This window comes from Oncorhynchus mykiss, chromosome 21, assembly GCF_013265735.2.
Source record: "Oncorhynchus mykiss isolate Arlee chromosome 21, USDA_OmykA_1.1, whole genome shotgun sequence".
NCBI lineage: Eukaryota > Metazoa > Chordata > Actinopteri > Salmoniformes > Salmonidae > Oncorhynchus > Oncorhynchus mykiss.
The window spans coordinates 44,774,705-44,918,883 of NC_048585.1; the positions used below are offsets into that span (position 1 = coordinate 44,774,705).

The following is a 144,179-nucleotide window of genomic DNA, read 5'->3' on the forward strand; positions in this document are numbered from 1 at the left end:
ACTTTAGACTGGGGTGAAGGTACCTTCCAACAGGACAACGACCCTAAGCACACAGCCAAGACAACGCAGGAGTGGCTTGGGACAAGTCTCTGAATGTCCTTGAGTGGCCCAGCCAGAGCCCAGACATGAACCCGATTGAACATCTCTGTGCAGCGACGCTCCCCATCCAACCTGACAGAGCTTGAGAGGATCCACCGAGAAGAATGGGAGAAACTCCCCAAATACAGGTGTGCCAAGCTTGTAGCGTCATACTCTAGAAGACTCAAGGCTGTAATCGCTGCCAAAGGTGCTTCAACAAAGTACTGAGTAAAGGGTCTGAATACGTATGTAAATGTAATTTCAGTTTTTTATTTTTAATACATTTGCAAACATTTATAAAAAGCTGTTTTTGCTTTGTCATTATGGGGTAGTGTGTGGATTGATGAGTGGAAAAACGTAACCGAATGTGGAAAAAGTCAAAGGGTCTGAATACTTTCCGAATGCACCCTTCTGACTTGGGGGCCCAGGCTTTACCTTAATGGGATTCACAAGTTTCCTCACATGATACGCGGTTGTGTGGTTGAGTTGGGAAACATTCCCAAAGCAAATGTCATGTTAATTTCCTGAGGTTGGGGGTTCTATTCTTCTGACTGTCTCCTTCTCTTCCGGTTTCTAATGTCTAAATAAAGCATTTGAAAATAATGTTGGAATTTCCATTGGTTCAAATAATAATAATACATGGGACTTATAAAGCGCTTTTCAAGGACACAAAGTCGCTTTAGAATTACAGAAAAAAAGACAAAAAACATGAGGCATAACAAAACATCAGACTAAACAAAACATGATTATGGCGAGGGAAGTACCTGGTTAGCTTAGAAGGATGTAGCTACCTAGTGCTAGCGCAGTAGATGGAGGCATTCACCCAATTGTTTGCAGACCACCATAATACCATAGAAGAAGTAGCTAGTTAACGTATGCTATGACACCGGCCCCGGCGAGGGCAAAGGACACTGTGTACCGTGTTCTAGCTAGCTAGCTAGCTAGCTAGCTAGCTACTTCCCTTGTCGTACTTCCCTTGTCCAAACTTTTGTGTTAATTATCCATAGCAAAGATGACGGATTTTAAAAGAAGACCCGTTTACCATTGAAAACAATTGTCAGGTACGGTCGGAGAGAATGCTCTGATCATTGGCTGATCCCTCCTGATGACCTAGATATAATCATGTGATCCTTCCTTAACCCATGCAGCGGATTGAGGGCTTCTACCATTTTACTGTAAAGGCAATGTCCATGCTAAAATGGCCTTTTGGTCACAGAGGCCTCTATCTATATCTTTGGCTTAGCACATTGACTTCTACTGAACCAGAAATAAAATGAGTCAATTTCCACATGACCGTTAGTCATGGTAATTAGGCTTCTCCAAGCTCTGCTGCTGCTGGTCATTAGTAGCCTACCAAACTTGCTAACTGCCTGGTACTCAGCACTCTATTGTCCTCTAATCACTCTGACATCAACGCAAATGTATTCGAAAATCTAATCCAACACTTCATGAGAGCCCATGAGCTCATGTTGCTCAACATTTCTATAGGCTATGCAACTGCGGGAGAAAACAGAGTGATGGCCGCAAATAAAAAGAGGAGGATCCCATCAGCTTTCTATAGGCTAGGCCAACTATATTTATTTCTCAACTTTTCTAATATTAAGCACATTGCTTATATTTACAACAGGAGTGTAGCCTACCTGTCTGGCATGAAAATAAATCACGGGGAAAAGTGTCTTTAAGTGCATAGATGACATATATTTATCCCCACGGCCCCTGTTTCCATCCATGCTAATGGTCCATTCTAAATCAAAACAAGTGTCACACATATGTTATTTAGTATATGTAAAGACAAGATTAAATCAAGATTAGTCTGATGGGTGACAATATTAGCCTATCACTTGTGAATGATATATTATCACTTGTGAATGTTGCCTGGCATAAGAAACAATGCCTCTTTTTGAGACTTTTTAGAATCATAGTCGCACACTTCATGTAGCTTAGCCCATTGGCCTATATGTTTTAATAAGGTTTGTATCACAACTAAAGTAGCCAAATAACTTCTTAAAATTAAGCACATTAACCCACTTTACAAGGGGTGTAGAGCCTAACTGGCATACATAAGCAGCGTGTGAGTTTCAAGTTTGGGGAAGATATTTTTCACCATAAAAATGCACCTTTATAATAAAAGCATTACATGCATAATTGCATTTGCAGTCACTTTTGATAATCGTGTTTTCCGCTAATGGGGCTTATTACCGTGTGCGCATTGCTGCGCTTATAATGTGAAGAAATACACTAATAGTTTATCAACATTTTAAGCTAAACGTTCTGATCTGTTGCATCAGCCACATTGCATAAAAAAACATTTTTTTGATGCTAGTGGTTGTATGAATTTGGGATCTATTGTATCCCACAACTGTCCCAGGCTGTTTGTAATATTTATTTCTCGCACACAGTAGAATAGGTCGACTTTTGTACTGTGTGGGACAGTAGATTGGCATAGGCTAGTGCTTTTGCTGTTCGTTAGGCTTACTTATCTTGTTGGCTGGCAAATTGTGGACAGTTCTTCCAATGTTTTCAGTATGCACCTCAGATTTGGATAAGGACACGCCCAGTTGCGTCCCCAATATGTCTGTCTTCACTTGTAGCCTGTGAGAAAGACTAGATCACGTGACGGAGAGCCATGTGAGTGAGAGGCGCTTCTGATTGTGCAGCACACTCAGGGAGAAGGGCACTCCAAGCTGCAAAATGCAAGGATTTTTTTAGGGTGCATTACGCCCACAAAGGGGATGCCACTGTGAAATTAGAGGCATTATAAAGCGCTTGTCAAATTGTGAATGAGAGACTATTGGAGTGTGTACAGCCTACGCAAAAAAAGCTGAGCAAATGCCTTTCAAGCGACTTTTTCAAATCATCATTATAGTCTCATCATGCAGCCTTACAATGTATTAAAAATCTAAACATATAGCCCAACGTTTGTAGAACAAATAAAGTTACATGAATAACTCTAAATTAAGCATATGGTAGTAACTATTTCTTTGTTAACTGCTCAACACAGAATAGCCACATGTGCGCACTCCCTCAAATCGTTTGGAGAAGATATTATAATTTTTTCTTCAGCGTTGTTCAATTGTATTCTTCATACTATAAAATAATCTAAAACAATACCATGGAATTATAAGAGAATCTTGTCTGCTAAAGGAACTAGTGTGGCCCACAACAATTTGGCATAGCCACATCAGGACCTAATATAAGGAAAACTCAGAGTATGCTATTCTTTTCCTCTGAAATAGACTACATTTTCTTAATATCATGCTTCTTTAGACCTGTATAAAATGAATAATGGATTTATTGTTAAGGTGTAGGCTATATTGCATGGATTTATTCAACTTTTTAATATGTCTTGTAGGCTATGTGTGGAAGCCAGGAGATCCTAAATGTGTTAATGTCATTAATTAACTGTCAATTACAGTGAGACCGACAGTTATTTGCTTGCCAATCACCAGCTGACAAAATTTCATGACCGCCTATGGAGTGACATGTCTTGCTTCCACTTCCGTCTCTATGTTGATGCATAGAAGGAGGCGTTTGTGCAGATGCAGAACCACCCACATGCAGGAACATCCTGAATTGCGGGCTGCAATTGCACCCTTCTCTACACATTTGGGGTGGCAAATAGCCTTGAGGTTAGAGAGTTGGTCTGAGTTGGTACAGTTACCAGAATGTGGCTTGTTTGAATCCTGGTGCCGACACGTTGAACAATTTTTCTGTTCTTGAGCAAGGCACTTAGTCCCAATTGCTCCAGAGATAGAGTAAATAATGGCTGTGAGCAAATGTTTTCGTCACTGAGCAAATGTCAGGTCTGCTGAGAACAAACTTGTTCTATCGTTCAGCCTACAGTAGCAGCCAATGTGTGGTGTTCAATGTAGGCCTACATTCCATGAGACTTTTGAAACAAACCTGCAGGGCTTGACATTAACCTGTTTATCCACCTGTCTTTCAGACAAGGACGTGACTGAAAATGTTGTTGTGTTGTTTGATGCAAGAAACCACTTTACAAAATAAAATGCATTATTATTATTCCCATACCATTATTACAGACAATGAGACCAATTATACTACCCTCCGCCTATTGGCTACTTAGCTCATTCAAGCCTGTCTCAAAATACAACACGGCCCCTTTAAGGCAAAAAAAAGCTCTATACTTGACTCACTTTTCAAAGATGTCTAGAAATGCACATTTTGTACTCTTGTAGGAAGCAATCACTCCCCCATTGCTGACTACAAATGATCTATAACTGGGCTAATAACTCACTAACTAGCAAAACCACCGATTAACTGGCCCATCCATTTTGGCTAAATAGTTCAGATACAGGCATTCCTGGTAAGCACCGTAACCTCCAAACCTCAAAAGACTGACTTGAGCACAACAAATGGCAGGTACCCTAGTGGTTAGAGCGTTGGGCCAGTAACCGTAAGGTTGCTGGATGGAATCCCCATAGCTGACCATGTACAAATATGTTGTTCTGCCCCTGAACAAGGCAGTTACTGTTACAGGCACAGTTCCCCGGTAGGCTGTCATTGAAAATAAGAATTTGTTCTTAACTGACTTGCCTAGTTAAAATAAATAATAAAATATTAACAAATGTGCACAGGTGGCAACATGCAGCTTTCACTTTGATCTCAAAATAAGCACATCTGCTCAAGCTGTAAAAAACAGTTCAAAGTGAATGGCATAGACGTGGCTGAACGAATAAAACGGACAATATAGAGCTGGCGGGATTTTCCATGCACCGGCAGAACAGATACCTCTGGTAAGACGAGGGGTGGGGGTGTGTGTCTTTTTTTCAATAACAGCTGGTGTACGATGTCAAAAATGAAAGAAGTATCGAGGTATTGCTCTCCTGAGGTAGAGTACCTTATGATAAGTTGTTGACCGCAATATCTACCAAAAGAGTTCTCATCTGTATATTCGTAACAGTCTATTTACCACCACAAAGCGAAGCTGGCACTAAGACCGCTCTCAACCAACTCTGTAAGGCCATAAGCAAAGAAGAAAATGCTCACCCAGAAGTGGTGTTCCTAGTGGCCGGGGACATTAATGCAGGCAAACTTAAATCAGTTTTACCAAATTTTAAATGCATTTCACATGTGCAACCTGAGGAAAAACAATCCTGGACCACCTTTACTCCACACACAGAGAAGCATACAAAGCTCTCCCCCGCCCTCCATTTGGCAACAATATCCTCCTGATTTCTGCTTACAAGCTAAAACTAAAGCAGGAAGTACCAGTGACTCGCTCAATACGGAACTGGTCAGGTGACGTGGATGCTACACTACAGGACTGTTTTGCTGGCACAGACTGGAATATGTTCCGGGACTCACCAATTGCATTGAAGAATACACCACCTCAGCCATTGGCTTCATCAATAAGTGCATCGACGACGTCGTCCCCACAGTGACTGTACGTACATATCCCAACCAGAAGCCATGGATTACAGGCAACATCCGCATCGAGCTAAAGGCTAGAGCTGCCACTTTCAAGGAGCGGGAGACTAATCCGTACGCTTATAAGAAATCTCGCTATGCCTCAGACGAAACATCAAAAAAGGAAAGTGTCAATACAGGATTACGATTGAATCCTACTACACCAGCTCTGATGCTCATCGGACGTGGCAGGGCTTGAAAACTATTACGGACTACAAAGGGAAACCCGGACGCGAGCTGCCCAGTGACGCAAGCCTACCAGACTAGCTAAATGCGTTTATGCTCGCTTTGAGGCAAGCAACACTGAAGCATGCACGAGAGCACCAGCTGTTCTGGATGACCGTGTGGTAACGCTCTCGGTAGCTGATGTGAACAAAATCTTTAAACAGGTCAACATTCACAAAGCCGCTGGGCCAGATGGATTACCAGGATGTGTACTCAAAGCATACCCGGACCAAATGTCAAGTGTCTTCACTGATATTTTCAATCTCTCCCTGGCCGAGTCTGTAATACCTACATGTTTCAAGCAAGTCAGTAGCCATGAAGTGCTTTGAAAGGCTGGTCATGGCTCACATCAACAGCATCCTCCCGGACACCCTAGACCCACTCCAATTCGCACACCGCCCCAACAGATCCACAGATGATGCAATCTCAATCGCACTCCACACTGCCCTTTCTCACCTGGACCAAAAGGAACACTTATGTAGGAATGCTGTTCATCGACTACTGTACAGCTCAGCCTTCAACACCATAGTGTCCACGAAGCTCATCACTAAGCTAAGGACTCTGGTAAGAGTAGGCAAAAATATGTCTGCCATGCTGATCCTTAACACTGGGGCCCCTCAGGGGTGTGTACTTAGTCCCCTCCTGTATTCCCTGTTCACCCACGACTGCATGGCCAAACACGTACTGCAACACCATGATTAAGTTTTCTGACAACACAACAGTGGTAGGCCTGATCACTGACAACGATGAGACGGTCTATAGGGAGGTGGTCAGAAAACTGGCAGTGTGGTGCCAGGACAATAACCTCTACCTCAATGTGAGCAAGACAAAGGAGCTGATCGTGAACTACAGGAAAATGCAGGCAGAACAGGCCTCCATTAACATCGACCGGGCTTTTTATTTTAGCCTACATGGTAAATATGTTCTTCTTCTTGAGCTTCACTGTTGGTTAAGGGCTTGTAAGTAAGCATTTTACGGTAAAGACTACACTTGATGTATTCAGCGCATTGTGACAAATAAAGTTTGATTTTATTTAATTTTGATTGTAAGATAATTTATAATCTTACAATTTGCCTGGCAACTGTAGCCTATAGACTATTTAAACTACTATAGGACAATGATTTAGTTACCAGTGTCTTCTTTAAAGTATTAACATATTTTAGAAAATGTTGGAAAAATAAAGCAGCTCTGTATCTAAATATTTGTTTAATTGTTGTGTAGAATAAGATGTCAAACATTTATGGAAAAAATTATCAATCAATACTTATGCTATAAAATATTTGTATTTCACCATTTGATTCTATGATTCCAAAGCATTCTTTGTGTGTTTTGATGCTGTTTTGTACATGCATTGATACACAAACAAGTTTTTTCAAGACACTCTCTTAGAAACACCAACATTTAGATTGAAGAACCACGTTGAGAGTACTTTCAGAGTACTTCTACTCTGTTTTTAAAACACTTTCTGTGTGTCATAACATTTACACTTGGGTTTCCATTCAAAAACATCCCAAACACCAGATCTCAGTCTAGGTGCATTACTTCTCATGGTTTCATTTCACAGCCATGTTTTTTAAAATTGTCTTTCTATTTTGTGTAACAATGACCTATAATTTCAAGTTTGTCGTGCTCAGGTCACGTAGTCTTTTGAGATTTTGAGCTCACGGGGCTTATCAGGAATGACTATCTGAGAGTCTAAACTATTTAGCCAAACTGGATGGGCCAGTTCATGGGTGGTTTCGTCATCTCTGTGTGTGTGTTTGTTGAGACATTCCTTCGTTCTCTGTCCTACATTAAAGCATGCCACACTTCCTAACTGGGTTTCAGTCACTCAGCCTCCCACTTCACACTTCTCTTCTCTGAAGCTAACTCAGGTAAGACAAACATAAATATTTAATATTTACGCATATACTGTATGTCATTAACGTGTTACCTACTTTTTGTCATTTCAATGTGGAAATGTTGGTAATATTCGGTAAAGACGTTGATCAATGAGATTTCAACCTTTATTCACCCACTCAGCCAGAAGTTTGTTGAATTCCCAATGTGTTATTACTATGCCTACAACTATCTAAAAGCACAACCAAATTCCAATAGAAAAACAGTGTCTGATTTGATTTAGTTGTCATCTAAATGTGTTATCATATTGCTTCATCTAATATCAGAACCAAATGACCTGATTCCAGTTGAGATTACATTAACAGTACATAGTGCAAGTGATCAATGCTGTTTGAGATTCTGCTAGATTATTACAGTGCCTTTGGAAAGTATTTATACCCCTTGACCAATTCCACATTTTGTTGTGTTAGAACCTGAATTCATAATGGAATAAATCAAAAGAATGTCTTACCCATCTACACACAATACCCCATAATGACAAAGTCAAAACATGCTTTAGAAATTGTTGCACATTTATTGAACTGAAATACAAATATCTCACTCACAGTGCATTTGGGAAGTATTCAGACCCCTCGACTTTTTCAACATTTTGTTACAGCCTTATTCTAAAATGGATTAAATAGTTATTTTTCATCAATCTACACACAATAATCCATAATGACATAGCAAAAACTGGTTTTTAGAATTTCTTGCAAATGTATAAAAAATGAAATATAAGATTTACATACACTACCGGTCAAAAGTTTTAGAACACCTACTCATTCAAGGGTTTTTCTTTATTTTTACTATTCTCTACATTGTAGAATAATATAGGAAAACTAGGAAATAACACATATGGAATCATATAGTAACCAAAAAAGTCTGGGATCTGAATACTTTCCGAAGGCACTGTACATTATTATTCACACCCCTGAGTCAATACTCTGTAGAAGCACCTTTGGCAGCGATTATAGCTGTGTGTCTTTCTGGGTAAGTCTCTAAGAGCTTCCCACATCTGCATTGTGCAACATTTGCCCATTACAACAAAAAAAATCAATTCTGTCAAATTGGTTGTTGATCATTGCTACACAACCATTTTCAGGTCTTGCCAAAGATCTTCAAGTAGATTTTAGTCAAAACTGTTACGGCCACTCAGGAACATTCACTCTCTTCTTGGTAAGCAACTCCAGTGTAGATTTGGCCTTATGTTTTAGGATATTGTCCTGCTGAAAGGTGAATTCCACTCCCAGTATCTGGTGGAAAGCAGACAACCTGGTTCTCCGCTAGGATTTTGCCTGTGCTTAGCTCCATTCTGTTTCATCCTTTAAAACCCAGTCCCCAGGCCTTAACGGTTACTAGCTTACACAACATGATGCAGCCACCACTATACTATATAATTTTGGAGAGTGTTACTCAGTAATGTGTTGTGTTGGATTTGCCCCAAACATAACACTTTCTATTCAGGACAAAAGGTTAATTACTTTGCCACATTTTTTGCAGTATTACTTTAGTGCCTTGTTGCAAACAGGAAGCATGTTTTGGAATATTTTTAGTCTGTACATGCTTCCTTATTTTCACTCTATCAACTAGGTTAATATTGTGTTGATCCATCATAGCCATTAAACTCTGCAACTATTTTAAAGTCATCATTGGCCTCATGGTGAAATCCCTGAGCAGTTTCCTTCCTTTCTGGCAACTGGGTCAGGAAGAATGCCTGTATCTTTGTAGAGATTGGGTGTATTGATACACCATCCAAAGTGTAATTAATAACTTCACCATTCTCAAAGGGATATTCTGTGACTTAAGGAAATTAAATCAAACATTGTCACATGCGCCAAATACAACGAGAACCTTAACATGAAATATTTACGTACAAGCCCTTAACCAACAGTGCAGTTCAAGAAGAGTTAAGAAAATTCTTGCAAAATAAACAAAAGTACTTAAAAATGTAACACCATAAAATAACAATAACGAGGCTATATACAGGTGGTACCGTTACCGTTTCGTCAGTGTGCAGGAGGTACAGGTTAGTTGAGGTAATTTGCACATGTAGGTAGGGGTGAAGTGACTAGGGGGGGGGGGGGGGGGGGGGGTCAATGTAAATAGTCCGGTGGCCATTTTATTAATTGTTCAATAGTCTTATGGCTTGGGGGTAGAAGCTGTTAAGGAGCCTTTTGGTCCTAGACCTGGTGCTCCTGTACCGTTTGTCGTGCGGTCACAGAGGAAACAGTCTATGACTTTGGGGACTGGAGTCTGACAATTTAATGGGCTTTCCTCTAACACCACCTGTTATATAGGTACTGGATGGCAGGAACCTTGGCCCCAGTGATGTACTTGGTCGTATGCATTACCCTCTAGCGCCTTACGGTCAGATGCCGAGCAGTTGCCATACCACGTGGTGACGCAACCGGGCAGGATGCTCTCGATGGTGCAGCTGTAGAACTTTGAGGATCTAGGGACCTGAGGGGGAATAGGTTTTGTTGTGTCCTCTTCACGACTGTCTTGGTGTGTTTGGATAGTTTGATAGTTTGTTGGTGATGTGGACACCAAGGCACTTGAAACTCTCAACCCGCTCCACTACAGCACCGTCAATAGGGGCCTGTTCGACCCACCGTTTCCTGTAGACCACGATCAACTCCTTTGTCTTGCTCACGTTGAGGGAAAAGTTGTCCTGACACCACACTGCCAGTTCTCTGACCTCCCTATAGGCTCTCATATCGTTGCCGGTGATCCAGTCTTTACTCATAGACTTAAGGGGTCGAACACATTTCAGGTTTTCCTTTGTAAACATAAGTCCACTTTGACATGGGTTATTATGTATAAGCCAATGACAAATCTAAATTTGATTCAGCCTGTAAAATAACATTGAAAAGAGTCAAGGGGTATGAATACTTTCTGAAGGCAATGTATAGCAATTGTGAAGATCGTAACAAACATGCAACCTATGCATGCCATCTTGAACATGCACGCTTTTTATGATTACGTAAGACATTTGTTAAGGTAGGTTAATGTTACATATGCCTCTTGGAGGGGGAACGCAACACCCTGCTACAACTCAACTCCCTGTGGAGTGAAAAAAAGCATGTGGCCGTAGGTGCGGAGGAAGGACGACAGAGCCAGAGAAAATGACCTTTTACAGGGAATGTATTACTCCTAACACGGTATTGTTGGGAAAAGGGCTGGACTGACCCCAAGCAAAGAAAGTTAAAGAGTACCCTCTCCTACCTTACCTGCCTACCCACTACTTACCTAATCTTTCAGCACCTCCTGGCATGCTAACCAAAATACAGGTGGTGGTCCGCCCAGATCTTACCTAGTGTGCGTACACAGTAAATAATACGGGTTACGCATGCCCGCAGGCCTCTAGCCTAAACACTCCCAATGTGCATTCCCCTTCACCCCCAGGAACAAATAAAACAGAATAATTACTAACTTAAAGTGAAGAATTTCAATCATCAAAAACTCTTAAGTCGTATTGGCATACACATACCTCAGAAAGCCGCTATAAAATACTTTTAACAAAACTTTCACAGCCTAACAACCAACACAGAACATCAAATACGCGCTCTCCTCCTAACAAAGGAACACTGGCTTTTATCCAGCTGGAGAATGAGTTGGTAATTGAAGACAGCTGTTTCCCCTGAGGAGAGGGAGGGTTCAGAGCTCTAATCATCGATGGGGCCGACCAATCAACTCCTTGAGGAATCCAGGATTCTGTTTCCTGAAATGCACATGCCCACAACAACACAGAAACTGGGGAACGTAACAGCTAACCTCAAAATGTGGCCATGTATGTGTTACTTTGATGGAACTATCCAAGCAGAAGATCTCCTTAAAATGTTGATATTTGGTTGCATTGACAACCACACACAATTCCAAAGTGAATCCAACATATTAATGATTAACTTGAAGATGACATTTAAAATCAACCAAAGCTTGAAGCCCTAGGCCTATATATTGTACATTTTTTGTTGAACCCTGGATGGAATACAAACAATGGCTGTTGATGACTTTGAATATGCTATGTAGGCCTAAATAGTCTCATTGATGATATATGACTTATAACGTATGGTTACATTTCATTTGCACTGTTAAACCTACCTTTTTGGAATGATTTTGATAGCAATAGTGAATATAGTTGTTAAGAGATCTCTCAAAAATCATTCAACAATCATTATTGAGCTAGCACATAGGTGACAAATATCAAAGCTAAGCAGAGCTGGGTTTAATTGGGATGGGAGACCCAATAAATAGCTGTAGATAGATCACCTCTCCAGTAGGAGGTGCTGCCTAGCCAATTGTCTTTTTGTGATACTGGATATAACGTTGAAGAATTTATATTGTTTCAAAGGTACAAATTCAACATATTTTATACGCTGAAAATAAATTACAATCATGACATAATCCTGTGGTTGAAAATCCACCATCAAAACAATAGTTTGCGTTGATTACTTTTTTCCAATCCAATGTATTTTCCACGTCACAATAAATTGACAAATTAAGTTGAAATGTTGACTAAACCAGTTTGTGCCCAGTGGGATATTACGGGATGTAATCGTAATTTACAGTTTACCTCAGACTATGATTGCTGCCATTTTCAAAGAAACAGTTATTAAACAAAGCTTAGTCTGGGGACAACTATACAGTAAGCACTTAGCACTGGACTTTTGTGTAATGAACATACAGCATTATGAAGAATTTCAACTCAGTTTGACTTCACAAACTATCTTGAAAACTATATAGCACTATTATTGTGGAGTGTGAAACATCCTCTCATATTAGTTTGCTGGTGGTGTGACTCCTGTCATAAAAAACAAATTAAAATCCCCACAGACACCGCCACCATGTCAAAGAAGATGGTCATTCAGCAGCCCAATCACTTTGTTCAGGCCGTCACATCAAACCAATGGAGCTCCGAAATCTGTGACTGCACCCAGGATATGTCTTCGTGTAAGTGTGTGTGTGTGTGTGTGTGTGTGTGTGTGTATGTGTGTGTGTGTGTGTGTGTGTGCGTGCGTGCGTGCTTGCATGTGTTCGTGTGCGTCTGTTACCACTCGATTCCATTCAATCGATAAACTATGCTTGTATCAATCAACAAAGAGAACATCCTGTTCACTGTGATTTCTTGTCCTCTATATCCTTCTATAGGTTGCTTTGCGTTCTGGTGCTTCCCCTGTTTTACCTGTATAACAGCGAGAGAGGCTGGGGAGTGTCTGTGTCTGCCTCTGCTAGACGGTTTCGGCTACATCCCCCCAGCCACCATGTCCATGAGGGTGGGCATGCGCCAGCGCTACGGCATCGAGGTACGGACACACAGAACCTCATGCACTAGTCTATTCTCTGAAGCCTTGATGTTTGCTTTAGATGTATTTTACTGACTTAGCTTGGCATGTCTTATGACTAGAGCCCTGGGTTGTTCCTGACTGATCATATGATCTGACCAGGAAATACTCTGGGCCTTATAGTTATAGGCAATATGTACAGGTATGACTATTGGTGAAGATGTTGTATTATGGAAAAATGTTGTGTCCATAGAAATTAGGTATATTTCCCAGTTCCTTTGACACTGTTCGTGTGAACGTGTGTAATGTCTCGTAGTAGTCTACATCTATCAGTCCCTCCATCTCTCCAGTAATTCATGATGTTTCCCTCACCTTAGCCAACTTCTAATCTGATCTCAGAACTGTCCTAACCAGTTTTCCGTAACTTCTTGCTCAGGGAGTAGCCTGGGTACCAGTCTGTCTGCACTAACGTTCCATTCCTTGCCACTCCCAGTCATGCCAAACAAGGAGTTGGAATGATAGCACAAACAGATTGAGGACCAGGCTAGTCGGGGAGTAATACATAATGTTCTGATGATGTCATAGTGCTGAACTCCAATCAGATATTCTACCCTCTCTTTGTAATTGATTGACAAATGTAGCCAGTACTAACAGATCCTTAATCAGGTGTAATGTGGAGTGTCTCTGTCTCTCCACTAATCTTAGATCAGTTATAATGTGTAACGATGTATCTCTGTCTCCTCCCTAACAGGGCACCATGTGTAATGACTGTGTCTATTCCTTCTTCTGCCTGCCCTGCACCTGGTGTCAAATGTCACGAGAGATGAAGACCCGCCTCCAACCCATCACTCTCATCAATGCACACACAAGATAAGGAAAGACCTCGCTCTTTCTCATACTCCTCTTCATCATCACTGTCGCGTAGAGTAGGTCAGAAGGCAAACTGAAAAACCTCACCTCTATCAAATAAAAGGATGGTGGACCAGCAAAAGTACTTCTGTGCAAGGGTGTTTATTTACATAATGAATCTGGAAGAAAAACAACGGTACTGCCATCAAAAGTATAAGACAGTTTAAAAAAAAAAATTAAAAAAAAGAGGAGGAAAAAATTATAATTAATTAAAAATATATTGGTGCCCCATCAACAGCTCCATCCAACATGCCCCCCTCCCCTTTAAACTGAACAGGCACTACAAAGCCAGTCCTATTGCCATAGCTCTGGTCTTTATCCCAGCATAACAGGAAGCTACAGAGACGGAGAGAGGAATAGAAGCAAACAAACAGCGCGCTCATTCATAACATTGATAAGTACAATAAACGTTGCTTAACATGAACGCGTGTCTGTATATTATGTATACCATAACAAACTGTTACTGACGGGAGGTAAGACTAAAGTGTGTAATAAAGTGTGCAATGTAGGTACTAAGATGGCGAAGTTAACTTGTGTGTCGAACCACATTGCTAACGTAGCTGATAACGGAGCCGGCGACGAGTGTGCATGTGTTCCAAACGCTGCCCGCGGCCAGTTGCGGACTTCTCTGTCACAGTCGCACACCACCATCATCATATATCAATCTTCCTCTTCATCATGGTCATTAGACTAATCATATTAAATATCATAAGACATATGTGAATGGAATACCAACAATATCATACTTATCGTGGACTACACATTATATCCTCAGTTGACTCTAATAAATCACTCACTGGCGCCAAACCCCTCACCATGTAACGTCACTCAGGCACGTGTACTATTTCGAGCTAGTCTGGGTGTTGTGGAATGTCCAATCTTCATCTTTCATCATGCTGTCACAGGTAGTTCACGTTCACAACTTCCTCCCTGTCAACAGCTAAATACAGTATGTTTGGTCCGCATAAATACATTTCCAAAACCCTTTTAAAACTGGACCATTGTATTGCAGAAACATACAATTGTATTACGAGAGAAAGTTATGAAAGATTAACAAGGAAAAACAGACATTCATATATATATATATATATATATATATATACATTCAGTGCCTAAGGAAAGTATTCAGACTCCATGACTTTTTCCACATTTTGTTATGTTACAGCCTTATCTAAAATGTATTTAAAAAAATAATCTCAAATCTACTCACAATACCTCATAATGACAAAGTTAAAACAGGTTTTTAAGTTTGATAATTTATAAAAATGTATTTACATAAGTATTCAGACCCTTTGCTATGAGACTCAAAATTGAGCTCAGATGCACCCTGTTTCCATTGATCATCCTTGAGATATTTCTACAACTTGATTGGAGTCCACCTGTGGTAAATTCAATTGTTTGGACATGATTTAGAAAGGCACACACCTGTCTATATATATTTGTCAGAGCCAAAACCAAGCAATGAGGTCGAAGGAATTGTCCGTAGAGCTCCGAGACAGGATTGTGTCGAGGCACAGATCTGGGGACGGGTACCAAGAACACAGTGGCCTCCATTCTTAAATGGAAGAAGTTTGAGCTGTCCGCCCGGCCAAACTGAGCAACCGGGAGAGAAGGATCATGGTCAGGGATGTGACCAAGAATCCGATGGTCACTCGATGACAGATCTCTAGAGTGCCTCTGTGGAGATGGGAGAACTTTCCAGAAGGACAACCATCTCTGCAGCACTCCACCAATCAGGCCTTTATGGTAGAGTGGCAGACTGAAGCCACTCCTCAGTAAAAGGCATATGACAGCCCTCTTGGAGTTTGCCAAAAGGCAGCTAAAGGACTCTCAGATCCTGAGAAACAAGATTCTCTGGTCTGATGAATCAAAGATTTAACTATTTGACCTAAATGCCTAGCATCATGTCTGGACAAAACCTGCCACCATCCCTATGGTGAAGCATGGTGGTGGCAGCATCATGCTGTGGGGATGTTTTTCAGGGGCAGGGACTGGGAGACTAGTCAGCATCGAGGCAAAGTACAGAGCGATCCTTCTGCAGAGTGCTTAGGACCTCAGACTGGGGTGAAGGTTCACCTTCCAACAGGACAATGAACCTAAGTACACAGCCATGACAATGCAGGAGTGGCTTCGAGACAAGTCTCTGAATGTCCTTGAGTGGCCCAGCCAGAGCCCGGACTTGAACCCGGTCGAACATCTCTGGAGACACCTGAAAATAGCCACACAGCAACCCTCCCCCATGTAACCTGACAGAGCTTGAGAAGATCTAAATGTAATTTATGGTTCGGGAAGACCATATTCATAGTTTCCTCGTGCATAAAGGTGGTGGAATTATTAGGGAATTAAGTCAAGGTCAGACACACCTCCGCCACATCTTCATTTATTCGATCTCCCCCAAAACGAATAGCAGGTGAATAGCACGCTATTCTCATGCTTAAGTTTGATGTCAGAATATGCACAGAGAGAAAAGTGCATAAAAAGGGAATTACGTTCCATTTATGCACGCTTAAAACTCGGGTCGGAATCAGCATCCCTGAACAATAGAAGGAATTGCAAAGCCGTTAAAAAGCAAGTTGCAGCCAAGTAAAACGTATTTCATTTTTGACACAAGTTGGCATTGAGTTGCAGATAGAGCCAAAAGTTAGGAAAAAGTAACAGTCCATTGTTGTTGCTTGTTGTTCATGTTCTTCCTCCTCAGTCGAGCGGCTGGCCAGTCACCATGGCAACACACGTGATAATCAACAACAACCAACAGTCTCAGCCTCCTCAGCCCTAGACACCAGCTCTAATAGCCACCCACTCTAACCAGTGGAGCACTGGCATCTGTGGCTGCTTCGACGACTTACAAGTCTGTGAGTCTGTCGGTCAGAGTTCAGTTTACATCTGTATTTCAGAATGTCTTATTAAAACATGGCATATTTTGAGACATCAACCTCTTGATACAACCACTCTTTATATTCCATGCATACAAAATAACTTCATAAAAACACAGCGCTACACGCTACTAATCACGGTGAGTTAGATACGTCTCCTATCAGTGCTAGCAGATCTTTTCTCTGCCCTGCACTCTCTCACCCCATCCTCAGGCTGTTTTGCCTACTGGTGCTTCCCCTGTTTTGCATACACCACCTCAAAGTTCGGAGAGTGTTTCTGTCTCCCCCTGCTGGACATCTTAATGGGATTTACCCAGCTGGTATGGGTGTCTTCCCGGACCCCTCGTGTCCATGTCCATGAAGGTGGCAGTGTGCAACCGCTATGCCATTCATGTAGGTTAACAAATTGAGAGCTGTACTATTAGTCTGAACGCCTGAATGAAGATACTAAAGGGAGACTATCAGACTAAGCTTATGGACTTTGTGTAAGTGTGAGGCAGTGCATTCTCCACAGCACATGAGGGCTTATGTGGGCTTGTGCCTAATAATACAAATAATAATCATTTATTCAACTTATTTAGCACTTTTCAAAGAATCTTAAAGCGCTCCAAAGCACAAAAAAGACAAGTAATTTAAAAAAACAACATCTGAGATGGACAGTCATTAAGTTCATGGCTTGAGTGGTCATCTGAGGTAGGTGGTCAAGAGAAAGTCCAGAGGTAGGCAGAAAGCACTCGCTGTCTCTGGCTGTTCCATAATAGAACTCAGTCACATGAAGTTTGAGCTTAGTTTTAGCAGTCAATGTAATCATACAGTATTCCAGGTTTGGTACCCTTTGCCTATACCTTATTGCAACTGTTTGTGACTAGATACACTATAGAGTACTAAACATGACGCCTACAAGATCAAACGATAATGACTGTTTGAGATTATAGTATTTAAGTCATATGTCACGTCTCTCTAAAGGGTGACATGATGGCGGACTGTGTGTACTCCACCTTTTGCAACATCTGCTCCTGGTGCCAGCTGGCCCGGGAGATCAAGAGACGCAGACAGACCATCACAGTCATCAACGCCCAGTCCGCGATGCTGCCCGGTCAGAACATGGTGATGGCCTCCCAGCCTGGGGTCAATACATCTCAGACCACGGGTCATATCCTCTCAGCCTATAATCAACTCCACCCCTCAGGCAGTCTTGGCCACTAGGTTCAGGTAACCTTTGACCTTTGACCCTGCAAACACACCTCACGGGGTTAGCCACGCCCTCTGGTGGTAAAGCCAAGGTATCTACTCTTTCAACTCCTTTAAAAATTATGCTCCCAATATATGTCAATCCCCCAATGCAGATGGAAATTAGTTAAATGTAGATTATGTAAGTGTTAATTATGAAAACATATAAATAGCTTTAACCATAGAATACATTTAAATACCATAGCCTGTAGCACTCACACTATGTCATTTAATGAACCTTTATTAACCTTTATTTAACTGGGCAAGTCAGTTAAGAACAAATTCTTATTTACAATGATGGCCTAGCACCATTCTAAGCAAGCCTGTGATAACTTATTCTTACTACAGTTTAGCATCTCTGTTAACTTAAGAGCCGGGCAGTTGTTAATGTCGTTGGATAAGGCCAGCAGAGCAAGTTAGAGAGGGAGGCTGTAGCCCTCTGATACGACTGTGGTAACAGTCACAGTGACTCATGTGCTGTGATTTTAATCATCGTTAAAGCTCACGTTTATTTTCCTTCTGCTGTGTCCTCCCTCCCTCCCTCTCCGTCCCTTCCTCCCTCATTTTACATTTTAGTCCGATTTACAATTAGCGCATTCATCTTAACATAGGTGAGACAACCACATATCACAGTCGTAGCAAGTACATTTTCAGTCAATAAAGTACTATAGTTATCCTCAAAGTCAGTGTTGGTAGGAAAAGAAGGGTGGGAGGCCCTGTGGGATTTATTCCAGATACTCATTGAATAGATTGGGTTTTATACATTTTCGGAAGATGGTTGGGGACTCCGCTGTCCAGACGATAGGGGGAAGCTTGTTCCACCATTGGTGTGTCAGGACTGAGAAGTTTTAACTGGGCTGAGCAGAAGCTGACCCCCTGTAGGGGTAGAACGGCCAAGAGACCAGAAATGGCAGAATGGAGTGCACAGGTTGGGGTATAGGGTTTGAGCATAGTGTGCTCTGTCTCGCTCGCTCGCTCTCAATTCCATTCTCTCTCTCTCTCTGTCTTTCTCTCTCACCTTCCCTCTCTCCCTTCTCCCTCTGACTTTCCAAAACATAGAAGGACATTGCTGTACATTAGTGAAGGGAAGAGTCCATCTAAAGTCAAATGGATTTATTGTCAAATACATTTTTATCAAAACATTATCTATACCAAAGACTACCATGTGTTAATGTGAAAAAGAAAATTTTACTTTGCCTGCAACTTTTATATTTGTTGTTCAACAAAATAAACAATTGTTCGCTAAACAACTCTAAACTATTATTCTCCTGTTTCTGAAAATTTGACAATACAAAAAAATGTAAGAGAGACTGCCCTTAAAACGGCCTACGAAGCATCATTATGAGTCAGAAACATGTATTCTAGTGTTAAAATTTACTACAAAGTGTAAATAGGATCATTTTGGTCATCAAGTCAGTTTAGTCTAAAACTGAGTTTGGAACCTGTGTGTCACAACAAGTAAATTAAGGTTGGGTTTGGATTACAATATCAACAAATCGTGCTTCCTTTTGCCATTCTCCACGTGCAAATCGTCCTTCCGCTTCCCTTCACTGAATATGACCCGGGGCTCTGTTGTTTCATCGCCTCCCGCCGGTTTGAGACTGAAAATACCTATACACATTTGATCATGCCTCCACAAACAAAGTTTTGACTTTGTGGCTGCGGTAACTAGTGGAAACCAAAGTTCTATAGTTTGCATGCCCTGCCAAAGGAACAAAGATTTGTATAGCTAGTCTCATTTTTCTAGCTGTGCTAGTACTCGTAGCCTAGTATGCTGAATAGGTGGTTGGAGTTTGTCGCTCCCCTAGTCTGCACCAGTAACGCTAGCTTGGTGTGCATCAAATGGTGGTGGTGCATATAACTATAGATACTGGAACATCATGTCCTAGCTAGCTGGTGTAATTTAGCCAAGGACTCTATATAACATTCTTGCTGGTTATGTAGGTAACGTTAGCTATCTGTTGATAGAGTGAGGCAGGCTAGCTAATATCTTGGCTACCATTAACGTAGTTAGTTAGTTGGATAACTAACTAGCTACCTCATGACAATTTATCATTTGATAACGCTAGCAAGGCAGGCTAGCTAACTAACGTTACCCTACTACAAGTCGGATTTGAAAGTCAGTTTGTAGCTCATACAAGTGTATTCTGTATTGTTTAGGGCAAAATTAAATAATGGATTCAGCTATGATGGTAACTAATTAAAGTCTGACTAATACAATGAACTAGGAACAACAAACCGTCACCGGCCTGAATCTAATCCAATCTGGAGCTAGTCAGTCAACATCTGTAAAGCATAAAATTAACTTGACCAGAGGTACTGCCCTGATGACACAGACAGCTTCATCAACAATGTAATGTGTGTTGTGTGAAAAGTTGTAATTACCCAGGTTTGATAAACTAGTAGGTCAAGGTTAATTACCCAGCTAAGCAGATACAAGTAGTAAGTCATTTTGGTTGTGAAGTGCATTATCGAAAAGCTTTGTCCTTTCCTGATAATAATTGACCACTTGGCTGGCCCTTGTATTACCGGCGCTCCCAGTCAGCACCACCTCATAAGATGAGGAAGTACATTTTGTTTATGAGAAATGTCCAATTTGCAGCTGAACATGCAACATAGAGAAGACCAGCAAACGGACCCTCAGCATCATGAAGACATGCCCTCGCTGTGAGCATTCCTATAAATGGTCAAAGGTCAAAACCGTTTAGAGTTTTGTCCCTATTCACCTTCATAACTTAGCCTGGTGGAATCAGCCTGATCGCTGCATTTGCCATTCTATTTCACTTCACGTATGATATCGGGAGTGAAATTGAAAGGTGAATGCAGCGATCAGGTTAGTTCCACCATGCTAATCATAACCGCCATTGATAGGGTTGTTTTTATCTGACCTGTTCAAACCTCTATATAGTATATGTTTGTTTCTCAGATATATAACCTATCCTAACTTCCGTTGGTAATATAACCGTGACTGTGTGTGTGTGTTCACAGAAACATGTATGGAGTCAGCACATGGAGACTTTCAAGATGAAGTCCAGACTGATAGACAGGCTTGATACTGATGTCTGAATTGGGGAGAGAGGCCTGGCACTTGGCATTACAATCGTACCAGACACACATTTTACATGTATTTTTTTTAATTATTGAATGCAATGTTATCAGTCAATATGGGGTGGGACAAACCCTGTGTGCTCTGCACCAGGATCTGGAAACTCCTATTGTATACGGGACACCACATGTTTGCCAAGGTCGCCCCAATTCCACTAGACCAAATGCAGATAATCACAGTATCTGTATCGGCTGGGAACGACAATGAAAGGTGCACATTGTTATATTAGCAGAACCCTGATTCTACGGTATTATGTGAAGGGCTGTTTATTTTACATGGGCCTGTTAATTAATTTGAAAGTTATCAAAACATTAGTTTAGAATATCTGCATAAATTCAGCAATTGCATTCTTCTCATATTACTCTGTAAGCTACTGAACTATTCAAAGGCGGCAGGTTGAGTGTTGGACTAGTAACCGAAAGGTTGCAAGATCGAATCCCCGAGCAGACAAGGTAAAAATCTGTCATTCTGCCCCTAAACAAGGCAGTTAACCCACTGTTTCTAGGCCATCATTGAAAATAAGAATTTGATCTTAACTGACTTACCTAGTTAAATCAAATAAAACATTTAAAAAGCGTACTCTGTCATCTCTCCATACTGTAGCCTGTAGTTATTGGGCAAGGATCTGACTATCATTAATGTGATGACTGCTATTTATCAGATAATTACCCACTACGTTTAATGATTACTCAATTAAATGAATCATGTAACAATTAACTCATTAGGAATTTGGGGCACCAGGGGAAAAGTTATTTACTGAGTTACTATCTCCCAACTTAAACTCTAAAGATGATCTCTTACATCCATAACAGTCAATTATTAATTATCAGTCTCATTCTGAACGTCGTTGACTTCGTAAATCTGCATGAACCCTAAGTGATGAATCAGCAATACACAAATTGGCTTACTTATTTATTTACTAACTAAGTAAATAATCACACAGATATACATAAACACACACGGTATAGGTTATTGATTTTCTAACATAATGCAATGAAAACAGGTCCCTAGTGGACTGGCATGATATGACGGCTTGTTACACAATGAAAAGGGGGTGGGGAAAGATAAAGAGCAGGAGACTTAGTGTGGACTTATCTTACATACATTTGGAAACTACGATCACCGTAAATATGAATATTTAGCACCCTAACAACCGCTCATTCGGATACGAAATGCAACATATATTTATTTACATGTAGATATCTTTCTCTGTCGTCTCTCTGTTGAAACCACTCGATCCGTCTATGGGCAGTAGTTTGATGTAAGTCACTGGTTGTCCACCAGAGGTCACAATGTCCTTCTTAGTTGTAGGCTTCTTTGTCTTGGAGTGTTCTTAGAATGGATAACTCCAGGTGTACCACACTGTGGTGAGAGGGATCTGTTCTTCCCTCCCTTCTTTGGTCAATTGTCCTAGACTACATTACATACCCAGCTGCAGACTTTGAATGTTTGGTCTAGTCTTCACCTTCTTCACTCGTCAAGAGTTTCAGCTGATCTTACCATTTTCTGGTTTTGTAGTTTTAACCATTTCAACATGTGGACCACGTCCTCACGTTCTTTGGTCGAATGTAAATTTCGTTACAAAGGGTTTTATACTCGGGAAGAAAGGGGGCGGTCTATCGCGCCAACACAATGTCTGTGCTCACTTGGGTGTGGCCACTGACTGAGCATAGGTTTACATGGAAAACAGTTTATCTAATTTTAGAAGGCTGGAATCACATTATCTTCACAAAAGTATTCTTGTACTTAATCATTTATTTTATTCAACATTTAGATACAAACCTGATAACTAGGATGTGTACACTTTCAGAGTTACCATTATCTTGTTATCCAATCCTTAATGACATCACTATTGTTTAGATCCCCAACAACCATTCCAAACGTTTGGATTTCAAAACTAATGTTCCAATGTCCAATCTTTTGACGTTAGAGTTCTCTACACACAGCACATTCCTTTGTTGGATACTGAGAGGCAGAAAGTTAGAAACCATTTATGACCGGTTAAGTCAAAACTGGGCCAACTCCCTCAGGAGACAGGGGTCTGGCTATCTTCAAACCTTTGCCTAGCCAGCACCTTTGATCCTCAGCAAGGAGAGAGACTCATGACAGCTCTGACAGATGGGTGTATCCTGGTGGTGGCGCTCAAGAAACACCCACATCAAACCACACCCCCCAAGCCAACTCATGTTTGGCTTCTGTCATGGCTGCCAGCATTTTTTGAGGAGCAAGCCAATGAATGAGTCCAACTCAGCGGGTGCAGTTCCCCTTTAAGGCAATATAGAAGTCTTACAAGATATTACATTGTTAGACAATCAAAATCTACAGAGTATTTCATCATATGGAAAAGAAGTAGCACATGTCCTCCACGCGCACCTGCAGCCGCAGGACGTTGTCAAACTGGTCGAAGAGGAGCAGCAGGTCCAGCACAGGGACCCCGTGGTAGATGGCCTCATACAGGCCTTTGGTGCCTCCGTGAGCCACGAAGGCGCGGGTCTTCAGGTGGCCCATGAGGTCATTCTGGGGGAGCCAGTACAGCAACAGGGTGTTGTTCTCCAGGGAAAAGGGTTGTTCTCCCAGGAACCTCAACACCACCTTATGGGGCAGCTGGGCGAATACTTGGGCCACTACCTCCTTAGGCAGGGCAGACACTATTATTCCCAGAGACATGACCACCACCATGACCACCACCCGTGCTTCCCAGAGCTCTGCATGTAGGCCTCTATGTCAGCAGGGAGCGGCCAAGCTGGACAGCACTGGAAGCCCCCCACATAGACCACGTTGGGCATGGTGGGCCGCAGGAACTCAAAGACAAAAGTCCACCCTCATCAGCCACACGTTCGCCAAGCGCGGCATGGAGTCCAGGTCAGCACCAGGGGAGAAGTGATGTTGGATGAGGCTTGTATACGCAGGGTTGATTATTAAATATTGCTCCACTGAACATAGACATAATGCAACCCATTCCTGGTTCTCTAAAGGAAGTCCATGTGGTTGGAGAGCTCTGGGCCCGCGCGGGGAAAGGATGAAGTTGAAGTGGCCCTCTCAAGCAACCATAGCAGGTTGAAGAACAGAGGCAGACCGAGCACATTGGCCAGAATGACCCTATGGGCAGACCAGAGTGAGTCAGCACCAGGTCAAACCGGGCGTTCCAGAGCAAAGCCATGAACACCAATCATCAAATATGGTGGCGGCCGCTCTGGCCGCTCCAGTACTGCTTGCGGAAGGAGCGCAGGCAGGGTGGCAGGGACCGGACTCCCAGAATCCTTTGCATTATCTTGTCATAGTAGCTCTTGCCCACCTAGTCCTCCAACATGTGGACGGTGACGGAGGTGTACGGAGGGGAATTCTGGGGATGTACCAGCTCTTGGCGGAGCGCAGCATGGTGAGGTTGGGACCTCTGGAGTGGAGCTTCCGTCTACCATCCAAGATTTACCCACCGCAGGCGCTACCGTGGCAACTGTTGCCAGGCGATAGGAGCAGGAAGTAAAGGGCAGCCACAAAAGGAGTAGTCACTCCTTTTGGTGGAACCAGCCAGATCACTGCGAATGGCTCCACCAGGCTAGGAGAATCATACAACAGATATGGAATTGATAAAGGAGGAGCAAACCCACAAAACAAATACAAAATTAGTGTAAGCCAGAGCCAGCTCTGGTGTGAGATAATGTGATTTACAGGTAACTTCCAAGATAAAGGAAATACCAAGGTTTAGCTTTAGAGCATTTATTAGTCACACGCACAGGGTTGCAGATGTAAATGCAGGGTAGAGTGAACATCTTAAGCGTTGAGTTCCTACAGTGCTGGTCAAAGGGATGTAAATTGAACAGAAAAAATAATCATTTGAATGGATGGAATGAATGTGTCTTAATAGGGTGTTGAACCACCACGAGCCAGAACAGCTTCAACGCGCCTTCGCAAAGATTCTACAAGTGTCTGGAACTCAAACAACATTCTTCGACGCAAAATGTAATCCCCTTAAGAACAGGATCGCAGAGTGCTGAAGTGTGTAAATATCGCCTGTCCTCAACACTCACTACCAAGTTCCAAACTGCCTTTGTAGGCAATGTCAGCACAATAACTGTTTGTCAGGAGCTTCATGAAATGGGTTTCCATGGCCGAGCAGCCGCACACAAGCCTAAGATCACCATGCGCAATACCAAGCGTTGGCTGGAGTGGTGTAAAGCTCACTGCCGTTGGACTCAGGAGCAGTGGAAACGCGTTCTCTGGAGTGATGAATCACGATTCACCATCTGGCAGTCCGACGGACGAATCTGAGTTTGCCAGGAGAATGCTACCTGCCCAACTGCATAGTGCCAACTGTAAAGTTTGGTTGAGGAGGAATAATGGTTTAGGGCTGTTTTTCATGGTTCGGGCTCAGCCCTTAGTTCCAGTGAAGGGAAATCTTAACGGTGCAGCATAAAATGACATTCGAGACGATTCTGTGCTTACAAATTTGTGGCAACAGTTTGGGGAAGGGCCTTTCCTGTTTCAGCATGATAATTCCCCTGTGCACAAAGCAAGGTCCATACAGAAATGGATTGTTGAGATCGGTGTGGAAGAACTTGACTGGCCTGCATAGAGCCCCGACCTCAACCCCATCGAACACCTTTGGGATGAATTGGAACGCCGACTGCGAGCCAGGTCTAATTGCCCAACATCAGTGCCAGACCTCACTGATGCTCTCGTAGCTGAATGGAAGCAAGTCCCTGCAGCAATGTTCCAACATCTAGTGAAAAGCCTTCCCAGAAGAGTGGAGGCTGTTATAGCATCAAAGGGGGGACCGACGCCATATTAATGCCCATGATTTGGGAATGAGATGTTCGATCAGCAGGTGTCCACATACTTTTGGTCATAGAGTGTATTTAAGATTTTGTACATATGACTATCAATTGCCAATTTGCTGTCAACAATGACACAAATGGCTGAAACAAATCATAATGAGAAAGGACTTGAACATTTCCCAGGACATAGACATATCTGATATGGGTAGAAAGCTTAAATTCTTGTTAATCTAACTGCACTGTCCAATTTACAGTAGCTATTACAGTGAAATAATACCATGCTATTGTTTGAGGAGTGCACAATTAGGAACTTGAAAATGTATTAATTAAACAATTAGGCACATTTGGGCAGGCTTGATACAATATTTTGAACAGATATGCAATGGTTCATTGGATCAGTCCAAAACTTTACACATACATCTAGTGGCCAAAATCTAAATTGCACCTGGGCTGGAATAATCCATATGGTCTTTCTCTTGCATTTCAAAGATGATGGTACAAAAACAAAATGCATGTTTTTTTCTTTGTATTATCTTTTACCAGATCTAATGTGTTATATTCTCCTACATTAATTTCACATTTCCACAAACTTCAAAGTGTTTCCTTTAAAATGGTATCAAGGTTATGGTATCAAGGGTATGTCATTTTAGGTGAAAACTGAACTAAAGGGGCAGATCCTTAAGAGGGTTTAAGTTAAAAAAAATAATTAAACAGCAGCAGTAAAATAACAATAGCGAGGCTATATACATGGGGTACCGGTACAGAGTCAATGTGCGGGGGCACCGGTTAGTCGAGGTAATTGAGGTAATATGTACATGTAGGTAGAGTTAAAGTGACCAGTCATAAATAATATACAGTGTAATAGAGGGTTCTGGGTAGCCCTTTGATTAGCTGTTCAGGAGTCTTATGGCTTGGGGGTAGAAGCTGTTAAGATGTCTTTTGGACTTAGAAGGGCAGTGATTGGTAGATGGGTAACAATAACAAATCAGACATTGATGATCTCTTTAAGCATGGTCAAGAAAATAATTATGCTGTGGAGGATGAATTAAACCACCCAGACACATCAAAGATACGGTCGTCCTTCTGAACTGAGCTACAGGACAGGAAGGAAACTGCTTAGGGATGTCACCATGAATCCAATGGTGATTTTAAAACAGCTAAAGAGTTCAATGGCTGTGATCAACAAAATTGTAACAACTGGGCACAGACCACGTCATTTCAACATAAACATAACATAATTGGGTAATATTTAGTTGAGACGTTGATCAATGAGATTTCAACCTATTTTCACCCACTCAAAAAGACAGCCAAAAGTTTCCAATGTGTTATCACTCTGCTTTCAACCATCTAAAAGCACATCCAAATTCCAATGGAAAAACAATGTCAGATTTTAGGTTTAGTTGTCACTCAAATGTCTATCACAGCGCTTGCAACTAAAAGCACAGCAAAGTTCAAATGGGAATACAATGTTAGATATTTTTTTTAACTTATACAACAAATTAATGTATTATCACTGTGCTTCATCTAATAGCAGTACCATATGACCTGGATTTCAGTTGAAATTACATTAAAAGTATATGATGCAAGTGATCAATGCTGTTCAAGATTCTGACAGATTGTTATAGCAATTGTGAAGATCTCCACAGACGTGCAACGACCTATGCATGCTATCTTGAACATGCAAACTTTATATAATTACACAAGATGAAATGTATAGTTACAGTAACCTCAAAATGTGTCCTTGGTTGTGTTACCCATTTTGAGGTTGAATGTTACATTCGTTTGTAAGGTAGCCTTAACTTTAGGCTATTTACTGTATTTCAAAAGTAATATTGAATTGTGTTTGGTTGGCCACACAACCAAATATCAACATTTAAAGGAGATGTACAGTGTTGACTGCTTATATATTTCCATCGGAGTCACTGGCTTAATTCTAGTCTTTAACTTTTATTTTTGGTTGAGTTGGAGATGTGAATCCAACATATCATTTGTTAACCTGTCAACAAAAGTAATATTGAATTGTGTTTCATTGTCAACGCAACCAGATATCAACATTCGAAGGAGATTTGTCTTCTGCTTGGATAGTTCCATCTGTGCCTCTGACTAAATCTGTCTAATAATTAACGTCTCCACCTCAACCAAAAATCTAAGTTAAAAGAATAGGACTAAATCAAATCAAACTTTAAATGCACTTTCAATAATGTTTTATTGCGTTGACAACCAAACACAATTCAAAATAACTACATTTGAAATCAGCCAGAGCTTGTAACCCTAGGCCTATTGTATTGTCCCCCCCAAAATGTTTTAATATAAACAATAGCTGTTGACTGCAAATGTTATATAGGCCTAAATAGTATCATTGATATGAGTGATAAAGTATTGTCGCATTTAATTTGCTCTGTTAAACCTACCCCTTGGAATGACTTCAATAGCAACAGTGAATCTGTCTCGTTTTTAAGTGGAGATCTCTCAACAATAACTCTCACAATTGCACATTGGCAATAGTAGTTACAAATATCAAAGCTGGGCTTAGTTAAAAACCTGTATGGGAGACCAAAATTTTGCTGTAGATAGATCAACTCTCCAGTAGGAGGTGCTGCCCAGCCTATAGTTATTTTTTCTGATAGTGGATATAACGTTGAAGATCTGACGTTGTTTCTAAGGTACAAATTCTACATATTTTATACAAGGTTTTTCAATGTTGAAAATTGGTTACCATGATGACATAATACTGTGGTTGAAATTTCACTCTCAAAACAACAGTATGTTTTATTTTTCATTCATCTTTAAAAGTTACATTATAGAGTATTTAGTATAGATCGTTGACAAAAAAATGAAATTAATGTCACGCCTTGACCTTAGAGATCCTTTTTATGTCTCTATTTGGTTTGGTCCGGGTGTGATTTGGGGTGGGTATTCCATGTTCTATTATTTGTATTTCTATGTTTTGGCAGGGTAGGGTTCTCAATCAGGGACAGCTGTCTATCGTTGTCTCTGAGAACCATACTTAGGTAGCCCTTTGTCCCACCTGTCTTTGTGGGAAGTTGACTTTGTTTATGGCACATAGCCTTTAGCTTCACGGTTTGTTTGGTAGTGTTTATTGTTTTGTTCGGCGTCTTTTCATTCTAATAAAGAAAATGTACGCTCACCACGCTGCACCTTGGTCCAGTTCTTCCAACGGCTGTCACAATTAAGCCAATTGTAATTCCACTTTGTAACACAATAACATTTTAAGAAATCCAAGGGGGTTGAATATTAATGATATCCACTGTACATGATTCAATAAAAACTGATGAAAAGCTCTTTCTATTCAAACTGCCCTTAGGGAAGATGGTATCTTGGAACTGTCAGCACCTATTGGATTTCAGTCTGGTGACATGCAGTATTTGAAGGAAAATACAAGATGAGAAAGATTACACTATGATATCATGTGTTAAAAATACAGCCTGGCCACCATTGTCTCACACTCCCATTCTCCTCAAACAATTTCAATTGTGCAGTCGGTGGTTTTTTTCCTGTGACTGAGCTACAAAGTTAATTTAGGGTGGGGGGGGGGGGGGGGGGGGGGTCAATGTAAATTGTATGAATTGTTCAGCAGTCTAATGGCTTGGGGGTAGAAGCTGTTAAGGAGCCTTTTGGTCCTAGACTTGGCGCTCCGGTACCGCTTGCCATGTGGTTGCAGATAGAATAGTCTATAACCTGGGTGACTGGAGTCTTTGACAATTTTATGGGCCTTCCTCTGACACAGCCTAGTATATAGGTACTGGATGGCAGGAACTTGGCCCCAGTAATGTATTGGGCCGTACGCCCTACCCATCAAAGCAAAGGGTGGCTACTTTGAAGAATCTCAAATATATTTTGATTTGTTTGGTTACTACATGATTCCACATGTGTTGTTTCATAGTTTTGATGTCTTCTATTATTCTACATTGTAGAATAATTAGTAAAAGTAAAGAAAAACCCTGGAATGAGGTGTGTCCAAACCTTTGACTGGTACTGTATATTTTTAAAACTCCATTTTCTCTTCCACCTAAAGGCCATAAAATAACGTTTTACTAAAGATGACTGTCATCTGAAAGGAGTCCATTAACTTGTGTTGAATGTTGAGATTACACTGCCAATTTGGTCCACAGACTAGTGTTGAATGTTGAGTGTTGAGTTTATATTGGTCTCTTTGTTAAGCTCTTATCTCAGCCTGTCAATCACTTCCACATCTTCCGATGCAGAGGCTGATCCTCTCATCACAGAGCCTCTGTGGCATGTTATCTCTGACCCGGAAATACACCTCATGCACACACACACCTCTGAGGAATGCATTGTTTTAGAGAAGACAAAAGGGAAATATGTCATGTTATAGAATCTAACCAAAAAATCGCAGTTGTTTCTCCAATCAACAATAAACTCACAGATTGTTAGAAGAAGAGAATCCATAACTGTTCATCAAATTACTGATTTCAGTTACACCTTTATTATGTAAGGACAAAGGGAGCCTGAGAACTACTCAATGACACATCACCCAAATGACCACCCTTGGCCCCCATAGACCTAATTTCTTAATTTCCTTTCCTTTCCTACACTCATAACAACCCTCTCCTTCTCACTCACTTTCTCCTCCTCTAATGGTCAGAGAACGAGGGAAGAGGGAGGAAGAGGGAGGAGAGGAGTGAGTGTTTTTGTTCAGGAGGAGAAAGGCGTTCTCCTGTGTTCTCAGGATGTGGCTGTTAAAGCCTGGAGAAGTGGGCTTCCTGTCTAGGGAAACGATCAGAGAACAGACAAGGCCCTGAGGTTAAGACGCTGTGTTCCCTCAGAGGACGCAGACACTTTGTGCTGCACAGATCACCAACAGATTGAGCAAAGAAGGGGTTCTGTGGAACGGTATGGGAGAGGTGAGTGAAAAGACTCTCAAAATGTTTTCTTGTGCTAAATATCTTTTTCATGCTTTAGTTGAGTGCGTTTTACCCTGAATATCATGCACCATTGCACCTGTTGACATGGTTGCATTGTACATGCATGCGTAATGTTCTGATTGAATGTTGTAGTAATGTTGTAGTAATGTTGAAAAATTATCCTTTCATCATCTTTATCATCATTCTCCTCAGGTTTTCCACAAGGACTAGAGACACCCAATCAATAGATCCTAAGCAGAGCAATATATTGGTGCTGGACACCTGACTCTGGGAGCTAATAGAAACAATATGGACAGATCACAAGCATATGCATTTATGGATGACTTCGATTGGAGACAACTTCCTCGGTCAAACACATCTATTTTCACCTTTTCTACCATTCTACCATTGCATTTGTGAATGAATTTAATGGATATAAAATGCAGAGACTCTCACACCACCGTCTCTCTCTGGGAATATAGATCTGTATCAGAGGGTGATATAAGCACCTGTGTACTGTAGTACCTGGTTTCTTGTAAAAGGACTTTGAGGGTTCCGGCCCTCACCCAGAGACTGTCAGAGACCATGTCCAACAACAGTGACAGCTGCAACCTCCCCCTGAACACTGACACACTTGGTCTCACCTACATCTACAGCCTGGCCTTCTCACTGGGTCTCCCTTGCAACCTGCTGTCCCTCTGGGGACTGTACCAACTGGGTCGCTCCGGTGGGGGTGGCTGCCAGCTGGTCTACATTCTCAACCTGCTGCTTTCTGACCTCCTCCAGCTGCTCACCCTCCCCCTATGGATCCTGTACCTCCAGGGGGCTCACCGCTGGCCCTACGGCCGCCCCGCCTGCGAGTTTGTGGGCTATGTCTTCTACGTCAATGTCTACGCTAGCGTGGTGTTCCTCTGTTTGATAGCGTTGGACCGTTGCCTGGCTATAGTACACCCGTTGAGTAGTCGTGGCGTGCGGACGGTGCGGGTGGCGGCAGTGTCTGGAGTGGCGGTCTGGACGCTGACCTTCCTGTTCTGTTTAGGCGGGTTGCTTCCATCGGTGTTCGACGCAGAGAGGCTGCTGTGTCTGGAGCAGTACCCCGTCAGCCTCAGATATGCCCACTTTAAGATTGCTACAGTCATCATGGGGTTCCTTCTGCCCTGTGGTATACTGGGGTGAGTGGGAATATGAGGAATGATTGGCTGCCTGAATGTATGGTTTCATGAGGAAAAGGAGGAATGTTGCCTGTACTCCACAGAATGTATGTCCCTTTAATGTTTTTCAATAACAATTTGTCTATATTTGTTGATATTAGACACCCAACATTAAGTTGCTTTTATATACATGTAGTAACTATAGAAACTATAAACACCACCATAATAACATTTTCTTGCATGGAAAAGTTTGTATGGCTATCAGAAAAGTATTGTCAAATGGTCACATCTAACATATTTATCTGATACGGACATGACCCTTGACCTTCGTATTTTTCTCACTTTCTTCAGTTACACCTCCGTCCGCATTGGGGTGACCCTCCAACAGTCGCCCTCCGTCTCCAATCAGGACCGCCACAAAATCACTGGCATCCTTGTCGTCATCACCGTCATCTTCATTGTCGTCTTCGGACCCTACCATCTGGTTGGGGGGTACCGTTTTGTCTCCCTCCTCCTCATAGACAACCCCTGCGAGTTGGAACGGTCCATTTTCCTGTGCTACCGGCTGTGCTACGGTCTGACCAGCCTCAACACTCTGCTGGACCCTCTGTTCTACATCTTCCTGTGTCACAACGCCCGTCTGGAGCTCCGCAGGTCCCTAACGCCCTGTCTGGGACGGGGGCACACAGCCCCCAAACAGGTCAGACTCAGTCTCAGAGGGAATCCTGATCCTAGTGACAATGTGTAAAAACACTGGATTGGACAAACTGTTTTTGAATGAAGAAAACCTGGATAATCTGTATTGTGTTTCCTGTTTTTTGATGAGTTTGAATTCAGCAGGAGGACACATTGTGTAGCGAGACTGGACATACAGACAGTATATTACAGTGTTTTCTTGGACTTGCTCAAGGAACTGACTCCACTGGTTTGACTGCTGAGCATTAGTGATGGAAAAAAGCAGCAATTGTGCCACCCAGTGGGGAGAGCATGCATGTTGCTAGCTGAAATTGGAAATAGCGTTCCATCTACTTCACTTTTCTGCTGTGCCCGTCCTCTCTACCTGTTGATGCACTGCCATAGCCGCCTCAGTTACTACTGTCTAATGAATGCACTATAATAATAATCTCATAATGTCTTGACTGTTTGCTTGTCATGATTTTTATACTTTCATTTGCTATTCGCAGTAATTAACGTCAATTGAAATACATGATTTATTCATCATAGATATCTTTCAAAAAAAGAAAAAAAGAAAAGAGTATACCATCCTCAGCTGCTGAAATACATACCAACACACATGTACAGAATCAAACCATTCCTCACAGCTGTTCTCTCTTAATCAGTACAGTAAAGGTTGTCCAGCTTCAGAGCAGAGGTTTGAATAACGGGATGCCAGTATATTCGTAGTTCACTGGTAGAGCTGAAACCGAGTGACCGTCATGCAGTTTTGTGGATCATTTTAATGCTCCTGATTGTCTGTCAAGGCTGTACTACAAGACCATCGAAAATATACCAGATGTATTTAGCCTATTCGGAATGAGTACCGTAAAAAAAAAAAAATCAGCAAGCAAATATAAAAGCATACTAGAGTACATCTGAGCCTATACTTCACAGTTCACATTGCTCTACATATCAGTAGATTAAACACACTATGAGAAGCGTTGCAAACACACACAAAATATGTCCCTCAGTACTGTATGTTGTACATGATACTGATTCAAAATTCTATGACATATCAATCGATCATTATGTATCCCACAGATGCAGAACCTGGACCGGAACCAAATTTGACAGACCTCTCAGTCAGCAGGGTGTGTCTTCTCCCACTTCGGCTCCAGCTCCTCCTCCGCCCTGGAGTCTTCTCCTCTCAGGCAGGGGGCGTTGTTGTGGGACCTCATCCCCCTCAGCAGCTATGAAGCACCGATAGAGGAGTGTTGGGTGCTGCGTTGCCGTGAGAACTCACCTAGGTCTTCCGCCAGCACGCTCTCAAGCACCGCTCCCAGAGACTGTCTGATCTTACCACACAAATCCGGGCAGCTGAACACATAGAGGATGGGGTTCAGCACACTGTTGAGGAAGGATAGACTGGCGGCAGGGGGTAGGCCGTGGGCCACGAGGCCCCGGAGGGAGGGTTGGTAGTGGGCTACAGCCTCCAGTGCACTGAAGATGTGGTACGGAGCCCAGCAGACCACAAAACTCACTACCACAGCTACCACTAGCCGCACAAAGCGGAAAGAGCGCCTTCTGCGGCCACGCCGCGTGATACCAATGTTCACCAACACGTAGCTCCCCACAATGACCACCAGGGGAAGTATGAAGGCCAGGAGGAGCTTAGAGAAGGCCAGGGCATCCTGGCGAGCCTCACACAGCTCTCTTAGGTCAAAGTCCCTAACATTGAGGTACTGGGCGTAGTTATAGTAACACATGACCCGCCCGTCATGTCGGCGAATAGTATCCCGGAACAGATAGTACGGTAGTGTACAGAGTATTGCCAGGGCCCAGATGACCCCACACACTCTTCCGACCAGGCGTACATTCCTCCGGTTCTGGGTCCAGACGGGCTTCAGCACCACCAGACAGCGGTCGAGGGAGATGGCTGCCAGCAGGAAGGCGCTGACGAACATGTTGAGGAAGAAGACGGAGGAGTGGAGCTTGCAGAAGGTGGTACCCAGGGTCCAAGTGCTTCCACGGGCCAGGAAGATGGTGAAGAAGGGGAGGGAGGCTGTGGAAAGGAGGTCCGAGGCAGCCAGGTTGAGGATCCAAACACTGATGACTGTGCGGCGGACGCGGAAGCCCACCACCCCCAGGATGAGGAGGTTCTCTAGGATACTGAAGGCGGAGACCAGGCCGTGGAGACACACCGTAACCAGGCTCAAAGCCCCCACCCTGGCCGAGGAGTTGGATGGCATGCTTACGTTCACCATGGCCTGGATGAGAGGGCAGTAGACAGGGCTGCTGGAAGTGGTCATCTTTCAGATTCTGGTTCTGACACCTTGTCCACTTTGGCTCTAAATTCCTGTGCCCAACATTGCAAAGAAAACACAAAGAGGCATTAAGGATTGTAATGTTGTTGGTAGTCATGGCGATCACGAACTTGGCAGGTGACACTGTTGTGCAACTGTTGAACATATTATTAGTCATTGTGGTTTCTGTACAAAAAGTTAACTTGAAAACATTTCCCTGCCATCTCAAACTAATGAGAGAGAGAGAGATGTGGTTTATCTCTCCATCTCACCCTCTCCACATCCTCTGTTCTCATTGTAAACACATTGTAGGCTGGCTTTGACTGTAAATGTGTTGATGAAAATGTAGTCTATAGTAGACCTTTTCCAATCTTTAATATCAAATTAAGAGCTTTTGTGTAAGCCTACATTTCAAGTTAAATGGATCCAGATCCAAAAAATAGTCTTTATTCTGGAATTCAGCTACACTGAACATAAATATAAATGCAACATGTAACATTTTATAAGATTTTACAGAGTTACAGTTCATATAAGGAAATCAGTCAATTGAAATAAATTAGGCCCTAATCTATAGATTTCACATGACATGGGAATACAGATATGGATCTGTTGGTCACAGATACCTTTTAAAAAAAAGCAAGGGTGAGGTTAGGAATCAGTCCGCATCTGGTATGACCACCATTTGCCTCATGCAGCGTGACACATCTACTTTGCCTAGCGTTGATCAGGCTGTTGATTGTGGCCGTGGTATGTTGTCCCACACCTCTTCAATGGCTGTGCGAAGTTGACAGATATTGGCGGGAACTGGAACACGCTGTCCTGCAAGTTGATCCAGAGCATACCAAATGTACTCAATGGGTGAGTATGCAGGCCATGGAAGAACTTGTGACATGGGGTTGTGCATTATCACGCTAAAACATGAGGTGATAGTGGTGGATGAATGGCCATCTCACAGTATCTCTGTGCGTTCAAATTGCCATCGATAAAATGAAACTATGTTTATTGTCTGCAGCTTAAGCCTGGCCATACCATAACCCCACCGCCACCATGGGGTACTCTGTTCACAACGTTGACATCAACAAACCGTTCACCCACATGATGCCATAAATACTTCCTGCCATCTTCCCGGTACAGTTGAAACCGGGATTCATCCATGACGATTACACTTCACCACCATGCCAGTGGCCATCGAAGGCGAGCATTTGCCCACTGAATTCGGTTACGACGTCGAACTGCAGTCAGGTCAAGACCCTGCTAAGGACGACGTGCATGCCAATTGCACGGCCCCTCAAAGCTTGAGACATCTGTGGCATTGTGTTGAGTGACAAAACTGCACATTTTAGAGTGGCCTTTTTATTGTCCCCAGCATAAGCTTCTTGATATACCACACCTGTCAGGTGGATGGATTAACTTGGCAACGGAGAAATGCTTACCATCAGGGATGTTTAACAAATTTGTGCACATTTGAGAGAAATATTTTTGTGCGGATCTAACATTTCTGTGATCTTTTGTTTCAGCTCATAAAACACTTTACATGTTGCGTTTAATATTTTTTTTCAGTACATTTTAATTAAACATTTAAAATGAATGGATTACAAATAAAAGCACACGTTACCTGAGAATTTTGTCTCCTTATTGCGCTGGTTGTGATGAGTGTAGTTATGAAGGGTGTGCATTCAAACGCACTGACGCACCTACATTCACACCTGCTACTCAGTTGAACAAGGGGATGATAAGCTTTTGACAGATTGAAGACAAAAATCTTAATTTCCTCATTCCTCTCTGTAACCTGATTCGTTCTGATACGCTCTATGAATCTTTTGATGCATTCAATCTCTCTCTCTCTCTCCCCCTCTCTCTCTCTCACACACACACACAAACACACACTTTCTTGGAAATGTTGATGAAGAGATTGCTGAAGGCCACAGCAAGACAACGTACTGCAATAATCATGTTTTTCTGATGGCTTTGTTAGTCGCTATGTTTGGTGTGGAAACTTTAAATGCCTTTCAGCAAAGCTCCAAACCCAACAATCCAGTAATCAAAATCAGCGTAGCACTAAAAATAACATAAGATAGAACAACAAAAAACCTCCATAGACTCCTATGGACCCTGGTCAATGGAAGTACACTATATAGAGCAGGACTATCCAACCCTGTTCCTGGAGAGCAACCGTCCTGTTGGTTTTCACTCCAACCCTAATCTAGCGCACCTGACTCTAATAATTAGCTGGTTGATAAACGAAATTGGGTTAGTTACAACTGGGGGTTGGATTGAAAACCTACAGGAGGGTAGCTCTCCAGGAACAGTGTTGGAGAGCCCTGATATAGAGAATTGGGTGTCATTTGGTATGTAGCCCCACAATGCACACTGTGATCTGAGGGTTGCACCTGTGTTCTTCTTCAAATAATCCTGCCAATCAGATCCCGTGCCACCCATTTGTAGCACAAATATGTGTGTACTCTGTTTTATTATACAATTTATACATGTAAAGGATAATTAAAGGACAACTACTATCAAAAACGGCAAATCCTATCCAAGCAGTCAATGTGTTGTTTTTGTCAATCTACGAGGTATAGGAGTTGCAAAATGTATGTTCTGGCACTGTGGTATACATCCTCCCCCAGTTCCACTCTAATCTTGAGAGGCATTTCTTTAAAACATGCATCCAATCCCCTTGATCCCTCACATAACTAGACCAATCATATGCTTCAATGTGCCGCGGTTGAAACAGATGTGGCAAGACTGGAGAGTGATAGAGGTTCTGCTCGTGATGTTACATTGCAGGCGCAGATCCTCCGATTTCAAAACGATTTGGATCCTAGTTGAAAAGTTAACGCGCTAATGGACTAATTAGATAAATACATGCAGTAGTTTACGATGCGTGAGATATAAGAGGTGTTCTGTGGGAATAGGGTCAGATGCGTGTGTCTCACGGCCAATGCGTGAGACAACTGAACTGTTGGCAGCTCTGCAATCAGATGTTCCGAACTCACTTCAATCGCGCTGTTAAAAGGCCTCGCTCGGCTGGTGCTAGCAGACGAGCAGATCAAATACACCGCAGGAACGCCTTTTCCTAATAATTCGAAATATTCGCACTGAATAAAACAAGTGTAGACTTTACCATGAAAAGCTTACTTACAAGCCCTTAACCAACAGTGTAGACTTTACCGTGAAATGCTTACTTACAAGCCCTTAACCAACAGTGCAGTTCAAGAAGAAGAAAAGATTGACCAAGTAGGCTAAAATAAAAAGTAATAATAAAAAGTAACACAATAATAACAATAACGAGGCCATATACAGGGGGCACCAGTACGAGTCAGTGTGCAGGGGTACAAGCTAGTTGAGGTAATCTGTACATGTAGGTCGGGGCGAAGTGACTATGCATAGGTAACAAACAAACAGTGAGTAGCAGCAGTGAAGAAGAGAGGGGGGGTCAATGTAAATTGTCCGGTGGCGATTTGTATGAATTGTTCAGCAGTCTAATGGCTTGGGGGTAGAAGCTGTTGAGGAGCATGTTGGTCCGAGACTTGGCGCTCCGGTACCGCTTGCCATGCAGTAGCAGAGAAAACAGTCTATAATTTGGGTGACTGTAGTCTCTGGATGACAGAAAGTTTGGCCCCAGTGATGTACTGGTCCATTCGCACTACCCTCTGTAGCGCCTTATGGTCAGAGGCCGAGCAGTTGCCATACCAGGTGGTGATGCAACAGGATGCTCTCGATGATGCAGCTGTAGAATCTTTTGAGGATCTGGGGGCTCATGCCAAATCTTTTCAGTCTCCTGAGGGGGAAAGGTTTAGTCCCCTCGTTAGATCTAATGAGGGGACTAAAAGGTTTAGTCCTCTCATTAGTCCACTCGTTTGGTGATTGGGATTTAGGCTGTGACAACAAGAACAGTACTGTTATTCCCCAAATGTATTTTATTATTATTCCACTTCTTCCCAATTTTGCCAGTGTAATCACATATTTTAAATCTGATATGCCTACTCGTGTATTTGAAAATGAATGATAGGAGGCTATATATTTTTGCAGCCATACAAATAAGCATTGGATATTAAGTACTCCAGGAATTAAATATAATTTTTGACATTTTAGTATTGTGCACATGCCAGACAGAGATGGTGACTCACAACTCATAAACACGTCATATTGTGTCTATGTAGAGTAAAATGATGGAAAGGATCTTCAACTAGTAGGCGTAAACCACATTAATATATTCATTAGATTGTTCTTGAAGTTTGGGTGATTTTGAGAAATGAATTGCTAAACAAGAACATTTTCAAACACTCAGCACTTGGGAAACATAGATCAGGGGGGGCCAACCGTCCTGGAGAGCAAACAGGATTTTCTTCCAGATCTATTTTAAAGAGATAGTTCACCCAAATTACAAAATGTTTGTGTCCTAACCTTGAAAGCAGTCTATGGACAAGGAGATTGTGGTCTATGATTTGGTTCCCCTCTACCATCAACCATGAATATAAAACATTCTTGTGCAGAGCCTTGATGTAGTGGCAACACTCCATGGTACGAGTCACATAAATGTCCTCTCACTGTCAACTGCGTTTATTTTCAGCAAACTTAAAACCTCTTGCCGCTCAGATCCCTTTAGCGGGATAATTTTTGTCTACATTCGGTGAATTGCAGAGCTCCAAATTCAAATTAAATTACAAAAAATATTTAATTTTCATGAAATCACAAGTGCAATACACCAAAACACAGTTTAACTTGTTGTTAATCCAGCCGGCATGTCAGATTTCAAAAAGGCTTTATGGTGAAAGCAAACCATGTGATTATGTGAGGACAGCTCTCAGCAGACAAAACATTACAAACAGCTAGCAGCAAAGTAGATTGGTCACAAAAGTCAGAAAAGCAATAAAATTAATAACTTACCTTTGATCTTCGTATGTTTGCACTCACGAGACTCCCAGTTACACAATAAATGTTTGTTTTGTTCAATAAAGATTATCTTTATGTCTGTGTCCCTGAACAAAGGGGGGAGGGTCAAAATCAGAAGTAACAGTCAGTATCTCCTTATCTCAGTGGGAAGTGTGCAAAGGGGGGCTACTTTGAAGAATCTCAAATATAAAATATGTTTAGATTTGTTTAACACTTTTTTGGTTACTACATGATTCCATATGTGTTATTTCATACTTTTGATGTCTTCACTATTAATCTACAATGTAGAAAATAGTCAAAATAAAGAAAAACCCTGGAATGAGTAGGTGTGTCCAAACTTTTAACTGGTAATGTGTATATTTTTGTTGTTGTTGCTTGTTTTGCATGTTATTTTGGCATTAATATGTGTCACATATCAGTTTGCAAACAATGTAAAAAATATCATAATGGAGTTAATAAAGCTGCATACAAACATGGTCTCTTTTTTGTTTTCTTGAGTAAGGCAGCTCCAAAATGCAGGTGTTTCAGCCTAGCTCAGTGCTTTCTGTGGTGGTGGGTTTGGTAATGTTCTCTAGTTGCACCGTGATTGGCTCAGTGTTCTGTCACTCATGGGGACACTACATTACCGCAAAATCTACAGATAGAGCTTGAAAATTCAAACCCCTTGGGTGCTGCCATAGAGGTACATTAGAAGTGCTCATCCAAGGAGGCTCAAGGTCATTGGCCATAGATACAATGTCAAATCACGATATACATCTACATTGGACTGATCATGTCAACATCATACTTTCAAAATCTTAGCTAGCAAGCTAGCAGTCATCATCACGAATTATGTCGACAATCTACTGGCAAATCCTTTTCCATACTTGTCAAATTATAGATAAAACATATTGGTGTTAATTGGTGCTCATTGGACACATTACACAACAAGTTGCAAATTCAACACTGAGTAGTTTGAAATTAATCAGTGGCTAACTGCAAGCATTGCAAAGCAATCACTAGCCTGCTATTCAGTGAAGTGGGTGTGTGGTCCAAGTCTGGGTTTAAGGGTCTCTTTTACAAGCTTAAAAGGATAAACATTCAACATTGGCCATGCTGTCAATCCAGCATGATTTATGCTGAGCTCAGCCAAGCTGAAAACACCTGGAAACTCAGAACTGGGAAATCTCAGACTTCAGTGAGTTAAAAAAAACTGGGAACTCTGAAAAAAACAAGCTCCGACTAGGAAAATACGTTTTTGCAAGTCGGGAACTCGGGCCTCTTTCTAGAGCTCCAACCTGAAGATTACTGACATCATCATGATTCAACTTAGTTTTTTTTCCCAAGTTCCAAGTTGTCTTGAAATCACCATAAATCCAGGGAATGCCAGACTTTGATGACAAAGTTTAATGACAAAATTTGCCAACAAAGGTCCACCGCGCCACCTTCCTGTTCAAGTGAGCACAGCACAACAAGGTGAGACCAACAATGTACTTTGTGCTGCTGCATAAATTGTGTAATATGCCAGGGAGATATGTATACTGTAGCTAAGAAAGTAATACTAAGTGTATGTTGTGTAGTAAGCTGTTAGTAGCCCATGTGCATCACCCTAATAATTTGGTCAATTTTCCCCTCATAATTTAGCCTACTGTTCTGACTTGGTGGTGCACATGTAGCCTATAACATCCTATGGCGTTCTGCATTAGCATCGAACAGCCCCCATGATATGCAACTTTTCAGGGAAGCTAGAAACCAATATACACAGGCAGTTAGAAAAGCCAAGGCTAGCTTTTTCAAGCAGAAATTTGCTTCCTGCAACACAAACTCAAAAAAGTTCTGGGACACTGTAAAGTCCATGGAGAATAAGAACACCTCCTCCCAGCTGCCCACTGCACTGAGGATAGGAAACACTGTCACCACCGATAAATCCACTATAATTGAGAATTTCAATAAGCATTTTTCTACGGCTGGCCATGCTTTCCACCTGGCTACCCCTACCCCGGTCAACAGCACTGCACCCCCCACAGCAACGCGCCCAAGCCTTCCCCATTTCTCCTTCTCCCAAATCCAGTCAGCTGATGTTCTGAAAGAGCTGCAAAATCTGGACCCCTACAAATCAGCGGGGCTAGACAATCTGGACCCTTTCAAAAATGATCTGCCGAAATTGTTGCAACCCCTATTACTTGCCTGTTCAACCTCTCTTTCGTGTCGTCTGAGATTCCCAAAGATTGGAAAGCAGCGGTCATCCCCCTCTTCAAAGGGGGGGGGGGTACACTCTTGACCCAAACTACTACAGACTTATATCTATCCTACCCTGCCTTTCTAAGGTCTTCGAAAGCCAAGTCAACAAACAGATTACCGACCATTTCGAATCCCACCATACCTTCTCCGCTATGCAATCTGGTTTCAGAGCTGGTCATGGGTGCACCTCAGCCACGCTCAAGGTCCTAAACGATATCTTAACCGCCATCGATAAGAAACAACTACAAATACCTAGATGTCTGGTTAGACTGTAAACTCTCCTTCCAGACCCACATCAAACATCTCCAATCCAAAGTTAATTATAGATTTGTCTTCCTATTTCGCAAAACAAAGCATCCTTCACTCATGCTGCCAAACGTACCCTTGTAAAACAGACCATCCTACCGATCCTCGACTTCGGCGATGTCATTTACAAAATAGCCTCCAATACACTACTCAATAAATTGGATGCAGTCTATCACAGTGCCATCCGTTTTGTCACCAAAGCCCCATATACTACCCACCACTGCGACCTGTACGCTCTTGTTGGCTGGCCCTCGCTTCATACTCGTCGCCAAACCCACTGGCTCCAGGTCATCTACAAGACCCTGCTAGGTAAAGTCCCCCCTTATCTCAGCTCGCTGGTCACCAGAGCCACACCCACCTGTAGCACGCGCGCCAGCAGATATATCTCTCTGGTCACCCCCAAAACCAATTCCGCCTCCCCTTCCAGTTCTCTGCTGCCAATGACTGGAACAAACTACAAAAATCTCTGAAACTGTAAACGCATCTCCCTCACTAGCTTTAAGCACCAGCTGTCAGAGCAACTCACAGATTACTGCACCTGTACATAGCCCATCTATAATTTAGCCCAAACAACTACCTCTCCCCCTACTGTATTTATTAATTTTGCTCCTTTGCACCCCATTATATCTATCTCTACTTTGCACATTCTTCCACTGCAAATCTACCATTCCAGTGTTTTACTTGCTATATTGTATTTACTTCGCCACCATGGCCTTTTTTTGCCTTTACCTCGCTTATCTCACCTCATTTGCTCACATTGTATATAGACTTATTTTTCTACTGGATTATTGACTGTATGTTTTGTTTTACTTTGCTGTTGTATGCGTCGAACTGCTTTGCTTTATCTCGGCCAGGTCGCAATTGTAAATGAGAACTTGTTCTCAACTTGCCTACCTGGTTAAACAAAGGTGAAATAAAAAATAAATAAAATAGCCTGTTTTAGAGAAATGTAATCATTGAATATTGTAAGAGCATTCATTGTCTGCTTATATGCTCCCTTTTCTTATCCTACGGTTCTGACTTGGTGTACAGGGAGAATAATGTAAGAACGGGCCACGTTCTGAATTCTGTTGCTGTACATTTCAAAAGTGCTGAATAAATAGTTATATTGACTATGTCCGTCCTAGCTCGCTCATTTATGTCTTAATCGAAATTACGGATTCCCTCTCCTCTGCTCGTCGTCACCTTATGCCATATTTTGTACATCTCAATTGTCAGTAGAAACCACATTTGTTTAAGCAAGTTAGCCATATCAGTTATGTTTTTTTTTAAGGCAGTAAATGAAGCCGAATGAACTGTTTCGATGCCAGACAAGGCTCCACTGATTGCCAGGTGTGGAAGTGGTAAGGTGTTGGGACTGCTGTTGGGACTCTGCTGTTGGGACAGCTTTATGTTGGCCCTAACAGTTTGTGGGCACAGTTTGTCACCGTTATAGTGCAATTAATGTATTGTTTCATGTTGTGTTATGTAGTGACTTTGCTGGTATGCATCCCCCCAAAAAATGTGGGCTAGTTTGCCCCACCAAGATTTACATGATAAAATTGCAACTGGGCATAAACCATTGCAAAATAACATAGAATTGCTGGAAATGAGCTTTAAAACAGTAACATTTTCCAAGTTCCCCTTCTAGGGATTGTGCAAGGGGGGCAATGAAATTCACATAGCAAATCTCACTCCAAGTTTCTTCAAAAGTTGCCAGCCCTGCTGAATGTATGTACCTTAGAAATTGTTTTCACACACACACACATTTTATAGGTCCGAACTCAAAAATAGCTAGTTTTTTTCCCCCGAGATCCCAGTTGTCTAGAATTCACTGAAGTCTGAGATTTCCCAGTTTCCAGTTGTTTTGAATGGGCAGAAGTCATGCTGGATTGACAGCATGGCCAATGTATTTAACCTTTTTCGGCCCATTGTGTTGCATGTGAATGTTTAACTTTTACGTTTGGAAAAGAGACCCTTAAACTCAGACTTGGAATTTCCAAACCACTCATTGTTGAATTTGCGATTTCCAACTTGTGTATTATTTATGTCCAATGGCCGATGAGCACGGATACATTTTATCTATCATTTCTCTTCATATGAAGAATTGAAAAGGATGTGCCAGTAGTAGTCTTAATTCATGATGATGAAAACCTGTCTAGCTTGCTAGCTAAGATTTTTAAAGTATGATGTTGACATGATCCGCCATTTGTGTTTGTATTTATTTTAATTTTAAATGTGTCATTTATTAGACGCTCTTATCCATAGCGATTTACAGTAGTGATGCATACATTTTTATACTATACGTTTTTTTGTACATCCCAATCAAAGCTATGGTAGATATAACGTGTTTTGACGTCATTGTATCTGTGGCCAATGACCTTGAGCCTTCTTGGATGGGAACTTCTGATGTAAATCTATGGCAGCACCCAAGGTGCTGCACCAATCACGGCGCATCTAGAGAACATTACCAACCCCTACACTCTGTATTTTCCGCTGGCTGCCCCACCACAGGAAGCATTGAGCTAGGCTGAAACACCTGCATTTTGGCACTTGCTCAAAAAAAAAAAAAAAAAAAAAGAGATCATGTTTGTATGCGGCTTTATTAACTCTTTTTTTTTTTTACATTTGTTGCAAACTGATGTGACACGTATTAATTCCCAAAATAATCTAGAGCACCACCTGCCCCGAATGACAGGTCGCCACTGTGTCAGTGTGACTCCCAATTGTTGACAATACATGCTCTAATTGCATATTATGTGCCCCGCCCGACGCAGCTGCAGGAGGCTACATCCAATAATACCACACAGCCGGGACAGTGGTATTAGAACTCTGTCACATTCATTAGTCGGATTCCATTTCAAAACGTCTGTTGCAAAACGTTCTGCAACAGAAACCGTTTACTCCAAACGCTCTTCAACGTGAAGTAAAAGCTGTTAGGTTCTTAAATGAAGTTGTAGTTTCCACACGTTGCCATTCCAATCCGAATAGTCTGCAATGTGTTTGGGACAAGCTCAGCTGCACATCTATACATTATCGATTCTTCAACGCTCTAAAGTGGAGTGAAGTCCACAGGGTTCCTTCCAACTTTTCCCAGACGTTTTATTTTTTTGGAAGACTCAATTGAACTACAAATTTCAGTTTAAGAACATTTGGAGTAAACAGCCAAAAGTCTTGCAACAGAATCCGACTAATGAATACACCACCGATTCCCTCTTGGGCAGGTGTACACTGCTGCCCCTTGTTGGACTAATTCGGATCTGCCACCTAACTGCTGTAAAAAACTTGAGGCAGCCTACACAATTTCCTTTACTCAAATCTGGGACATGATTAACCTTGGGGAGTGACTATCGCTGGGTTTATTTTTTCCACTACTTGGTATTGGCATCAGATCTTTTTCAGAGCTGATCTGATTGGCCAAAATACCAATTAGTGGAAGGAAAAAATATAAATTGGGCTTCATGTCTAAACAGAGCCTGTACTGGTTTCATAGTCACCTGGCCATTTATAAAATTCATCAGTCCCCTTGCAGGCAGTCTTCTGGCTACGGCATCACATCCCTCCTGGGTTCCTTAATCCACAGAACAGGCTGCTTAGACATTCTGCATCCTTAATGGAACGCTTTTCCCCATATAAAACACTGAACAAAATATAAATGCGACATGTAGTGTTTGTTTCATGAGCTGAAATAAAACATCCCAGAAATGTTCCATACGCACAAATCTTATTTCTCTCAAATTTTGCACACTTTTTTTTGACATCCCTGTTAGTGAGCATTTCTCCTTTGCCAAGATGATCCATCCATCTGACAGGTGTGGCATAGTAAAAAGCTGATTAAACAGCATATTTACACAGGTGCACCTTGTGCTGGGGATAAGGCAACTAAAATGTGCAGTTTTGCACAACCCAATGTCACAGTTGAGGGAGAGTGCACTTGGCATGCTGACTGCAGGAATGTCCACCAGAGCGATTGCCAGAGAATTTAATGTTAATTATCTACCATAAGCCAATTGCATTGATTTAGAGAATATGTCAGGTTGTTCAACCGGCCTCACAACCACTGAGTTGTGTGGGTGAGCTGTTTGAAGTCAAAATTGTTAAGAGTGCCCTGTGGTGGTAGGGTTATGGTATGGGCAGACATAAACAATGAACACAATTGCATTTTATCGATGGCAATTTGAGTGCATAGGTACCTGACAAGCTCCTGAGGCCCATTGTCATCCGCCGCCATCACCCCATGTTTCAGCATAATGCACATTCCTATGTCGCAAGGATCTGTACACAATTCCTGGAAGCTGAAAATGTCCCCGTTCCTCCATGGCCTGCATACTCACCAGACATGTCCCCCATTGAGCATGTTTGGGATGCTCTGGATCGATGTGTGCTCCAGTTCCCTTCAATATCCAGCAACTTCACACAGCCATTGAAATGGGACAAGATTCCACAGACCACAAATGAACATCCTAATCAACTCTGAAGATGTTGCACTGCATGAGGCAAATGGTGGTCACACCAGATACCGACTGGTGTTCTGATCCATGCCCCTACCTTTTTTTAAAGTTCTGTATTCCCAGTCATGTGAAATCCATAGATTAGGACTTACATTTATTTCAATTGACATTTCCTTAAAATTGAAATTGTTGCATGCTGCGCTTATTTTTGTTAAGTGTATATATAATGCCATAAGACTAACGAGATCCAGGGTGACGTGCTGCCTCAGCCATAATGGACCAGATCTAAATGCTCAGCGACTGCTTTTTCACCCTTATTAACATAAAGCCCATTTCTGTATGTAGACATTATCAATGTAAGCTGCTGTACAACAGGGTTTCCTAGGGCCCCCCGGGAGCACATTTAGGATTTTGCCCTAACACGACACAGCTGACTCAAAACCAACTCATCAAACTTGATTTATTTTCAATCAGCTGTGTAGTGCTAGGGCAAAAACCAACCCAGGACAGAGTTGAGCGAAATTCTGCTAAAGGCTATCAATGTAAAGGTTGGCATTAGACTAACCTATTCAATTTACATGTCATCAGGTGAGTGATAACGTGGATTTCAGTTATCAGTCCCAAGGTTTGTGTATCAAATGTTCTTGATTTAGCCAAATGGACAAATGCTTATCAAACAATGAAGTCCTTTATTGCCATCAGAACATGTGTGAAGACCAGCCTACCTGACACTGAGGAGTTGACAGTACCTGAACAGTACTACTAGCATACACACACAGAAAGGTCAACATTCTCTCCACCCAGAAAGACATGGGGATAGTGAGCCACAAGCGGCAGATAGTATTAAAGACAACGGAGCGAGGTACACATTTCACACTATAACAAGACAAAAGTGATCCATCTTTCCCAATCCTACATGCAGGCATGCACACATGAACCAAATATAGAAATACTCAGTGCGCTGCTGACGCATTAACACGCAGACAGTTGAAACGAAAAAGGGGTCAATCAATCTGGGTGATTGTAATTCAGTAAACACAATCCCTAACTAGCCTCAATACTTGTGTGAACATCTATCATGCTAAATGTTACACTGAGTATTACAATAAGTATTTAATGAGGGTAAGAAACAATTACACTAAGGAAATGGGGTTTCTTTTATTCTTAGTCATCCTTGTAAAAAGGCAGCCATATTGTGGGTGAATTTGAGTGGTGGAAAGCTATTCCGAACAGTACTTAAGTGTCTACGGTATGGATTCTAAAACACATTCAAGGTGGACATTAGCAGCAGTTCTAGTAGCGGATAAAATGGTGAAACTGAAACGTGAACCCTCTCCCTCGTGCAAAGCTACTGCTGAATGATCATGCAGTTGGTTTGTTGATCATTTTAGAAAAATAGTGCAAACTCAGAAGAAATCAACCAGTTCATCTCAAAAGACAGTTGATTTCATTTCCATTTTATTTCATATTTTCTATGTGGAAAGAACAAAACGCAGTTGAGAGAGGTAACCAAGACAGTAACATGAGCCACCAAGGGTTTCTGAGTCACACAACCCCCCCCCCCCCCGCCTGTCGACCGCCACCTTTAGGAACCGGACAACCATCTCGCTTATAGTTCCATCTCAAAACACTGTAATCTCTCCTTTGACCACAACGCACAGTCGACCACACTGACTGAACCCCTCCGCCTGTGACTGAATTGCATGGTGCGGTCGTGCATCTGTGTAAGCCTGTGTGTGTATGGCTCTACTCATCCCTTTTGAAGCAGTGAGCATCACAGTCAGTCTGCCTGTCTCCTCCCCCAGCCACGACCACATGGACCATTCTAGAAGGGTGAAACAACGTGGCTCGCCTTCAACCCGTCTACCTACCTCCCCTCGTGGTCGTCGTGGCATGTGCGTTCAGACCGCGATTCTGCAGTTCACCCAGGCATTAGTAAGTGTGGCTGGAAGCTAGAGCGCCGTGCTACCCTACCTCTCTATTCCACACTGCTAGTGGGCCATGAGAAAAAGAGGCACTAAAATTCTCATTTCTTTAAAGTCTAAATCGATCCATATATCATCAAGTCCTTAACCTCTCATTGTTTGTCGGTCAGTCGGTCTGTCAGGATGTATAGGGACAGCCCTGGACACTAGTGTCGAGCATGGGAGACGGGAAGTGATGCAACACTTCCTCCTACCCCGCCCGGCCAAAAGAGCGGCCTCGCCTGCCTTTGTGACCTCACCACCGACCCAGGGCTATGTTCCAAGAATTCTGTGTTCTCCCCCCCCCCCCCCCCGATTTTAATCCTGTGGTTGCCAGCTCTCTCAACTGTGCACACGTACGTACAAACACAATCTCTCACACACAGCCCAAACGCTGTCCAGTCCACTCTCACTCAGGACAAGCGCCTTGAATTTTTTTGTTTGGCACCAGACTTTCTGGCCAGTCACTCGTTCCCTTGTTTTCTGTCCTACCACAGTTAACACCTCTACACTCTTAACTCCCATTCCCTCACTACTGGTCTGTTCTCTGAGCAAAAATAAAATAAAAACCTCTTTCCTGTGACACAAAACTCAACAATGAACTTTTTCAAATTCAAGGCACAATGTCTATCAATAATCACATCGGTCTGTCCGTCATCACCAACCGACATTTAGGCCAGGGTACGTAGCACTCCTGACACTTGTTCTTCACCGCTTGGACTCATCCGCCTATCCCTCCCTTTCTCCAGCTGGCATCTATTCTCCTCTCAACTTTTAGAGACGCTTCTGTTTGAATGGGAGAGCGACCACAAGTCCAAAGCAGTAATAACATAAAAAAAAAAAATTGTCTCGTCCTGTTTTCTGAGATTCAGTTCTCTTTTAAATCAAGTCATATCCACCAGCCCTTTTGGCAACCTAGTTGTTTTTTAAAATAAGCACTAAGTACTGATAGATAGGATAACATACACCGTTACGTGTGTTTAAGTAAGATGCGACTGTCGTTTTTTTGTACTTTTTCTCTCCCCCCTCTCACTCAAAGTATGAATCCGGTATTTTGTTGTTTTTCACTCATCTGTTTTAAGGTTTAAGTAAATGCAAGCAGGGACAGAGTTTGCCATGAAGTCTTGCTCTAGACCTGGGTTTTTAGGGGGTGGGACCTAGTCCTCTACGAGACGCCGTTGACCAGGGTCTCGCTGGGCGTGGCCATGCCGTTGCTAGGGGAACGCTTGGAGGGCACCATGCGCTCATCCTTCTTGGCGCTGCTCCCGTTCTCCTGGGGGAACAGCAGAGGAGGGGAAACTGTCAGTTTAACAAGTTGCTATAAGCCGGTATTTTCTACGGTCTGTGTGTGTGTGTTTGTACTTTAGGCTCGGAAGCAGCAAGTGTCTCCTGGGGAAGGCTCTGTCGGCTCTGCGACTCGGCGCGGGATATGTAGTCTGCCACGGTCACTACAGACAAGAACCCAGAGAACAGTGATTTAAACAGGATATACTGTTTAATGACACATCCAGCACAACACAGTGACGAATGAGACTAAGGAAGGATACGGTAGACTAGATCAGACTACCCTTTTCCTCTAAGGTCTAGACTGACAACAGGGAGGGAGGTTTGGGACGTCTGACACACTGCTCACCCTCGGCTGGCTGTCTGTCACGGCTGGGGGATCCTCCCTCGGGGTGGTTGCCACGGTTACGACGGCGGCGGCTCCTGTTGCGGCGCTGGGGTCGGCCCTCCTCATCTGATAAAGGAGAGAAAAAAAAAGAGGAAGTATGAGAGACGTAACTTTAACACTTCAACTTCAAACTAGTCACACAGCATAACTAACACTGGTACTCTCCAGACTTCCTACCCAGTCCGTTCTCGTTGGGTCCGACCTGGCTGTCTGACTCTGTGGCGGCGGCGTCCATCACGCTTGGCTCCTGGTCATTACGGCGACGGCGGGAGCGTCTCCTGCGGTCTACTCCTCCCACTCCCTCGCTGGTGTCCGTGTCGCCCTGCTCACTCTCACCCTCCAGCAGGGAGAACGGGTTGCTGTCCGGGTCCCTCAGCACTGGCCAGGAGAGAGGAGAGAAAGAAAGAGAGGCCTAGCATATCAAACTGTACCACCTTCCAGTCGTAATGAAGGAAAACTTGGCCATTAGGTTTGACCCGAAACATCCCAGCATCACCAAGGACCAATTTGATTCATTAGAGCACACCGGAACAAAACATTGTTACAGAACACTCAAAAGAGCATTTCTCATTGGACAAGGTCACAAAGTCCCTGCCAATTTCAGTTGGTTTCCCTCTATATTTGGTGCACAATGAATACAACCCTGTACCCCATTTGGACTATTAATAGGCCTGCTGTATTGCACCATTAATAAGCCTGCTGTATTGCACCTGAGCTGATAGAGTTGGTAGTCCTTGAGGCGGGTCCTCCGCGACCCCGTCCGGTGTTGGATCCACGGCCCCTGCCACCCCGACGGGAACCCCTCTCATCTCCGCCCACGCCTCGGGGCCGCTGGTCGCGCTCGTTGAGGTCCTCTGACTCAGAAGCGTTGGACTGCTCAGAGTTAGTACCTGGATAACAGAGTAAGGGGCAGCTAGAGACTAATCTTCAACTGACAATAGTATAGATTACAATAGTAAGTTAGCAGCTGTTTTGTCCTGACAGAAGGCAGGAATGATGGAATGTGGAGTGTTTTGTACAAAACTGTAGTTTTTAGTCCCAAGTGTGTGTGGTGTACCAGTTGTCTCAGCAGAAAACCCATGAGAGAGAATACCAAATAAATAGTCAGACCAGTTGGTGTTCACTGCAGCAAAGCACGTTACCAAATCGTCATGTCGACTGACGGAGTGTAGCCTGCAAACACCAAGTTCACACAGAACCAAACTATCCACTTGTAGTCAAAATAATAATTTGCCGTTTTAGATGGAAGCATGTGAGGATCGTTGGGTTGATTGTAAATGACTGTTTTATATCGTTACATTTTCTTAACATGAATAGATAGGCATCTCCTGACTGAAATGAAGTAGGTTGAAGGATGAAGGAGCATGGAGAAATCCTGAGTGATGGAGAACTACATCTTTGTGGAAGGGAGGGGGCAAGAGTTCAGGGTACAAGCAGACACTGTTAAAAAGGTATGTACACAGCTGTACACCGTCGCTGAGTAAACATTTGAAACGCCACTCAAAGTTTAGCCTCGTGTATGATAAATATGTTTGTATATTGAGATATTGGTCTTATCAGATGATAGAATGCAGTTAGAGCAGTAAGGGATCTTGGGAGTTGTAATCTCGTCTCACCATATCCAGAGTACTGGCTGTTGGAGGGCCTGCGTCCTCGTCCGCGGCCTCCGTAGGTGCGGGAGGTGTGGAGGTTGGTGGAGTTGCTGCTCTCGTCTGTGAGGTAGCCCTTCTCCCTGTCCCCGGGGCCGGTGCCTCCGACCCAACTAGGGGGGGCACGGTACCCCACCCCGATCTGACGGAGCTGCTCGTCAATCTGCAGCCGCTCCAGACGCAGCTGCTCCACTTCCTGTTAGAGACGGACATGTTAGGACATATATCATTAGGTATATTCCTATAGGGCAGAGAGACAGCGATACATGTTAGGACATATATCATTAGGTATATTCCTATAGGGCAGAGAGACAGCGATACATGTCAGGACATATATCATTAGGTATATTCCTATAGGGCAGAGAGACAGCGATACATGTTAGGACATATATCATTAGGTATATTCCTATAGGGCAGAGAGACAGCGATACATGTTAGGACATAGTGCCTATAAAAAGTCTACACCCCCTTAAACTTTCTAAATTTTGTTGCGTCATGAAGTGGGAATTAAATAGATTTAATCGTTATATCAGTCGCTAGGCTTCCATCCAATTTGGCAGATTTTCATGCGAATATTCTCAAATCTGCATAAAAACAAAGCACATTATCCCACCAGAGATATTTCCATCAGAGTTTTTGCGGATAAAAGGCTGTGCGTAATGACAGTGCACACAAATAACTTTTGCCATTCAATTCCCATGTACTGAATGAAAAATAAAAGTTAAATGGGTTTCCATCACCTTTTCAACTCTGCCGGTTGCATTGCCAATGTGCCAACTCTGGTCTTGGCAAATTAACTCTAGCCAATAGCTTGCAGAAGCAGTGCGGGTAGGCTAACTACATTGAGATTATGGAGAAGAGCGATATTATTTGCATTTGTCAAACAGCAGCCAAGCATCGATCATCATGTCACCAGAATAAGACCCTCGATATTTGTTGGAAAGGAGGATCAAGCTCATCAGGAATACAGTGTAGATGTTGTTAATGTTGTAAATGACTATTGTAGCTGGAAACAGCAGATTTAATAGAATATCTACATTAGGCCCATTATCAGCAACCATCACTTCTGTGTTCCAATGGCACGTTGTGTTAGCTAATCCAAGTTTATCATTTTAAAAGGCTAATTGATAATGGGCCTCGGTACGCCGATGTAGATATTCCATAAGAAAATCTCCAGTTTCCAGCTACAGTAGTCATTTACAACATTAATGTCTACACTGTATTTCGGATCAACTTTATCCATTGAAAAAAAAGCTTTTCCTTTAAAAACAAGGACATTTCTAAGTGACCCCAAACTTTTGAACGGTGTGAGTTATATATAAAAATCACACACACACACACACCGTAAAATTCTTATGAGCACATAACCAACAATGCATTAAGAAATTTGCTAAATATTCTAAAAGGAAAAAGAGTAACAATAATGAGGATATATACAAGGGATACAGGTAGTCAATATGCAGGGAGACAGGTTAGTCAAGGTAATTAAGGTAATATGTAGGTAGGGGTAAAGTGGCTATGCATAGATAAGAGGGTAGCAGCAGTGTATGTGAAGAGTGTGAAGGAATGAGAATGTATGAGTGTGTGGCGTCAATATGTGTGTGTGTGTGTGTTGGAGTGTCAGTGCATTTTGTGCGAGTGTGTGATTAGAGTTCAGTGAGTGTTCATCGAGCCTGTGCAAGAGTGTCAGTGCAAAAAACAAGGGTCTCAAGGCAAATAGTCCAGGTTGCCATTTGATTAACTGTTCAGTAGTCTTATGGCTTGGGGGGGTATAAGCTGTTCAGGAGCCTTTTTGTCCCAGACGTGGCGGTCTGGAACCGCTTGCCGTGTGGAAACAGAGCAGTTCGACTTCAGTGGCTGGAGCCTGACTATTTTTAGGGCCTTCCTCTGACACCGCCTGGTATAGAGGTCCTGAATGACAGGAAACTCTGCCCAAGGGCAGTGTGGAGTGTAGCAGAGATGGCATCATCTGTAGATCTGTTGGGGTGGTATGCAAATTGGAGTACGTCCAGGATTTCTGGGATGCTGGTGTTGATGTGAGCCATGACCAGCCTTTCAAAGCATTTCACGGCTACAGATGTGAGCACTATGGTCAGTAGTCATTTAGGCAGGTTACCTTAGTGTTCTTGGGCACAGGGACAATGGTGGTCTGCTTGAAACAAGTAGGCATTACAGATGTTAAGGGAGAGGTGGAAAATGTCAGTTGGTCAGTGCATGCTCTGAGTAGGCATCCTGGTAATCAGTCTGGCCCTACAGCCTTGTGAATGTTAACCTGTTATAAAAAGCTCTTAAAGTGGTTGCTCCACTAAAAAAAGTTTTGCGATTATGCTGCGGTACTTAGAGGTCATTTGTGGTTTAGTACGGTACCCTGCATCACAACTTCATTGCTCCAGATCAGCGCAAGCAGGAGTTAGAGCACTGATTATGCTTTTGGGTCCCAAGGCGCAACTGTGTCTCTGTAGTACTGTAGCCTACTCCTGACAGGTCACTTTGTACAGCGCCTTAGTGGCGCGGCAGTCTAAGACACCGAATCGCAGTGCAAGCTGTGTTGCTACAGAAGCTGGTTCAATACCTGCGCTGGCCTCGACTGGGAGACCCATGAGATGACTACAGGTTTTTGGTTTCTCGCCCTCAAAAGCAACACAATTCTAAATAAAAGCTGGCTTTATTTACAAATTAGTAACAATGTCAAGAAATACCCCCCCTCAAGTTATTTGAAAAGTTATATTTTAAACACTGATTATAATTATTATTCATTTTGAATTATATAAAAGCCCCTTGGATATTCTCACAGATCTATTATTACCCCTGTTATTAGAAGGACAATATATATATATATATATAAAATATTGGTAATGGCACCCAAATGGCGCAAAAGGGGATTGCTTGGCAGATCTCCAGCCTTATCCACTGAAATAGCGGTGGGCGCTCGCAAGGTTCAAGGCATGGGGGCAGGGGATGGGCCGCAGAGCCACGCACAGAAGACAAACCTAGCCCATGAGGAAGGGGTGGGGGTAGACCCCCACTCCACCCCAATGGGTAGCACAGAGCAACACTTCCAGGGGCATTGCACTAATAATGGTGCTGACTAGGGAAACGTTCCTGCTGTTCTTAGTGCCAGTTTGCACGTTCAAACTAAAACAATGTAACTAATAATGGCGTGAAAAACACCCCGTAGATATTTATTCAGAGGGCAGATATGGTTAAATATTAAAATACATTAGACCTCTCACTAAAGGCATAAGACAAGTTTTTTTTTTTTAAATGACATGAAATGCACACATTTGTAAATCCCAAACTCTGAAAGTAAGTGGTTACAATAAAGAAAGCAAACAAAATGTAAACAAGCTGTGTTTTATTTACATTAGCGAGGGACAGCTGGTGGCATTTTGAAAACAGGTTTTCAAACACTTGTAGCCAGATTAGCAGGACACTACTCTTTATAGCCCGGCTACTGAAAGTCACCTTTCCAGTACTCTTCACCCCGGCCCATACTGCACCCATAACAGTTACCATTCGAGCTGTTTACCCCCCAAAAAAGGACATTGTGACCAAAGAGAACAGACATTGTTTTCATCAAGCCAGCTTCTTTCTATGGTGCTACCCGTTCCAGGGTTAGGATTTTCAAGAGGACTTGAAAATTAGCCGGAACTGAGATGATCACCAGAACTAAAAAAAAATATATAAATAAAAAAAATAAAGGTATTTTGGTTTAAAAGCATTTTCTATACAAAAAAAAACAACATGTATATTGCCTATCAATGTGGAGGCATACTGTGTAATAAAATCAATTAAATAAAGGTTAAATAAAATAAAAAATGTGAATGTGTTTTTGCAGAGAATACAACCATGCCGACAACCATCCGTGGAGAACAGTGGACAAAGGGCTGGACAACACGCCGCACCGAGACAAGACACAAGGTTGCCAAGAAAGCGGTTAGTTTGGCTAGATTCTTAAAATGTGTACACAGCATTAGTGTTGGAGTCAATTAATTCTTAATCGATCTACCGTTTCTATCATAGGCCACTGTAAATTGATGGGGGCTCAGGGGTGGTACCATTCTGCTCATCTGATGAAGGTGCACATGGATCAGATTCAAACTTTGAAGATGAGATCAAGTCATTGAAGGCAGACCAGCAGAAAAAGAAACATTATCTGAGGGAAGAGATACGGGCGACAGCTGATGCATTGGTCCAGAGCGAGGCAGCATTGGTGGAGAATGACGCGTTGAAGAGGGCGAGGAACAAGAAAGTTACAATCCATGCCAGGCACACCTGTGAGCTCTGGAACTCCACCTCCGACAGGCAGAGTCAACATACCTGGCGGGTTCATCAGGTCATCCTGACATTTCCATTCCTCTTCTGACAACAGAACTTGACCAACTGCTCACTGGGCAGAGCAAGTGCCATCCGGACCATTATGCTGTTCTGCTATGTTTACTTGTCAGACTGCACAGTAGCCTGATAAGATATAAGCCACCTGCATTTGTTTAAATACTTTATTATCCAAATGTAAAAGCATATACTGTACAATACTGTATTTCTTCATCAGCATCTTTATAATAAAATGATAAAAATACTCATTCAAAATGCAGATGTTTATTAGTTATGAATCCATAAAATGACTATGGGAATAAATATCACAGAATGACAGAAATATTGGAACAAAGTTGTCTAATGAAGGTAAACTAATTTCAGTTTACTGGAAAATACTCTTTCAAACACACACACGGTCACGTTGTACAGCGCCATTATGGCTATTAGCAGGTAGCTGGACAATAGACTTGCCTAGGAGGGTAAGGGGGAGAATTCTATCGTCAAATGTATTTCTTAGTTAGGTTGGCTGTACTACAACTAGGCGTGATTGGATGAAACTGAAATTGCAACCACCAGAAAAGTTAAAACAAAAAAAGTATTATGCATCACATCTGACCGTGATTGGGAGTCCCAGAATTGCCAACTTGCCCAGCGTTTCTCTCCCTCTAAAAACATAAATAAATGTTTTGGCCTTTACTCAGATTACAATCACTCACTTTCATTCTCCCTCCCAAACAAAATAACCTCCAAAGTATTGTTATATATTATCAAGTTGATGGCACAGTCCTATAGCCCAGCACCTACATAAAGCTGAGTGACTCACTCATTCATGGCTTTGGATCAAAATAAGTACCAACATTCTTTCTGATAGTCTTTAATAAATAAAATGTTTTGGTTATCCTGACCTGGACACCATGTACAGTATTATAATAGCCCCTTATGGGTTATAAGCAGGACAATATACCTTTACCAACACCTCTGTTTTGTTACTTTGTGGATGGGGCCTCCCGAGTGGCGCAGTGCAAAATGCGTTGCTACAGATGCAGGTTCGATACCCGTGCCGGCCACCACCGGGAGACCCATGAGGCGGCTTTTGGTTTTAATTTAGAATGTAATTATTGGCGGCGAGTCACGCCATATTTTCCAATATACTGTAGGCCTACCGTAGGTGACATGAGTCCCACTAGTGTTGAGTAATGTGCTGTTAAAAGTGGTGTACGTCTTATTTATTTAAAGAGCATATTGAAGTTCGAAGCAATAGGATTTGAAGCAATAGCCTACAACTATTTTAGCACAGTTTCACACTGCGCTGGGGCAAGCATGGGCACTGGTCTTGATAAATCAATGAGAGATTTTTATTTTCACTGAATCTCCATTTGGGTATTGGTTAGACAAAAATGATGGTGTAGAAATGTTATGCTCTTAGTGTAACCTTTATTTAACTAGGCAAGTCAGTTAACTTCTTTGATATAGGGGGCGCTCTTAATTTTTGGATAAAAAAATGTTCCCGTTTTAAGCACGATATTTTGTCACGAAAAGATGCTCGACTATGCATATAATTGATAGCTTTAGAAAGAAAACACTGACGTTTCCAAATCTGCAAAGATATTGTCTGTGAGTGCCACAGAACTGATGCTACAGGCAAAACCAAGATGAAATTTCAAACAGGAAGTACCCCCAGATTTTGAAGGCGCTGTGTTTCAATGAGTCCTTATATGGCTGTGTATGGGTCACGAATGAGCTTAGACTTCGTCGTTTCCCCATAGTGTCGACAGCATTGTGACGTATTTGTAGGCCTATCATTGGAAGATGGACCATTTTACACTACATATACCAGGTGGCCGCTTGGTGTCCTCCGTCGCAGTTATTGCGTAATCTCCAGCTGCATGTATTTTTCTGTATGCTTCCGAGGAGAAACCCAACTGCCACAAATGATTTATCATCGAATAGACATGTGAAAACACCTTGAGGATTGATTCTAAACAACGTTTGCCATGTTTCTGTCGATATTATGGAGTTAATTTGGAAAAAAGTTTGGCGTTGTAGAGACTGAATTTTCTGGGTTTTTTCTTAGCCAAACGTGATGAACAAAACGGAGCGATTTCTCCTACACAAATAATATTTTTGGAAAAAATGAACATTTGCTATCTAACAGAGTCTCCTCATTGAAAACATCCGAAGTTCTTCAAAAGGTAAATTATTTTATTTGAATGCTTTTCTTGTTTTTGTGAACATTTTGCCTGCTGAATGCTAGGCTTAATGCTATGCTAGCTATCAATACTCTTACACAAATGCTTGTGTAGCTATGGTTGAAAAGCATATTTTGAAAATCTGAGATGAGTGTTAACAAAAGGCTAAGCTTGTGAGTCAATATATATTTCTCTCTTTTCATTTGCGATTTCATGAATAGTTAAAGTTGCGTTATGGTAATGAGCTTGAGGCTATGATTACGCTCCCGGATACGGGTTTGCGCGACGCTAGAGGTTAAGAACAAATTCTTATTTACAAGGACAGCCTACTCCTTCCTCCTAGTTGGGGAATTGAACCCCGGTCTCCCGCGTGCCTGCACGACACAGCATTCTTTAGCTAAATAGCCCAGTACTGTAGCCTACTCCCTACGCTGCAACTTTTAAAGAACGAACCACTGTACATCGGCTACGGCGAGTGAGATCACACAGTCGTCCTGGACAGCTGGTGCTCTGATGCAAGGTTCAGTGTTGCTTGCCTTGAAGAAAGCATAGAAAGAATTATGCCCGTCTGGTAGGCTCACGTCACTGGACAGCTCGCAGCTGGGTTTCCCTTTGTAATCCGTATAAGTTTGCAAGCCCTGCACATATGATGAACGTCTCAGCCGGTGTAGCAGGATTCAATATTAGTCCCATAGACGCTTTGCCTGTGATGGTTCGTCTGAGACGTTTTACATTTTTTTGTAATTTAGCAGACGCTCTACTCCAGAGCGATTTAGTGTGCATACATTTTTGTACTGTCAAGTATTGGTCCCCCATAGGAATCGAACCCACAACCCTGGTGTTGCAAATGCAATGTTCTACCAACTGAGCCACATGCGAGACATGCATATGTATGCAACAACGCATGATTGTTGTCTGTGAAACACAGCAAAGGCCTACACTTTTTGGCCTAAATGCAAAGTCTTATGTTTGGAGCAAATCCAACATGTCACTGAGTAAATACCTCCTTATTTTTCAGCACAGTGGTGGCTGCATCATTGTATGGGTATGCCTAATATCAGCAAAGACAGGATAGTTTCTCAGGAAGAAAATAAGCAGGATAAAGCTTCGAACAGGCAAGATTCTAGAGGAAAACCTGCTTCAGTTTGCTTTACACCAGACACTGGGATAGGAATTCACCTTTCAGCAGGACAATAACCTACAACAAAGCCAAATCTACACTGCAATTGCTTTCCAAAATAATGAACGTTCCTGAGTGGTTGAGTTACAGTTTTGACCTAAATCAGACTGAAAATCTATTTCAAGACATGAAAATGGCTTTCTAGCCATGATCCAACAACTTTACAGAGCTTGAAGAATTTCACCCAAAAATGAAAATGGGAAAATATCGCACAATACAGGTGTGCAAAGCTCAGACTAACTCAAGAAAACTCACGTCAAATCGCTGCTAACTGTTAACACATGCATTGCCTCAGGGGTGAATATTTATCTAATAAAGGTATATTAGTTTTATTTTTCATTAATCCTTTAACACATTTGGAATTGTATTCCACTTGACATTACAGAGTATTGTGAAGATCGTCGACAAAATTACAATGAAGTCCATTTCAACTCCACTTTGTAACAATAAAATGGCAATAAATCCAGGGGGTGGGGGTGTAGTCTTTCTATAGGCATTGTGTGTAAGATTCCTATAGGGCAGAGGCCAAGGTACATGTTAAGTTAAAAAGCATATGTGTAGCTAGAAGTGGAGTCGGAAGTTTACATACACTGAGGTTGGAATCATTAAAACTTTTTTTCAACCACTCCACAAATTTCTTGTTAACAAACTATAGTTTTGGCAAGTCGGTCAGGACATCTACTTTGTGCATGACAAGTTATTTTTCCAACAATTGTTTACAGACAACTTATTTCAAACTTAGTGCCTCTTTTGCTTGACATCATGGGAAAATCTAAAGAAATCAGCCAAGACCTCAGAAAAAAAATTGGAGACCTCGACAAGTCTAGTTCATCCTTGGGAGCAATATCCAAACGGCTGAACGTACCACGTGCATCTGTACAAACAATAGCACGCAAGTATAAACACCATGGGACCACGCAGCCGTCATACCGCTCGTGAAGGAGACGAGTTCTGTCTTCTAGAGATGAACGTACTTTGGTGCGAAAAGTGCAAATCAATCCCAGAACAGCAAAGGACCTTGTGAAGATGCTGGGGGAAACAGGTACAAAAGTATCTATATTCACAGTAAAACGAGTCCTACATCGACAGCCTGAGAGGCCGCTCAGCAAGGAAGAAGCCACGCTCCAAAACTGCCATAAAAAAGCCAGACTACAGTTTGCAACTGCACATGGGGACAAAGATTGTACTTTTTGGAGAAATGTCCTCTGGTCTGATGAAACAAAAACAGAACAGTTTGGCCATAATGACCATCGTTATGTTTGGAGAAAATAGGGGGAGGCTTGCAAGCCGAAGAACACCATCCCAACTAGAGGTCGACCGAATCATCGGAATGGCGAATTAATTGGGGCCGATTTCAAGTTCTCATAACAATCGGAAATCGGTATTTTTGGACACCGATTTTTATTTATAAAAAAAAAAAGAATATATATATTTAACAAAGCAAGTTAGTTAAGAACACTCTTGTTTTCAATGACGGCCTAGGAACGGTGGGTTAAACTGCCTTGTTCGGGGGCAGAACGACAGAGTTTCACCTTCTCAGCTCGGGGGATCCAATCTTGCAACCTTACAGTTAACTAGTCCAATGCAATAACGACCTGCCTCTCTCTCGTTGCACTCCACAAGGAGACTGCCTGTTACGCGAATGCAGTAAGCCAAAGTAAGTTGCTAGCTAGCATTAAACTTATCTTATAAAAAACAATCAATCATAATCACTAGTTAACTACACATGGTTGATGATATTACTTGATATTATCTAGCGTGTCCTACGTTGCATATAATCTGACTGAGCATACAAGTATCTAAGTATCTGACTGAGCAGTGGTAGGCAGATGCAGGTGCGTAAACATTCATTCAAACAGCACTTTCGTCAGTTTTACCAGCAGCTCTTCGTTGTGCGTCAAGCATTGCGCTGTTTATTACTTCAAGCCTATCAACTCCCGAGATGAGGCTGGTGTAACCAAAGTGAAATGGCTAGCTAGTTAGCACGCACTAATAGCATTTCAAACGTCACCCGCTGTGAGCCTTGGGATGGTTGTTTCCCTTGCTCTGCATGGGTAACGCTGCTTCGATGGTGGCTGTTGTCATTGTGTTGCTGGTTCGAGCCCAGGGAGGAGCGAGGAGAGGGACGGAAGCTATACTGTTACACTGGCAATACTAAAGTGCCTATAAGAACATCTAATAGTCAAAGGTATATGAAATACAAATGGTAAAAGAGGGAAATAGTCCTATAATTCCTATAATAACTACAACCTAAAACTTCTTACCTGGGAATATTGAAGACTCATGTTAAAATAACCACCAGCTTTCATATGTTCTCATGTTCTGAGCAAGGAACTGAAACGTTAGCTTTCTTACATAGCACATATGGCACTTCTACTTTCTTCTCCAACACTTTGTTTTTGCATTATTTAAACCAAATTGAACATGTTTCATTATTTACTTGAGGCCAAATTGATTTTATTGATGTATTATATTAAGTTAAAATAAGTGTTCATTCAGTACTGTTGTAATTGTCATTTTTACAAATACATGTAAAAAATAAAATAAAAATCTGCCGATTAATCGGTATTGGCATTTTTGGTCCTCCAATAATCAGTATCGGTGTTGAAAAATCATATTCGGTCGACCTCTAATCCCAACCGTGAAGCACGGGGGTGGCAGCATCATGTTGTGGGGGTGCTTTGCTGCAGGAGGGACTGGTGCACTTCACAAAATAGATGGCGTCATGAGGGAGGAACATTGTGGATATATTGAAGCAACATCAAGACATCAGTCAGAATATTAAAGCTTGGTCGCAAATGGGTCTTCTAAATGGACAATGACCCCAAACATACTTCCAAAGTTGTGGCTAAATGGCTTAAGGACAACAAAGTCAAGATATTGGAGTGGCCATCACAAAGCCCTGACCTCAATCCTATAGAAAATGTGTGGGCAGAACTGAAAAAGTGTGTGCGAGCAAGGTCAACACTCCTGACTCAGTTACACCAGCTCTGTCAGGAGGAATGGGCCAAAATTCACCAAACTTATTGTGGGAAGCTTGTGGAAGGCTACCCGAAACATTTGACCCAAGTTAAACAATTTAAAGGGAATGCTTCCAAATACTAATTGAGTGTATGTAAACTTCTGACCCACTGGAAATGAAATAAATAAAAGCTGAAATAAATCTCTACAATTTTTCTGACATTTCACATTCTTAAAATAAGTGGTGATCCTAACTGACCTAAAACAGGGAATTTTAACTCAGATTAATTGTCAGGAATTGTGAAAAATTGAGTTTAAATGTATTTGGCTAAGGTGTATGTAAACTTCTGACTTCGACTATGTGGACTGGCAAACATTTATATGATTTTATTATTTATTTAGCAACATAATGGGACCCACCCATACTTATGGGCCCTGCTCAAAAGTAGTACACTATAAAAAGGGAATAGGGTGCCATTTGGGATGCACTTTTAGTGGGGAAAACCCCATCACTGCAGAATTGACACAGCCTTAAGTCATGTGACTTTACCATGTGCAGCAGTTTGATGTGATTTCCCTGTGGTTTTGTGAAATAAGCCATGTAGGAGCCAAACACTAAGTTCTGCAGTGTGTACAAGGGGGGGGGGGGGGGTCAGTTTAGGCGTTTTAGGGATTGGGCTAAAGTACAGACAGCAGTTTACTGGGAACTTTTGGTTAGGTGAGGTGGTTGAGGGTGGAAGGGTTGGAGGGTGTCACTTCAGAATGCGACAGCTGTCGCCACTGAGCCTTGTGTGAGGTGGCTGACGATGGGTGAGGGGGTGCAAGGATGAGTAGAGGGTGCGTTATTTTTGGAGGCTAGGGTCCAGATATCCTGTAATCTACACCCCTACCCCTCGTCCCAACCCTGAGTAGGGGGCTATTTTTAAAAGCACAGGGTAAGGGCAAAATGGAGCCGCTCTCAGCAGCTTTCACATGAGGTAGGTGGAGGAGGGCGGGACAGGTGACCAATTTGGAATGATCTGACACCACCTTCTACACACTGCATCTACTCCCCTCTCCCCATACAGAAGTGGTGGTGTGTAGAATACACAGAAGAACACCAACCAGTGTAAGACAACGTCTTCCATGAATGTCCACTCAAGAGTAGCTAGACTAGAACTTGCCCTGGATTCAGGGTCAGATATTTTTTCCATTCCCTTTAACGGTTATGGTTAGGGAGGGGTTGGGTAATCTGATCCTAAATCTGTGGGTAATGGGAACTCCTACCATGCGTCTATATTCTGGCCATTGGCCCACAGTATGTATGTAAGCATGTATAAAAAAAATACACAGGCATATAGGGTCAATATATATCTTAACGTGTCGTAACAGAGAGGGGTCCAATGTTTAATTGACATGAGCAGAGGTCAGGCCTGAGAGCGGCAGTGATCTCTCCCCTCTGTGTGTGTGTGTGTGTGTGTGTGCGTCTCACCTGTAGGTAGGCCACATGGTACTCCAGTAGGGCCTGGGCGTTGCTGATGTTCTCTTTAGTTCCCACAAAGACAAAGGGGACCATGCCCTGGAGAGAAGGACAGTGTAAGAGAGTGGACTGGTAGACCGTTACGCTTCATTATACATTTGGAGGTGGACGAGTCCTGATGTTTAGTCATGGACATTTGGACACATTTGTGCATTTACACAAGGGCCAAATAACTGGTGTCTTTAAATTGATGTAGAAATACATAGAGGTTTCTCTTTGAAGGGACATTTCTTTTTAAATAAAGTGGGGAAAAGCACACTGAACAACAGTGATATACACCAACCGATGGAGTGGGCCCAAGCAACCCCTCCTAGAATGGGTAATGTACAGTACAGACATGCAGTGGAAACTGAAATGGGACAACTGACAGCGTCGACAGACCAAGCCTATGGATTGCAAAATTCCATTCACCTCTTGTTTAGGGGCAGTGTCTTCTCTGCCAGCCCCCTGCTTGCCTACCTCCTCACGGGGAAGCTTTTTGTCATTGTCCCCCTCGATCCGGACCCGCACCACCCCGGACTTGTCCACAATCTCCTGGATGACTTTGCCATTCTTGCCGATCACTTTTCCTGGGAGAGGAGAGAAAGAAGAGGGGGCATTTGGAGACCAAGGATTAGCTGGATGAATCCGTAAACATGGGCACCCTCATAGATATCATCCTGACCAACTTGCCGTCTAGTTTATTTCAAATTATAAAAGATGCCACAATTCAGACAATCTTTGTTTCTCAGTACATGTGTATGCAGGAACTTTCCTGATTGACTAAATCATGGGGGTGGGGCATCACTCACCTACGAGGTTCCTGGGCACCTGGAAGTAGTCTTCTTTGAACTCCAGGAAAACCCTGGCCAGCTTCACTGCTTCTGGGGTCTGCAACGCAAACACAACATCAATCCAACCTGCCATTAAACACATACAGAGAGAGATAAAGGCTGACAGCCTGCCACACACACGCTGACACACACCAAGACCCCACTCTCACCACAACATACCCACCCACCTCTCCGTAGATCCTGAAGGTGCAGCTCTCCTCCTCCAGTTCGATGGCGGTGACACCAGGCACCTTCCTGGCCTGCTGGATGTTGGCACCGTGGGAGCCAATGGCCAGACCCATCAGGTCTTCCCTTACCTTCACCTCTTCCTGGTACGCGGACGCCAGCTGCTTACTTGTCTGGGGGACAAGGACAATAGGGTGTCTGTCTACATGTTGATGGCCAGTCTCCAAGTTACATTCTCAAGCGTGTTTGATTCTAACTGAATGAACATGGGGGGAGAAGTGTGTGTGTATACCTCAAGGTGTTTAGTGGCTTCTTCGTTGCGGGACATGAGCATGAGCTTGGTACGGATGCTGCGGAAGTGCATGTCGCTCAGGAGAGCAGCACGCTTCACTGTTGTCTCATTTGTTGACTAGAGAAAGCAGAAGTGTTAGTCTGAGAAAGCTGGTTAAAGAAGAAAAAGGGACATTACTAAAAATGCTAGCCTTGAAGCACTGCTCTCAGAGTAGGAGAGCGGATCTAGGATCAGGTCCCCCCAGTCCATATAATTGCCTAATAATGAACTAAAAAAGGCAAACTGATCCTAGATCACTAAGCTTCTCAGAGTAGGAGTGCTGAATACAGGCCCTGAAAGCAGTAGTGGCTGTGATACTGACCAACACGATGAGCTCGTGTGAGGCTGCACTGTAGAAGATGCAGTTGGCTCCAATGGCTTTCCTGAAGTCTTTATGGATGTTGTCGTTCGCACAGCTGTTGGTTAAAAAAAAAAGAAAATAACTTGGGTCAAACCACAGTTATTCACAACAGTGCACTATGCTGCTACTGTGAAAGGCTGATGGCCTGCCCAAAAGACAGCTCAAAGACAAAGCTCCAATGACAACATTTCGATGTGTATAACTGTCTAAACAAGAAACCCTTCACAAATAGCACCCTATTCCCTACACTATGTAGGAAGTAGCCTTTCAACAGTGCCGCCCCAGTGGTGAGGATGGTGTAGTGCACTGCCGGGGTCAGAGGTCAAACACTCACATGTTCCGTAGGTCTTCTGGGATGGCGATGGGGACCTTGTGGAAGGAGTTTCGGGAAGAAGGGCTGTTGGGGTTGACGGGCCGGATGCGTTCGTGCGTGACGATCTCGTTGTATGTGGCGTCGCACGCTGCGTACTCGATAACGTAGAACTAAAGGGTTCAAATAGAGAGACAAAGGTTCTCAGAAATGGCGAAATTGCAAGAGAAAGAAAATATTTAATGAATAGAAATAGACCCAGATTAATATAAATATGGGTAAAATAACAAGAATCATTCAAAAAAAATAGTATATTTTACAGAGCTCCACCATATACCTTTATTAATAAACAACGTTTCAATCCTGCAAGGATCTTCGTCAGATCATTTCAAATAACAAGGGTTTTCAGAGATTGAGAAATGGCAAGAGAAATAATGTGTGCCGAATAATAATAATGGGGACTATAGTGTGTTAGGCTAGATGAGGTACTTCTACCAAACTACCTAGGGAGCAAACAGAGCAAACAGCCCAAAAGACGTCAATTATTCATTCCACACAAGACAACTTGCATTGAATATTTATAGGGCTTTGGGTCAAGGTTAATCAGAAATGGCACTTCTCTTTAAAAATGTAATTCAGCTAAGGTTTTATTCATGTGATAAATTAACCAATAGTCATTTTCTTAGTCCCGTCTGACAGAGCGAGGGCAAGAGAAAGAGCGCGAGAGAGAGAGCGAGAGAGATGGAACTCCACACAAAGCACAAACCACACAAAGCTGACATTCCAAACCTTTATCACTGATCAAAATAGTGGTCAAATCCAGCATCAAGCCTCACTAACGGCGTCCGCATGTTTCCCATTCGAAACAGTTTGTGCATATATTATGACGACAATGTGACGTTTGTTAGTTTTGGTCGTCGGCAAGGTTTTTTGGGGAACTGCTAATAATACTAGGTACATTTCATATTCACAAATGCAAATGGTCTAATTCAAAACCAAACTTTATTCACTTTATAAATGAACTTAAACAATATGGCACTACTTTAACTAAAATGAAAAACACAAATTCTCGAGCCAAGCGGAAGTTCGGAGCCAAAGTCCACACTCCATTGGTCATTAGTAGGGATTCTTCAATTAAGTGTTTGTTGTCATTCAACGATACTCGTTTTCATGCACTTTGACAGCACCAAACATCTTGGACGTAAAATTGCACGACTTAGATCCCCTCTGCAAAATCATAAAAATGTACAACAGATTTCTTAAATCATCTAAGATTAATTCTGAAAACTTTGAAGAAGCATCGACTGGCTACAGCTTCTTAAGACGAACAAACAGTTCCATTACCGCCTTCTCGTTTTCCAAGCAAAGGTTTTTTTTTTTTTTTTTTTTTAAGTATGCGAGTGCACTCGTTCTGTTGGCCTAGCCGAGTTCGGTACAGCGTCAGCCAAACTGAAGCATGCGGAAGCATTAACACCCCCTCAGTCACATTCTACTGACCCAGTCTGGAAGACAGTGGTTGCGTCCCAATAGTGCACTCATATATATATATATATAATTTTTTTTAACATTTAAAAAAAAAACATTAAAGTGTCATTTGGGACTCCGTGTGCCAGACAGGGAATAGTGTTTAATGTTAGTCGCTAAATTCCTAAATCAACCCTCGGCCCCTACTCAATAGCCAAGCCAGAAGATCTGAGAGGATTGGATAGGTATATAATAATATATAAAACATCTTTTTTTTTTAAGGTAGTTGCTTCAGCTTTCCTTCTCAAAGACTAGGTGGGATCTACAGAAGTGCTAGGGGTAAATATGGAATGTTGAATCTGTGTGTAGTCTAGGTGACCCTACAGTACGTGCCTGCCTGCTTTAAACAAGCTATGTGCTTCCTGCTGCATTAGTTATCCCAATTAGCCTACATTAGAGTGCTGTGTGTGGGTCTATACAAGGGATGACTGAGGGGTATCCCGTAGTGGACGGAGCGTGTGTGTAAAACGCTGATGCATCACACAACATGCACATGACATTGCACAAATGACTACTTGGACTGATCAAGAAAATTAAAAGGGGACTATTTAGCAACAGTACACCAAAGTATTGGTTGAGATACGGGGATGTTCATCACCTCTTCACACAGAGTGAGACCCGACCATGTTGCATGCAAGCACACAGAATTGTTTTTAAATCACACACACACAGTGCCCCCCCCTACCGACCCCATGCCGGCCCCAGCGTGCACCCGACCCCTAACTCACCAGTCCCTGACTCACCTCTCCCTTCATCATTCTCACCCGGGCCAGCCACCAGCCACATGGCTCCTGCTCATTGGCCCTCGAGTACACCTGTTGGAGGGGTAGACAGGAGATGATTATACCGGGACATACAGGTGTTTATACCTGCTCGGGTTGCAAAATTCCAGTAACTCGCAGGTTTTACTGAAATTCTGGATTTCCTGATCATTTCATCATGCTTAGGGATGCCCCAGAGCAATGATACCAGAACAATTACAAGAAGAGGGGAAACTTTCTGAAATCTACCATGTAACATTAACCAAAGAGGTCAGGCAAAATATTTAGTAAAGTGATTATGTAATGATATGATAAACAGTGAGATGGAGTGTCTCTCCATGGCGAAGATGATTAGAGTGCTGCTGTGCTGAAGAATGGAATCCTAGCTGGCTAATCATGTCTAAATTGGACTGTGGTTAATCCGTCTCCACATCGCTCTGCCGTAGTGAACAGGACTCTGGGTAATCTCTGGACTGGCTGGGACCTGGGCTCATGGGTAGTAATCTCCAGCTATGAATGGAATCACGACGGAGGAAGCAAACCTAACCACTGATAGTGATATGGATTAATGCGTGGTATGGAATGCTTTATGACATCACATGTGGGTAGGGTCAGTGCTATCCGGGATCCTTGAGAAATCCCTACCCTTACTTAAACTTAACCATTTTAAAAATGTCAACTTTAATGGGGTAGGGACATCCCAAGTATCCGAATAGCACGGAGCGTGTGGGCAATGGACTAAACAGGAGGTAGAAACCAACCAAGGAAGGAGTTTCCACTGTTTTTCTGGTCAGGTCACACAGTGAGGAAAAACTCCTGGCCCTCAAAAAATAATGAGGGGAATTAGGTTGGAAAATTCCAGAAACATTCCCAAATTCCCCAGTTTTCTCAGAAATCCCAGGTGGAAGATTCCTGGAATGTTTCTGGAATCTGTTTTGCAACCCAAGTGGGAGATAGTGGGATCTGGAGAATTTGGGGACATAACATGAGCGGGCAGACGTACCTCCACCTCCTCTCCCTCACCGATGTCCTTGTGGTAGTCGGCTGGAGGCGGCAGCCGAACGTCACTGAAGGGCAGCTGTCTCTCTGGTTGCCAGCTTTTTTTGGCGGGGGGGGGGGGGTGGCAGCGAGGTGGAGAGAGCGAGGGAGACAGATGGGGAAAAGGGAAACAAACACCTTTCAGTTACAACAGTAGGAGGAACATCAGCTGACCCCCCCCCCCCCCCCCCCCCCCATCTTCCTGTCATGTGATTTATGAAAGTTCACCTCCTGTCCAACACTTTATATTACATTGACAGACATCGCCACACCAGTTCGGTCCAGAATAAAGTCTGGGTGTGTGATAGATCAGGCTGATGGAGGAGCTATAGGAGGTCGAGTTCATCGCAATGGCTGGAATGATACCAAACAAACACATGGAAACAATGTGTTTGTTCCATTGATTCCATTCCAGCCATTACAATGAGCAAGTCCTCCTATAGCTCCTTCCACCAGCCGCCTCTGGTGTGTGCGCATGTGTAGCAGAAACTTCCCGGAACACAGACCCTAATGAAAGTACCATAAAGAAACAGGAACGAGACCCAAAAGCGTGTCAACCCCGAACATAACTAAAGCTTAATAGTCATTCTGCCTGAAGCAGTGTTCTCTAGCTGACAGACAAATCACTTGGTGACAGGCAGTCAGTGGGGGCCAGGAAGTGAGATGAATGAGCGTTTACAAGAAGGGGAAAGCCATAAACCTAATAGAGTTACTGGATTACATATGGTAATGATCCTAAGACACCACCTATAATGTACATTAGATCATTTATCTATGGGAAGACTGTGTGGGTGAGAATCAAGCATCATATAAAACTAGGATATCCAGTAGGTAGTAGCGTGTCCTTTTACATAAAACACTCCAAATGAGAGCTCAATCTAAAAACAGTTCAACCTACTGGCTTCAGATTCACAGAAAGATATTTATGTCAAATGTGAGGGGGTTCATCATAGTTGTATTTAGGGATGAAACGGTTACCGTTTTCACAACAAAAAAAATCCTGACGGTTAGCATTACCGTTTCAATTTTTAATAATTAAAACCATGTTTGATTAGCGAGGTTTGAAAAACTCACGGTAAAAACTGTCCAGCATCAACCAAAGTTAGCAACAGTCCGCCATGTTTTGTGTGAAAACATGGAGGAAGGCAGTGACAGGACCAAATCTGAAGTATGGTCGTATTGTGGGTTTTACAAGCGTGCTGAGGGAAACTGAAATCGAAGATGGTTCCCGGTTTACAGAACATGCAAAATAAATACGTTTTTATTAATAAAGTAAATAGCTGCGAAAAGGGGGCAACACTTCAAATCTCTTGAGTCATTTTCATGACCACCACCTACTACTTTATAGCGAATGCAAGGTAATTTAACTTTTAGCTCAATGCATGATGTGGGGACTTTGGAAAGGGGGGAAATGTTATGGTTTGTCTGTAACTTACTAATAGCTTGTCAATAATGTAAACCGAAGCCGTCAGTGTTACCTACTCCTGTAAAAACACTTCACGTTGTTCTGCTGTATGTGTCGTGTGTCTGCAGACTATTTGCCCATTGCACACGATAACACGCTATGTAGTCGTCACCCTACCTAACATATTTTGTTTATTTAATATCTGGCAGACGTCAACTTGGTTTTAAAGTGTTCCAACAGGAAAAACACTATAGACTCCTGTATTTATGTCAATTGTTGGGCTCATTGCAATTTGTGTTGTTATTTTAAAATGTCAAAACTGCACATTGGATTTGTTTACATATGGTTGTATTGTTCTCACATGCACATTGCTTTTCCCGTGTTGTTTTTATATGCACATTTGATTTGCTTACTTTTTTTTATTTTACCTTTATTTAACTAGGCAAGTCAGTTAAGAACAAATTCTTATTTTCAATGGCGGCCTAGGAACAGTGGGTTAACTGCCTTGTTCAGGGGCAGAACGACATTTTTACCTTGTCAGCTCGGGGATTTGATCTTGCAACCTTCCGGGTACTTATCTTACGCACTAAACACTAGGCTACCTGCCGCCCCAACTTAAGGTTGTGTTCATTAAAAATCTGCACTTGGGAAACTTTTACCTCTCATGGCTACATGGTGCCATCTTTAAAGTTATTATTTTAATGTTTACGCACAAAAAAAGTGCATAGTGATTCTAATTTGATTGGTCATCTTTCAATATAAAACTTGGTGAAATTATTTCAGTGTGTATCAGTACACTTAGAACATTTCCAGCACATTTGAACAATACCGCGATAATACTGATAAGCATAAATTGTCACTATAATCATGATATGAAATTTAAACCCTGTTTCATCTCTAGTTGTAATATAGGCTAGCTAGCCAATATAATGTAAAGGTCAACCCTATTTTGAAGTCAGTGGTTCAAATATGAAGGAGAATGGTGTCAAGGAGCAGTAGCCAGCAGTCTCACAGAAAGCATGGCTTTTCATTCATTCACGTAGTATCTCACAACCAGCTACTCTTACACTTCCACAAGGCAAGAGGACAGGAGGGAGGTTGTTGGAACAGTAGAGCCATCCCAAGAATGGCAGGGGCCACTGTCCAGCCCCCCTGCCTGCATACCATAGGGAACTATATTTAGCAGGGGACTATATTTATTTACAGAGTCAACTAGAGAAAGAGGAACAGGGGGTAGGAGGAGGGTGGCTAGCGAGATGGGATGGAACAGGACAGGGGGATATGAGTTCCAGAAAGAAGGGGGTGGCGGGGGGACTATAAAGGTTTTGTGGACAGCTGTGTCCGGACCACAGGTGGTTCTGAAACGGGGATTTCAGGACAGTAAAACTAGGCCAAAGAACTGGGGGAGAGTGATGACTTGAGCAGAGTGGCTAGACTGGTGATAGTGTGCAACTCGGACAGATCTTCCATGAGTCAGTAACTACACAAGCAGAGGGTCAACTCTACACGTTATGTCACGAGAGAGAATGAAAACTTACTTGTTTTCGAATACTATTGTGAGTGAGTCTTCGTGGACATCTTTGATGAACCCCTGAAAAAGAAGAGAGAAACCCCAATCGTTATGTTAGGCAAACGTCTACGCCACTGACTGATGGGAGGGCAGAGGGACTAATGGGTAGACTCATAACCCATGAAAGAACTATGACTGTTACTGAAAAGACTGTGTAGCCATCTTGGGGACAGGGAAATATAACTGAAACTCTCTGGATGTGTGAGAGCTCTGGGGATGTGGCAAAAAAACATAATTATCTTGACAGCAGTAGACAGTCCTGCTGTGCTGGACATCTCTCATTTCAATGTAATAAATGTGGCTTTGCGTGTTGTCAGAGGGTAAAAACAGGTCTGACTACATGGGTATCAAAAGCGCACACGACTGTGCCCACTGGAGAAAGTAATGCGATACCATATCCTTGATCAACAACCATTACGAGACCCCCTCGCCCAAATCTGTTCCTCATCCATCAAAGTCAGCCATTAACAGATCTATCACAGTGGCATAAACTCTCCATCAGGGTGGGAGTAGAGCGGAGACAGGGGGGGGGTTGCCACGGTGCTCAGTGTTACACTGCCTTATATGGGGCCGATGTCGCTGGCAGTGGCACTAGGGCCTGAGAGGGAGTGTCAGAGCTGAGGTGAGGAAGTTTCACCTGCTGGAAATGAAAGGGCCGGCACTTCCCAGGAAAACCTGCTTAGATTTCAGGAGGCAGTCTAAGTGAGCATTAGGCTATGTATGAAAGCCCTTAGCATTAGATTCCCTCATATTACACAATCTCACAGTAACTTCACAGCTCTGCTGCCACTTTCTCAGGCCCCAGAGAGATGGCCAAAGAGCCAGATGGAAGCCAGATTGAACTGCAATGTCACAACACAAACAGCCACCATTTGTGTCGCTGTCACGCAAAAGTGCAGGCATGGGCACAGACTGGATAGGTAGTACCTACCACAGAGGAAAAACACTGTCCTGATAGCTGCTGTGATGGAAGAAAGGAGGTAGGCCTAATAGCTATATTCCATTACAGGGCCTACTGAAGTAGCCACGTGTTGTGTGATGTAGTGAACAGTGTTCCATTCTACTATCAGGTCAAGGGTCAGGCAAGCCATTTGGCATGGCAGTCGTGGTCACATGACCCCAGGAGAGCACAGCGGTTAGAGTGGTCATTCACGGCCGTACAGTGATGTCACTCCTTCTCCGGCCATGTGCTGTTCCAGGAGGACTAGAACTCCCCACATGCCCAAAGAGGGTCTCCTCTGGGGGTGCCAGGTCTGTGTAGAGTGGGGGTGCCAGGTCTACACCCCTGACATTACTGGTAATAGCAGGATATTCCTTTTGGCATCTGTGTATGGGTTACTGTAACTGTGCAGAAAGGGCAGCGCTGAAGGGGATTGTAGTTTGTGTGTGTTACGCATGTGCAAGACATCAGGCATGTCGTCTTCACCTAAATTATCCAACCAATCTGGTTCCTCTGGAAATCATAATCACACCTTTAGAATACACAGGGAGAACTCGTTCTCAAATAGCTTACCTGGTTAAAAACGTGAAATATATAAATAAAATCTGAACAAGAGTGAGGAGAGAAATAAGCGCGAATGGCCAGAATGCAAAACTGTCAGCCAGTAAACAGAACAGGTGAGAGGGAGAGGAGTGTAAAAATAGTCTAAACCACGAGTCAATGAGAGGGGAGAGTGGAGCTAGAGAAGAGACCGGAAAAAGTGAGGAAACAAATGAGACGAGGCTAAACAAGAGGTAGAGAATGACAGAATGGAAAGATGAGGAAAAGAGGGATAGGAAGAGAGCATGGAAAGGGGGAAGACTATGGTGTTGACTGACTGGCGGAGTGTTGAGATTAGGATAATCTGTTCTACCAACACCTGATTCAGTCCCTCAGTCATTGTCAGCCCTGGGCCATTCAACCCATAGCAAATCACTAGGGCCTATTCAACTGTCTGCCAGTACACACACACACACTTACACTACAGCAACCATTTGGCACAGACATTGAATCAAGTCATTTGACTCAATTTGAGGAGTCACTAAATAAAATGACTGAAATCGTTGACTTCCCCTTGTTGTGTCACGTATGGTTATTAAGCCATTGTGGTGTGATGATTTTTTTGGAAACAGTCATATGACTGACTGCCTGACTAACTAAGTAAGTAATTTGATTCAATGAAATAATGAAGGCTGACTCAGCCCACTCCTTGGAAAGATAATTGAAGGGGGGGTTATTGCTCGGGATAAACCGGGCGAGCAAACAAACAGATCGATATTTCATTAGGTATCACCATTTCAGATGTGGCATCATTCTCCAATCCACATTCTCGCCAATTTGAGAGGTTAGCTAGCAACTCCAACCAAAGAAAGGAGTGCCCGGGAAGATGTTAGGTGATGCCAGACTAGGTAGCTAACTGGCTAACGTTAGCTAACTGAACAGCCCAAACAGAAAACATAGTTAAGACATTTGGAATTTAGCTAACAAAAACAGGCCACGACAAGCGTTCACCACAATGGCAAACCCTGACGAAGTAGAAATCTATGAATAGCGACCTTATCATTTGATGTTGGGCCTACTCAATGAATGATGCGACCCGAATCTGCCAACTAACAACGAAGATGAACTCACTACCTAGCTAGCTACTCTAGTTAAAACAAAACAATGTCGACTGATTAATATTTGTGGTTGTTTAACGTTAACGCATGACTATCCTAATTACACCGGTCATTTCCTTTACCTTGTAGAAGGCCCCGTTCGAGCCGCGAACCTCCACCGCCAACCCGTCCATAGTAGTCGGTAGGTCCCCACGACTAGTCTTTTCTGAAGCCGCTACGACTCCGTGCGGTTCCGGTACCACCCCCAGCTTCCCTGCCGCTGGCCCGTCGCCGCTCTCCAACCGTTTGTGGATTTCCAGTGTTTCGGGTGGTGGAGGGAGAGGGGTGAAGGGGCTGGGGAGTTGGGTGTTGATGGGATCAACAGATACCGTTAGGTAGATAGTCTCCAGCGGTCAACTTGACGTTTGCTCACACTAGTTAGCAAACTATCGATAGCTTTGTTAGCTGGCGTGCAACGGCAAAATCAAGGTGCTGTCCTGCGTTGAGACGGGGACCGCGGCAGTCAAGTTGCAATGTGCTTCAAAGCTAGTAAACTAATGATGTTAGCTATCGCTAATTACCTAAGTTAGCTATCACCAACACCTTGACTCCGTCACTTGCGGGGATGTTAAAACAGGCATACAAATGCAGCAGTCGATGTAATGTTTTTGTATAAAGTCGTCAAAGGGATTCCTTTATTTTATATTGAAGTACAATTCTGCTAGGAAGACTCCTCCCGATAAAAACGTATGTGGTGCACTATCGCCGGGCAACTCCTTTTACTCCAACCGCCCGTCCCCTCAAACGCACGCCGAGTTACGGAATGACCTCGAAAATCCCACCCCTCTTGAAAGATCCACCCAAAACGACATCCTGAATGATCATTGGTCAAAATAATCGTCAATCAACTCTGGATTTGTTTTTATTGGTTCAATAGTTAGAGGTTGGTCAGTGTATTATCCAATAAATGAACCAAATATCAATTGTTGTAATATCTATTGGAGATGATTCCTATCAATTATGTTGGCCAAATTAACGTGCTCTTATGCTGCGTTCGTAACCAAGTGGGAATTTACCATATAAACTGAGAATTCCAATTGAACTGGCCTCCAACTCATAATTAATTACCAGTAGGAAACAAATGTATCATCCTGAGCTCCCACTTCTCCCACATTCAGTCCTCTGACGCCACCTACTAAGGAAATTACCATGATAACAGCATTTTCGGCAGTTAAATGCAACAACAAAACATTATTTATAAAAAGCAATCTCTTAATATGGTTTTTGAACACTATAATTTGTTTCCTAGCATGATTGCTGTACTTTTAGTGTATGGTTGACACCGTTTGTTTGCTATTAGCCAATCAGTGTTTCTCAATGAGTTCAAAGCACGTAAATGCATCTAACTGGGGCCGCAGGTAGCCTAGTGGTTAGAGCGTTGGGCCAGTAACCGTAAAGGTTGCTGGATTGAATCCCCGAGTTGACAAGGTAAAACTCTGTCCTTCTGCCCCGGAACAAGGCAGTTAACCCACTGTTCCCCAGTAGGCTGTCGTTGTAAATACACATTTTTTCTTAACTGATTTGCCTAGTTAAATAAAGGTATAAAAATAAAAAATACACTCAGATTTACTACTTCACAACTGGAAATTACCACCTACCTACGTGGTTATGAACATAGCATTATGGCTAGCCAATTTTGTGGACAACTACATGCCACCATTAGTCTATGGGTGGTCTGCAGTTTCTCAGTGAAATGTTATTGAATGAAATATGCAATAAATCGGTATGACACTTCTTACTGCTCTAAAATCTATTTGCTGGAAAAACAACATTTTGACTGATTTCACTTTTCTATGCATTATTAGAATATCAGGTATAATTCAGTTAGGAAATGCAGGTATTTATATACATTTCGCAACATGTAAAATCATTTCAATTTCTAGTCCTAGTTGAAGAAATAAAAACAAAAGCTTGTAACCACAGATTCCTCCTATTCTACCCTGGTTGGTCGTTATGAAAGGACCAACCTTACAAAAACCCTATCTGAGGGACCATGGATGGCCATGACAAGAATACGAGTTTCTTAAGCACAATGTTATGGTTTCAGCACAATGTTATGGTGTGTCTGTGATAAAGTGCTGCTTTGCTTTCTTGACATCATAATAGACCAAACAAGTCCTACAGGCCCTAGTTTTATCATACCTGGACTAGTGCCCAGTTATATGGTCAAGTGCTGCAAAGAGGGACATAGGCAAATTACAGTTGGCCCAGAACAAAGCAGCAACATCTGGCCCTTATATGTACTCGGAGTGCTAATATCAATAACACGCATATCAATCTCTCCTGGCTCAAAGTAGAGGAAAGATTGACTGCATCACTACTGGTCTTTGTGAGAGGTATTGACGTGTTAAAAGTACATAACTGTCTGTTCAAACGGCTAACACACCTCAGACACTCATACATACCACACAAGACATGCCACCAGAGGTCTCTTCACAGTCCCCAAGTCCAGAACAGATGCTAGATTACACACAGTACTATACAGAGCCATGACTACATGGATCTCTCTTCCACCTCAAGTAACTCAAGCTAGCATTAAAATCAGATAAAAAAAAAACCCAGATAAAACAACACCTCATGGCACGACGCAGACTTTGAAGAGACACACACTCTAAAACGCACACTCTACACACACCCACGCACTATTCTTAGTAATGAAATGTAGTATTGTAATATTGTAATGTAACAATGGAGCAATGTCAATTTGTATAATGCGCAATGTTTTGTATGATCTAATGTTGTATCTCTGTTTGGACCCCAGGAAGAGTACCTGCTGCCTTGGCAACAGCTAAAAATACAAAATACTAATTATGGACCAGGGCCTGTATTCAAAAAGCATCTCACTGTAGTAGTGCTGATCTAGGATCAGGTCCCCCTCTGCCAATATTATATTATTCATTATAATCTCAAAGATCAGCACTCCTAGTCTGAGTTACTTAAGATGACATTAAGGGATATGAAGTACTAGGGGGAAGGCTTGTCCGGCCTGAGTGGCAAGCTGTGGTAACCGAACATGAGGGGTCACAGGTCAGCTATAACAGCTATAACAACTTTGTCACATGGGTCTGACAGACCTATGATTAAATACATCCTTTGGTTGAAAAAGAGCAAGTATGGAGATGTCATTGCATTTTCTTTGCTCCATGCAGGAGGAAGACAGGTCCCACTGGGCACACGTCCTTTCACCATGTAAATGTGGGTAATATTTGGCGAGAGATTTCAACCTTTATTCACCCACTCAAAAAGACAGTCTGAAGTTTATTGAATTCTCAATGTGTTATTACTATGGAAAAACAATGTGTGATTTTTGGTTAAGTTGTCAACTAAATGTGTTATCACTGTGCTTTCAACCATTTAAAAGCTTAAAAGCACAACAAAGTTCAAATGGGAATACCATGTCAGATATTTTATATTTATACAACAACTCAATGTGTTATCACTGTGCTTCGTCTAATATCACAACTAAATGACCTGGATTATAGTTGAGATTACATTAAAGTCCCCCGCCTTCTCTGCACCAGATAGGACTGTTTCGGGTTTTGCCATGTTTATTGTTTTGTAGTGTGTTCATGTTTGAGTTTCTCTTATTAAGGAACCATGGACACCTACCACGCTGCACGTTGGTCCTCCGATCCTTCTCGCCTCTCCTCTTCAGACGAAGAGGAGGAGGTGGAAAACCCTTACAAAGTCAGTGGCACAGATGGAACTATCCAAGCAGAAGATCTCCTTTAAATGTTGACATTTGGTTGCATTGAAAACCAAACACAATTCAAAATCCAGTTTGTCTATAAATTAATAATTGATATGTTGGTGTCACGCCCTGACCTGACTATTCTTTGTTTTCTTTATATATTTTGGTTTGGTCAGGGTGTGACGGGTGGTATGTGGGTTTTGTACTGTCTAGGGGTTTTGTAGGTTTACGGGGTTGTTTACCATCTAGGTGTTTATGTAGGTCTATGGTTGCCTAGATTGGTTCTCAATTAGAGGCAGGTGTTTATCGTTGTCTCTGATTGGGAACCATATTTAGGCAGCCATCTTTCGGTATTTCGTGGGTTATTGTCTGTTATGTTGCACGTTAGCGCAGTGTTTCGTTAGCAGTCATGGTCGGTTTGTTTTGTTCAAGTGTTCTTCCTTCAATAAAGAAGAATGTATTCACACCACTTTGGTCCCCTCCATACGACGACTGTGACAGTTGGATTCATGTCTCCATTTCATACAAAAATAAACATTTTATTCAAGGTTTGTCTACGTTGAAAATTTGTTACAATGATCAAATCGTATTTGTCACATGTGCCGAAAACAACAGTGAAATGCTTATTTACAAGCCCTTAACCAACAATGCAGTTAAGGAAAATACCCCCCCAAAAAGTAAGATAAGAATAAAAGTGCAGCAGTAAATAACAATAGCAGTTGAAATGTTTCCCTCAACAAAACAGTTAACTTTTTCAAATGCAATGTATTTTCTACATACATTACTCATCACAACATTGATTCAAACATGTTGTGTCCAGTGGTGTACTGCATGTCAAGTTCAGACATCAGCTCAGTCAACTAAAGGGGTCTGCTCTCAGATTTCCTCAATGCTTCTCCATGGTTGGTTGAGCAAGCTCAACAAGCATCCATTGCATCCAATGATTTGGGCCCATTTTACTCTTACAGTATGTAAGAGTATGTTCCCATAGTATGATTGTTAACTTAGTCCTTCACATATAGGCTTAGAGAAAGCTTTTCTTAAACCCAAACACTTTATAGCATGGGGAAAACTCCCCCTTCCCCCACCAATAGTTTTCACCCACAACCACAAGGCATAATACCATATTGCTGATATTTGCTCAATCTCAGGGCGTAGGCTTGCTGCCATGGCTTTCAGAGTCAGTAAATATTAGCAAATACATTAGTAAAGGGTGACATACACAGACAATAGTAAATGGGCTGCCCTTTACAGTAACGTAGTATGTAACAAGGCACTTTTGATCCCTCGCAATCACCTCCATATTAACACCAGACAGTCACCAAGTCAAGACCAGCACAGACCTCTCAATAGGTGGGTCATTTTTCCTTGTTAACTCTCTGATGTTGTTACATGGACTGTTATTGCCACATACATATGACAGCAAAGACATTACTGTGTTACACAAAATTGACACCGTGTGCTAGAAATCAAGATTGATTAACGATTCTGTGTTTGGTTTATGCCAAGGTGCCATTTCAGTTCATATAAATCTAGCACTTTGTGACATCTGCTGATGTAAAAAGGGCCTTATAAATACATTTGAATTCAATTGATTGATGTACAATAGTGTTTTGGCTGTTACAAGTTAATGTACAATGTACAACAATGTCATGATTATGGTATTGGATCACAACCAGTGGAGGCTGCTGAGGGGAGGATGGCTCGTAATCATGTCTGGGACGGAGCAAATGGAATGGCATCAAACACATAGAAACCACGTGTTGATGTACAGTATTTGATACCATTCCACTAATTCCGCTCCAGCCTTTACCACAAGCCACCCTCCCCAAGTAAGTTGCCACCAACCTCCTGTGATCACAACATCAAATCTAATAACCTGCATAACACTCAACAAGTGGTATTTTCCTTGTAGACATTTTGTGGTCTTAGCAGAGATGGCAGACGTTGGAGCAGTTGCCTGCTGTGAAGACATGGGCAGCTGTAAGAGCACAAACCTGTCTGTCTGTCTGTCTGTCTGTCTGTCTGCCTGCCTGCCTGTCTGTCTGTCTGTCTGTCATCTGTCTCTCTGAGGGACAGTCCTATCTCAATTCCATATTGAAATTAACTAAAATTATGATCATATACGAAGCCTTCATCAGCACTATTTACTCTGTTGAACTATATATAACCTCATAAACACCCAGTCCATCCTACGGGATGCTGTGGCTCCTGGTGCTCCTGTTGTCTGTGGTGTCTCACGGACAGTGAGCTTGGCCAGTGTGCGTGTCTCCCCCTGCTGGACGTGTTCTACTGTGCCCCAGTCCCATCTGTTGCTCTATCTGTGAGTAGCTCAATGAGGGAGAGTTACCACATCCAGATAAATACAACAGGTGTCATGACAACTACGGCCATGTGTTTTTCCTGAGCAAGTCACCTGACCGGGAAAACCTCTAGTTAGCTCTAGTCCTAGTTTTAAATTCTCTCTCTGTATGACGGGCAGACAATTTTCTGCGCTGCCCTATTTGGGTGGGTAGTGGACTGAATATCATCACAACTGTCCATTACAGACAGGTCCCTGACCTGTTCCTGAATTTCTCTCTCTCTTCCCTATAGGGGTCAATGTGTGATAACTGCCTAGTGGTCACATTCTGCAGGCTTTGTGCCTCGTGTCAGATGTCTCGGGAGCTGAAGACACGTCGGATTTTCACAAAGTCAAATTAATTTGTGTTATATGGTTCATGGTGATTGTATTTAAACCAAAGTAGATTGTTTTGTACATCAGTTGGGGTCTCTATAAGTTACAATATCAGGTCCTGAACCTAGCATGAAAGTACATCCTTGTAGCGGTGTGAGTCAAAATGTTTGCCTTGGGTTAAATTGAGCCAATGGCCGCCATACCCAATACAAATTATAATTACATTTGGTCAGTTTTATGCATAATATGCATAGTGTTTTTGCAGTGTCATGCGTATAAACTCAAGATAGTGCATTTTTATTCTTTCAGAGCAGACATCGTCATGCATCTCCCGTGTATACAAACACAAAACAACAAGGGGTCTAGCCCCTCTTGAGGTTCTTGAGAGAGCAACCACGGTAGTGAGAGAAGAAGTCCATTCTAGCAGCAGCAAGGGATGAAAAATAGACCATGACGCTGAAGAGGTACATTGACAAAAAAATTTAAATGTACCAGTGCAAAAGATAGGCTATGATAGAGTAGCAGAGGCACTCAAGGTCTTATCTGATGACATTGGGTCTGAGCTCACAAAATATATCAAGAATCTCACAGACCAGTTTCATGGTACTTTTTAAAATCTTTACTAAACGACATGTTACTACTGGCTTTTAGTAAAGCCAGTGTGTCTGTGCATACGGATGACTCAGCAATATACACATCAGCTACTACAGCAACAGAAATGACTGCAACACTTAACAAAGAGCTGCAGTTAGTTTCAGGCAAGGAATAAGTGAGTCCTAAATATTTCAAAACTAAAAGCATTGTATTTGGGACAAATCATTCACTAAACCCTAAACCTCAACTAAACCTTGTAATGAATAATGTGGAAATTGAGCAAGTTGAGGTGAATAAACTGCTTGGAGTAACCCTGGAGTGTAAACGGTCATGGTCAAGACATATTGATACAACAGTAGCTAAGATGGGGACCTCTCCTGGCTCAAAGTATAGGAGAGATTGACTTCATCACTACTTGTATTTGTGAGAGGTATTGACATGTTGAATGCACCGAGCTGTCTGTTTGAACTACTGGTACACAGCTCGGTCACCCATACATACCCCACAAGACATGCAACAAGTGTCACGTTGTATAATGCTAGGAGACAAGTGCCGGAAAACGTAATAGGGGGTTTTATTTTCCCCTACCCAAACAAAAGAGCGAGGTGTAAACCTCTAAATAATGCACAGGACGAGACCCATAAAACAAATGCACAATAACACGCTGCATGGAAGCCAGTACAACAGCACAGGTGCTCACAAGACCAACGGCCATGGTAACAATAACCGACAAGGACAATGGGGAACAGAGGGCACATATATCCACATACTAATCAGTGGCAATGGGAACCAGGTGTGCGAATTGAGACAAGACAGTCGGGGGTTGGTGGTAATGAATCCAGTTCAGTGATGCCTAGAAGGCCGGTGACTAGACCTCTGGAGCTGGTGAATGGAATGAGCAGCAGTACCAGGGGGATCCGTGACAACAAGAGGTTTCTTCACAGTCCCCAAGTCCAAAACAGACTATGGGAGGCGCACAGTACTACATAGAGCCATGACTACATGGAACTCTATTCCACATCAAGTAACTCAAGCAAGCAGTAAAATTTGATTAAAAAAACAGATAAAAATACACCTTATGGAACAGCGGGGAATGTGAAGAGACCTCTGGTGGCATGTCTTGTGGGGTATGCATGGGTGTCCGAACTGTGTGCCAGTAGTTCAAACAGACAGCTCGGTGCACTAAACGTGTCGTGAAATCAGTTGTGTTATGTATTGTAATGTTTGTACAATTTTATAAATGCCTTAATTTTGCTGGACCCCAGGAAGAGTAGCTGCTGCCTTGGCAGGAACTAATGGGGATCCATAATGAATACAAAAAATACAAAATATCAATCGGCCTAGTAGCCTAGAATGCTGAGAACTTGCCTATGAATTGGCATATCGAAACAACATCCCTGTCCCAAACAACTGGTCAAGAAATGGAAGGGTAAGTGATATTGAACAGAGAGATCGACACTGAGTATACCAAACATTAGGAACACCTTAATTTGGAACACGTTCCTAATATTTTGTCCTCGGAACAGCTTCAATTTGTATAGGTATGAACTAACTCTACAAGGTGTCAAAAGCATTCCACAGGGATGCTGGCCCATGTTGACTCCAATGCTTCCCACAGTTGTGTCAAATTGGCCGGATGTTCTTTTGATGGTGGACCATTCTTGATACATATGGGAAAATGTGGAGCATGAAAAATAAAAAAGCGTTGCAGTTCTTGACACAAACCAATGCGCCTGGCACCTACTACCATACTCCGTTCAAAGGCACTTAAATCTTTTGTCTTGCCCATTCCCACTCTGAATGGCACACATACACAATGCTTGTTTCAATTGTCTCAAGGCTTATCTGGTCAGTCTATGTCATCAAAAGAGCAGGTGTCCTTAATGTTTTGTGCCAAGAGACCACTTTTTTTTGGACAAGCTATGTTTTCAAAAGTGTTGTGTTTACATGAATTCAGATTTTTTTTCCCAGATGTACACAACATTCTGAAATATATATGAAAACTGAACAAAAATATGAATTCAACATGTAAAAGTGTTGGTCCATGTTTCATGAGCTGAAATAAAATACATTTTCCATACGCACAAAAAGGTTATTTCTCTCAAATTTTGTGCACAAATTTGTTTACCTCCCTCTTCGTGAGCATTTCTCCTTTGTCAAGATAATCCATCCACCTGACAGGTGTGGCATATCAAGAAGCTGATTAAAACAACATGATCATTAAACAAGTGAACCTTGTGCTGGGGAAAATAAGGAGCCACTCTAAAAATGTGCAGTTTTGTCACATAACACAGTGCCACAGAGGTCTAAAGTTTTGAGGGAGTGTGCCATTGGCATGCTGACTGCAGGAATGTCCACCAGAGCTGTTGCCAGAGAATTGAATGTTCATTTCCCTATCATAATCCACCTCCATCGTTTGACAGAATTTGGCATTACGTCCAACTGGCCTCACAACCGCAGGACACGTGTAACCACTCCAGCCCAGGACCTCCACACCCGACTTCTTCACCTGCAGGATCGTCTGAGACCAGTCGTCCTCACCAGGGTCTTGACCAGTTTGGCGTCGTAACCGACTTCAGTGGGCAAATGCTCACCTTCGATGGCCCGGAGAATTGGATGAATCCTGGTTTCAACTGTACCGGGCAGATGACAGACAGCGTGCATGGCATCGTGTGGGTGAGTGGTTTGCTGATGTCAACCTTGTGAACAGAGTGCCCCATGGTGGCGGTGGGGTTATGGTTTGGGCAGGCATAAGCTGCATTTTATTAATGGCAATTTTAATGGACAGAGATACCATGACGAGATCCTAAAACCCATTGTTGTGTCATTCATCCACTGCCATCGCCTCATGTTTGAGCATGATAATGCACAGCCCCATGTTGCAAGAATCTGTACACAATTCCTGGAAGCTGAAAACGTCCCAGTTCTTCCATGGCCTGCATACTCATCAGACATGTCACCCATTGAACGTGTCTGGGATGCTTCGGATTGATGTGTACGACAGCGTGTTCCAGTTCTCGTCGATATCCAGCAACTTTGCACAGGCATTGAAGAGGATTGGGAAAGGATTCTACAGACCCCAATCAACAGCCTGATTAACTCTAAGTGAACGAGATGTGTTGTGCTGCATAAGGCAAATGATGGTCACACCAGATACTGACTGGTTTTCAGATCCACGCTCCTACCTTTTCTTTAAAGATACAGATGCATATCTGTTTTCCCAGTCATTCATGTGCAAGCCTTAGATTATGACCTAATTTATTTATTTGAATTGACTGATTTCCATATATGAACTGTAACTCAGTAAAATCTTTGAAATTGTTGCATGTTGCGTTTATATTTTTGTTCAATGTCTTTGTTAGAAAGAATACTGTATTTCCCTTGATGTAGCGATTCTAAATGTAAAAGATGAACTCTTACCCCACTCTCCCCTATGACAATGCAAATTTCACAAGTGATAGTGACACACACACACACACACACAGGTTCCACCCACCACACCGATACATTTGGTTGCCAGAGAGAACCTCAGGTATACACTAACCTGTGCTCACCTGAGATATCATTAGCTGTGTGTCGACCCATCCGTCCATGTGAATTGGATTCTGTGTATCCAGCCTTGTTTTCTGCATCTCCACCCCTCCGAGACACGCCGTAGACCTGACCATCACCATCACCTCCAGAAGTAGGTAGGCTGAGATGTATTTTGTGGTTCTTCGATGATAAGTAAACTTTTATTTTTATGTCATAACTGAAAACAGACAATATTAATGTTGATGTGCAATGTGAGGTATCTTTCAAGCAATTTGGAAAGGAAAATTGTTTACAGAAATATAGTGGGTTAAACGCAATATCATTACCATTAATGTGGTTATATCATAATCAATATAGTATATCCGGTAATTTGTATGTGAAATAAATGATGGATGGTGTTTTTGCTTTTGAAATAATAACTTTATATTCGGCTGTAGAGCTGTTGATAAGTTATTAATAAGAGACGGAACGCTGTCATTGCATATAGTAATACGTCAAAGTAAATGCTAAAGTTATCATAGCAGAAAATCTGTGACATTTACAATAGATCAGAACATTAACCGCACACAAAGTTGACCCATGCTGTGAGTACCTAAACCAGTTTATAACCACACCACAATTGAACCACAACTTCAATTGTTTCGAGTGCTCTGAGAGACCAGTTCCGTAGTCTCTAAAATCCCAGACCTAGAGCAACACATAGGCAACAGCACTAGTGAATGCTGGAACATTGTTAATGTGGGAGGCAACCCGGCAACTGACTAACAAGACTACCAGTTCCCTAGAGATGAATTGAAGGGGAGGAGACGTGCTTCTGGTCTTCTGTTTACTGTGAAAAGACCAGGCCCGCCCCTCTGAGCCGAGTATACACATACTTCCTGACAACCAGCCTGCTACTACAGTTTTTGCTCGTCATACCAACCAATAAACACTGTTGTATTAGCTACTGACCTGCTCCCTCTGGCAATAGTGAAAGGAGATGTATTCTTTGTGACCTCAAGTGTTTAAATTCCAGGAGTATCTTAGCTGAATAGCAGAATAACCTGATAACAAAAATACAATTTAATAATTGTGTATTGAATCAGCATGACTCATGTATATTATTTTCAGTTCCTCATATAACTCAACTCCATATTACCTGGGCAGATCTCTGGCAGTGCTTTTGATTTGCATTGTCCTCTGTATATCCATAGTGATGGCAGTCCAGCCGATGCCTGTAGTGAACATACAGCCAGGCATTTTTCGGTCCCCTGCTGACATAAAGACTGAGGTGTGGAGCAGCAGCATCTGTGACTGTTGTGATGACATGAAGATCTGTGAGTGTATTTCATGTGCGTGTGTGTGTGTGTGTGTGTGTTGCCGTGTGTGTGCATGTGTGTGTGAGTAACTTGGTCTGTCTGTCTCCTGTCAGGTTGCTTTGGGTTCTGGTGCCCATGCTGTCTGAGATGTCAGACGAGTACAGACTTTGGGGAGTGTTTCTGTCTCCCCCTGTTGGACATTTCCACCAGCTGGCTCCCAGCTGCTTCTCTGGCCCTCCGGAGCGCCATGAGGGAGAGATACCGCATCCAGGTAGAGTGATACACCCTTGACATTACTCTTTGCTGATATCATAACATCTCCTATTATACAATTAACTAGTGCCTCATACACACAGAGCTGTCAGGTGATGCTAGACAAGATCAATAAATACATAATCATAATGACTGCAATAATAGAGCCAATGGCGTATATTATATAATGGAATAGGGTCAGTAGAAGAGATGTGATCATGGGAATGAAAGCCACTGTATTAACATGATCTGACAACCCATCTGTCTAATTAATATCTGTCTCATATCCTCCCCACCTACCACCACCGCCTGTAGGGGTCCATGTGCGACGACTGCCTCTTGGTCACCTGCTGCACCCCCTGTGCATGGTGCCAGATGGCCCGAGAGCTGAAGTTACGTCAGCGCACTCTCCTCCTCGTCAATGTCCCATCCCCTGTCCAGATCAACATGCATCCCCCTCAAGCCTTTTCTAACCCCTCTATGCATCTACAGCCTATGCCTGCAGGACTCTACCCCTCCGCGCCACAATAGAGCCAGCATAAGCAAGAGACAAATTAGGGGGTTGTGGATGAGTGCCATTCTAGAATGTGAAACAGCCAGCCAACAATGCATCACATAGATATCTGGGTTTTTTTTATTGTAGGAAAGCAAACACTTTTAGAGAAATCATAACATGATCAGGAAATCATAACACTATCAGAATGACATTGATTGCAATGAATTAATTAAACAAATAAACGTCCTTAGTGTTTTATATAGCTTGTTAAAAAAATTATAGGAAAGCAAACACTTTTAGAGAAATCATAACATGATCAGGAAATCATAACACTATCAGAATGACATTGATTGCAATGAATTAATTAAAATATAAACGTCCTTAAGTGTTTAATATAGCTTGTTAGACGCTAACACTTAAATTGACACGATTAACACAACCATGCAACTACGGTATCTGATTCATGTACCATATCAATTTTGTACTTTAGAGAATATTAATGTAATTAATAAAATATTTTAACTTTAATTGTCTGAAAATGAATTATTTGGGTGTAGGTATACTGAGATGTGTGAGCACCTATTTACATTGTTTAGCACTGAGCAGCACATTGGTTGAAAAAAGAAGACCAAAGTTGAGTCGATTTACCGGAAGATTAATTTGAAAATCACTTTGTTGTGATTGGGCCAGTTCGTTTCATATGGGTCGGTTCCCCGGTTTAAGTGGAGATTTCACTAAAGGGCCAATGGAATGGTCTAAAAAAATGCAAACGCTACATACCCGGAGCACCGGGCCTTACAAAACAAATTGATCCCTTTTTTGTCCTCCGTAAATTCATTTTTTTTTGCCAGTTTGTCCAATCAAGCTGCGTATTTGACAATGAAGACTTTACTGGTAAGGCCATTCACCAATCAAACTTGTTAGTGGGCGGGACTTGTTGCATTGTTAAAAAAAAAAAAACGGACGTGAGGTGTTATATCGGCTTCATGCACCTCAAACGTTTGTTTGTGGACCGCCATTATACGCATAGAAGAAGGGTTGGTGTAACGTTAACGTGTGTCGTCGTCGTCCTAGTAGCAGTGAGGTGAGTTTGTGGAATTTTACTACGGCAATAATGTATTCTTTATTTCTATCTTTTTATGCCAAATTAACTGTCTGAACTTGCTTTACGATAATTGTATTGCATGAATTTGACATTTTTATTTTGGTCGTTATATTGAGCTAGCTAGTTAACTATCATAGCTAACGTCCTTAGCTAGCTAGCTAACATTAGCTAAGTTGGCTTGCTAACGTTGTTAGCCACCCAGTCGACGCTGTGATGGAGGAAGTCTTGCCTACTTTTGATATTCCACAGCTAACCCCGCTTTCCAACTTTGCTTACCAGACAACAGCTTGCCAGACTTTAGAAATGTGAACTTAGACATTGAAGATAGTTTGTTTAACTAGTATTCAGCAATTGTTCGGCCAGTTTGAATTCAATTGCACTAGTTAGCTAGCTAACATAACGTTAACCATTGCACTTCCTGTCCATGCCGCCCACTCACTTGACATCACGGTTTTATTTGCAGCCTAACTGGTATATTGACATGCCTCTCCTATCTCACAGGCTCTGCGTTAACATAAAGATGGTGAAGATCTTTATTGGAAACCTCCCTAACGAGGTCGAAAAGGATGAGATTGAGGCCCTGTTTACTGAACATGGCACAGTGACAGAATGTGCAAAGTTCAAAAACTATGCCTTTGTCCACATGGATGACCGCAAGTCTGCAACCAAAGCCATCCGCACCCTGCACCTCTTCAAGCTTCATGGCAGGCCAATCAATGTGGAGCCGAGCAGGGGGAAGAACCAGGGTCCAGTGAAACTTCATGTGGCCAATGTGGAGAAAGGCAACGGCGATGAGCTCCGCACTCTGTTCGAGGAGTATGGAACAGTGACAGAATGTGCCATCATAAAAAATTTCGCATTCATCCACATGTCCAACTCCGATGAGGCCAAGGATGCCATAAAGGGATTAGACAACACTGACTTCCAAGGTAAGAAAATTACCCTCATTAAGATTTACGATTGAACTGTTGGAAAGTCCTGACGTTAAATATGGACTTGCGTGTCACTGTCTGACTGTTAATCATGGTTTTCCTCTCTAGGCAAACGGATTCACGTTCAGATGTCAAAAAGCCGTCCCAGAGGGGAGGAAGAGGATTACGGCCCCCCACCAGATAGGGGTGGATACTGGCCACCTCCTCGTGGCTACCCTGGGGACAGGGGTCTGCGTGAGCCCCCTCATTACAGAGGTCGCATGTCAGGGGGTTACCCTGGCCCCCCTCCACCTCCACCTCCCCCTAGACGAGCCCCTTACCCCCCAGAGCGTGCTTATGAGCGTGAGCGGGAAAGCTACGGGGTGGTCGATTACTATGAGAAGTACAGAGCGCGCCCTGCCCCTTACGGTGGCCTTTCAGGCTATGGAGATGAAAGGCGTGTTGGTGCCATACCCCCTCCACCACCACCCCCTTCTGCCATGGTTAGGGAGCGCCTTGGGGCCTCCTCCCTCAACCCGTACGAGCGTCGCCCCCTCCCTCCTCCGTCCTCCTACTATGCCCGTGATCGCAGTCCCATCAGAAGACCCCCTCCCCCCATGCCCCCCGCAGGTAACGGCTACTCCTATGAGCGCTCTCGGCTCTCTCCTCTGTCCAGGCCAGCGATGTACAGCGTACCACGTACCAGAGACCCCTATGCTGAGAGGGTGCCTCTGCCCCCTCCTGCCCGCTACTCATATTGAAAGCACACTGGTGCTTGACTCAAGGTGAGAAATCAGAAACAGGATAGTACACTATGCAATTACACTCCATATCTAGCTCACTTAAAACAATGGGGAGTGGAAGGGTTGAATTAGGGGTGACTCCTCGCATTGACGTTCAGTGTCTCGCTTAAAATACCAGACTAGAAAAGCTCCAAATGCATTGTTTCACCATATCCTTAGCTTTTTACAAACTCTCCAAATCTGCTTCAACTTAACAATGTAAAATCGTAATATGCCTTTTAAAGAATGCTGGAAGTTTTACTGAACCTCAGCGCGTTCCTCCATGAGTAAAATGCGCTTGACTTGTGTGGTTTGCTCTCTTTCCAGGGTTAAATTATCCGACAAGATCGTCGTCTCCTGATGCACGTGGCACTATACCCCCCCTTCGTCTGTGGCGTTGCGTTCACCTGCGACTTACTGGAAGATACTCTATTGCTTGCGGCCACCCATACAAAAAAATACGCTTTTGTCTACGGTTTCGTCCTCTTTCTTGAACTGTTTTACATTTGTTCTGCTTGATTTTATTGTTCGAGGTTCATAAGCTGTTTTGGGGCAAAGGATAAAGGCAGAGGGGGTTACTGTATTTGAGGTGTTATTCTATTTTGAAATGACGCAGTACTCCTAAGGGCTCTATGTTGGCCTAAGACCTAACATAAAATTTCTTCCTTTATAAAATAATTTTCATGGATACAAACCCTCTAAACTGTGATATTCATGAAGGGACTATTTGAATGTTAATTAAATAGCAATCCATGTAATTTTGGTAAACATGAATGTTACGAAGATTCTGCAGATGTCTTTTTCAGAGCTGTACCTAGCTTCAGTTTGATTAATAAACCACACACTCATTTGCATAATTAGTCCAACAACGTGTTAGTGTAATATCGCTTTAACTGGTGTGATCTTGGTTTTGGGTGGTACTTGCCAGTATTCAAGACGTTTTGCGACGCAACTGTTAGCGTAGTGATTTAACTACCTATGCAAATTTGATTTGTTAGACATTTTGTGTTCAATTATATGCCGATTTACATACCTAGATACCCCAAAGCTGCGTTTTATGTATGGTTTTCTTTTCTTTACAGATGCCATTTTTGATTTCAAAGCTTTTTAATAAACAGATTTGAACTATCGTCACTTTGAACTTCCCCATCTTTCCTCGTTATTATAGGCGCTTCATGACGATGCTCATTGCAGTCAGTGAAAGCCAATATGCAGCAGCACTAACTTAATCTATGGCATTTCGGTCCATTCTGAAAAATACGCTTTTCAATGTTTAATTTATATTCAAAGTAGTGGGGAAATTACCCTCTTATCTTTTTCTTTGCGATGGCAAATGTATTATCTCTTGCGCTCTCTGAAGGTGCTTAATTTTACAATGTCAGTTTCCATCTTTCAACCACTGCATGTTCTTCACCATCATTCTCTTAAATAAATGTAATATTTTGGCTTAGCGATCTAATTAATGCGCTCTCCCATGATACATAGGACAATAAGCCCTGGTATGCTTAGCACTTCTGCTCTTTGTAGGTTGTTAGAACCATGATCTGTGGATAGGTGTTGTGGACACAATGTAGGAGACGGTCGTGCTGTCTTTTGCTGTATCCTACGATATGGACATGTGGAGGTAATGTTCAATTAAGGTCATTTATACAGAACTAAGATTTATTGTACTTTAAAGGTGCTACAAAGGATAGATTGTTTTGTTTTTGCATTGTACATTTCAGGTTTTCATTATCTGCAGTAATAGTGGAATGATAGTGTTTCACAGTATTACATACCCACCAGTGTGATTTGCTGTGCTATTCGTCTATTGGTTTCCCCGCTGAAGCGGCACTTGTCAAAATGGGAAAGCTGTTCTGACTTTGGCTGTTTACCTAGTGGAAATCGCTCTCATTTCCTGGTTGGTAAAATTCTACACTGTTCGCTCAATTTCAGTTTGTGAAAATAAGCCCTGGATAGTGAAGCGACTCATTGTACAATCTTAATCGCTGTGAAAAATCTTTTCAGTGAAACAAAGGTTCAGCTTCAAACAGCTGTACAAACTATTTTTGTTTATGAAAATATATTTTGCAGCGATTTAGATGGTCAAAGTCAAACAGCTTTCCCAAATGATAGGCAAATATCACAGCCAACATTAGCGGGTAAGTGTTTCAGAGTATCATTCCGCTATTAGCGGCAGATATATTTTGGAAATTCTGAAATGACAATGCAACAAAAATAAAAACCTATGTTTAGTACCTTTTTAATTCCCATTTGACACTTTGCCCATGCTTAGTATCCTTTTCTATCAAACTGATTCTCCCATCTTATTGCTCCAATCCCCCGTATCTCAGCCTCTTGTTCTTTCCTTGCACAAGAGGTTGGTACGGAAGTGGAATTCTGCTAGGGAAGGTATTGTGAAATTAATTTAGCAGAATACTGTAACCATGTAGGTATCAGTAATGAAATGTTGGAATAAGTGTCATGTTGGATGTACTAAATTTATTTTTGTAATTGTATGGATGAACAGACTTCCCCAATGCTTAGTATGTCCTTTTTAATGATACTTGCCTTCCGTCCTATTTCTCCAATCTCTTCCTCTCTAGGCCATGGTCTTCTTTCCAGTGGTTGGTACAGAAGTGGACTTCTGGTACAGAAGTGGACTTCAGCTCCTCTTGATATTCTGACACTGCTCTTCAGGGTTATGTATGCTGTGAATGGGTGCCACCACTACCAGATCGGTCCTTATGCAGGAAGTGCAATGGCCCATCATGGTCAGACATCTCTCTGTGCCATTTTGTGCCTTAGGTTTAATATTTCAGTGAGGTAAAAAAAAATGCATCTCTTCAGGCCTCCCGAGTGGCGCAGCGGTCAATCGCATCGCAGTGTTGCGGCGTCACTACAGCCTGGGCTCGAATCCCAGGCTGTGTCACAACCGGCCGTGACCGGAAGTCCCATATGACGGCGCACAATTGGCCCAGCGTTGTCTGGCTTAGGGGAGGGTTTGGGGGCGAGGCTTTACTTGGCTCATTGCCCTCTAGCAACTCCTTGTGGCGGGCCAGGCGCCTGCAAGCTGACTTCGGTCGTCAGTTGAACGGTGTTTCCTCCGACACATTGGTGCAGCTGGCTTCCGGGTTAAGCGAGCAGGTGTTGAGAAGTGTGGCTTGGCAGGTCATGTTTCTGAGTACTCGACTTTTGTCTCTCCCAAGCCCGTTGGGGATTTGCAGCAACGAGACAAGATCGCAATTGGATATCATGAAATTGGGGAGAAAAAGGGGTTAAAATTACACACATTTTTATTTTATTTTAAATAATCTCTTCTTTCTTCAGGAGGGACTTGGGCAGGACCAGCTTGAAGAAAGAATACTGTCTGACTGTTGCCTAATCATTTGCTGACCAGATGAGACTCCTTGAGTTGAAGTGGCATCAGCATACTGTTGTCCTTGATGCTCACCATTTCTATGTACTGTCACCATTAAAGTCATAAATTTTGAACAATTTTTACTGTTGCCATCAGTGTTGCTTTTGCTTAAATGCTCAACTGCAGAAATATTACTTGAAAGCACTGATTTTCAAATGTATGTCATTTACCAATCTAACTACCAAAAATGAATAAATTATTTTTTATGTATAATTGATTATTTTATTTCTTGAGTATGGACAAAATATCCTGTCTTTTTGAGGCACCGTTCACACTATCACAGCTGTTTGATGAGATCACAGAATGGTAAAGGACTTCCTAATATAACTCTGGGGAAGTACAGAGGCATTGAAATGCAACACTCAACGGTAAAGAACTGCAAATGATCCCTGAGTAGGTGCTTTCCAGACATAAAAATACTCTAGGCTAGTCCTGGAGGACAATGGATTTTGTTACTGTGAGCTTATTGGTCATGCTCCTGTCTGGGGTGTGGCTTACTGTTTTGCTGAAGCCCCATTGGTTGAGTGTGGCACTGGCAATACCTGCCTTGTGGCTCTACTAAGCCCTCAACCCTGCCACTGGTTTGCCCTGGTTCCTCGCTACATCCTTTGAGACCTGGGTTCATGACTCTGGAGTCTTATTTATTCCTGTCAGTCAGTGATGTAACCCTGGCTTGTTTGGAGCTGGGGTGCAGGGAGAACTTGACAGTGAGGCTAGGGGAGGTGGAGGTGTTTACATCAGGGTTGCAATCGCTGTGGGGAACTTTGAGAGAGGGTTGAGTGATTCAGTGTGTAGTTGCATAAATGCTGTTAAGAAAGAAGATACTATGATATTAATAATACATTGATACCACTTTGTTTCGATTTTGCTACTTCCTGTGACAGAAAGAGTTGTAGTGTCATGTTACACCCTCTGAGAAGTGCTATTTCCTAGTTTCCTCTGAGAACTGCTATTTCCTAGTTTCCTCTATCCTTTACCTAGGTTGTGCTATACACACTATGTGAGCACAGGAGAGGGGAAGCCCGGGGAAGCTCTCCATGTGGGATGGTTCAGAGACATCTAGAGAGGAGGTTGCAAGTTTTCTCCATTGTCCGGGGCCCAGAGCTCATAGTGACATGTCGGCAGGACTGCCCGACCTCTCAGCATGACGACCATGACGTTCCCACTCTACAACGGATGCTCCACCTGTCACTCCTGAAGCCTGTTGAAATCACCGCCTCCTTGTACATTGCTCACGTGTCCCTCCGTCTCTGTGTACAGGTGAGCTGATGGACCCTTTCCACTTCAGGGGCTCTTTAGTAAGGTCATATTAAGGGAGCGCCGTCAACATACCAATCAACACATCTATAATGGCTTATTCGTGAACATTAAAATGTATACCTGGATATTTCCGAGCCCACTAGTCACTTGTTATAACTCACTCTTTTTTACATTTCTGTCCACATCCCTGTATACGGGGAACGAGACACATAGCCTCTAACCCAGTTGGACCTCCAAAAGAACAGAACCCACTCCCTGGATCACTCACAATGGGGAAACAGCTACCTCATCCACCGGTCCTCTCCGTTCGACTCTGGGGTTTATCGCTGTTTCCAGGAGGGGCAGCTGACAGGGGGTTACCTCCTGCAGATGGATGAGCAAAAGAGAACTGACAGGACCAAGCCCAAGTCCAGATGAGCCATACCTTCCTCAGAGCTAGTGGCCCTTTGCCTGGCTACCCAGACGCTCAGGCCAAACGGCACGCTACTTCTACACAGATTTCTGGATCACAGTGCATTCGGAAAGTATTCAGACCCCTTGACTTCTTCCAAATGTTACGTTACAGCCATATTCTAAAATGGATTAAATTGTTTTTTTCCCCTTATGAATCTACATACAATACCCCATAATGACAAAGCAAAAACAGGTTTTTAGAAATGTTTCCAAATTGATTAAAAATACAAAACTGAAATATTACATTTACATAAGTATTCAGACCCTTTACTCAGTACTTTGTTGAAGCACCGTTGGCAGTGATTACAGCCTTGAGTCGTCTTGGGGCCCTTCTCCAAGGCCCTTCTCCCCCATTGCTGTTTGGCCGGGCAGCCAGCTCTAAGAAGAGTCTTGGTGGGTCCGAACTTCTTCCATTTAAGAATGATGGAGGCCACTGTGTTCTTGGGGACCTTCAATGCTGCAGACATGTTGTGGTACCTTTCCCCAGATCTGTGCCTCGACACAATCTTGTCTCGGAGCTCTAAGGACAATTCCTTCGAACTCATGGCTTGGTTTTTGTTCTGACATGCACTGTCAACTGTGGGACCTTATATAGACAGGTGTGTGCCTTTCCAAATCATGTCCGATCAATTTAATTTACCACAGGTGGACTCCATTCAAGTTGTAGAAACATCTCAAGGATGATAAATAGAAACAGGATGCACCTGAGCTCAATTTCAAGTCTCATAGCAATGGGTCTGAATACTTATGTTATGTATCTCTTTATTATTTGTAATAGTGAGCAAAACAAAAATACCTGTTTTTGCTTTGTCATTATGGGGTATTGTGTGTAGATTAAATAAATAACAATTCTCAGCAATCAATTTTAGAATAAGGCTGTAACTTAACAAAATGTGGGAAAAGTCAAGGGGTCTGAATACCACTGTATGTACCTCCCTGACCCTTCACCAAATGCAAACACATTCAGGGCCGTCTGATTGGTTCAGAAACCTTGGTGCCTTGCAAATAAAAGTTGACTTACTTGTTAAAGGCTTTGGCAAGTATACGACGTGTAACACAATAATCAAATAAAAACAGTTTTATTATTATAGTCAACATTTACAAAACAGTTACAAAACCATATGATCCTTCCCCATCTTTCATTTAACACTGATACTTGAACTACATGAAAAAGGTCAATATTCAGAAGCTTTAGTTTCACATTTTATATAATAACGTAACAGTCTTAGTAACACTTGCGGAGTGATAAGAAAAACTACACTTGAGGTCCCAATGGCTTGGCCCTACATTCAGTCAACAGTATGATTAAGTTTACAGAATGTTAAATCTCGGTTACCCAGAAGTAAAATTATTGTTAAGGTTTGTCACTTCCTGTCCACGAGAAATTATACAATGTTTAACATCAATATTGTTTAAAGACAACTGCTACTAGGTAAAGAGAAAATCATTGTCTATGAGAGAAACATACTGCATGATTGGTACATGATTGTCTCATCCATCTCTATCGGCCCATGGCTCATGAGTGGTGGGATGCCATTGTTTGAATGGTCTGAGCCTGTATCCATGACGGGAACAATACTTGGCACGCCCACCTCTCTGGAAGGAGGCACTGCCAGCACCCCAAACTCCACCTCGAAGCTCCCCTTTGCCTCTCCATTCTCACGACGTATCAGCAGCTCATACTCCCCGAACCGGACCAGGGCCTTATTCGGCAGCTCTGCCCTCTCCAGGTACCCCAACTCTGACCCGTTGACCGTCACGTGTCCCTTCTGGCTCAGGTTCTGCACAGAGAACAGCATGTCAGGGCTGTTGGCGGTGTGGTAGGCCTGCAAGGCCAGCTGCTTGCGGGAGACCCGTGGGTCGGCCAGGGCAAAGGTGCATCCGTGGACGTCCCGGCCCAGCCTCAGGGGGTCCTCGGCTGGGTGCTTGTGCCTGGCGTCCACGGGCAGCAGGCGGTAAAGAGCCTTAGAGGCCTGCTGGGGGTGGTAGAGCTGGATCTGGAGGTAGGTCATCAGCTCCTCTGTTTCCATGGTGTGAGGAAGCTCCATGATGTGTGTTATGATAGCTTTTGCAATTGAAAGGATGCTGACTTTCAGTTTCAATTGGTCTGAAAGAAAAACAGAGATAATTAAATGGACTATTTTTTGTTATTCTGGCACTAAACAAGTCTTATTACTAGAAATAGAATAACAGCTCAGACAGAGGGTACTGAAATTAAAAACATTTCATTCTATTGCACAATTCCATAGGGAGAAATGTCAGGGTATTTCCATAAAGCAGTAGAAAATCTCTTGTTTTGTTAACACTTTTTGTTCTCATTTTAAGGACGACTTGTCAGAATTGCATCATTCCACACACCCAGCCTCATTCAGCATTTCCTCTAAAACTTTCACTTGATGAAAGTAATTTCACTGTGCTATGAATGTAGCCTATTTTATATGGGTCGTTCCATGAAATGAGTGCCTTTTGCCTCAGATATTTTAAGTAGAAATTGTGCACCAATGTTGAATTTTAAAAGCCTGTTATATTAAATGAAGTGCTCTTTACTATAGACCACATGGAAAACGCAATACATCAAAAACAAATGTATGAATAAAGATATGCTAAAGTGTCAATATTCAGCATTTTGACATGTTCCACTGCATCCTCTACACTATTAGAAAAAAAGGTGCTATATAGAACCTAAAAAGGGTTATTTGGCTGTACCCACAGGAGAACCCTTTGTAGACCCCTTTTTGGTTCCAGGTAAAACCCATTTGGTTCCAGGTAGAACCCATTTGAGTTCCAAATAGACCCCTTTACACAGAGTTCTACATGGAACCCAAAATAGTTATACCTGGAACCAAAAAGGCTTCTTCCAGGAACCATAGAAGTTACACTACTCAAAATACACCTAATTGGTGGAACAACCCATACTCCGCCAGTTTAGGAAACAGTTTTTCACAACAGCCAGTCTACTATATTGTCAGAAGTGAAGAACATGTTCGATCTGCAACATTCTTGCACACATGTTTTTCTATAGCTCTAATAACATGACTAGACTTGTCGAAGATTTTACTGATATTGAAATGTCATGACATTCAATCAAACAACAAAACCATTCTGAATGTTCACTACCAAACTTGCTAGGCTATATCTTACCTGTAAAATTAGGTAGTTGTAGCAATTGTACACACACGTCTGCAAAGATCAGGCTACATACAGTAAGTATGCGTCTCCGACTGTTGACTTGCTTACTTGAAAGGGTACAACAACTATTGCCTGCCTACTGGCGCACCAACCTTTGTGCGAACTATAATGGGTGTCGGAGGATAGTAACAAAGATATGTTCTATCTATGATAGTACAACAGCGTTTCTAAACCATACTGTACTGTGATAGTACTGCCGAGAGCAAAACAACAGGAAGGGGATAACCGTTGAGTCAGCAAGCACGCGCTCCACCATTCATGGTTATGACTAGATGGGATACAGTTTTTTGTCAGATTTGACTTTTTGTAACAGGTTAGGAGAATTTGAAGGCTATGAGAATTTATGCAACAGTTTATGAGAGTTAACGTAGCAGGTTAGAATAATTAGGTTAAGGTTAGGAAAATGGTTAGTGTTAGCTAAAATGCAAAAAAGGTCAACATTTTGACGTTCATTTGACAAAAGCCGTATACCTTCTAGCATTGACCATATTACATCGCACCACCGTAGACAGTAAATTGCTGCTTGCCTTGGGAAATTCCAGAATTCCCCAATAGCTCTATCTCTTTAGGGAATGTCTGTTTATGATTTCAATTTTGCAGGCTCCATGCAACTTCCTTACGACTTTCAGTAACCCCATATGGAAAAGTAATATATGGCCTTTATATATCAGCAAGGGAAGATTCTGAAAACTCTCAATGGGAAGAAAATCACAGGTCATGTCCCTAGAGCTTTGGCTAGCCTTAGGATGGTCGTTTCTGGGGTTCCACCATAGATTATATAAAATAAAATGTAGAGGGGTCATAGTGGTTGAAGCCAAAAGGCTGTTCAGTAAGAAAGAGAGGCAGAGAAGTGAAAGCCTGTCAGTGTTATTCATGTTCGAGAAGGTTGAACCAAAGACAGAACAGATGGGCTTCCTGGCTTTCACTGTTACAAAGAGTTTGCCCCACCTCAATTAATGTGTTTTAAATGCCAAAGAATGGGACATGTAGCGGCTCTGTGCAAAGGAAAGAAAATATGTGCCAAGTGTGTAGGGGATGATTATGTTATGTTGAATATGGAAACAATGTCAAGGTTAAATGTTGTAAATGGGGAGGGGGAGGGGGGGTGCACACAGTACAGCAGTTGGTGGATGCCAGAAAGAGGCTAGAGATGCCCAAAGATATAAAATCACTCATAATGTCTCTTATGCAGAGGCATCAAGGCAGATTGGTTTAACTATTAGGCAGAATGATGGAGATAATATGGCTACTGCTGGAATTAGTGGACCTACTGTAAGAAATGTTACTTATGTTGGTCCAGACACGGATAGGATACCTGTTCAGAAATCTTGCGCTCACAAATATGTGTTGTTTCAAAGGACACCTTAATAGTTAATCAGATTGACTTTTTTAGCCTTCATTGGAAAGGTTATCAACCTGCCCGCGTTTTTGGAAAGAAGAACTGCCAAGTTGAAGATTGTGGAAGCAGCTACAGAGTTTTTAGGGGTAACAGATGTTACTGTCGCCATGATTGTTGATATGTTGACTCCTAATAATCCTAATGATGGAATGTCTCAGTATGATTATAATTAGTGTTATTGTTTTTGTTATCCATCAGTGTAATGCTAGGAGCCTTATTTCTAACGGTTAGGAGTTTAACAAATATGTCATTGATTTAGAGATCAAACCTGAAGTGATATGTGTTCTAGAAACATGGCTTTTACATCTTGATTTGATTATTTCTGGTTATTGCTCAATCAGACCTGATAGATCAACTGGACAGGGTGGTGGGTGTGTTAAGTTCATAAGAGAAGGTCTTGTATATCGTCATTTAACTGTGCCATCTGAATATGAATGTGTGATTGTGGAAATCTACATTGCAGGTAGTAATATTAAGTGACACAATTTTTGCAACCCTTGTCGTCAACTATCTGTAGTGATGTTTCATGAAATATCAGGAAAATTGGGCACTTGAGAGATGTGGTTCGCCGACTTTAATGCACATAGTAGTTTATTGGAAAGCACACATACAGATGCTAATGGTACTATTGTGGAAGATATGAGCATTAGTATGTCTTAACGATGGATGTGGTACAAGAGTTGATGTTTTTAGAGGGGTTACATCCTGCCTGGACCTCACAATGGCTTCTAACTCTACTGCATTTATGTATGAATGGAATATAATGTGTGTCACGCCCTGATCTGCTTCACCTGTCCTTGTGCTTGTCTCTGTCCCCCTCCAGGTGTGGCCCATCTTCCCCATTATCCCCTGGGTACTTATACCTGGGTTCTCTGTTTGTCTGTTGCCAGTTCGTCTTGTTTGTTCAAGTCAACCAGCGTTTTGTCTCAGCTCCTGCTTTTCCCCAGTCTCTCTTGGTTTTGACCCTTGCCTTTCCTGACTGAGCCTGCCTGCTGTCCTGTGCCTTTGCCCCTACTCTGGATTACCGACCTCTGCCTGACCTGACCCTGGTTCTGCCTGCCACCCTGTACCTCGGGCCCCACTACTCTGGGTTATCGATCCCTGCCTGCCTTGACCTGTCGTTTGCCTGCCCCTGTTTTTGCAATAAACATTGTTACTTCAACACAGTCCGCACTTGGGTCTTACCTGAAACCTGATACAATTATTCTACTGTTGGAAGTGATCATTTCCCGATTTCATGCACCATGAACTTTGATGTTACTATTCCAAATGGGGTAACAGTCAGAAGATGGTGCTTTCAAAAAGCAGACTGGGAAAAGTTTGGTGATCATTGCTTAAAGTCTGTTGGACAGTTGATGTATGTGCTGCCTCTGTGACCTCTCTGATTTTGAGTGCTGCAAATGTGTGCCAGTGGGCGAGAAAAGGAAGGTGGCTCCTTGGTGGACTGAAGAGGGCACTGTGGCTATTTGAGAAACAAATAGGGCTTACAGAGTGTTGCGTAGGAATATGACTCCTGAGAATCTAGTAGCTTTCCAAAGGAAGAGAGCTTTAGTACATAGGGTCATTAAGCCTGTCAAGAAATGTATGGAGACAGATCTGCTCTACAATAGGCAGGATTACTGAGCTGGGGGATGTATGGTCTATGTAGAAGAAGATGACTGGAAGAAGCAAGCATCTCGAATTCCATTTTGGTTGTGGGTCAGAAAATGGACGTAACTGATAAAGAAAAAGCTGATTTGTTGGGGAAGACATTTGCTAGGGTACATAGTGGGGTTACTTTGGATGAAGTATATAAGCAACGCAGGGGTGCGGTTTTAAATGCTCATGTTAATGTGTATAAGAATAGGGATACTGTATTTTCTTTGGATGCTGTTTTTACCATACATGACATGCGTTCAGCCTTGATAGGCTGTGGATTTCCAGCCCCAGGTCATGATCAGTTGTGCCATGTAATGATTAAGCATCTACCCGATGAGGTCCTACATGTTTTCCTGGGATTATTTAATACAATTTGGAGTGAGGGAGTTATACCTTCTGGTTTGAAACGTGCAGTAATGTTAACTTTTGTAAAGCCTGGTAAGAACCCTTCATGTGCTGATTAGTTATAGACCAATAGCACTGACCTCTAACTTGCACTGACCTCTAACTTGGCCTACTGATTAAGATGGTTAAGATAGCCTTATTTATTCACTCTTTTAGGCCGCTCAGCAAGGAAGAAGCCACTGCTCCAAAACCGCCATAAATAAGCCAGACTACGGTTTGCAACTGCACATGGGGACAAAAATCGTACTTTTTGGAGAAATGTCCTCTGGTCTGATGAAACAACAAGAGAACTGTTTGGCCATAATGGCCATTGTTATGTTTGGAGAAAAAGGGGGAGGCTTGCAAGCCGAAGAACACCATCCCAACCGTGAAGCATGGGGGTGGCAGCATCATGTTGTGGGGGTGCTTTGCTGCAGGACGGACTGGTACACTTCACATATAGATGGCATCATGAGGGAGGGAAGTTATGTGGATATATTGAAGCAACATCTCAAGACATCAGTCAGGAAGTTAAAGTTTGGTCGCAAATGGGTCTTCCAAATGGACAATGACCCCAAGCATACTTCCAAAGTTGTGGCAAAATGGCTTAAGGACAACAAAGTCAAGGTATTGGAGTGGCCATCACAAAGCCCTGACCTCAATCCTACAGAAAATGTGTAGGCAGAACTGAAAAAGCGTATGCGAGCAAGGAGGTCTACATTCCTGACTCAGTTACACCAGCTCTGTCAGGAGGAATGGGCCAAAATTCACCCAACTTATCGTGGGAAGCTTGTGGAAGGCTACCTGAAACATTTGACCCAAGTTAAACAATTTAAAGGCAATGCTACCAAATACTAATTGAGTGTGTGTAAACTTCTGACCCACTGGGAAAGTGATGAAAGACATAAACTGAAATAAATCACTCTCTACTATTATTCGGACATTTCACATTCTTAAAATAAGTGGTGATCCTAACTGACCTAAGACAGGGAATTTGTACTAGGATTAAAATGTCAGGAATTGTTTAAAACTGAGATTAAATGTATTTGGCTAAGGTGTATGTAAACTTCAGACTTCAACTGTATACTGCAGCCTATACTGTAAATAGTTGTAGTGGTTTTTACAGCTGTACTACTTGAATACTTGGATTTAAAAGTATATAGTCCTAATAAACTTTTTTCCCTGATATGTCATGCACTCATAATAAAATAATTAAAACCATAATCTTGTTTCTTCACTCTGGTTTGATAGTGTCCTTTCCAAACAACGGTACTGTACATAATGTTGGAAGGCTAGCCAGGCCAAACTACAGATAATCTATCCTTTTCTATAAACCAACATATGGCCATCATCATATGACTGGTAATGGAAAAGTATGAACATGTAATGCACTCACTACTGTAAGTCGCTCTGGATAAGAGTATGCTAAATTACTAAAATGTTTAAAAAAATAAACGTGAATGATGAGATCCTTCCTTTGCCTGTAGTCTGTTCCCTTTGTGGAAGTTTACTGCCCTCTGCTGGATAGGTGTTGTACACACAGATCAGGGAAGTCAAGACATCGCCGAAGAGCAGGGTTTCCCAAACTCGGTCCTGGCTAGCCCAGATTCCCAATCACCGAACCTCATAACTAGCTACCAAGAAGCCATTTCAGGCTATCAATCATGTTCGAGTAGCTAGCTTGTCTTACGATCTTAGCTGGCATGCCTGCTGACAAGGTTGGTAGACTTTAGAAAAGCAAGCAATAACTAAATGTACTGAATAAGACTCACATTCCTTTCAATATTTTACACAGATTTTAACAGAGATGCAGAGAAGTATGCTTAGAACCGCAGAAAAATTAAAAATATACCGTTTTTTATTATTATTTTTTTTTATATAGAATTAAGCACAATGATTATGGCTCTAGATTGCAGGAAAAACTTTTTAATGTGTTTGAAAAAATTAATGTACGGACTGGGCCTAGCCCCCCTACTGACCACCACTCAGACATTCTCACGTACTTTGTGCGCCCTCAGATTTTTTGGGGTGCATGACGCCCCTGGTCACATGTGAATGACCACACAAAATGGCAGGAGCCATTTAAGTAGAAACACAAATCACTAGTAAAAGAGTTTTACCCTGTAAGGACAACGATGGCGATCAAACTCAAGATGTTGGACACAATTAAAGCTAGGAGTTTGGGGTTTAAAGGAAGTTGTTGATATTCTTTCTTAGAAACACAGGTATACATGTCAAATTTTGTAAGCTTCGTCTTCGACCCTTTTACAATTCAGAGTTGCATCAGCACATGTATTTTAGTTTGATTTGTCTTGAATTGTTACAGATCAGAGATGAATTATTACAGAACAAAATCTAAATTTAGAAGTTCAAAGCAAAATATCTTCAATGTCCAGCTTTGTCCCGTTTCCAAACAGGATCTCACCACAAAGCCACAGCACAGTAGTAAGTCCCAGCATCAGACAGGTTGAGGTTCCTCTTGGGGAGGTTGTAGACACATTGATCACTTCTATTTTCAAGTGGGTAAATTATTCTGGATGGGATTCTCCTGAGCCATGTCTGAACCAATAGACACTGTGTTCTCCTGCACAGGTCTCAGTGTGTATTATACAGTTCAGAATCACAGAGTCTCCTGGCTGGACTGACTAAGACATAGGCTGCTGAGTAAGATGCTGGTTCCTGGAATCTGCACCCTTTATAACACAGTAAAACCAAGGTTCTCATAATTGTTTTTGTTTTAATATAACCACTTAAAAGAGCCTGATAGGCACATGATAATACATATATTTGTTACTTACCCTAATGCAAAAGAAACACACCCTTTCCGAAGATCATGGCATCAATCTCGTGTGGCACAGTAACACATCCCCTTATCTGATGGTCTGGCGTCTTCAATAGTCAGCACAAAACTAGCTCCACTTTCCTTGCTACAAACCAGGTGCTGTTGTTAAACTCCCCATAGAATGTTGGAGTGAATGTAAAGTGATAGCACGCAGACTGAAGCTTGTCCCACTGTCATCTTGAACCAGTTGAAGTAACTTCCTTCGGTTTCTGAGATGAAACATCTCAAACCAACTGTGCATCCAGAGATGAATGTATTTAGGACATTAGACTGTCTGGTGGTAGTAGACCACCCTTTAGAAAGGACAAAAACAAAGATTTACATGACTTGAATATCTTCACATGTTTTTTAGTCTCTTCTCATCCCTCTATTCTGTCAGCATTTTCTAATGCAGTTTGTGGCGAAATCTGCACCGAGCCTTCACCGTGCACTGCCACTTTAAGTTTTCATACATATGGATTCCTTAAACCTACCTGTACTAAATGTCAGCAAAGAAAATAAACATAGTTGGGTCATTGTATAATTCCACCTCCGATGACGGCATCTTCTCATGCGTAGACTAGTCATCCTCTGTTACAGATGGGAGTGAGAGTCAAGAGGTTATGGGTGTCTTTTTATACACTACTGGAGTGTGGGTCCACAGGCCTGATTGGCTGCTGTGACATCAGTAAACAGACAGAACCCTCCCCTCTGACCTTTTTCTGTCCTCATGCTACATGTCTTCAAAAAGCTATCGAGAGATAAGCACACCCTATGGAACATATGCAAATATGCTTGCCCTCATTTTAGATCTAGAATTTGAATTTTTATGGTAATACGGCATTGATTATTATTGGAAAGCTCCAATTTACACACTCAAACAGTGGTGGAAAAAGAACCCGATTGCCATACTTGAGTAAAAGTAACGATACCTTGATAGAAAATGCCTCGAGTAAAAGTGAAAGTCACACAGTGAAATACGACTTGAGTAAAAGTATTTGGTTTGAAATATACTTATTTATCAAAAATAAATGTAAATGCTAAACTATAGTCAAGTATCAAATGTAAAAAATTATTTCAAGTTCCTTATACTAAGCAAACCAGATAGCACCCTTTTTCTTTTTAAATTTACAGATAGCCAGGGGCACACGCCAACACTCAGACATCATTTACAAACAAAGCATTTGTGTTTAGTGAGTCCGCCACATCAGAGGCAGTAGGGATGACCAGGGATGTTCTCTTGATAAGTGTGTGAATTCAGTAACTAGTACTTTTGGGTGTCAGGGAAAATGTATGGAGTAAAAAGTACATTCTTTTCTTCAGGAATGTAGTGAAGTAAAAGTTGTCAAAAAATATAAATATTAAAGTAAAGTACAGATACCACAAAAAAACTACTTGAATAGTACTTTAAAATGACTTAAATACTTTACACAACTGCTCATAAAAAGGTATTAGTAGCATTAACATTATCATTAACATTATTCATTGGTATCACAAATGCTTTCTCCAGCAGTTTAATTCAGGAATCTTGGACATTGTGGCGAATCATTTTACATCAGACAGAATACCATTGGTGCACTTATATATATATATATATATATTAGACTATTGAATGTATACACTGAAGACTGTTTTTACATTTACATATTGTCTAATTCTGGTGGATCTCAAAATTACCAGTATAGGCCCTGACCAGCAGGGGGAAGGTTGCTCGATACTTCCTCATACCTACTTTCACTACATCTCTATAGTGCTCACACAAAGAGATTGTATCTATACTATTTGTATATCCTCTCAATACTTTCTCAAGTCATCGAAAGCATTCTGATAGATATCAGGCATCAAATGTGATAAAGTATTTTGTTTACTTTGTCAGATGACTATCGTAACAACATCAGGTTCTGGTCTGCATATAAACATGTGGTATGAGTGTGGTTCAGGAAGGAGTTTTGGTGTGATGGTGGGGGCTGAGACCTTGGTTGCATCCAAAATTGCACCATATTCCCTATATAGTGCACTGCCTTTGGCCAGAGGCACTTCTTTTGAGCAGGGCCCACATGGTGCCATTTCAGAAGCACACTTGTCATTTGGTTGATGCTGTAGGTAGTGTGACAAACCTCTTCAAGGTTAGGAGAGTTTGTCACAAGTTTAACAGGAGACCGTCACCAAAATCACCCCAGAATGAGAGTTCTTTCGAACAGGACAGTACCTGTATGTTGGTTTCTATGTCCTAGTCCACCCAGGCCTCAGGCATGGTCAAGGATAGCAGGGTTTGGTACACAAATCGGGTTCTCAGTCGGTCCAGGTCCAAATACCAACAGGTAAGTCCAAACAGTCCAGGTCATATAAGGTAAATCCAGACGATATATATTGTCTATTTTTCCCCCATCCCCTTCCTCTCTCTCTTCCTGGTTTGTCTTGACCCGTTATCTGTGGGTCGGCCCCACCTTCCGAGCATTCCCCTTGCTTCTGGGGATTGTAGTTTTTGGAGGCCGGCCATTTTGTGATCTGTAGTTCTGGCCGGGGTGGCCATTTGAGTGAGAGGGCAGAGCCCGTTTATTAGTTCTGCCGTCACTTTGCCACAGTGTGTTTTTGTCAGCTAAAAGTAAACCAAGTCTTGATGAGTGCACGGTCCACCCTCCTGCCTCCCTGAAAGTAACAACATGAAAACTATGGGCTGAAAGTGTTGGACCTGAGGGCAGGTTATCATCCTCCTCAGAATCCCTCAGTGCAGCATAAATAGTGAAATCGAGTGCATGTTGATCAAAGACATCACAAGGCTTTTCAAAGGCATTATCAACACAATTAGCAACATCATTATTTGCATGCAACATCAAACTGCCTTGGTAACAAACCATAACAAATCTCAGAAAGAGCTCACACTTAAAAAGATACCCCTTGATATTTGTATACTCCCCAAACGTTCCCAAGTCATTGAAAGCTTTTACGTTATGTCATTTATGTGTTATGCCATTTATAACACACTATTTCCTCTGCAAGATGAACATCGTGACAACAACAGGTTGTGGTCTGCATAAATGTGGTGCGAGTGTGGTTCGGAGAGACAGAAAGTTTGTAGAAGGTGGGGGTGGTTTCATCTAAAAGGGCACCCTGTATTCCTTACATAGTGTACTACTTTTTGCAAGGGTCCATAGGGCTCTGGTCAACAATGGGTCCTGCATGGTCAAACGTAGTGCACACCCCAGAAAGTATTCACACCCCTTGACTTTTCCACATTTTGTTGTGTTACAGCCTTAATAAAACATTTATTACGTTTAGATTTCTTGTCACTGGCCTACACATAATACCCCATAATGTCAAAGTGGAATTTTTTACAAATGAATTAAAAATGAAAAGCTGAAATGTCTTAATTAAGTATTCATTATGTTTTCAATCCCTTTGTTATGGCAAGCCTAAATGAGTTCAGGAGAAAAACTTTGCTTAACAAGTCACATAATAATAATGTTTAACATGAGGTTTTCCAATGCCTTGCAAAGAAGGGCCCCAATTGGTAGATGGGTAAAAAAAAAGCAGACATTGAATATCCGTTTGAGCATGGTGAAGTTATTAATTATATTTTGGACGCTATATCAATACACCCAAAGACCACAAAAATACAGGCATCTTTCCTAACTAAGTTGCCGGAGAGAAAGGAAACAGGTCAGGGATTTCACCATGAGGGCAATTTTGACTTAAATAATTCTTCGGGATCGGTGTCCTGTCAATTGGACAGTTGTAAATCATGTAGCGCAGTGTGTCATGTACGCAGATTTTAGCGAAACAAAACATGTCGGTACATATAAGTGTCTTATATCGGTTCAAAGCTTAAATTCTTGTTAATCTAACTGCATTGTCCAACTTACAGTAGCTATTACTGCGGAAAAATGCCATGCTATTGTTTGAGGAGAGCACAAAACAACAAAACACTTTTTCACCGTGACAGGTTTGATACATTCACATCTAAAGGTGAAATGGGTACTTACATTCTGAAATCTGGCTCTGATATGTCATCTTAACCTTTCTGATCTCCCCATCCCGGATCCGGGTTCGTGAATACAGACTCAAGCTCATTACCATAACGCAACGTTAACTATTCATGAAAATCGCAAATGAAATGAAATAAATATGCTAGCTCTCAAGCTTAGCCTTTTGTTAACAACACTGTCATCTCAGATTTTCAAAATATGCTTCTCAACCATTGCAAAACAAGCATTTGTGTAACAGTATTGATGGCTAACGTAGCATTTAGCATTAGCATTCAGCTGGCAACATTTACACAAAAAAACAGAAAAGCATTCAAAAAAATCATTTACCTTTGAAGAACTTCAGATGTTTTCAATGAGGAGACTCTCAGATAGCAAATGTTCAGTTTTTCCTGAAAGATTATTTGTTTAGGACAAATCGCTCCGTTTTCTGCGTCACGTTTAGCTATGAAAAAACCCCTGTATCCAGGATTGTGTAAATCTATCAGCAAGCTCATTAGCATAACACAACGTTAACTATTTATGAAAATCGCAAATGAAATGAAATAAATATGCCATCTCTCAAGCTTAGCCTTTTGTAAACAACACTGTCATCTCAGATTTTCAAAATATGCTTCTCAACCATAGGAAAACAATCATTTGTGTAAAAGTAGCTAGCTAGAGTTAGCATTTCGCGTTAGCATTTAGCGTTAGCATTAGCGTTAGCATCCAGCACGCAACATTAACAAAAACATAAAAGCCTTCAAATAAAATCATTTACCTTTGAAGAACTTCTGATGTTTTCAATGAGGATACTCTCAGTTAGATAGCAGATGCTCAGTTTTTCCAAAAAGATTCCTTGTGTATAAGAAATAGCTCCGTTTTATACATCACATTTGGCTACCAAAAAAAATCCATAAATTCAGTCCTCAAAACGCAAACTTTTTTCCAAATTAACTCCATAATATCGACTGAAAACATGGCAAACGTTGTTTAGAATCAATCCTCAAGGTGTTTTTCACATATCTCTTCATTGATACATCGTTCTTGGACACATGCTTTCTCTCCTGAATCCCAGGAGAAAATGACCGCACCTGAAGATTACGCACAAATTTAGACAAAGGACACCGGGCGGACCTCTGGAAAATGTAGTCTCTTATGGCCAATCTTCCAATGATATGCCTACAAATACGTCACAATGCTGCTAAGACCTTGGGCGAACGACAGAAAGTGTAGGCTCATTCCTTGCGCAATCACAGCCATATAAGGAGAGAATGGAAAACAGAGCTTCAGAAATTCTGCTAATTCCTGGGTGATGCATCATCTTGGTTTCGCCTGTAGAATGAGTTCTGGGGCACTTACAGACAAAATATTTGCAGATTCTGAAACTTCAGAGTGTTTTCTTTCCAAAACTGTCAAGAATATGCATAGTCGAGCATCTTTTCGTGACAAAATATCGCGCTTAAAACGGGAACGTTTTTTATCCAAAAATGAAATAGCGCCCCTAGAGCTCTAAGAGGTTAAGGGTCCCAGAGATAACATTTAGTATTGTTTTGTTAGATAAAATCCTTTTCCATATCCTAAAAAGGTCCATATAGCATTCACAATCTATTTTGTATTTCCACGCATTCAACTTGCAAAGAAAGGAATTTGTGAAATGTTGTTTCACCAGTCACATTATGTTCGTATTTATTCTTCAGACACCCTAGAATGTAACCAGATTTCGCTATATCGTTTGACATATAGTATATCCTATAGGACACCAATTTTAGTATTTTAGTAGTCATGGCACGCCGATCACACGGGCAGTGTTCACTTGATCGACTGTAACTTTGTCAAATGAGCACCAATCAACAAAGCTAGCTAGATAGCCAATGAGCTGGGCTTTACAAGAGTATGTGGAAACCCTGTATCCATCGCACAATCGTCCAGCTAATCTTGTGCACCAGAGGGCTTCTTCCTTTTGGACATTCATGCAAGAATCTGGCGAAGCGCGTTACGCATATCTGTGAGTTATGAAGTTATGAAAACTAAGTGTTTTGCAAATGTTGAACAATATGGCTACTAATACTGGAAAAGCTAAATCAAAGTCCAAGTATACAGATTTTGGACGATATTCTTGCAGAAAAATGTAATAGATAACAGCTAAAGGAGAGAACGCTAACGTTACTTGCTAACGTTACCTTAGACTGGTAAGTAAAATACAAGTCTTTATATTTAAATGATTTTATATTGTAAATCCGAAAGCCACAACATGTCAAAGCCAACATACAATACACATTGGGCACCCGACTGGCACAGTCGTCTAACACACTGCAGTAGCTGGTTCAAATCCAGGCTACACCTCCTCCATAGGGAGGCGCACAATTATAAGCGTCATTGTAAATAAGAATTTGTACTGACTTGCCTAGTTAAATAAAGGTTAATTAAAAAAACAAAAAAGATTATTGGTACACAACCTTCACCACAGTGTTCTCCACTCAAATATAATATATGTTCATAGATGTGCTGTTGTTTATTTGATGTATTGCTAAAATAAAGGTTCAATATAATAAGTAATAAACTTGAGTTCTTACTGATTTTTCTAGTGGTAAAGACTGACTTCAAAGAGACCTCATTCAAGTTTTCCATCCCCCACTCAGCCTAACTTCTGCTCTCTCTGGCTCCACAACAACCCCCCGCCTGGCCATCTCGAGGTGTGAATACCCAGCCAGCCTACAAGTGCTTTACAGCTGAAAGGGACTTGGGACCAGCAGCATAATCTTGTGTAGAGGGCGTGTTGTAGGTACAGTCATTGTAAATAACGTGTACATTAATTTATTCATTTATTTATATATATTTTTACTTTGTGTTTGTAGTGTCTTCACTTATGACATTAGATCAGTGTTGGCTGCTAACTTGGCCCTTATCTTAAATATTTCACCTCTGTGTTTGGAGACCAATTTGGCTACTTGGTTACATTTGGGCAAATTGTGAAGGACACCTGGGTGACTTCATACTAAATGTCATGTAGCTTGCTCATTCTTCAAGTTATCAGTACAACAAAAATACAAAAAAAGGTTGTTTTTTTCTTTGTATTTTCTTCTACCAGAGCGATTGTGTTATATTCTCCTACATTCATTTCACATTTTCACAAACTTCAAAGTGTTTCCTTTCAAATGGTACCAAGAATATGCATATCCTTGCTTCAGGGCCTAAGCTACAGGCAGTTAGATTTGGGTATGCCATTTTAGGCGAAAATTGAAAAAATGATGCTGATCCCTAAGAAGTTTTAAAACAGTTACAGAATTGAATGCCTGAAATAGGAGAAAACTGAGAATGGATCAACAACATTGTAGTTACTCCACAATACTAACCTAATTGACAGAGTGAAAAGAGGAAGCCTGTACAGAATAAAATATACCAGAACATGCATCCTGTTTGCAGCGAGGCACTAAAGTAATATCGCAAAAAATGTGGCAAAGCAATTCACTTTTTGTCCTGAATACAAAGTGTAAAGGGAATGGAGCTAAGCACAGGTAAAATCATAGAGGAAAACCTGGTTCAGTCTGCTTTACACCAGACACTGGTAGATTAATTCACCTTTCAGCATTACAATAACCTAAAACACAAGGTCAAATCTACACTGGAGTTGTTGAACAAGAAGAGAGTGAATGTGCCTGTTTTGACTTAAATCGGCTTGAATATCTATGGCAAGACCTGAAAATGGGTGTCTAGCAATGATCAACAACCACTTTGACAGAGTTTGAAGAATTTCGAAAAGAATAATGGGCAAATCTTGCACAATCCAGGTGTGGAAAGCTCTTAGAGACTTACCCAGAAATACTTACAGTTGTAATTGCTGCCAAAGGTGATTCTAACATGTTTTGATTCAGGGGTTGAATACTTATCTCATCAAGTTATGCTAGTGTTTAGTTTTTCATGAATGTTTTACACATTAGAATGTGTCTTCAACTTTGACATTAAAATAGTATCTTGTGTCAATCGTTGACAAAAAAATGACAGTTAAATCAATTTGAATCCCAATTTGTAAAACAACAAAATGTTTAAAAAATCTAGGGGTGTGAATACTTTCTGAAGGTACTGTATAAGGAATAGTGTGCCATTTCGGATGCAGACCTTGTTTGATTGATGTTATAGGTCGATATTTTTGTCAGTTTGTCAGGTAAGTGTAAACAAGGCTTTGATTGGCGGCAACATGAAACTATGAACAGAAAGTGTTGGAGGTCAAATAAGGTCAAAAGCATTGTTTGTGGGTAATCAGAATCCCTATGTCCAGAAGAAATACAGATTTCCTAAAAGTGCATGTTGACCAAAGTTACCACACGGCTTATCACAGGCCCTAGGAGCACAATTAGCAACATCGTTATCTAGTATGCAAATCAAACTGCCTTGGTAACAAACCATAACAAATATAACTCAATGTCTCAGAAAAGATGAGGTGTGATCTCAAAAGCACAGAAGAAAAAAATGTTGATGTCAAATTTGTGATGGCTTGATGTCGGATTGTTTTATTGTTCCGTGGAAACTTCTGACCACAAAGATGTATGTGTTTTTTCTTCCATCGAGGTTCACACCAGCAAGGTGACACTGACCACAGTTTGAAGATGCTGAGTCTGCAGCGAATGCATGAGATGAGTCTGCTGAGAGTATTGACATCTGCCTCGGCACATTCAACATTAGCGCAGTAGGCCTAATGGTAATGGATCCATTCCCCATGCACTCAAACACGTCACTATGCTATGCACTATGGTTGAAGTAGGCCTACAAGTGTTAAAGATGTGGAATAAAACACATTAAATGTGTGGTTATTTTACTAAGCAGCAGATGGCGGTGTACAGGTGTCCCAAACCCCAGGTGTCCACCATACATGCCAATGTACATCATGCGTTCATATAAATTAAACCGTAAAAATTGTGATAACAGCAGATAATGTTTTGAAATATCATAGCGTCTGTCTGTCTGTCTGTCTGTCTGTCTGTCTGTCTGTCTGTCTGTCTGTCTGTCTGTCTGTCTGTCTGTCTGTCTGTCTGTCTGTCTGTCTGTCTGTCTGTCTGTCTCTGTCTTCCAGCGGTTCAGGTTGCTTGTCTTTCTTCAGCAGAGAAAGCGTGTTTACCACAGTGTATATTAACGTGGCCTAACAGTGTCACCATTATACACACAACATAAAATTAAATAATTTTATACAAACAATATGTATTTTATTGTTTATTTCACCTTCAAGATACATTACAGGTATTATGAGTTTGGTCAAAAGGGACCCAGTTTTGTCGCAGTTCGCATCCTAAATCTTATTTATACAGAATTAGAGATATTCACCCATGTCAAAGTCATCTTTAATTTAAAAAAAAGTCAAAGTTAAAAGTTTTAGAATAAATTCAAAATAATAGTTTTTAAGATTGATTGCTATCTTTCTGTCAAGACTAGAAGAGACCCAGTGATGTTCACCTCAGCAGGTCTCGCTCTACACTGAGCTGCTACTTTCTGTCATTCACAGCACAGGAAGTGATGCTCCCCTCCTCCTATATTTAAAAAAAATATATAGATATATATATTTAACCTTTATTTAACTAGGCAAGTCAGGATGGGGGGCAGTATTGAGTAGCTTGGATGAATAAGGTGCCCAGAGTAAACTGCGTGCTACTCAGGCCCAAAAACTAAGATATGCATATTAGTATATTTGGATAGAAAACACTCTGAAGTTTCTAAAACTATTTAAATGATGTCTGTGAGTATAACAGAACTCATATGGCAGGCAAAAACCTGAGAAAAAATTCAACCAGGAAGTGGGAAATCTGAGGTTTGTAGGTTTTCAAGTCTTTGCCTATCCAAGATACAGTGTAAATTTGGCCTGATTGTACTTCCTAAGGCTTCCACTAGTTGTCAACAGTCTTTAGAACCTTGTTTCAGGCTTCTACTGTGAACGGGTAGCGAATAAGAGCTGTTTGACTAAGGGGTCTGGAAGAATGCCATGAGCTAAGTCGCGCGCGGCCGTGAGAGCGAGCTGCATTCCCTTTCATTTCTAAAGACAAAGGAATTATCCGGTTGGAATATTATTGAAGATTTATGATAAAAACATCCTAAAGATTGATTCTATACAAAGTTTGACATGTTTCTACGAACTGTAATGGAACTGTTTTGACTTTTCGTCTGGACCTAGTGCTCGCGCCTTGTGAATTTGGATTTGTGAAATAAACGTGTGAACAAAAAGGAGGTATTTGGACATAAATGATGGACTTTATTGAACAAAACAAACATTTATTGTGGAACTGGGATTCCTGGGAGTGCATTCTGATAAAGATCATCAAAGGTAAGTGAATATTTATAATGCTATTTCTGACTTGTTGACTCCATAACATTGCGGGTATCTGCATGGCTTGTTTAGGTCTCTGAGCGCTGTACTCAGATTAGTCCATGTTGTGCTTTCACTGTATAGCTTTTTTGAAATCTGACACAGCAGTTGCATTAAGGAGAAGTATATATTTAATTCTATGCATAACACTTGTATTTTCATCAACATTTATGATGAGTATTTCTGTAAATTGATGTGGCTCTCTGCAAAATCACCAGATGTTTTGGAAGCAAAACATTACTGAACACAACGTGCCAATGTAAACTGAGATTTTGGACATAAATATGAACTTTATCGAACAAAACCTACATGTACTGTGTAACATGAAGTCCTATGAGTGCCATCTGATGAAGATCATCAAAGGTTAGTGATTTATTTAATCTCTATTTCTGCTTTTTGTGACTCCTCTCTTTGGCTGGAAAAATGGCTGTATGGTTTTCTATGACTAGGTGCTGACCTAACATAATCATTTGGTGTGCTTTCGCAGTAAAGCCTTTTTGAAATTGGACACTGTGGTTGGATTTACAAGAAGTTTATCTTAAAAATGGCGGATAATAATTGTATGTTTGAGGAATTTTAATTATGGGATTTCTGTTGTTTTTAATTTGGCACCCTGCAATTTCACTGGCTGTTGTCGAGGTGGGACACTAGCGTCCCACTTGTACCAGAGTGGTTAAAGTGGCATTGTTTAAAGTGACTAGTGATGCATTTATTAAAGTGTCCAATGATTGGGTCTCAATGTAGGCAGCACCCTCTCTGAGTTAGTGATTGCTGTTTAGCAGTCTGATGGCCTTGACATAGAATTTGATTAACCATGTGATTATTCATGTCTTTATTCATGACTATTTATTATTCATAACTTCAGAGTTCACTGTTCGAAGTAGGACTATGATAGAGTAGGCTGTCCTCATCCTTCTCTGTTGGTCTCAGAATAGCCAATCAGTCCTGGCCTGGGCCCAACACTCCAGCCATGTAAGACAGTCACTGTAATCTGACAGACAGAACGACTAGTCTACACATGAGGAAGATAATGACGAAACTGTCTTTCCAACCCTCTGTTATTTCCAGCAGGTAAGGCCAGGTACACTATATATACAAAAGTATGTGGGAAAAAAAGTATATTCAGATGACCTTCACAGTACAAAACATGTCTTACCATTGTTTTCAAAACCTCCACACAATGACTCTCCATACATCAAATCAAATTTAACTTCTGAGAGTCCATTGCTTGCTCAAAGCCATGAGTGGGCCTGTGGCTGTGACATTTAGCCTCCTTCTGAGGCTGTTCGGAAGACTCTGGCTGTAGTGTCTATTTTTTCATTTTGAGTGTTAATAACAATAACCTGGGTGTCCTCTTTAGCCTTGTCTACAAGGCTTGCTGCCACCAAATGCGCCTTGGTCTGGGCATGAAATATTTTTTTCCGAGGGGTATTTGTTTTATAAAAAAAAAAAAAATGTTTACTTCTGAGGCTTAGGATGTTAACCTACTGAACATTCCACCCACTCTTTTGCTTGTTTAATCCCTCCAGTCGTTTTGAGACCCAAGCTCCCCACCTTTGCATGTTGTACAGCCCAACTTTGAAATGATGAATGACAAGCCAGGGGTTATACATTTGCTTGTACTTGAACTGCAAATTACGCCTGCTCCGAGTACTTCGCCAGGGGATGCACTGACCCCCTCCCCCAGATCTCCATCTCCCGCTGAGTCTGACTCGCTAGCAGCCCTACTAGCTAGTGGAGGTGCCAGTGGTTATGCTGAACTGGCAAGATTAGCAGTGCTGCTAGCTAAGGCATCACCATCAGGAACAGTTTGCCCCTCACTCCTCTCCTCCGGCAACAACAGTTCTCTGGCTCATTCTGGGTTCGATTCACCATCTTTCTCTGGATTTTTCGACTTGAAAATTGTCATCAAACTCGATTGTCTTTTTTTACCCATTTTTTTTTTTTGGGGGGGGGGGGGTTCCTACGGTTCAAATTCAGTAGTGAGACGACTAAGCCTACGCTAAGTGATGTGATTATGTAGGAACCTCTTCACTAGCTGACCACCACTACCAAGACCTGTGTCAAGATCAGTTACTTACAACGCTGGCCCTCCCCATAACTTATGTACAAAGACGAGAGCAGGTCTGGAATCAGTGTGACAGTATAGGATGATCACACAGAATATTTACAGCACTTTTACATTATGGTCTTTCTGGGGGGCAATTTGATTTAACGCGGATTGCTTTTATTAGAACGTCTACAGTGCGAATAGAGAAATAATTAATAATTAATGTCGCGAGAGGCAGGATACAGCTCAAATTAAGATCTGACAATGCCCCTGTGCACAAAACGAGATCCATACCAAAATGGTTTCTCAAGATCGGTGTGGAAGAACTTGACTGGCCTGCACAGAGCTTTGACCACAATCCCATCGAACACCTTTGGGATGAATTGGTGCAACGACCGATTCCGGTGAGAGTTATCTGGCCCAAATGTATATATTACTAGGGGCTCGGGCCGATTCGGGTGAGAGTTATCTGGCCCAAATGTATATATTACTTGGGGCTCGGGCCGATTGGGGCTACTCTCTGGCAGATGATTACACGGACTGTTTTATATAAATAACATTTCATTATTTATTTTTCCATATTGTCCTCATTGTTTCTGTGATCAAAAAATATAATTAACATTTAAATGAAATTCTTTGAGTCATATTTTTAGTATTTTTATTCTTTGTGCAAGGCAATTGATAAGCATTACAACTTTGTGGATGGAACCTCCCAAGGGGCACAGCGGTCTAAGACACTGCCTCACAGTGCAAACTGCGTTTCTACAGATCCTGGTTCAAGACTCTTGCTGGCTGTGACCGGGAGACCCATGAGGTGATGGGCAATTGTCCTTGTCCCATCGTGCTGTAGCGACTCCTGTGGCAGGCTAGGCGCATGCACGGTCACCAGGTGTATGGTGTTTTCTCCGACACAACATTTTTGTGGATGGGTATAATTTGTATGTATAATAGTAATATTTAAAATGACTGAATCGGGTAATTTTGTATACATTTATTTAAAATTGCATCGGTACGCTTCTGGGGGGGATTCTGGTAAGATGCCGGCAAAATCGGCTGAATTCTGGTAGACAGAAACGGTCTGATGCACTTGGGCCGATTCTGGGCAGTCGTTCATTGTGATTCCCGGGCTGAGTCGACACCCGATTCTGGGCCGATTCAATCAGTTCCGGCCTCCTGGAAGAGGGCCGCATCTGGGCCGATTCCTCATTGCTAGCTGGGAAATGTTTGATGAGCAGGTGTCTACATACTTTTGGTCATGTAGTTTATATTGTGTGTTCATGGTGTTCACCGTGTAACTATTATGGACTTGTTACAGTACATGCTTGAACTATGATATGTGTATTCTTTATTACAGATTTTTTCTGAATGCTTAAACACTAACAGTGATTCTTGAAGCACTATGCCTGAAACCATTAACACTTGTAGCCAATGCATTCACCAAGTGTGCCAAACTCAATGTACGTTCTCTGCTTTACACTCAGTTTTAAATTCTATAACACACTTTTTGCAAAACTGTAAACACAACTGATTGCTTTACACCCAGTGTGCAATTTAATAACACACTTTTAGCGAAACTGTAAACATTGATCTCTACATTGCTACACTACATTGCTACACTCGCCAATTGCCTTTCCACTTTGACACGTGAAAACACTTTTAGATAATGAATTCACTTACAAATCAGAGCTTGACCACTATAAATAGGCCACATGTAAACATTTGGTTTGGACAACAATGGTGGCTAATGTTGGACAGAGAGTCAGAGGGGTGAGAACTAGAGGAAGACGAGGAGGAGGAAGAGGAGGACGAGCAGGACGATGACGAGGAGGAGGAGGAGGAGGAGAAGGAAGAGGTGAAGTAGGACGGGGGAGAAGGAGAGGATGGGGAAACTGCTATGCCCTGCACTCAGAAAAAGCAAAAGTGTTTTTCATTTATACTATCATTGCGTAGTTGGTGCTTCGTGTGCTTATTCAAATGATGGTTTGTGTGTACTGTACTGACGCAAAAACAACATTTTTTAAAAGAGTTTGAAGAGTTTTGCATGAATTGTTTCCTTTTGCAAGATATGTATAATGTTTTGCCGGTTTGGTGTAAGGCTTTGTGGTTAGTGTGTAGAGTTTTGCAAAAATAGCCTATAGTTTCAAAGATAATGCCTAAGCAATCAGAAAAAACGGTAATACAGGCCGTAATTGTTAATTGTTCTTAACCGACTTGCCTAGTTAAATAAAGGTGAAATTAAAAATAAAATGAAAAACATTTTTTGAAGCATTATCTCTGGCTGTCACTCAGTCTGATGTTTGGAAGACCTTCATCCCTGGAAAAACAGTTATTTTAGAACGCTTCATTTCTGGAGTGCTTACCACAGTCTAATGGTGTATGCTCACAGTTGAACAAGCTCCAATGATAATGCTTTATGCTTCCAACACAGTTACATTCAATTGGGAGTTTAATAACCTCGGTTTGCTGCGGGGAGGAGCAGGAACCTTTTTGTGAGGACTATTTTAGATGCCAGACGTGGGGATATATTACTGTCGTGAACGCCATTATGACCCCATGAATTTCGGGACTGGCATATTTCTGATTCATGAGGGTAAGTATTTCAGAAGTTCAATTACGTGGCCTTGTCAGAATCTTTGTTTATGATAATCTTATAATTAATATTTAATTCAATATTTTCATTCAGTAGAACCTTTCTGTTTTTATGTGCAATGAACGGTGCAGATACCAAGACCTAGCATGTTGTTCAGGAGGCTGTGTTTGAGACAGTCCAGCCAGGAGACTCTGTGACTCTGAACTGTACAATACACACTGAGACTTGTGCAGGAGAACACAGTGTCTATTGGATCAGACATGGCTCAGGTGAATCACATCCAGGAATCATTTACACCCATGGAGACAGGAGTGATCAGTGTGAGAAGAGCCCTGAGGCTGGGTCTCCTACACAGAGCTGTGTCCTCCCCAAGAGGAACCTCAGCCTCCCTGATGCTGGGAGTTACTACTGTGCTGTGGCCTCATGTGGGGAGATACTGTCTGGGAACGGGATCACGTTGGACTTTGAGGGTGGTGACTTTGCATCCCAGATAGGAATCCTGTTCCCTCTCTCCATCATAAGAAATGGAGTTCTCCTATGCTGCCTCATCATTTGCATCCTCCTCTATAACACAAATAAATAGATAAAGCAAAGGACAGTCACTGGAGGGGAATATGTCTTCCTAGTATATATTACCTAGCATATTGCTTGCACGTTTTTTGTATATGCTTTTGCCAAATCCCTGTGTTTGCACCTATTGTAAGCATGAATAAATAGCATTGTAAACTGAAGTCATTATGTATTGAGTTCATGAGTCAGAGGTGGGCTTTGTACACTTGCTGAATGCTTGAGAATGAAAATGGCCTTGTTTGTTTTCTTTACACACTAATCTTATTGAGCAGCGGGGTCTGGTGTTTCGACCAGATGAACAGATGAAGAGAGGTGTGAAAAGCAAATGTGTGGTTTTGATGCTTGATGCTCTGAGTGGTGTGGTGAGAGCTGAATGCCAGACATCCTGTGGCCCAGGTTGCTCATTTTCAATAGGGAGATAATGACGCACAGTGGAAAGTTACTGGTGGTGTCCCTCAGCCCCAACCCCACAAGTGCTTCACCATCCATAGCATCTGTTGGCAGGCACATTACGACTGGTGAAACATACTATTACTGGGACAAGACTAATCATTACTGAAAAAGAGAAAACAATAAGTAAATTGATAGTAAATATAAATGCATAGGTGCTAAGCATTCATTTATTTTATGGCACTTCTATAAGAGAGATACTCTCCTTCAGAGTGTAACATACAAAGGCCATTTCATCCCCCCGTGATAGTCAACGAGAGCCATGTAATTTTCACCTCAGCAGGTCTCACTCAACACTGAGCCGCTCCTTCCTGTCACAACAGGAAGTGATGTGTTTCTTACTGGCCACTACTCTACACAAGGTCCCAATATGTTTGAAATGACACGACATCTCAGAAAAGGTGCCTAAGGTCAGACAATATTAACAACAACAGGAAATAGAACATTAGATGTATTGTGTATATTACATTTTTTAAATTGTATTTAATTTTATTAGTGATAAAAACCTCTTCTGACATTGGCCTTAGCTTTATCTATTTCCTACTAGATGCCCAAGCTGCAAAATCAAAATGGTCTATGTTCTAAACATTTATGAAAACAAAACGGAGCCTTTTGGTCTTCATTTAAAGTTTTCAAATTTCATTTTCGAAGATAAATTGGAGAACTAGGCGGGTCTTCTGACTTTGTAACTTGGCCAGATAGTGACTACTCTATTTCCTGGTGGTGTAGATGATGATGAATATGGTCAGACAGCAGAGGAGAACTGCAATTCTTATGATGGAGAGAAGGACCAGGATTCTGATCTGTGAAGAAAAGTCACACCCACCTTCTCCATGATGCTTAGTGACCTTCTCTTCACCATACTCAACAGAATTTGGACATACATTATGTTCCCCTTTTCTCTCACAGTAACTTTCCATACACAAAGCTCATCCTCCCCATTAATTGACACATAACAAATACATTCATTATGCAGATAACAAATCAATGTAAATAGTTTGGTGGCCATTTGATTAATTGTTCAGGATGTTAAGGACCCTTTTGGTCCTAGACTTGGCGTTCTGGTACCGCTTGCCATGCGGTAGCAGAGAAACAGTCCATGACTTGGGTGATTAGAGTCTTTGACCATTTTGTGGGCTTTCCTCTGACACCGCCTAGTATATAGTCCCAGTGATGTACTGGGCCGTACGCACTACCCTCTGTAGTGCCTTACGGTCAGATGCCGAGCAGTTGCCATACCAGGCGGTGATGCAACTGGTCAGTATGTTCTCGATGGTGCAGCTGTAGAACTTTTTGAGGATCTGGGGACCCATGCCAAATCTTTTCAGGCTCCTGAGGGGTTAAAGGTCTTGTCGTGCCCTCTTCACAACTGCCTTGGTGTGTTTGGACCATGATAGTTCGTTGGTGATGTGGACACCAAGGAACTTGAAACTCTGGACCCGCTCCACTAAAGCCCTGTCGATATTAATGGGGGCCTGTTCGGCCCGCCTTTTCCTGTAGTCCACGATCAGCTCCTTTGTCTTGCTCACATTGAGGGCGAGGTTGTTGTCCTGGCACCACGCTGCCAGGTCTCTGACCTCCTCCCAAATGGCTGTCTCATAATTGTCGGTGATCACACTTACACTGTTGTGTCATCGGAAAATGTAATGATGGTGTTGGAGTCGTGCCTGACCGTGCAGTCATGAGTGAACAGGGAGTACAGGAGGGGGCTAAGCACGCATCCCTGAGGGGCCCCTGTGTTGAGGATCAGCGTGGCAGACGTGTTGTTACCTACCCTTACCACCTGGGGGCAGTCATCAGGAAGTCCAGGATCCAGTTGCAGAGGGAGTTGTTTAGTCCCTGAGTCCTTAGCTTGGTGATGAGCTTTGAGGGCACTATGGTGTTGAATGCTGAGCTGTAGTCAATGAAGAGTATACTCACATAGGTGTTCCTTTTATCAAGGTGGGAAAGGGCAGTGTGGAGTGCAATAGATCTTGCATCATCTGTGGATCTGTTGGTGCGGTATGCAAATTGGAGTGGGTCTAGGGTTTCTGGGATAATTGTGTTGATGTGAGCCATGACCAGCCTTTCAAAGCACTTCATGGCTACAGACGTGAGTGCTACGGGGTCGGTAGTCATTTAGGCAGGTTACCGTAGTGTTCTTGGGCACAGGGACTAAGGTGGTCTGCTTGAAACATGTTGGTATTACAGACTCATTCAGAGACAGGTTGAAAATGTCAGTGAAGACACTTGCCAGTTGGTCAGCGCATGCTTCGAGTACTAGTCCTGGTAATCTGTCTGGCCCTACAGCCTTGTTTAAATGTCTTACTCACATCTGCTTCATCTGACAACTTTTTTATTTACCGAGTCACTTGTGCTTTCTTCTTTAGTTTTTGCTTGTATGCTGGAATCAGGAGGATAGAGTTATGGTCAGATTTGCCAAATGGAGTGCGAGGGAGAGTTTTGTACGCGTCTCTGTGTGTGGAGTAAAGGTGGTCTAGAGTTTTTTTCCCCCTGGTTGCACATTTAACATATTGGTAGAAATGAGGTAAAATGGATTTAAGTTTCCAGGCATTAAAGTCCCCAACCACCAGGAGCGCAACCTTTGGATGAGCATCTTCTTGTTTGCTAATGGATGTTTCCAGCTCATTGAGTGAGGTCTTAGTGCCAGCATCGGTTTGTGGTGGTAATTAGACAGCTATGATGAATGTAGATGAAAGCTAACTTGGTAAATAGTGTGGTCTACAGCTTATCATGAGATACTATACCTCAGGCGAGAGAAATCTTGAGACTTCCTTAGATTTCGTGCACCAGCTGTTGTTTACAAATATACATAGACCGCCACCCCTTGTCTTACCAGAGGCGGCTGTTCTATCCTGCCGAAAAGGTGTAAAACCCGCCAGCTGTATGTTTTTCATCTCGTCATTCAGCTACGACTCGGTGAAACATAAGATATTACATATTTGTAGGATTATACATGCTCGTAGTTCGTCTACTTTATTATCCAATGATTGTACATTGGCTAACCCGGCAATTCAGTTAATAACACAATTTTATTTACAATGACGGCCTACCAAAAGGCAAAATAACTCCGGCAGGGAAGGGAACTGGGATTAAACATATAGGACAAATCACACATCACGACAAGAGAGACACCACAGCACTACATCAAGAGAGACCTAAGACAACAACATAGCATGGCAGCAACACATGACAACACAGCATGGTAGCAACACCACATGACAACACAGCATGGTAGCAACACAACATGGTAGCAGCACAAAGCATGGTACAAACATTATTGTGCACGGACAACAGCACCAAGGCAAGAAGGCAGAGCTAACAATACATCACACAAATCAGCCACAACTGTCAGTAAAGTTCATGATTGAGTCTTTGAATGAAGAGCTGGAGATAAAACTGACCAAAAATCTGATGGCCGAATGGTAAAGAACATCTAGCCGCTCGAGAGCACCCTCACCTGACGAACTATAAACTACATCTCCATAATCTAGTATGGGTAGGATGGTCATCTGAATCACGGTTAGTTTGGCAGCTGGTGAAAGAGGAGTGATTACGATAGAGGAAACCAAGCCTAGATTCAACCTTAGCCTGCAGCTTTGATATGTGCTGAGAGAAGGACAGTGTACCGTCTAGCCATACTCCCAAGTACTTGTATGAGGTGACTACTATTTCTAAACCCTCAGAGTCAATAAAAAGTCAATAAAAATAGTTGCACAACATTGCTTAGAATCAAGGGCAATGGTAATAAAATTGGGGACCTTTGAAACCTGTTAGTGATCCCTTCCCGCGCCAAGTGAAATTGCAGAGCACCAAATTCAAACTACAGAAAAATCCATATTCAAGATTCACAAAAATATAAGTGTAATACAACAAAACATATCTTAAATTCTTGTTAATCCAGCCGCAGTGTCAGATTTCAAAAAGGCTTTACGGCGAAAGCAGACCATGTGATTATCTGAGGACAGCACAAACACATGAAAATCCTTTTCAACCAGGAAGGTGGAGACACAAAAGTCAGAAATAACGATATAATAAATGCCTTACCTTTGAAGATCTTCTTCTGTTGGCACTCCAAAATGTCCCAGAAACATCACAAATGGTCCTTTTGTTCGATAATGTCCTTCTTTATATCCCCAAAATGTCAATTTATTTGGCGTGTTTAATTCAGAAATACACTGGTTCCAACTCGCCCAACATGCCTACAAAGTATCTAATAAGTTACCTGTAAACTTGGTCCAAACATTTCAAACAGCGTTCCTAATCCAATCTTAGGTACCCTAAACGTAAATAATCGATAAACTTTAAGACGGGATAAACTGTTTTCAATACCGGATAAAAACAACGTGAAGCGCGTTCCAAAAGACTTGAGCGGGCACCAAAAGACTTGAGTCCATCTGAGTGACACATGGAAAGAACAGGACAACTTCTTCATTTCTCAAAAGAAAAACATCAACCAATTTCTAAAGCCATAGGAACTGCAGCCAGATTCCTATTAAAAAGGGCTTCCCATAGAAACCTAATGGAAAACACATTGACCTCAAAAAATGTTTTCCCTGGATGGATTGTGCTCGGGTGTCGCCTGCCAAATCAGTTCTGTTATACTCACAGACATTATTCAAACAGTTTTAGAAACTTCTGAGTTTGTTCTATCCAAATCTACTAATATGCATATCCTAGCTTCTGGGCCTGAGTAGCAGGCCGTTTACTTTGGGCACGCTTTTCATCCGGACGTGAAAATAGTGCCCCCTATCCCTAAGAGGTTTTTAAGGTTGCAGTCCATAACCAGAGTGGAAACCAGATTGCATACCAGAGAGAATACTATAGGCATCAAGAAAGCCAGTCAGTTGATTACTGACAAGATTTTCCAACACTTTTGATAAACAGGGCAAAATAGAAATTGGCCTATAACAGTTAGAATCATCTTGATCTCTCCCTTTAAATAAAGGACGAACCGTAGCTGCCATGAAACCGAGAAAGGATCTCAACCTGACCCAGATGTTGTTTTCATGTCAAGTTTAAGGAGCTCCTTTAGCACCTCAGACTCAGTGACTGCCTGCAGGGAGAAACCTTGTAGAGGGGGACAGGAAAAAGAGGGAGGAGCATCGGGGAGAGTCGCGTTAGAAGGGATGTGAAATTTGAATGTGCATCACATGGCAACAAGATCATATTGTACAGCAATTTCATCAGGAAACATGAATACAAAGCCCGTGAGAGGTGGTTAGAATAGGATGGAAGGCCAAGATTCCTTGTAACCAATAAAGAGTCGGAGTCCCGAGTGTGGGAACAAACATAGTCTGTCCCACGGTTGGATAAACAAGCAAGTTAGTCAACAAAGCATGAGGCAAATAGCATAAAGCACAAGAAAAAAATATAATGACTTGGGGCTAGCCATTGTAAGTTCAGAGTCACTCGCACCAACAAGATCCCTGTTTATAAAAAAAAATACCTCTATTTATCTAGGCAAGTCAGTTAAGAACAAATTCTTATTTTCAATGATGGCCTAGGAACAGTGGGTTAACTGCCTTGTTCACGGGCAGAATGACAACCTTTCGGTTACAAGTCCAACGCTCTAACCACTAGGCTACCTGCCGACTCTATGAGTCCAGTAGGCTATAAAAGTATAAGATAAAATAAATAAATAGTAGGCTTATACTGGCCATTCTGTGTGTAGATCTATTCTGATCTGTCTGGTTGTGAATCAGAGAACACCTCTTCATTCACTCTGAGATCACAGTGAGGGATTTCATTGGTAGGGGGTGTGGTTCTTGTTATTGGACAGCAATGTCAATTTACAGAAAGCTGAACTGACACATTTAAAGGCATTTTATGTGGAATATCAAAAGATAAGTGTTTAAATATATGTGCACATCAAAGTAAGTGACCTACAGTTGAACACACCACAAGGTTTAACATGTTTGAGGAAGCGTTTGGGTTCGGTTGAGTTCATAGGAGACCACAAGGCTACAGCCTATCAGAGTTAGTGCTGGTTATGCATTATTTAGATAGTCCCCTACAGATGGTTTATAGATGTTCAACTAGCTATCCACTTACCCTAAAGCGATTCCATAACCCCTAACCCCAGCCCCAACCAAAGACCTAGCCTAACCTTAACCCTAACCCTTGCCTGGCTGTAGCTACAGCTACAAAAGTAGACAGATCTTTTCAGAAACAGGGCTTTTGGCTCATGATCAGAGCCTTCAGATAAGTCTGGGTGTCATGGCTACTAACCAATAATATCAGGCCATCACTGGCTCCAGCCTTCACGTTCCTGTCACCTCACACTGTGGTTGAGGCACTGTAAACTTTTATATTGTCAATTAGACCACGAAGAACAAACTGCAGGATATGGGCGTTAACTGACACTTACAGAGGACCCAAATCAGGCCTGTGGATCATCACTCCATTCATGTAAGACCGCCAGCCCCTTGACTCTCACTCTCATCTGACAGACCAGTATACATGACCAGTATACACATCATGGGGCTCTATCTACAGAGGAGGGCAATGACAAAACTCTGCCTGGCCAACTCTCAGTTATCTGCAGCAGTAGGGCCAGCTGTATTAATGCAAACGTACTATTCAAACGAAAGGGAGGATCATGCCTATGTATTTAAGATTTAAACATATTCTTTCTGACAATACACTTTGTATCTACTGTATTTTACAGTATAGTACCTGAACTAGATTGAGATTGAGGTCTTGAATTAACATTTTATTGCTCTGGAAAAGGTGCAGATTCCAGGACCCAGCATCTTATTCAACAGCCTGTGACTGAGTAAGTTATTTTATTTTAAAAGGTGACTTGGGAATCCTTATTCTTCTCTCCATCATAATAACTGGAGGTTTCCTCTGCTGTCTGACCATCTTCATCATCATCCACACCACCAGGAAATAGATACATATAAGACAAACGTCAGTAGATTTATGTAACATGTTACTTGCTTTTGCCATATCCCTGTGTATATGCAGCTATTGTATGTAAACATGAATAAATATCACTCTGCACATTGATACTGATTAAAGTTGTTACAGTATGTATTGAGTGCATTGGTCAGAGGTGCCAGATGTTATCATGAAGGAAAATAGTTTTTTTATTTCACGAAAAGTGACAGAGAATCTGGATGTTGTAGTCTTGTTGAATGCTTAGGGTATGGGAAATCATTTTAGCTTGTTTATATTCTTCACATACTTTTCACATCTAACTGAGGGGCATTGGTCTGGTATTTATCGTCCAGATGAACAGATGAAGAGAAGTGTAGTGCTGGGTGCTCGTCTTAAGCAGAGAAAGAGAATGATGCATTAGGCCTAATGCAGTGGAAAGTTACAAGTTACAGCTGATCAGTGTCTCTGTCTCACTTCACCGTTATTGTCAAATGCCTCTCAAACCACCCACACATTTACACTTGGTGGAAAAGTGACCAGGGTCCGGTTTCCCTAAAGCATCTTAAGGCTAAATTCATTATTAGAAACATAGGATCCTATGGTTCTAACTATTAACTTTGCCTTAAGATGCCTTTGGGAACCCGGATACTGGTTAGTTTGGATCTGGGTTGAGCAGGCAGAGTAAAGTAGAGGCGGACAACAGTTTCAACAAACAACACTTTTTAATAGGGAATAGCGGGGGTCACACGTTCCCTTTCATCGTTGTTTTCTAAATTTCCAAATCACAAGCAAAACACAAAATTGAAAAAACAAAACAAACAGAAAGTGACACAGGAAGTGGTGAAGCCCTGAAAACATATTCTCTCTTTAGTACCATTGCTTCAACTGAAAGTCCTCTGTGTGATCTCAACAAACGCATGCGCTCTCAGCCAACAAAGGGATCCACCATGCCACTGGACTGCCTCAATTCCTGTGGGTGGCCGTACCTCAAACAAACAGAAATAGGGGTTAAAAGGGATATTTAGTGAGGCAATCAGTCACACCTGTGACACACACCTAAATATTTTGCCCATTTTTTAAAAAGAGATTCAAAGATTAGATGCTTCACCAACAACACTCGGTTGGCAGGTGGACAGTAAATCTGGCAAAACATACTCAGAGAGAGAGAGAGAGCGACAGAGAAAGATACATAATAGCCATCTCATCGCTCAGTCTATGAGAGGCCCAGTGATGTTCACCTCAGCAGGTTTCACTCTACACTGAGCTACTTCTTCTTCTCACTCAAACTACAGGAAGTGATGTGTTCCTCCCTTGCCCCTCCTCTAACTCAGACCCCAATCATATTCTCCTTAAAAGGTGCTTCTCGAAATAGGGGGCTGTGATCAGTGCAAAGCCAAGAGAGGAAATACTAATTGACGAATAACATCATGACAAAGGCTATTTTGGTTTAACTCTTTATTTGTCTTTAGAAGTGATCAGTATAATACAGTTTTCTACTGCTGGGTACTTTGACCCTCAGGGTCACCCTATAAAAAAAATAACCAAATCACTAACACACACAACAGAGATCTAAGTTAAGAGAGTTGTGTTTTTACTTCTAACTCCTCCTCTCTAACCACACTCTATACCACTGACCTAACTGAGTTGGAGAGGGCTACAGTCACCCTGAGGTACAATTCACAATTAGAAACTCCCTGAATGCTGATTGGCTGACAGCCGTGACAGTATACCACGGGTATGACAAAACATTAGTTGTTACTGCTCTAATTACATTGTTAACCAGTTTATAACAGCAAAAAGACACCTCTGGGGATTGTGGTATATGGCCAATTTACCACGTCTAAGGGCTAAGAACAGCCCTGAGCTGGGGTATATTGGCCATATCACACACCCCCTCAGGCCTTATAGCTTAATCATACACTGCAGAGATTCATTTTGATTTCAATACATTTAATTTAACTATACAGATACAATATAGCAAGATTTGAACTTATATTCAAAGATATGGCCAACCAATTGTCCTCCTCTTTCATCCTCCTCCACTTTATCATCTTGTAGCAGCATACACTACATGGGGGTCCAGCTCCTTCTCTCTTCTCCTCTCCATCTTCCTCTTCTTGGAGGTGAAATTCAGGGCGGCATAATTCAATGTATCTGGATCTTGTATCTGTAGATTTATAAATATCATCACATACAATTATAATTTACAGTGTTTCTGAATAGTATTTCTGAATTGTATTTCAAAAATATGGCTGAACATACAGTATTTAATCATACAGTGTTTACCTGATCACTTTGTGGTTGTCGTTGAGAATCAGTTCCTGAATAGGATATGAAAGAGAGATGGGATGAGAGAAGAGGTGAACAGATAATTTCATTCTAGATCACAGGCCCCATATCATCATGAAATGGGCTTCTACCTGTGTTGTGTCTTTTTGTGTCTCGTCTGATCTTGAGGACCAGGATGAGGAAGACTATAGGTAGTGCCGCAGTTACAACAGCCAGGATCACAACCAATGGAATGAGGTACATTCCTACAAAACCGATTTCAGTCAGAATCAGAACTATTTAAAACATAACCCTGTTTGCTACCAATGGAAGATTCTCAGTCTTGATTGCTTTAAGATGCCGTTGCACTTTATTTCTATTCTGCTGTACTTTAATGGTAGATAATATTAATTAATTTACGAAAGATTCTCACTTAACATAACAGAATAAACATACCTTCTTCACAGTTCTCTGTAAGGTCCTTTTCTGAAATGTTGTGACCTTTTGGACGATTAGGAGAGTTAAACATTCCTGCAGTTATTTCCACTGTAGTACGATAGAGTTATAACTCCAACATCTTCTCGATAATATCTCTGATAGATCAGATACATGTTAGTGCAGTTGGAGTCATAGCAGACAAGTTGTTGAAAAGATTACCTTGGACCTTCAGAACAGTCGCATTGGTGAAGATGATGTATTTATCAAACATCCCACAGAAGTAAACACCAGAATCAGCTTCATCCACCTCTGTGATTTTGAGGAAGATTTTTCTATGGCTGATGAACATTTCCATATGGCTGGGCTGAAAACCATTATGATGTTGGACAGTTGGCTCAGAGCTGTACATAGACGCGATGCATAGGAGCTCTGAGCCGTTGTCTTGCTTGAACCAGCCAACATGTCCTGGAGCACCAGTGACATCCGTGCAGTGAAAAGTGACATTATCTCCAGGTTGGGCTACCACTGAGGGCGGAGGAGAGGCAGGCACAACAGGGGTCAGACCTGAAAGAGAGAAAACAAAGGTTTAGAAACAATCCCAAACATAGAACTTTCTGTTCACTCATGCACTACTATACCTAAACCTAGTCTTAACTATGAATCACAAAATCATAATGGCTTAGATAACTCACACAAGCCGTAGATGACAAGAGCTGATAAATATATGTGTACCATTCTGTGTTTAGATATACACTGCCAGTCCATGAAGGAAGAACTACGTCTTTAGATGAAAGTAATTTGTGATTAGGGGCGGGACATGGTGTGAGAGCTATAGCTGCATAAAATGACAAAAGATAAAAAATGTCTTACCACCAACCACTGATTTTCCACTCTTACATTTGGTTTGAGAGAGAGAATGATAAGATATTAGTCTGTAGGCTGTAGTTTATCATCATAGAAGTTCCCAGAATTTACCATTTTAAGTTTGTTAAACATAGTGTATATTGTCAATTATAACATTTAAACAAATGTTCTGGGTTACAGTAAACATAAAAAATGTTGTTTTCACAGTGATGACACCAATTAAGGTTGCGTCTAATCATTATTTTGGGCATTCTATCCACCCCCTGGGGTAGATAACTATTGGCTAGAATTGGTGGCTGTTAACCAATAGGTGGTGCTCCTCTGACTGCACCAAGTAGATCACTGAACTGAAGAACTCATGCAGTTAGGAGGAGCCTTGGCTTTTAGTCCACCTATACCTTAAAGGTATTCTGAGTTTCGTTGCATTACATTTGATCATAGAAGATAAACATGGTAGTGTCAGCCCAACAGGACGCTCAGCTCTGTCTATCCGGCCTCTTGTAATCTGGGTTGTAATTCTGCTTGTGAATATGTTAGTTGCAATCAAGATGATGATGATGATAACAACCAAAACAAATGTTATGTAGTTCAGCAATCCGGTATGATTCTCTTGAGAAGGAGAAATATATACACTGCCGCGACATGTTTCAAATGAAGGAATTGGTAAGGTTTCTGACCAAAACAAACGGTGTAGTTAATAATACTTGTACTTATATTTGGTGCCTCGTGTGAGGAGAAAATGATATTATCCCATTTTCTTGCATTTTATGTAGCCTTTTATTTAGAGATCAGGTCTCTGATCGCTAAAGTATAATAATGTATCTAATAATATTAGTAGTCTAATAATTTCTATGGGGGGAGATTATATGCTAAAGGTTACCTGATGGACTGGTGCAGTTGGTAATCTATCAGTTCAGATAAAAAAATATGTAGTAAAATAATGACATTAAGTACAGTATACAAGAAATCTTACTGAAGCAGTACATTTTCCTCTTACATGGACACATCGTCGAACATTACTGTGAAACATACATAACGGTAAGTCAATTAGTAGCTATTAATATGCACATTAGATGCAAATAATGAGTATTTCTATACCTCTAGATCCTTTGTTCCTTTCCTTGCATATTCCCCATGACAGTAGAATCACAGTAGAATCACAATGACAATGTTTGATGCGGCCAGACAAGAGCGGTAAGAGTCAGGGGAAAATCATACTCTGAAACCAAAGGATTTTATTATTTGAATCTACTCATTTTCAATAAATGTTTTATTGGAGGAATATCAGGTAATATTAAATGTTATCTTACAATACAGGTTACAAATATGCCTGCTATAAAACTCTGTAAATGGTAAATTGGTGAAATAAGTGAATTACCTTGACTCTCCTGGCTGGACTGACTCAGACGCAAGCTGCCAAATGACATGCTGGATCCTGGAATCTGCACCTTTTGTAATAAAACCAAGGCTCCATATGAATCCATATGAAAGGTATAATTTCCACATACAAAAGCCAGACAGTTATGTATTATTAAACGTCTGTGTTACTTACTATCATAAATCAAAAACACACCATTCCTGAAGGTCACAATTTCACAATCGTGTGCAGCAAAGTAATGCATCCCTATATCTGACTGCCTTGCATCTCTGAAATGGTCAGGGTTCAGGGTCAAAATACATTATACTTCATTCTCTCCTTCAGGTCACTCAATATAACATACTATGGGGGACACACATTCATGCCCCAAGCCAACTCAGAGGGCACCAAACTTGATGCAGCCCAAGCACGCAGACGTTCCACCGGCTCCAAAAGGGGACTTACAGAAGGTACCTTTTCCCCTAATACTTACCCGAGAAGCCTGAACTATCAGATCCTCAAGAAGCCTGAGCTATCAGAGCCCCATATAGGGAACCAGAAACCTGCTGCAACTTGACTATGCGTACTGACATGCTGCAGCCCAAGTCCATAGACACCACAGTTCCAAGAAACTTCCCACACATAGCACAATACTTACCTTACAAGCCTGAAAGCCTGATATGTCAGAACTCATACAAGGAACCGGAAGTCCACAACAACAGAACAACTGCTGTAACTTGGCAGCGCATACTAGCATACTCGCTCTGCATAGCATTGACCAGAGTCGATGAACCACGATAGCTAAATGCTCAAACCCACACAGAACTGTGGTAACCCTGATAAAATGGTGTCTAACTTCAACTATGACGAAGTCCATAGACCTGAACGGTTCCAAAAAGGCTCACACATGTACCTGAGGAGTCTGGAATGCCTGAAATCACACTAGGAACTGCTAGTCCAAAAAAACAGAGCACCTGCTGTGACTTGATAATGTGCATTCACACGCTTCCTCATCAATGAACCATGGCAGCCCAAGGCTCAATCCTACAGGGGAACTGTGGTAACCCGGATAAATGTGCAATCTGTGCACTGCCGGACACCAAGGCAGCCAAAGGCTCAATCCCACAAGGGAACTGTGGTAACCCGGATAAATGCGCAACCAGCGTGATGCCTAACACCCTCTCCCAGACCCAGCCATAAGAACACTATGAGCCAGACTGGGAGCAGTTACGTCCAAGCGATGAAACCTCACAAAGGCATGTGGGAACCTATCACCAATTGTCATATATACGGTGGGGCAAAAAAGTATTTAGTCAGCCACCAATTGTGCAGTTCTCCCACTTAAAAAGATGAGAGAGGCCTGTAATTTTCATCATAGGTACACTTCAACTATGACAGACAAAATGAGAAAAAAAATCCGGAAAATCACATTGTTTGATTTTTTATGAATTTATTTGCAAATTATGGTGGATATTTATTTTTATTTGGATTTCATGTAATGGACATTCACAAAATAGTCCAAATTGGTGAAGTGAAATGAAGAAAAAAAACTTGTTTCAAAAAATAAAAAAAAATCTAAAATGGAAAAGTGGGCATGCATATGTATTCACCCCCTTTGCTATGAAGCCACTAAATACGATCTGGTGCAACCAATTACTTTCAGAAGTCACATAATTAGTTAAATAAAGTCCACCTGTGTGCAATCTAAGTGTCACATAATCTGTCACATGATTTTAGTATTTAACTTCTTGCGGATTAGTGGGATGTTACCGTCCCATTTTGACAATTTCCGGTGAAATTACAGAGCGCCAAATTAAAATTAAATTACTATAAATATTAAACTTTCATGAAATCACAAGTGCAATACATCAAAATAAAGCTTAACTTGTTGTTAATCAAGCCGCCATGTCAGATTTCAAAAAGGCTTTACCGCGAAAGCAAACCATGCGATTATCTGATGACAGCGCCCAGCACACAAATGCATAACTAATAATTTTCAACCAGGGAGTTGCGACACGAAAGTAAGAAATATATATGCCTGGGGCCTCCCGGGTGGCGCAGTGGTTAAGGGCGCTGTACTACAGCGCCAGCTGTGCCATCAGAGTCCCTGGGTTCGTGCCCAGGCTCTGTCGTAACCGGCCGCGACCGGGAGGTCCGTGGGGCGACGCACAATTGGCCTAGCGTTGCCCGGGTTAGGGAGGGCTTGGTCGGTAGGGGTGTCCGTGTCTCATCGCGCACCAGCGACTCCTGTGGCGGGCTGGGCGCAGTGTGCGCTAACCAAGGTGGCCAGGTGCACGGTGTTTCCTCCGGCACATTGGTGCGGCTGGCTTCTGGGTTGGATGCGTGCTGTGTTAAGAAGCAGTGCGGCTTGGTTGGGTTGTGTATCGGAGGACGCATGACTTTCAACCTTCGTCTCTCCCGAGCCCGTACGGGAGTTGTAGCGATGAGACAAGATAGTAGCTACTACAACAATTGGATACCACGAAATTGGGGAGAAAAAGGGGTAAAATTTATAAAAAAAAGAAATAATAATAATAATATATATATGCCTTACCTTTGAAGATCTTCTTCGGTTGGCACTCCAAAAGGTCCCAGATACATCACAAACGGTCCTTTTGTTCGATAATGTCCTTCTTTATATCCATAAAAACTCAGTTTAGCTGGCGCGCTTCAGTCAATAGTACATTCGGTTTCCCTCCTTCAAAATGCATACAAAATTAATCGCAAACGTTACCAATAAACTTATCCAAACAAGTCAATCAATGTTTATAATCAAACAATAGGTACCCTAATACGCAAATACACAATAAAATTTAAGACGGAGAATTGTTGTCTTTACCGGAGAAAAATACCAAAGAACGCACTCTCATTCACGCGCTTCGAAGCACTAAAGCCAAAATGGGAGCCACCTAGAAAAACTACAATTTCAGGCTAATTTTTCCCAAAACCAGCCTGAAACACTTTCTAAAGACTGTTGACATCTAGTGGAAGCCCTAGGAACTGCAATCGGGCACGATTTCATCCTATTATAAAAGTGCCAGCCACTGAAATCAGTGGTAGGATGATTTTTTATTTTTTTGGGATGGTTTGTCCTCGGGGTTTTGCCTGTCATTTCAGTTCTGTTATACTCACAAACATTATTTTAACAGTTTTAGAAACTTTAGAGTGTTTTCTATCCATTATGGGCCTGAGTAGCAGGCAGTATTCTTTGGGCACACTTTTCATCTGGATGTCAAAATACCGACCCCCTATCCCAAAGAAGTTAATAACAAATTTGTATGCCATCTGTAAATACGAATACAATTGTTAAATAACAAGCCTAGTTGGTTAAGCCAAATAAAAATAATTTCCCGCTACCCATGATTGGCTGAGATAATGAGTGGGCTGGACATGCCGAGAGATGAGTTTGTATTGGTTTGCTATATAGCACTCTTCTGTCTATTTGAACTGGTCAGTTTGTGTAGGTAGTTTTTTTTTTTTTTACAGCATAGTAAAATTGAACAAAAGACTCAACTATGAAAGTATCCATTTCAAAACAACATCACTGAAACAACTGCTTCAGAGCACTCTCGTCTGAGTGTGCCAGAGCGCAGAATAATTGATGAATTTACAAACGCCAACACCAGATGAATATGCCCGGTGTCAGTAAACATTGGCAAAAAAGCGTAATTAAATTGTTGCCAAGAGCCCAGTTACAGTCACCAATGCTCTGGATAACATGAAAACAGCCTAACCAGCTCTGCTAGGGTGAGTAAAATGGTCAGAGTTTGAGTCGGGGTTAAAGCTTAAGATTTTTTGTACAGCATCGCACATAGTCAGTGTGACCCAGAGTGACTTGACATAACAACCGGCCAAGCAAGCTGTACAAACAAAACAGAAACGACATAGTCTTATTTAATGAAAGGGGTTGCAGTCTGCCGGGGTTGAAGTCTGCCGTCATCCATGTATATGGGTAAGAGTCTCGCTACAGTTTCAGACATTATAAATTTCTAATTCTGTCAGAAAGTTGTTTTCTTTGCAAGTTAAAGCTTACTGTTAGCTAGCTAGCTAGCTGACATTAGATGGCTGGCTCACTAGCTAACATTACGTTTATGATCTGTGTGTAGTAATGTTATCTCAGAATGCCATTTCGCATTGCTAGTTATAGCCTAATGTTATCTAGCTAACTAGCTAACATTGAACCTATTTGGATCATTTTAGCTAGCTATGACAACCAGTTTGTATTGCTAGTACTCTATGGATTAGGATTATGGTTCATTGTTTAGCTAGTATCTCAACAAAAGACTCCAACCTGCCAGATGATACATGGCCCATCAAGTTAGCCAGTTGTGTCTGACGGTGATTACGGGCTATCTATTGTATAATAATGCCAAAATCTATGCATCTGTAATTTGTCTTTCAGCATCAGTAGAACACGCCTGACTCTCCTCCACCAGTCATAGAAGGAGAATGGTCTAATGCCTCCCATCAAAAAGAGAGCTGACCCAAGCAAGCACAGGTTACACCTGAAGCATGAGGACTTGCAGCGAGTGGTGAACTTCATCAACAACTACACAGAGTATAATGCAATAGTATTACCAGGACGCCACCTAGGACACAAACACTTTGGTGCAAAGTTGCTGCCATCCCATGTGACAAAAGCAGCCGTGTGGCATCTCTACAAGGAATTGATGACAACACATGGTATATAAAGCTTAAACGACATGTTTTGATTATTTAATTGACCTCCAACATGATTGGAACTACATTTATTGAGCTCACATTATTTCTGTATTTTCCAGAGGTATGTGTAGTCGGGCTGTGTGTTATCACTTTAACTTCCAGTTTCCAAGATTATGTTGCTGTATGCAGTGATGCTGCTCCGCACATTTGTCGGTAAGTGAAACTTAAGAGAAACTTACCGACAAATTATTAAAAACATACATTATGTTTTACGTTACATTTTCATTTTCGCTACGTTACATTTTATTTTCATAAATTTATCTTAATGTTATTTTGTTGTTTGCAGGTGCTCTATCCTTCTGACCCTATGCAGCCAGGTCCCATCTACTTTTTAACTCCCCGCAAGTGTGGCTTGTTTGATGTCCACTGTGAAGGAATACCACAACAAGTCAACTACTTGATTGATGAAGGTATGTCATCCAGCAAAGGCAGCAGCGCAGTCATCAACTACATGCACCATTTCTTCACCAACCACGAAGTTGGGGAAACACATGTGGACCTGAGTTGTGATAACTGCAGTGGCCAAAACAAGAACAAGTTTGTGCTCTGGCATTGTGCCTGGCGGACCATGCACAAGCTCCACCACAGTCTGGACCTTCACTTCCTGATCACAGGCCACACCAAGTTTACCCCCGACTGATGCTTCGGCCTCATCAAGCAGCGCTTTAGAAAGACCAGAGTGAATACTGTCTGAGATTTATGGTGTTGTGAAGGACAGCACTGTGACAGGGGTCAACATCCCACAACTGGTTGGACTGGAGGATGGTACGGTGCTGGTGGAAAGCTATGGCTGGCAACAACACTTGACGCCGTACTTCAGGCTACTGCCTCAGATCAAGCAGTACCAGCACTTCAGGTGAATATCATTTTCATTGCAATGTATGAGGTTGATCTTGTGCAAGGTTGTAATGTCTACAATTTTTTTGTTATTTCCTGTTTTACAGCTTCGATGTTCTGGACTCTGGTGTTGTTGATGCCGAAGGAGCGTTCGGACTCAGTCGGGACCAGGTTTCAGCTGCTGCGCAACGCTGACATCCTTCCTCCCATAGATGGTCTGCCTGTACACGCACCACCTGGACTGGACACAGCTAGACAAACTTATCTTTTGAGAAGATCAGGGAGTTTTGCGACGAAGAGGCTATTGACATCACATGCCCTGCATAGATTCCTTTGTTCATGCATGGTTTGGACGGACCAGTCATCAGCACTATCTGCAGTGCCTCTATTCAAATTACTCTCTCCTAACACACACACCATTATGTTTCTGCTACTATTTTATCCTGCTGCTCAGCTACTTTACCCCTGATTGTATGCATATAACTACCTCGTATATCACTGATATCATTATTGATATTGTTCTTGTACAAACTGTATATTATTTTATTTATATTGACGCTATCTTTTTCTGATATTGCTACTATGCAAATAACCATTGGTCATCCCTACTGCATCTGATCTGTCAGACTCACTAAACACAAATGCTGAGTATTGGAGTGTGCCCCTGGCTAAAATTGTGCCATCTGGTTTGCTTAATGTGAGGAATTTGTCATTATTTATACTTTTACTTTGACTTTTGAGACTTAAGTACATTTTAGCATTTCCATTTACATCTGGTACTTTTAAAACCAAATACTTTTTGACTTTTAGTCAAGTAGTATTTTAGTGGGTGACTTTTACTTTTACTTGACTCAGTTTCTATTAAGGTATCTTTACCTTTACTCAAGTATGACAATTAAGTACTTTTTCCACCACTTGATGTGGCCGGGGGTGTTATAGCATTTATTTCACATGACCCATCAATTTAGACAAGTGTGTCTGGGTAAGCATCATCTAATATTTGTAAAAAAAAAAATATCTGGACACTTTCTGTTTACCTGGGATTTTTCCTTATTGTAGGCTACTACTTTTACCACTTTTAGTCTTAATCTTTACTACACTACTCACAGTTTAGCACAGGACCCCATATGTGAATCGTTAAAGAGATGGGTGTGGCTGGCTTAAGAGGGTGTGAACACGGCTGAATGTAGACAAAGGAAAGTTCTCCAGTAGGTTCCAAAACATTCAAAGGCCATTTTCTCAAAAGTGAGGTTACAAGTTTATCAACTTTCAAAGCAGAATTACTTTTCCATTGTTCCTCAAATGCAGTGTATGATATACAATTTTGTTGCTCTGAGGCTCTACTTTTATCCAATGTAAAAAACACAATTTAAAATGTTGAATCATAGAATAGATCTGAATCATAGAATAGATCATCTATTTCCTGATGAGGTAGATGAGGAAGATGATGGTCAGACAGCAAAGGAGAACTCCAGTTCTGATGATGGAGAGGAGGACAAGGATCCTCATATCCACTTCAGTCGCAACCTGAATGTCACCATCTGAAAGAATTCAACCTTTTATATTTCACATTTCTGTATCATTTTATATAATCAGGGTTGGCTAGGTTACTTTCTAAGTGTAATTCATTACAGTTACTTGTTATCTGTTATGAATGTCATTGAGAAAACAGAAAGGTGTTATAATGTATTTTTCCCCAACCATCCTTTCTGAATTTACAAGTAATCCAATAATTAATCATCTAGTTTTTCAAAAGTACCTGAAATTACAATATTTTTGCTGGTAATGTAACTGATTACGTTTTTGTTTAAACCTGATTACATGTAACTGATTACAGTTACATGTGATCAGTTACTACCCAGTTGCTCCACAACCCTGTATATAATATAGTATTGGCTAATACAGTGTAATAACTAAGGGTTATATTTGTATATTGTTAATAAACAAGCTAATTATATTTACCATGAATGTCCAGCTTGGTCCCGTCTCCAAACAGTATCTCCCCACATGAAGCCACTGCACAGTAGTAAGTCCCATCATCAGAGAGGCTGAGGTTCCTCTTGGGGAGGTTGTAGACACATCTCTGTGTATGAGACCCAGCCTCAGAGCTCTTCTCACACTGATCACTCCTGTCTCCATGGGTGTAAATGATTCCTGGACGGGATTCTCCTGAGCCATGTCTGAACCAATAGACACTGTGTCCTCCTGCACAGGTCTCAGTGTGTATTGTACAGTTCAGAGTCACAGAGTACCCTGGTTGGACTGACTCAGACACAGGATGCTGGAGCACAGACATGCTGTTGGACTCTGAACCTGAAAAGAGTGTTTAAATATGTCAGCAAATTGCATTGAATATGTTGTAGTAAGACTATATCCAAAATGTAACTTTTATTTTTACGGCTCTTTATCTATCAATTACATTTTTTGGGAATGTCTGAAAATATCAAAATACATTTCTCAGCACTATACCTTTTACATTGAGAATGGTCCCTTTTCCAAATTCCACCACATTTGAGTGTGCGCTCCCACAGTAGTACGTGGCTGAATCCGAGCCTTTAATGTCTGAGATGCTGAGGTGATTTACTCCGTTGCTGCTTTGCACTGAGAACCGAGGGTTATCCTTAAACTCATGGTAAAATGTAGCATATTTGTCATACTTATAGATGGTTGAGATGAGATGAGGTTTTTCTCTGAAGGGCTGCTTGTACCAGGAGAAATGCATGGCCATGTCGCCTTTATAGAGGCATTGCAGAACCATTGTGTCTCCAACATTGGCTGACATGAGACCACTCTCCTGTTGTATGGCAGAGGGCTCAGTCCCAGCTAGCGCATAAACTATAAATAAAACAAAGGAAAACGTCTTACAAAAATATATTAAACCTTAAAAGATTGTATTGCCTTAGAGGCTGCTGCCTATGTACATAGACATGGTTACTTTAATAGACACTGGTCACTTTAATAATGTTTACATACTGTTTTACCCACTTCATATGTGTATACTGTGTTCTAGTCAAGGCCTATGCTGTTTAACTATTGATGTGCATATACTATTCTATATTACGTATTCTTCAGATATATTACATATTCTGTCCATACTGTCTATACATCCCATCACACACACACACACATATACAGCTCGGGAAAAAATGAAGAGACCACTGCAAAATGGTCCGATTCTTTGGTTTTACTATTTATCGGTATGTGTTTGGGTAAAATTAACAATTTTGTTTTCTTCTATAAACTACTGACAACATTTCTCCCAAATTCCCCCCCCAAAATATTATCATTTAGAACATTTATTTTCAGAAAATGACAACTGGTCAAAATAACAAAAAAGATGCAGTGTTGTCAGACCTAGAATTATGCAAAGAAAATAAGTTCATATTAATCTTTAAACAACACAATTCTAATGTTTTAACTTAGGAAGAGATCAGAAATCAATATTTGGTGGAATAACCCTGATTTTCAATCACAGCTTTCATGCGTCTTGGCATGCTCTCCACCAGTCTTTCACATTGATTTTGGGTGACTTTATGTCACACCTGGCGCAAAAATTCAAGCAGCTCAGCTTTGTTTGACAGCTTGTGACCATCCATCTTCACCTTGATCACATCAATGTGGTTCAATGGGGTTTAGGTCTGGAGATTGGGCTGGCCATGACAGGGTCTTGATCTGGTGGTCCTCCATCCACACCTTGATTGACCTGGCTGTGTGGCATGGAGCATTGTCCTGCTGGAAAAACCAATCCTCAGAGTTTGGGAACACTGTCAGAGCAGAAAGAAGCAAGTTTTCTTCCAGGACAACCTTGTACGTAACTTGATTCATGCGTCCTTCACCAAGACAAATCTGCCCGATTCCAGCCTTGCTGAAGCACCCCCAGATCATCACCGGTCCTCCACCAAATTTCACAGTGGGTGCGAGACCTGGAGAGGCCTACAAGCCACAGTGTCTCGCACCCACTGTGAAATTTGGTGTATCATTGCCAGCCCAATCTCCAGACCTGAACCCCATTGAAAACCTCTGGAATGTGATCAAGACGAAGATGGATGTCACAAGCCATCAAACAAAGCCGAGCTGCTTACATTTTTACACCAGGAGTGGCATAAAGTCACCCAACATCAATGTGAAAGACTGGTGGAGAGCATGCCAAGAAGCATGAAGGCTGCGATTGATAATCAAGGTTATTCCACCAAATATTGATTTCTGCACTCTTCCTAAGTTAAAACATTCGTATTGTGTTATTTCATTGTGTAATTAATATGAACTTATTTTATTTGCATTATTCTAGGTCTGACAACACTGCATTTTTTTTGTTATTTTATAACAATATTTGGAATTTGGGAGAAATGTTGTCAATACTTTATAGAATAAAACAAACATTCTAATTTTACCCAAACACATACCGATAAATAGTAGAACCAGAGAAAATGATAATTTTGCTGTGGTCTCCTCATTTTCTCCAGAGTCGTATATACAGTATATACATACAGTGGAAAGAAAAAGTATGTTAACCCTTTGGAATTACCTGGATTTCGGCAGAAATTAGTTAGAAAATTTGATCCGATCTTCATCTTAATCATAACAATAGACAAACACAGTGATTAAACTAATAACACACAAATTATTTTATTTTTCTTGTCTATATTGAATACATCATTTAAATATTCACAGTGTAGGCTGGAAAAAGTATGTGAACCCATTGACTTATGACTTTGACTTATGACTCTGTTAGAGTCAGGACTTTATTTTAAGAATGTGAAATGTCAGATTAATAGCAGAGAGAATGATTTATTTTATCATTCTTGGAAATTGCTCCCAAGGATGAACCAGACTTGTGGAGGTCTACAATTTTTTTTCTGAGGTCTTGGCTGATTCCTTTGATTTTCTCATGATGTCAAGCAAAGAGGCACTGAGTTTGAAGGTAGGCTTTGAAATCCATCCACAGGTACACCTTCAATTGACTCAAATTATGTCAATTAGCCTATCAGAAGCTTCTAAAGCCATGACATAATTTTATGGAATTTTCCAAGCTGTTTAAAGGCACAGTCAACTTAGTGTATGTAATCTTCTGACCCACTGGAATTGTGATACAGTGAATTTTAAGTGGAATAACCTGTCTGTAAACAATTGTTGGAAAAATTACTTGTGTCATGCACAAGATAGATGTCCTAACCGACTTGCCAAAACTATAGTTTGTTAAAAATAAATTTGCGGAGTGGTTGAAAAACAAGTTTTAATGACTCCAACCTAAGTGTATGTAAATTTCCGAATTCAACTGTATATAAAAACTCCAGACTCTGACATTGCTTGTCGTAATATTTAATCATTCCATTTTTTACTTTTTAGATTTGTGTGTATAGTTGTGCATTCACAAAAGTTCTGAACCTTTCTATTCTCATAGTTTCTAAAGATTGCAAATTAAAGAATTTTTTTATAATAGTATAATTTTATTATTGATCTATGACAAATCCCCCAACAGTGTTATTTGCAGTGTTAGCTCCAGGTATTAATTGCAATTCTCCATCCATTCCTGAACCTCCGACCAAAAACAAGCTACATATGGACAGTACCAAAACAAATGATCCTAACGATTCTCTTCTCTCTTCTCTCTTTTTAGAAAAATCTGCAGAGCTGGGATGGTTGTATCCCCCCATATGTTTAACATTGTATTGGTTGCAAGAATTTTGTATAATAATTGAAATTGAAATACTCTAAATTTCGAAAACAGCATCGTTTTGTGTATCAGTTTATAAAATATGTGACATGGAATCGGTACGTCGAAAATCTCTTCCCAATTATTTTGCAATCTACATTGTACATTGTCATTTTTTTGGTCCTTAAATTAAACTGGTATACATTTCTATTTAGCACAATTCTCTTAAACCAAATTGGCCTTTAATGCAGATTCAACAGAAAAGTTTCTTACTTT

General features: G+C 41.8%; 7 protein-coding genes, 1 long non-coding RNA gene and 2 pseudogenes across 20 annotated transcripts; 5 read left to right on the forward strand and 5 right to left on the reverse strand.

The window, feature by feature from the left end:
- The first annotated feature begins 7,514 nt into the window (after positions 1-7,514).
- On the forward strand, positions 7,515-14,226 carry LOC110500535 (cornifelin homolog B). Its single transcript, XM_021577939.2, has 4 exons — positions 7,515-7,607; positions 12,445-12,561; positions 12,760-12,914; positions 13,645-14,226. The coding sequence occupies exons 2-4, from the start codon at positions 12,456-12,458 to the stop codon at positions 13,765-13,767; spliced, it is 384 nt and encodes a 127-aa protein (XP_021433614.2). The 5' UTR covers positions 7,515-7,607; positions 12,445-12,455; the 3' UTR covers positions 13,768-14,226.
- Positions 14,227-15,894: 1,668 nt separating this feature from the next.
- LOC118942934 lies at positions 15,895-21,586 on the forward strand. Its single transcript, XR_005038614.1, has 2 exons — positions 15,895-20,572; positions 20,894-21,586. It is a non-coding gene; the product is annotated as an uncharacterized LOC118942934 (long non-coding RNA).
- A 1,759-nt stretch (positions 21,587-23,345) lies between these two features.
- On the reverse strand, positions 23,346-31,259 carry LOC118942804 (annotated as a pseudogene).
- LOC110500538 (probable G-protein coupled receptor 132) lies at positions 30,094-33,050 on the forward strand. The gene is made up of 3 exons (XM_021577945.2): positions 30,094-30,672; positions 30,886-31,844; positions 32,175-33,050. The coding sequence occupies exons 2-3, from the start codon at positions 31,258-31,260 to the stop codon at positions 32,569-32,571; spliced, it is 984 nt and encodes a 327-aa protein (XP_021433620.1). The 5' UTR covers positions 30,094-30,672; positions 30,886-31,257; the 3' UTR covers positions 32,572-33,050.
- LOC110500537 (prostaglandin D2 receptor 2) lies at positions 32,966-37,036 on the reverse strand. Of its 3 annotated transcripts, none has more exons than XM_021577944.2 (3): positions 36,875-37,036; positions 36,399-36,492; positions 32,966-34,836 (listed from the first exon to the last, which is right to left on the reverse strand). In XM_021577944.2, the coding sequence occupies exon 3, from the start codon at positions 34,787-34,789 to the stop codon at positions 33,731-33,733; it is 1,059 nt and encodes a 352-aa protein (XP_021433619.2). In that variant the 5' UTR covers positions 34,790-34,836; positions 36,399-36,492; positions 36,875-37,036; the 3' UTR covers positions 32,966-33,730. The 3 variants fall into 3 exon arrangements, with proteins under 3 accessions (XP_021433619.2, XP_021433618.2, XP_021433617.2); XM_021577943.2 differs by having other exon boundaries at positions 36,399-36,489; positions 36,725-37,036; XM_021577942.2 differs by having other exon boundaries at positions 36,725-37,036.
- A 10,268-nt stretch (positions 37,037-47,304) lies between these two features.
- Positions 47,305-75,771, reverse strand: LOC110500856 (fragile X mental retardation syndrome-related protein 1). Of its 4 annotated transcripts, none has more exons than XM_036957946.1 (17): positions 75,105-75,771; positions 72,353-72,405; positions 69,375-69,468; positions 68,354-68,425; positions 66,111-66,259; positions 65,738-65,831; positions 65,377-65,493; positions 65,087-65,257; positions 64,878-64,956; positions 64,546-64,655; positions 64,039-64,125; positions 51,888-52,116; positions 50,982-51,161; positions 50,449-50,649; positions 50,233-50,337; positions 49,962-50,047; positions 47,305-49,872 (listed from the first exon to the last, which is right to left on the reverse strand). In XM_036957946.1, the coding sequence occupies exons 1-17, from the start codon at positions 75,153-75,155 to the stop codon at positions 49,765-49,767; spliced, it is 1,986 nt and encodes a 661-aa protein (XP_036813841.1). In that variant the 5' UTR covers positions 75,156-75,771; the 3' UTR covers positions 47,305-49,764. The 4 variants fall into 4 exon arrangements, with proteins under 4 accessions (XP_036813841.1, XP_036813839.1, XP_036813840.1 ...); XM_036957944.1 differs by having other exon boundaries at positions 64,498-64,655; XM_036957945.1 differs by having other exon boundaries at positions 68,339-68,425.
- A 10,735-nt stretch (positions 75,772-86,506) lies between these two features.
- On the forward strand, positions 86,507-88,047 carry ponzr6 (plac8 onzin related protein 6). Its single transcript, XM_036956495.1, has 3 exons — positions 86,507-86,833; positions 86,929-87,086; positions 87,383-88,047. The coding sequence occupies exons 1-3, from the start codon at positions 86,611-86,613 to the stop codon at positions 87,596-87,598; spliced, it is 597 nt and encodes a 198-aa protein (XP_036812390.1). The 5' UTR covers positions 86,507-86,610; the 3' UTR covers positions 87,599-88,047.
- A 443-nt stretch (positions 88,048-88,490) lies between these two features.
- On the forward strand, positions 88,491-93,974 carry LOC110500539 (RNA-binding protein 4.1). 5 transcript variants are annotated; one of them, XR_002470122.2, is made up of 6 exons: positions 88,491-88,647; positions 89,170-89,597; positions 89,709-90,364; positions 91,889-91,985; positions 92,947-93,114; positions 93,671-93,974. XR_002470122.2 is itself a non-coding variant. In XM_021577947.2 (4 exons), exons 1-3 carry the CDS (start codon positions 88,550-88,552, stop codon positions 90,338-90,340), a joined length of 1,158 nt encoding a protein of 385 aa, XP_021433622.2. In that variant the 5' UTR covers positions 88,491-88,549; the 3' UTR covers positions 90,341-90,364; positions 93,671-93,840. The 5 variants fall into 5 exon arrangements, 3 of the variants coding, with proteins under 3 accessions (XP_021433622.2, XP_036813844.1, XP_036813843.1); XR_005038615.1 differs by lacking the exon at positions 91,889-91,985; XM_021577947.2 differs by lacking the exons at positions 91,889-91,985; positions 92,947-93,114 and having other exon boundaries at positions 93,671-93,840.
- Positions 93,975-96,537: 2,563 nt separating this feature from the next.
- On the reverse strand, positions 96,538-107,305 carry LOC110500540 (TRAF-interacting protein with FHA domain-containing protein A). 4 transcript variants are annotated; one of them, XM_036957951.1, is made up of 2 exons: positions 107,115-107,305; positions 96,538-97,581 (listed from the first exon to the last, which is right to left on the reverse strand). In XM_036957951.1, the coding sequence occupies exon 2, from the start codon at positions 97,520-97,522 to the stop codon at positions 96,926-96,928; it is 597 nt and encodes a 198-aa protein (XP_036813846.1). In that variant the 5' UTR covers positions 97,523-97,581; positions 107,115-107,305; the 3' UTR covers positions 96,538-96,925. The 4 variants fall into 4 exon arrangements, with proteins under 4 accessions (XP_036813846.1, XP_036813845.1, XP_036813848.1 ...); XM_036957950.1 differs by lacking the exon at positions 107,115-107,305 and adding an exon at positions 105,400-105,457; XM_036957953.1 differs by lacking the exon at positions 107,115-107,305 and adding an exon at positions 104,883-105,217.
- Positions 107,306-140,186: 32,881 nt separating this feature from the next.
- On the reverse strand, positions 140,187-141,846 carry LOC110500858 (annotated as a pseudogene).
- Between the last annotated feature and the right edge of the window lie 2,333 nt (positions 141,847-144,179).

What these genes read in the sequence shown, in the direction of transcription:
- LOC110500539 (XM_021577947.2), top strand. Translation starts at nt 88,550, where the DNA reads ATGCACCTCAAACGTTTGTTTGTGGACCGCCATTATACGCATAGAAGA. An exon ending in GTCGTCCTAGTAGCAGTGAG is followed by an intron (nt 88,648 to 89,169) that starts GTGAGTTTGTGG and finishes CCTATCTCACAG; the next exon opens with GCTCTGCGTTAACATAAAGA. An exon ending in AGACAACACTGACTTCCAAG is followed by an intron (nt 89,598 to 89,708) that starts GTAAGAAAATTA and finishes TTTCCTCTCTAG; the next exon opens with GCAAACGGATTCACGTTCAG.
- LOC110500537 (XM_021577944.2), bottom strand. Translation starts at nt 34,789, where the DNA reads ATGACCACTTCCAGCAGCCCTGTCTACTGCCCTCTCATCCAGGCCATG.
- LOC110500535 (XM_021577939.2), top strand. Translation starts at nt 12,456, where the DNA reads ATGTCAAAGAAGATGGTCATTCAGCAGCCCAATCACTTTGTTCAGGCC. An exon ending in CACCCAGGATATGTCTTCGT is followed by an intron (nt 12,562 to 12,759) that starts GTAAGTGTGTGT and finishes ATCCTTCTATAG; the next exon opens with GTTGCTTTGCGTTCTGGTGC. An exon ending in GCCAGCGCTACGGCATCGAG is followed by an intron (nt 12,915 to 13,644) that starts GTACGGACACAC and finishes CCTCCCTAACAG; the next exon opens with GGCACCATGTGTAATGACTG.
- ponzr6 (XM_036956495.1), top strand. Translation starts at nt 86,611, where the DNA reads ATGTATATTATTTTCAGTTCCTCATATAACTCAACTCCATATTACCTG. An exon ending in TTGTGATGACATGAAGATCT is followed by an intron (nt 86,834 to 86,928) that starts GTGAGTGTATTT and finishes GTCTCCTGTCAG; the next exon opens with GTTGCTTTGGGTTCTGGTGC. An exon ending in GGGAGAGATACCGCATCCAG is followed by an intron (nt 87,087 to 87,382) that starts GTAGAGTGATAC and finishes CACCGCCTGTAG; the next exon opens with GGGTCCATGTGCGACGACTG.
- LOC110500856 (XM_036957943.1), bottom strand. Translation starts at nt 75,155, where the DNA reads ATGGACGGGTTGGCGGTGGAGGTTCGCGGCTCGAACGGGGCCTTCTAC. An exon ending in CACACGAGCTCATCGTGTTG is followed by an intron (nt 65,494 to 65,737) that starts GTCAGTATCACA and finishes TGCTTTCTCTAG; the next exon opens with TCAACAAATGAGACAACAGT. An exon ending in ACCCAACGAGAACGGACTGG is followed by an intron (nt 50,338 to 50,448) that starts GTAGGAAGTCTG and finishes CTCCTTTATCAG; the next exon opens with ATGAGGAGGGCCGACCCCAG.
- LOC110500540 (XM_036957950.1), bottom strand. Translation starts at nt 105,442, where the DNA reads ATGACCCAACTATGTTTATTTTCTTTGCTGACATTTAGTACAG. An exon ending in TTTGCTGACATTTAGTACAG is followed by an intron (nt 97,582 to 105,399) that starts GTAGGTTTAAGG and finishes TTTTTCTTTCAG; the next exon opens with ACCAATTGAAACTGAAAGTC.
- LOC110500538 (XM_021577945.2), top strand. Translation starts at nt 31,258, where the DNA reads ATGTCCAACAACAGTGACAGCTGCAACCTCCCCCTGAACACTGACACA. An exon ending in CTGCCCTGTGGTATACTGGG is followed by an intron (nt 31,845 to 32,174) that starts GTGAGTGGGAAT and finishes CACTTTCTTCAG; the next exon opens with TTACACCTCCGTCCGCATTG.